General features: G+C 44.9%; 1 protein-coding gene across 4 annotated transcripts; it reads left to right on the top strand.

The window, feature by feature from the left end:
* The first annotated feature begins 24,083 nt into the window (after positions 1 to 24,083).
* On the top strand, positions 24,084 to 81,558 carry BEND3 (BEN domain containing 3). 4 transcript variants are annotated; one of them, XM_030199178.1, is made up of 5 exons: positions 24,084 to 24,133; positions 37,955 to 38,002; positions 47,612 to 47,614; positions 59,437 to 59,663; positions 76,448 to 81,558. In XM_030199178.1, the coding sequence occupies exons 2-5, from the start codon at positions 37,966 to 37,968 to the stop codon at positions 78,689 to 78,691; spliced, it is 2,511 nt and encodes an 836-aa protein (XP_030055038.1). In that variant the 5' UTR covers positions 24,084 to 24,133; positions 37,955 to 37,965; the 3' UTR covers positions 78,692 to 81,558. The 4 variants fall into 4 exon arrangements, with proteins under 4 accessions (XP_030055038.1, XP_030055039.1, XP_030055040.1 ...); XM_030199179.1 differs by lacking the exon at positions 47,612 to 47,614; XM_030199180.1 differs by lacking the exons at positions 24,084 to 24,133; positions 37,955 to 38,002; positions 47,612 to 47,614 and adding an exon at positions 75,610 to 75,741 and having other exon boundaries at positions 59,593 to 59,663.
* Positions 81,559 to 104,834: the final 23,276 nt, after the last annotated feature.

Here is a 104,834-nt window from a genome sequence, read left to right as displayed (position 1 = left end):
TGGGCCAAATGGAGCAGTGCGTATTCTGAATTACAAAGCCAAGTACAGGAAACATTTTTAATGACTGGGCTTCTGTTCCACGAGGGTTCCGAAAATACGGCAGGGATTCCTGTCCCAGTAGCTCAAACAAATGCTGCTGTGGTGGTTGCAAAGAATGGGAGGGGGTATGAAAGCAAAAGAAATAGATTCCATTTAAAAGTCATTTACATTTTAATCAGGTGAAGGGCAACTGATTCACTGGTAAATGTATAGAATATCAGTTTACAAGGATCCATGTTCTGTAATGGTCACCTGGCTTACATAGCATGTTGAATGCAAGGGGGCAGACCACGGGTGGGACTCCAAGCCCCGATGCATCTGACGTTTATTACAAGTGTTGATATACCACAGGAGAAGCTTCTGTCAAAGCAGTTTACATTAATCATCATCCTATATAATAAAACGCACCTCCAACGTTCTGAAGCCGAGAAAGTGAAGCCTTGAAGCATTCCTGCAACGTTCCGGAACTACGGCTTCAGAATGTTGGAGGTGCGTTTTATTATATAGGATGTGCTCGGTGCTTTTCTGTAGCACATGGGGGGAATTTAATATATGCTGATTAAAGTGGAGGAGTGGCTGGAGGGGAGGTAAGACAATCGCTGGGTGGCTGGAGGGGGGCAGGAGAGAGGAGAATCGCTGGGTGGCTAGAGGGAGGGGCAGGGGAGATAGGAGAATCGCTGGGTGGCTGGAGGGGGGGTAGGGGAGAGAGAAGATTCGCTGGGTGGCAAGGGAAAAAGAATCACTGGGTGGCTGGAGGGGGGGGCAAGGGAAAAAGGAGAATCGCTGGGTAGCTGGAGGGAGGCAGGGGACACAGGAGAATCACTGGGTGGCTGGAGGGGAGCAGGGCAGAGAGGAGAATCGCTGGGTGGCTGGAGGGGGAGCAGGGGACAAAAGACTCGCTGGGTGGCTGGAGGGGGGGGGCAGGGGAGAGAAGAGCATCGGTGGGTGGCTGGAGGGGGGCAAGGGAAAAAGTAGAATTACTGGGTGGCTGGAGGGTGAGCAGGGGAGAGAGGAGAATTGCTGGGTGGCTGGAGGGGGGACAGAGGAGACAAACTTGCACCCAGCAGTCTCACTGTCTGTCACACACACACACACACACACTCGCAAATTCACTCTCTCAGTCACACAGTCAATCTCGCACATACTCTCTCAAACTTAGAGGAAAACCTTGCTAGCGCCCATTTAATTTGTGTCAGAAACAGGCCTGTTTACTAGTTAATAAAGTCAGCAGTAGAAAAAGAACTACAATGGGGACAGGAAAGAAGATACACACAGGAGAAGTAGGAGCTTCAAACTGCAGAATACCGTCACAAGGTAACAACCGGGCCAGCGGGCTGTGAAAGTCGGCCCTAATCAAGGGGTCCTTTTACTAAGCTGAGGTAAAATGGGGCCTGCACTAGCATCAGTGCATGTTTTTGACGTGTGCTGATAACTCCCTTTTACCGCAGTGGGTAAAAGGCTGTCTTTTTTTTTCTCAAAAAGAATTGGCTGCATGGTAAGTGAACCACTTACCACATGGCCATTTCTGAAGGCGGAAGCATTTACTGCCACCCATTGAAGTGGCGGTAACGGCTCCTGTGCTAACCCGGTGTTAACCAAGCAATTACTGCCAGGTGAGTAGCAGCGCTACAAAAATAGAAAATATTTTTTGTAGTGCTGGGGATGGGGACTATCGCCAGGCTCCTGCATTAGCCCGGTGGTAGTTCGGGATTGGCGCTGGGCAAGCCTGTTACCGCATGCCAACCCTTTAGTAAAAAGGTTCCCCCAAATGCCTTAGCAAATCGATAAGCCTTAAGTTGGGGCTTTGACGAGGATAGGTCTTTGACTGGTGTAACTCCGAGTGAGGAAAGCTACGGTGCGCCTATAGCAGGTTACCTCATTATTAAATCATGAAACCTGGGTGCCCAGGTGCTCTTATAGATTTGACTCCCACCGTGCTTCCTTGAGGCACCCAAATGGAGGCTCAGAGTTGTAGAATTACCCCTATAGATAGGAGTAGTCTAACGGTTAGTGCAGTGGGCTGAGAACCAGGGGAACTGGGTTCAGTTCCCACTGCACCTCCTTGTAACCCTGAACAAGTCACTTAACCCTCCATTGCCCCAGGCACAAATAAGTACCTGTATATACCATGTAACCCGCTTTGAATGTAGTTGCAAAAACCACAGAAAGGCGGTATATCAAGTCCCATTTCCCTTTCCCTATTTGAGATTCTACATGGAATGTTGCTACTATTTGAGATTCTGTTGCTACTATTTGAGATTCTATATGGAATGTTGCTACTATTTGAGATTCTACATGGAATGTTGCTACTATTGGAGATTCTGTTGCTACTCTTTGAGATTCTATATGGAATGTTGCTACTATTTGAGATTCTACATGGAATGTTGGTACTATTGGACATTCTACATGGAATGTTGCTACTATTTGAGATTCTACATGGAATGTTGCTACTATTGGAGATTCTGTTGCTACTATTTGACATTCTACATGGAATGTTGCTACTATTGGAGATTTTGTTGCTACTATTTGACATTCTACATGGAATGTTAATACTATTTGAGATTCTAAATGGAATATTTCTACTGTTGGAGATTCTACATGGCATGTTTCTACTATTGGAGATTCTGTTGCTACTATTTGAGATTCTATATGGAATGTGGCTACTATTGGAGATTCTACATGGAATTGAGGAACTGAGTTTGATTCCCACTTCAGGCACAGGCAGCTCCTTGTGACTCTGGGCAAGTCACTTAACCCTCCAGTGCCCCATGTAAGCCGCATTGAGCCTGCCATGAGTGGGAAAGCGCGGGGTACAAATGTAACTAAAATAAATAATATATACAGCACTGTGTATGTCTAGTAGCACTATGGAAATTGATTAGAAGTAGTAATAAATCTGTAACAGTGCATCTATGTTTAGTCAGCTGGAGGGTGCTTATGTGCATTTTAGGTGTGAGCACTTCTGCCAGAAAGACACACAGACATAACTTACTGAATACTATAAGCGCATGCTCCACTCAGACTGTATATGTACACCTAGCTGTGAAATCTGTGCAGGTTTAAAGTGAATTTCTGGCATTTACACACATATGAATATCCATCCCCCAGCTACATGGATCAGAATCTCTTTTAATCCAACTCGAAGAGGAGAAACCAATCTGGCTGCTCATGGTATACAGAGCATCTTGTAACAACACATTATCTGTGCAAGAACTCCTAGACCTGATTACTCAAGTGACCCCTCAATTACCCTAGGCTGGTGATCATGGGGGACTTCAATCTACACATCAAAACCCCAGATACCACCATAGCTGCCTTTTTGGACACGATGACAGCACTAGGATTTACACAGGTGATCAATTCTCCAACCCACGAAAAGGGTCACATACTAGACCTGGTATTCTACAAAGGGGGTGGATATCCCAGAATTCTGGGATAACAGTATTGAAATAACCCCCCCTATCATGGTCAGACCATTTTCTAATTAAATTCTCCCTAAGTGACCACCTGAAACAAATGGCACCTCCCAGAGTTTGGAAGGAGATCAGAGACAAAAAAAAGCTGACCGCTGAGAATTTCCTAGAGGCCTTGGACTATCCACATGTGGATGAAAAGACAACAACAGTGTCAGAACAAGTTGACATCTGGAATACACACTTAGCCAAGACCTTAGAGAAAACAGCACCAGTAAAAAAGGTCTTATGCCCCACTCACAAACGCTCACCTTGGTTTTCTCCAGAACTTAGGATCCTTAAACGCGAAGGACGAAAACTGGAAAGGAGATGGCGCAAATCTTGCCTGGATGAAGACAGACTAGACTGTAGGAAGCACATGGCAAAGTACCGCCAAGCCTTAACAGCAACCAAAAAACAGTATTTCTCTCAATGCATTGCACAGGCTGCCAATTCAACCAAGCAGCTGTTCTGTAAACAGCCTACTGCAACCCCCACAACAGAGACAGCCTAAACTGAACTGCAATGATTTTGCTGCATACTTTGCCAACAAAATTAAAAGTCTCCACAAGGATTTACAGGCAATCCCACCCAGTGCCCAACCAAGCAACCAGGGGTGCACAAACCCGCCCCCTCCTGAAAGAGACAGATGGAACACTTTTAACCCAATGACAGAGGAGAGCCTTGACAAACTCCTAAGAGACCTTTGACCAACTACCTGCTCCCTCGATCCCTGCCCATCAAAGATAGTGCAGCAGGCAAATATGGGCCTTATAGAAGGCGCCACAAAAATTGTGAACACCTCTCTTTCTAATGGGCAACTACCAACAGCATTAAAAAGGGCAGTGGTTCGCCCTCTGCTGAAGAAAAACAACCTTGACCATGACAAACTTGAAAGTTACCGGCCAATATCCAACATCCCGTTTCTAGGGAAACTCACAGAACAAGCAGTCTGTGTTCAACTTAATGAATGGCTAGAAAAGAGTAACTAACTAGATCCATGTCAATCTGGATTCAGACCCAGTTATGGAACAGAAATGGTCCTCATATCCCTGCTAGATGATCTTCACAGAAACCGAGACAAGGGATTCGCCTCGATGTTAGTACTGCTAGATTTCTCAGCAGCTTTTGACACTATGGATGTGGTCATCCCTAGACACGACGTTTCTGGCTTTCAGTGATTTTTGAAACCAAAGACGTCCATGTCAAAAACGTCCTAATGCATGCCATTTGGGCGTGGGAGGAGCTATCATTTGTAGTGCACTGGTCCCCCTGACATGCCAGGACACCAACCGGGCAACCTAGGGGGCACTGCAGTGGACTTCATTAATTGCTCCCAGGTACATAGCTCCCTTACCTTGTGTGCTGAGCCCCCCCAAAACCCACTACACACAACTGTACAACACTACCATAGCCCTTACGGGTGAAGGGGGGGCACCTAGATGTGGGTACAGTGGGGTTGTGGTGCATTTTGGAGGGCTCACATTTACCACACGTGTAACAGGTGGTGGTGGGGGGGGGGGGGGATTGGCCTGAGTCTGCCTGCCTGAAGTGCACTACACCCACTAAAACTGCTCCTGGGACCTGAGTATGACATCTGAGGCTGGCACGACATATTTTTAAAGATGTTTTTTGAGGGTGGGAGGGGTTAGTGACCACTGGGGGAGTAATGGGAAGTCAGCCCCGATTCTCTCTGGTGGTCATCTGGTCATTTCGGGCACCTTTTAGTGCCTTAGTCGTAATAAAAACACATCCAGGTGACAACGTCCAAGTGTTCATCAGGGACGTCCTTGTTTTTTTTCAATTATGGGTCAAGGACGTCCACGTGTTAGGTACGCCCAAGTCCTGCCTTCACCACGCCTCCGACATGCCCCCTTGAACTTTGGCCGTCCTTGCAACAGAGTGCATTTGGAGACGTCCTAAATCGGGCTTCGATTATACCGATTTGGACGTCCTTGGGAGAAGGACGTCCATCTTCCGATTTATGTCGAAAGATGGACATCCTTCTCTTTTGAAAATGAGCCCAAATATCTCTCCTAATATATTTGTTTCAGGATATTTTATTTTTGTTTTTGATTGTTGTTTTGTTTTATTATTATGTATGTTATTGCTTATACCCTGCCTAGAAATTTTGTGTTATAAAATCGTAAATAAATTTTCCATGCTCTAAATTGTTTAAGTCACTAACAAATGCATATCCCTATTTTTTTTTTATCCCCCATTGAGATCAGACTGTCGGACCTGTTTCTCCCAGCCTCACACCGCCTCTTATTTTTATGATGAAGGTGGACAACATCCTGCTCACTTCCAGTTCTCTGGATCTGCCCCTGCGTTGACCAGAACCATCAGCAGACCTGCCAGAACTTTGCTGAGATTCCTCGATCTCTTGGGGTTTATCCCAGCTGCTTTGTACCGACTGACAGCTACTCCTTCATCTTGTTGCACTTCTGTCACTTGTTCCTGGGCTGTCTCCAAGTCTCCATGAGTGCAAACTATTAAGAAATAATTGTTCAGTTTTTCTACTTCTTTCCCTGTCCTCCTCCACACATCTTCTTTTTCACGTGTGTCTTATGATCCCACCTCTGCACTTCCTCCTTTCATAAACATGTCTAAAAATAAAAATAATAAGATATTGTCACCTTCACCTTGTCTTAGCTTCCCTCCCCCCCCCCCCCCCCCCCCCCTCCTTTGCACCTTGGCTGTCCTATCTTCCCCGTTTTTCTCACAATAACAGAAGCTTCATTTGTTATCACTGTGGCCCCTGATTTCCTGCAATTCTCTAGCCACATCTACTACTACCAAATCTTCCCGTTGTCACTGAATTATGAGCAAGTGTCCTGCCAATCTGTCACACAGACTCTTTCAACCTGCCAGTACTACTGCTCAGCTAGCAACTGAACCAGAGCCCCCTTCTTCACTCCTGCCAGCAACTGAACTAGAGCCCCCTTCTTCACTCCTGCCAGCCGTGTGCACCTCTGAGGACCACCACTTCTGCACCCCTCCTCCTGCTCCTTCCACAGCTGCTGTGGGACCCGCTGCTCCAATGCACCAACCTGATCTCTGCTACCCTCACCCTCACTCCCATCATGGCAAGGTTCAGTGGTAACAGGGCTGCCGAGGGACTGAGCCGGGCCTGGGGCAGAACCATCATTACCACTGCCGCCCCCCACCACCAAAATCATCACCGCTGCCGCCCCCTCCTTCCTGCATGCCCAAAGTACCTTGGCTGGCCCCACCTCCTGCAGCAGGCAGCACGGCTCTTTGCTCAGCATTGCCTGCCCCTGCAGCTGCTTTCCTGAGGTCGCACATGCTCAGTCTCAAAACTGAGCATGCGCGGCCTGAGGGCCTAGCAGCTGCTAGGTAGGCAATGCAAGGGGGTGCTGTCGCCGGAGTTTTCTCTCTCCTGCTCCTGTTGGGATGCGATCAGCCGGGTCCCGTCAGGAGCAGGAGAGAGAGTCCCCTGTGCCAGGCCCTCCCTGGAGGCCTGGGCCTGGAGAATTTTGCCCCCCCCCCCGCCCCCCCCCCCCTCTCAGCAGCTATGGTAACAGTGATGCAAACCTGTCATTTCTTCCTCTATAACATCACCAAAATTCACCCTTTCCTTTCTGAGTATGCAACCAGAACCCTCATCCACACTTTTATCACCTCCCGCTTAGACTACTGCAACTTGCTTCTCACAGGTCTCCCACTGAGCCATCTCTCGCCTCTTCAATCTGTTCAAAATTCTGCTGCACGACTAATATTCCACCAGTGTCGTTATGCTCATATTAGCCCTCTCCTCAAGTCACTTCATTGGCTCCCTATCCGTTTCCGCATTCAGTTCAAACTCCTCTTACTGACTTACAAATGCATTCACTCTGCAGCTCCTCAGTACCTCTCCACTCTCATCTGTCCCTACACTCCTCCCTGGGAACTCCGCTCACTGGGCAAATCTCTGTTATCTGCACCCTTCTCCTCCACTGCTAACTCCAGACTCCGTTCCTTTTATCTTGCTGCACCGTATGCCTGGAATAAACTTCCTGAGCCGGTACGTCAAGCCTCATCTCTGGTCATCTTCAAATCTGGGCTAAAAACCCACCTCTTCGATGCTGCTTTTAACTCCTAAACCTTCAACTGTCCCCTATCCCTGATATGTCCTGTCTGTCTGTCATAATTAGATTGTAAGCTCTATTGAGCAGGGACTGTCCACGTTCAAGTGTGAAGTGCTGCGTACGTCCGGTAGCACTATAGAAATGATAAGTAGTAGTAGTAGCAATACTGCCAACAGGAGGAACACAACGATGGAGAGATTAGGAGAGCCACGCCAGCATGAGTGGGGGAGGAGGGAAAGAAGGGATAGGAGACAGAAAACAGGAGCAACGGAGGGAGAGAATAGGGGATGACAGAAGGTTGGAAGAAAGGGAGGGTGAGGAAGCAGATAAGAAGAGAAACACCATTTAGCAGCAAACAAGTGAGGAGAGAACAAAAAAAAAGAATGAGGGGAAGGAAGAAAGGAGTAAAACGGGGGGAAAAGCAGATGGAAAGAGAAGCAAAATGGAGACAAGAGGTAAACAAAACAAATGATCCAGACATACAATGCAAGCAAAACAAAGAATTATCTGGAGAAAATAGTTAGAAATGTGCTGCAGAATCCGCCCTTGGGCCAGTGAATATACCAGGAACAGCCTTCACCAATGCAGGTGTCTAATTCTTTGTGCAGACAGTTAAATAGCAGATACCATGTATGTAAAGAACAGACTATCAAGAAACTCCAAACGGCCCAAAATACAGCCGCCAGACTCATATTTGGTAAAACAAAATATTAAAGTGCTAAACCCCTAAGAGAGAAACTCCACTGGCGCCCAATGAAGGAACGCATCACGTTCAAGATTTGCACAATTTGTACACAAAATCATTCACGGAGACGCCCCGGCCTACATGCTAGACCTTGTAGGCCTGCCCCCCAGAAATGCCAAAAGATCATCCCGCCAATTTCTGAACCTACACTTCCCCAGCTATAAGGGACTAAAATACAAGCTAACTCATGCGACTACCTTCTCTTACATGAGCACGCAAATGTGGAACGCCCTACCAACGGACCTGAAAATGAATAACGGAATATCGAACTTCCGTGAGTCTCTGAAGACGTATCTCTTCAACAAGGCTTACAAAGAGATCCCATAGCCTAACAATACCACCTCATCAAACTACCCTGTTCTGAAAGTCATCCTTCGATAACTATCTGCTTAGATCTCTTTTCCTATCTTTATTCTTTTTGCATTACCAATTGTATTTGGTATCCTGGAATGGCGTCGCCATAACAGGTCTCTGTAAGCCGCATTGAGCCTGCAAATAGGTGGGATAATGTGGGATACAAATGCAATAAATAAAATAAATAAAGGGCATTTCTGTAGCCTGCTGGGATATTTGGGTTATTTCCTGCTATCCCTATGGCTGGAACAAGTTTGAAGTTTTCTTTTGTAGACAGAGCTCCCTCTAGAGGATTTTTTCAATATTTCTGGGCCCTGAGCGCCGTCTTCCAAATTTATACCTCTGTCCTCTTTATCAGGCTGTTTCTCAACAAAGGCACTGGTGAGAGAAGGTTTCCTTCTGTTCTCCACACACTACAAAGACAGTCACCGATGGGGAAAACAGCCATATACATGTAGCTTAGCAGTTTCTTAAGATCTGCACTTCATTCAGAGGTAGAGAAAGGTGCAGAAAGCTGAAAGCACAGCAACCTGTGCACTTCCACCAATGTCCGTCATGACTGAATAGAGAGATTGCACCTCTTCCAATGCTGCTCAGTATTTGAAAGGCAGCTTCCTCCCTCCGATTCAGGTTACGTAAGGCTGGGTACATCTGGTCACCGGACCATGGGCTAACATTTTGGGTACTTCAGCCTGTCTTCCAAAGTGGCAGAGTCTAAAGCAGGGCTTCCAGAGCTGTCTGGTCTTATCCACCATAAATATGCAGGAGAACAATTAGAATGCACTATGAATATTGCCCATTTATCTCCAGCATACACACTGTGAATATCCTGAAAACTTAACTAGTGGAGGAGTGGCCTAGTGGTTAGGTTAGGGTGATGGACTTTGGTCCTGGGGAACTGAGGAACAGAGTTTGATTCCCACTTCAGGCACAGGCAGCTCCTTGTGACTCTGGGCAAGTCACTTAACCCTCCATTGCCCCATGTAAGCCGCATTAAGCCTGCCATGAGTGGGAAAGCGCAGGGTAAAAAATGTAACAAAAATAAAATAGATACTATTGGAGATTCTACATGGAATGTTGCTACTATTGGACATTCTACATGGAATGTTGCTACTATTGGAGATTCTACATGGAATGTTGCTACTATTGGAGATTCTACATGGAATGTTGCTATTCCACTAGCAACATTCCATGTAGAAGGCTGCGCAGGCTTCTGTTTCTGTGAGTCTGACGTCCTGCACGTACATGTAGGACGTCAGACTCACAGAAGCAGAAGCCTGCGTGGCCACATTGGTGATCTGCAAGGACCGAGTTCTCAAATAGTAGCAACAGTGGAGGAGTGGCCTAGTGGTTAGGGTGGTGGACTTTGGTTCTGGGGAACTGAGGAACTGAGTTCGATTCCCACTTCAGGCACAGGCAGCTCCTTGTGACTCTGGCCAAGTCACTTAACCCTCCATTGCCCCATGTAAGCCGCATTGAGCCTGCCATGAGTGGGAAAGCGCAGGGTACAAATGTAACAAAAATAAAATAGATACTATTGGAGATTCTACATGGAATGTTGCTACTATTGGACATTCTACATGGAATGTTGCTACTATTTGAGGTTCTGTTGCTACTATTGGAGATTCTACATGGAATGTTGCTCCTATTGGAGATTCTACATGGAATGTTGCTATTCCACTAGCAACATTCCATGTAGAAGGCTGCGCAGGCTTCTGTTTCTGTGAGTCTGTCAGACTCACAGAAGCAGAAGCCTGCGCAGCCTGTGTGGCCACATTGGTGATCTGCAAGGGCCGACTGCTAGTGGAATAGCAACATTCCATGTCGAATCTCAAATAGTAGCAACAGTGGAGGAGTGGCCTAGTGGTTAGGGTGGTGGACTTTGGTCCTGGGGAACTGAGGAACTGAGTTCGATTCCCACTTCAGGCACAGGCAGCTCCTTGTGAGTCTGGGCAAGTCACTTAACCCTCCATTGCCCCATGTAAGCAGCATTGAGCCTGCCATGAGTGGGAAAGCGCAGGGTACAAATGTAACAAAAATAAAATAGATACTATTGGAGATTCTACATGGAATGTTGCTATTCCACTAGCAACATTCCATGTAGAATGCTGCGCAGGCTTCTGTTTCTCTGAGTCTGACGTATGTGCAGGACGTCAGACTCACAGAAGCAGAAGCCTGCGCGGCCACATTGTTGATCTGCAAAGGCCGACTGCTAGTGGAATAGCAACATTCCATGTCGAATCTCAAATAGTAGCAACAGTGGAGGAGTGGCCTAGTGGTTAGGGTGGTGGACTTTGGTCCTGAGGAACTGAGTTTGATTCCCAGCACAGGCAGCTCCTTGTGACTCTGGGCAAGTCACTTAACCCTCCATTGCCCCATGTAAGCCGCATTGAGCCTGCCATGAGTGGGAAAGCGCGGGGTACAAATGTAACAAAAATAATAAAAATAAATAGCTGTGGAATCATTAGGACAGGTTCCGGATACCCTAGTCTTAACGTTTTAAAGCAGTGGTTCCCAGACCTGGTCCTGGTCTGGAGGCACCCCAGCCAGCCAGCCAGGTTTCAGGATATCCACAGTGAATAGACAGAAACAAAAAAAAGGCAAAGATCTGCCACAGAAATGGCAAATCAAAAGAAAAAAAGCAGATCAAAAAAGACAAAAAAATAGAACAGGAGGGTAACAGAAGAAGTGGTTTATTACAAGTTACCCGACGTGGCCACGTTTCGCCCTCAGGCTGCGTCAAGGGTAAAAAAAACTACAAAATAAAAATACATAATGAGTAAAACATAAACTTCACCATTGTATATTTGATAATAAAACATATCTAAAAACACTATCACATCATATAAAATAAAAACAGATCAAATCTAAAAACATAATACAATAAAATATAATATCAAATCAATATCAGTTAAAAACATTCAGATTAAATATGCATGCAATAAAATAATAATTTTAATACAAGACATGATATCAACACAAAATATAATAACATCAACACTAAATGTATATCAATAGAACTGCATCGGACAGATAGGTGGAGATATACAACACTAAAATAACTGAATGACCATACATACTAAATATCACCTACCTAATAGGGTTCTATGCAGTTCTATTGATATACATTTAGTGTTGATATTATTATATTTTGTGTTGATATCATGTCTTGTATTAAAATTATTATTTTATTGCATGCATATTTAATCTGAATGTTTTTAACTGATATTGATTTGATATATTTTATTGTATTATGTTTTTAGATTTGATCTGTTTTTATTTTATATGATGTGATAGTGTTTTTAGATATGTTTTATTATCAAATATACAATGGTGAAGTTTGTTTTACTCATTATGTATTTTTATTTTGTAGTTTTTTTACCCTTGACGCAGCCTGAGGGCGAAACGTGGCCACGTCGGGTAACTTGTAATAAACCACTTCTTCTGTTACCCTCCTGTTCTATTTTTTTGTTTTTTTATCCACAGTGAATATCCATGACAGATCTTTACATACACTGCCTCCACTGCATTCAAGTCTCTCTCATGACTATTCATTATTTATTTATTGTATTTGTATCCCACATTTTCCCACCTATTTGCAGGCTCAATGTGGCTTACATAGCATTGTTATGACATTGTCATTACAGGATATCAGATACAATTAGTAATGTGTAGAGATTAAGTAGGGAAGACAGAAGGAAGTGATTAGGGTAAGTATAGAAGGTGAACTTTCATAACTGGGTGGGTTGGTGAAGTGGATTAGTGAGATTATCGGTTCTCATTGTAGGCCTTGTTGAAGAAATATGTTTTCAGAGATTTGCGAAAGTTAGTTATTTCTTCAATTGTTTTCAGGTCTGTAGGTAGTGCATTCCATAACTGCGTGCTCATGTAAGAGAAGGTAGTGGCGTGCATCAGCTTGTATTTAAGTCCTTTGCAGCTGGGGAAGTGTAGGTTGAGAAATTTGCGTGATGATCTTGTGGCCTTTCTGGGAGGTAGGTCCATGAGGTTTAGCATGTAGATTGGGGCGTCTGCGTGAATGATTTTGTGTACAATCATGCAGATCTTGAACGCAATGCGTTTCAATGAAGTTTCTCTCTTAGGGGTTTTGCACTTTCGTATTTAGTTTTTCCATATATGAGTCTGGCGGCCGTATTCTGGGTCGTCTGGAGTTTTTTAATAGTCTGTTCTTTGCAGCCAGCATATAGTGCGTTGCAGTAGTCCAGATGACTTATTACCATTGACTGTACCAGGGTACGGAAGATGTGTCTCGGGAAGAAAGGTTTTACTCTTTTGAGTTTCCTCATGGAGTGGATATCCTGAAAACCTGACTGGCTAGGGTGCCTCCAGGACCAGGTTTGAGAACCACTGCTTTAATTTGTTATTTTTTAAATTGTATTTTTGTTGTGGGTGGTGAGGTCTTTTCTATTTCTTTTGGTGTTATTAAGTACATTATATATATATATATATATATATATATATATATATATATATATATATATATATTACTATAAATCAGTGTTTCTCAACACTCCCATCAGATTTTCAGGATATCCACAGTGAATATGCATGAGATAGATTTACATGTTCTGCCTCCTTGGTTGGTAAATGTATCTCATGCATATTCATTGTGGATATCCTGAAAGCCTGATGGAACTAGATGAGCTTCAAGAACTGGGTTGAGGAGCATTGTTGTAATGTGTGAAATAGAGTTCTGGAGCTAAATATTCAGTTGGCAATGGTTCCTTCGTTTCTCCCTAAGGTGGAATCGCGTTTTCATCTATCTGCCTGTCTTGGGGTCTTCTTCAGGCTCCGAGTCTCATAAGAGGTTACGTTTGTTGGACGTTAAGAGCGTTCTTAAGTGCTATCTTCAGGCTACGGAAAACTTCAGACGCACGGATCGCTTGTTTGTGCTCCTCGGTGGTTCGCGTAAGTGACTGCTGCACTCCAGAGACCGCAATGGCAACCGCACCAGGGGGGAGTCCGACTGCCATTTCGGCTTCTCACGTAGCAGGAGTGAAGAACGTTCAGGCGGATTTTCTCAGTCATCACACCCTCGATCCGGGAGAATGGTCTCTGGGTCCGAGGGCGTTTCAGCTGATTGTGACCCGAAGGGGGACTCCTCAGGTGGATCTTTTTGCCTTGAGCCTCAACGCAAAGGTGCCCTACTTTTTCAGTCGCCAAAGAGATCTAAAGTCAGAGGGGATAGATGCTGTCCTACAGCAGTGGCCTCCCGGACTCCTGTACACGTTTCCTCCGTGGCCTCTCGTAGGGAGGTTTCATCAGCGGATCGAGGCACACGGAGGGCCGGAGGTTCTGCTTGCCCCAGATTGGCCTTGTCGGCCATGGTATGCAGATCCTCAGCGTCTTCTGGCCGCACCCCCTCTTCGTCTCCCGGTTCAGAGTGACCTGCTAAGTTCAGGGTTCCATTCCTCATCCAGACCCGGCTCAATTCTGACTTAAGGCCTGGCTCTTGAACGGGCCCACCTGAGAAAAAGGGGTTACTCTTCCTCAGTGATTGCCACTATGTTGCAGTCTCATAGGTGGTCTGCGTCTCTTGCAGCGATCTCTTTCAGGGAAATACTACTACTAAGCATTTCTATAGCGCTGCCAGGGTTACGCAGCGCTGTACAAGTTTAACATGGGGAAGGACAGTCCCTGCTCAAAAGAGCTTACAATCTAAAGGTTACAAACTATGTAGTCAGTGTAGGTAACATGAATGGGGAGGGTGGTTAGGCGCCAAAAGCAAGGGAGAAGAGATGGGCTTTGAGTAAGGACTTGAAAATGGGCATGGAAATGCATCCGATTGGGGAAATAGGGACTCGGACCAACTTACAAGGTTATCAGTCCAAGGTTGCACCCAGTACCAGGAATTTTCCTGCTGGGCTACATATTCGTTTGGGGTGCTGGGGACAGAGCCACTATATGCCAGGAGTTTAATCTTACCAAGCCTGGGCCTAACAGCATCGGCCTAGGTTTTTGGGCGTGCCCCCAGAGGTGTGCATTGGGCGGCAAGCTTAGAGCGGGTCCGGGAGGAAATAGGGGATCCAGGTGTAGGTGTATGAAGTACCCTGGAAGCCTGGACCTCTTGTAAGGTGCTGATGTCATGTTGTAGCTCATCAAGGGTGTTTTCGAGGGAAGTAGTTTGGGCTCTGTCAGGTGGGCACTCATCTGGGGACTTCTGCGGGGCAGAGCTGACAGAACTGATGTCCTCATCCGCAGTCCGGACATCAGGGTTTGGACCTGCTTCGTCCACACGGACGGTAGGGTTTAAGGCAGGTTCGGACATAGAAATTAGATCAGTGGCGGTCCGTGTGGGCATTGAGATCGCAATGTCTCGTTCAGGCATGGCGAGTAAGTCCACAATACCCTTAATTTGGACAGTGACAGGTTCAACAGAACCAGCAGGGTCCCTGGGTGAAGGGACGCTCTCTCTAATAAGGTCGGGGTATAGTTTTTCATACCCGACAGCAGTACAGCAGGTTAATACTTTAACAGCGTTAGACGGTGCTGCAGGTGCCGGTGTGATCGGGTTTTCATATGGAGGTGGCGCTACCAGTGCCGTAGGTTCCTGGGGTGGAAATGTGGAAGAATCTGGCAAAGATAGTGATTCTGACTTTCTTTCTCCCACCAGAACCCATTTGTTAATAGCTTGTAAGCGTCTGTGGTGGGAATTACCGGTCTTGTAAGTTTCATTATAAGTAATTAATTTCTGTAATGTTTTAGTATCGAAGGAACCCTTTTGGGGCCAGCACAAGTCTACCTGTTTTTTAATCCACTTGTGCCACTTATCACACATTTTAATAAGTTCCTTCTTGTCTACTGCTTTTAATTTCTAACTTGACCCCTGCTCGTAACCTTATCTTGTCTTCCTCTCTTCAATAGTCCCTTTTTCCTATGTGTCCTACTACTACTACTATTTAGCATTTTTATAGCGCTACAGAGCGTACGCAGCACTGCACAAACATAGAAGAAAGACAGTCCCTGCTCAAAGAGCTTACAATCTAATAGACAAAAAATAAATAAAGTAAGCAAATCAAATCAATTAATGTGAACGGGAAGGAAGAGAGGAGGGTAGGTGGAAGCGAGTGGTTACAAGTGGTTACGAGTCAAAAGCAATGTTAAAGAGGTGGGCTTTCAGTCTAGATTTAAAGGTGGCCAAGGATGGGGCAAGACGTAGGGGCTCAGGAAGTTTATTCCAGGCGTAGGGTGCAGCGAGACAGAAGGCGCGAAGTATGGAGTTGGCAGTAGTGGTCCCGTCTGTCCTGATTTAGATTGTAAGCTCTTTTGAGCAGGGACTGTCTTTTCTTCATGTTCTATTGTGAAGCGCTGCGTACGACCGGTAGCGCTATAGAAATGATTTGTAGTAGTAGTAGTAGTTAATAACTATCTCAAGTGGTGTAGCCATGTTATGCCGATGATCTCACTTCCGTAAAGAATATACCTTAAACAATTTTTCGATATAAGAAACAAGAAATTAAAACTTACCAATCTTCTTCCTCACCAGGACTATGACCTTGTGTCGGGAATCCTGCAGATCGAACCTGAGCACTATATCCTCCTTTTTGACGGCTCTGGAAACTCACAAACGTATCAGAGCCTTCCTGAGTGTTGCCTGGTATCTCGCGAATGAACCAGGCCACTTCTTCACTGGAACCCGAAAGATGGGTCAACCGAACTGGGGGAGTTGATCAGCCCCCCCCCCCCCCCCATCCGACGGAGTCACCAATTAATTTTGAGGTGAATTTATCCCTCTCCCCAAATACCAATGGGCCAGCCACCCGTAATTTGTGGAAATAAATCGCCCAAGGCTACGTGTAGTTGAGAGAAAGCAATCAAATTCCTTTATTAGTAACTTACCAAATACAGGTACAATTGGTAATTGCTTTGGGGAGAGCAGTTGCTATACAAAAGTATTTGCTACCAAGTTCTCCCCAGAAGTAGGAAATACAATCATTTTTATACCTCCATTATGCCAACAAATTATTCATAGGAAATACGACAATGATCACACTTATTGGCTATGATAATATTGTGGTTAGCACTTATTGGATATATTAATAAGTTGGTTAGTACTCAGAAAGGCTAATAATAATCCTTACCTAGAAATGCTAATAATAATGCTGGTTCTTCTAAGAATACAAAGTCACCTTCTTCTGGAGTTATCTGGCTCTGCAACTGCAGAACATCTGTAACCACCATGTTGCTGCACCACGTTAATCTATCTTTCCACCTACAACCCGTTCCGCATTCTGGCTTGTACCAAGGTGTCTCAACAGATCATGTGCCTTGGTACTGCACTAAAAGTCAAGCCACTGTCACACAAACCTAGGGCCTGTCATCTTGAAGGAGGATTTGAGCCCTGAACCAAAGTACCGTCAATGCTTCATAATACACATTATGTAAGAACCTGGCAGATTTTTGAGGCTTGGTGTGCCGATCGGAGTATTTCTCCTTTCCAGGCCTCTTTGGCGGAGCTGTTGGATTGTCTGCACCTTGGTTTTGACAAGGGTTTGTCTCTCTCTTCCCTTAAAGTGCAGGTTGCGGCATTGTCCTGCTTCCAAGATCAGGTACACGGTAAGTTGCTGGCGAGCCATCCGGATGTGTCGCATTTCCTGAAGGGCGTCGGGCTCATTCCTAAATACGTAAGTACATAAGTAATGCCACACTGGGAAAAGACCAAGGGTTCATCGAGTCCGGCATCCTGTCCACGACAGCGGCCAATCCAGGCCAAGGGCACCTGGCAAGCTTCCCAAACGTACAAACATTCTATACATGTTATTCCTGGAATTGTGGATTTTTCCCAAGTCCATTTAGTAGCGGTTTATGGACTTGTCCTTTAGAAAACCGTCTAACCCCTTTTTAAACTTTGCCAAGCTAACCGCCTTCACCACGTTCTCCGGCAACGAATTCCAGAGTTTAATTATGCGTTGGGTGAAGAAACATTTTCTCCGATTTGTTTTAAATTTACTACACTTTAGTTTCATCGCATGCCGGTTAGAGCAGCCTTTCCAGCTTGGGATCTCAACTTGGTATTGTCCGCCCTGTCGGGACTCCCCTTTGAGCCGTTGTCGGCCTGTACCCTTAAGGATTTGACTCAAAGCGGTGGTTTTGGTGGCCACTGCATCGGCACGGTGGGTATTGGAACTTCAAGCCTTTTCATGCAGGTCTCCTTTTTTTAAATTTTCTAAAGAGCGCGTAATCTTGCGTCCGGTTCCTTCGTTTCTCCCTAAGGTGGTATCGCGTTTTCATCTTTCCCAGTCAGTCAATCTGCCTGTCTTGGGGTCTTCTTCGGGCTCCGAGTCTCAGAAGAGGTTACGTTCGTTGGACTTTAAGAGAGTTCTTAAGTGCTATTTTTGGGCTATGGAAGACTTCAGACGCACGAATTGCTTGTTTGTGCTCGATGGTTCGCGTAAGGGCTTGGCAGCTTCTAAGCCCACTATTGCTAGGTGGACTAAGGAGATGATAGCTTCTGCCTACCTCCTTACGGGGAGAGCAGTCCCAGAGGGGATCAAGGCCCACTGCACTAGGGGACAAGCGGCTTCGTGGGCAGAGTGTTTCCTGGTGCTCAACCATCAGTTTTTTCCCTACTGCTAGAGACCGATTTAAATATCAATTTCTGCTCCCAAATCTTTAGTCTTTAAATCTACTAGTCTGGCTTCTTTGCCCTCTCAGTTAACTAATAATACATTTTCACCAGGTCTCTTTGAGTTCCTTCTTCATTCTAGAACATTTTCTACGAAGAAAGCATATGCATAGAGGTGGCATAGGTTTGCTATCTGGCGTCCTTCACATCACTATAATCCACTAATGGCACTCCCTTCAACGTTCTCTGTTTTTTCATTGGTATTCAAATCGGTCTCTCTCGGTAGGGAAAAAACTGATGGTTGAACCGCCATGTTGAAAAGTATCAAGAACCATGACTGCCGTAGAGAGAGATATTTGAAGGCATTAAGGATTCCATGACTACAAGATATGTGTGAAACGACTTTTACCACGCTGTTCTGACTCGTCCACCATGAGCTTTATCTGCTATGTTTGTTTTTGTGAGGGGGCACAAACAGGTTTCAAGTGGGGAATCCCCACTTCCCGAATAGGGAATGTAGAACTGTGGTCTTCATGGACCACTCTTGAGCCTGGAGCATTCTAGTCAACGAGTCGTCAAGAGTGTTGAGTTTCCTGGAAGGTAAGACAATATGATTGTGGATCGCAGATCGAGAACCAGTATCCACGTTTGAATTGCTTCCTTATAAAGTATTTTTGGGCCGATACTACTGTACTTGTTGAGAGAGAGTATATGGCGACCTAATTGTCCGTTTGAACATTGATTACTTTAATTTGATAAATTGTTACAGAAAGCACAAAGGGCAAGAAGGATGGATTTAAATTCTAATAGTTTAATGTTGTGTGACAGCTCCACCAGAGACCAATTGTCCGCAGTGGAATGCTGTATGAGAAGTGCTTCCCATCTCTGAATGGATACTTCTGTCATAAGCAATATCGTGGAGGCTGAAGGGTCCATCACTGAAGAGATTTCTTGAGGTGAATCATAGTTGGAATCTTGGTTAAGAATGGTTGGGCGTATTGCAATCAGCAATTTTTCAAGTGCCACTGCAATGTACGCATGTGTACTATGTTAAACATAAAACATGTAATGTTGGCACTGCAATGCGATGACGATTCTGATTGTCACTAGCCGAACAGCTTGAATATGATGCAGTATCGAAAAGATGTTCTGCAGTCTTATATCACTCCTTTACCACTGGTAAACTTACCACTGATGAGCTCCTATATATTCAAGGTGTTGTCCTGGTTTTTAAATGAGACTTCTCTCAGGATATCCTCACTAAAATTTGGCCATCTGTATTGAATACAGTGTATTTATTTAGTTTTTAGTGTAGAAAAATGAGCACAAAATACAGAGTTTAAAATTGCTGTTTCTAGCAGCTATAATAATGTTGAAGCTGCTTTAGTGATATTCAATTGTTATTTCATGATATTTATATCCAGTGCTTTTTTTTGTGCCGGTACGCAACGGTACGGCGTACTGGCACCTTTTTATTCTCTACCAGATAGGCGCAGGTCTCCTTCCCTCCTGACTCAGCTCCCCGACTGGCAGCCCGACTCAGCTCCATTCCTCCTCCTCACCTTCCCCCCCCCCCCCCAGCAGCCTGAATCAGCTCCGTTCCTTCCCCCCACCCCCAAGCATTTAACCTTTTTACTGTCCGTGGCAGCGACGTTAGTAAAGAAGAAGGCACTGCAGGCTCGCCTCCAGCTTCTCCTTCCCTCTTCACACAGTGTCCCGCCCTCGCGGAAACAGGAAATGCATCATCGGAGAAGGCGGGGCACTGTGTGAAGAGGGAAGAAGCTGGAGGTGAGCCTGCAGTGCCTTCTTCTTTACTAACGTCGCTGCCACGGACAGTAAAAAGGTTAAACGCTTGGGGGGGCTGTCGGGGAGCTGAGGGAGGGCAGGGAGAATCGCTGGACATGGAGGGGAGGGCAGGGGGAAGAGAACAGATCACTGGACATGGAGGGGAGGGCAAGGGGAAGAGAACAGATTGCTGGACATGGAGAGGAGGGGAGGGCAGGATGAGAGAAGAAATCGCTGGAGGAGGGGAGGGCAGGGGGAGAGAACAAATCGCTGGGCATGGATAGAAGGGGAGGGCAGGGGGAGAGAACAGATCGCTGGGCATGGAGAGAAGGGGAGGGCAGGTGGAGAGAACAGATCGCTGGAGAGGAGGGGAGGGGAGGGCAGGGGGAAAAAAGAGATCGCTGGACATGGAGGGGAGGGCAGGGGGAGAGAACAGATCGCTGGATAGGAGGGGAGGGCAGGGGGAAAGAAGAGATCGCTAGACATGGGAGAGAAGGGGAGGGCAGGAGGAGAGAAAAGAGATCGCTGGAGAGGAGGGGAGAGAGGAGAATTGCTGGACATGGATGGATGGATGGAGGGGAGGGAAGTCAGGAAGATGCACATGGATGGAGGGGAGGGAAGGGAGGAGAAATGCTGGACATGATTGGAGTGGAGGGCAGGGAAGAGAGGAGAAATGTTGGACAAGGATGGAGAGAAGGAAAGACGAAGGAGATGCACATGGATGGAGTGGAAGGGAGAGAGGAGAAATGATGGTCATGGATGGAGGGGAGGGAAGACAGAGGGAGTAGATGCACATGGATGGAGGGGAGGGGTGTGAGGAGAAATGCTGGATATGGATGGAGGGCAAATTGCTGAATTTAAGGGCTGGATTGGAACACTTTGAGGGCAGATGTTGAAACTGGAGAAAGGATAGGGACAGGGCTACAGATGGTAGACAGAACACAGAAGGACACAGAAGGATGGTGGACATGGTGAGAGAAAAAATATCAAATGGAAAGAAGATACTGCATAAAACAGAAGACACTGGGACCAAAGCTAATAGAAAAACAATGCTCAGACAGCAAAGGTAGAAAACATTTTTTTACTTCAGAATTTATTAATTGGAATGTCAGCTTTTGGAAATGTGCATCTGTGGTGTTTTGCATGCAAGTTTCAATTTTTCTAGTATTGCTGCATGCTGAGTCTGACTTCTTGAGGTAACTTTCCAGTTCAGTATTTTGCCTTCATATCTGTTGTCATGTGCTTTTCATGCGTGATCAAGATGCAGTATTCTGCTAGCGTGTAGTATTTGCAGCCCTTTTTGTTTCACTAGGTTGTGTACTGGTGTTTTAGAGCCCGGTGTAATTATAGTGCTGCCTTTCCACACATAAGGTCGTAGCGGATTTTTTGTCTACATTTTTATTAGTTTACTAGTAAAAAAGGCCCGTTTCTAGAACGAATGAAACGGGCGCTAGCAAGGTTTTCCTGGGAGTGTGTATGTTTGAGAGAGAGAGAGCCAGAGTGAATGTGCGGGTGTGTGACAGAGTGAGACTGTCTGTGTGACAGTGTGTGTGTGAGAATGAGAGTGTGTGACAGGGCCCCCTCCCCTGTTCCTAATGCCCCTCACCCCGTTCCCTCCCCTCCCCTCCTTTTCCTCCTCCTTCCCACACTTTGAGGCATATTTTCAAAGCACTTTGGGAGGCTAAGTTCCATATGTTTCTATGGAACTTTGGGAGGCTAAGTGCTTTGAAAATAAGCCTCTTTGGGTTCCTTAAGGCTTTCAAAAGTCTATGTACCCCCGTGGCCCTAACGCCCAGTATCTGGATACCCCACCGCTTTCCTCCTCACCCCTCCCCCAAGATGTAATACTTTCACGTCCTTCATTTTTTTTTTTAAGTGTTCTATCTACCGTGTGTACAAATGCCCGGCATTCAGATTGTGTTCCTCTCGTAAATTTTCATTTCTTTCATTCATTCAGAACTTGGCCCCCCCCCCCCCCCCCCCCCTGAACACTTTTGGTTCCTTCAGTCTTTTAAAACTCTCCTATGTACCCTATGTGCTCATGGCCAGCATTGAGATTGTTTTCCTGTCCCAAATTTGCATGTCTTTCAGTCATTCACAACTCCCCCCCCTCCCCTTCTCCAGTTTAACACTTTCGTTTCCTTCAGTCTTTTAAAACTCTCCTATCTACCCTGTGTCCTAATGGCCAGCATTCAGATTGTTTTCCTTTCCCAAATGTTCATGTCTTTCAGTCGTTCAGAACTCCCCCCCTCCCCCCATTTAACACTTTCGGTTCCTTCAGTCTTTTAAAACTTTCCTATCAACCCTGTGTCCTAATGGCCAGCACTCAGATTGTTTTGCTTTGCCAAATTGTCTGTCACTGATGTCACTGAGGTTAGTGCGTGCCTGCCTAGCAGACCACTTCCGGCAGGCACGGTCCCAAGCACATCCTGTTGGAGGTGAGAATTATTATATAGGATAACCAGACTTCAGGATTCTTGTTTTTGGCCTAGGGACTTGTGTACTATTTTCAATGCTACATTTTTATATGCTCCATGGCTAGTAAAATGGATGTGGCAAGTGTGGGGGTGCGGCTACTATGGGGGTGGGGCATAGTGACCCCGCCCTTAAGGTTGGCACAGTATTTGTACCAGCACCTTTTTTCCTACAAAAAAAAGCAGTTTTTATCAACATCTGGGAAGCTTTCAAATAAAATTATCAATAGAAATCAAACAAAATAAAACATGGAAAAGAAAATAAGATACCACCTTTTTTATTGGACATAACTTAATACATTTCTTGATTAGCTTTCGAAGGTTGCCCTTCTTCGTCAGATCGGAAATAAGCAAATGTGGTAGCTGATAGTATATATAAGAGAAACATCAAAGCATTACTTTGACAGTCTGACAGAGTGGGAGGGTGGGGGTATGCATGGGGACATCAAAGCATTTCATTGATATTCTAACAGGATGGGTGTTGGTAGGTGAGAGGAGAGTAATAAACAGAGAAATACAGCTTTATGGTTTATAATGGGTTAGAAAACCCAGATCCTTATTAAGTCCTGTTTGTTGGGTGTCAAAATATTCAATCATTCTTACTTCAAAGGTCTTACGTTCCTGTATTGTTTTAAAATTACCTTTCAGTATTCTTACTGTGAAATCACTGGTGCAGTGTTCTTGTCTTGTAAAGTGTTGGCCCACAGGGGTGGGGGCTTGACTGGCACCGGCTATTTTCATGTGATGTCTGTACAGATTGAATCTTGTCTTAAGCATCTGGCCTGTTCCTCCAATATAGCATCCTTCGTTTCATTTTTTACACTGAATGATATATACCACATTGGAAGATGAGCATGTAAAATAGTCCTTTATGTTGAATATTTTTCCTTTGTGGATGACTGTGGGGTCTTGTGAAATGTTTTGGCATAGTTTGCAGCTGGCTGTGTTACATGGGAACGTGCCCTTTTCTTTTTCCCTCGGTGTTGGAAGATAACCTTTAAGAGTGGACTAACATGGCTACCACACCTCTCTGCTTCAAATAAATTAAAAAGCTGTCCAATAAGTAAAAAAAAAACCACAACTTTTGTCCTCCACCCTTTAAGGCACTGCTTTAGACTTGTTACAGATGGACCAACAACAATGTGGATGCAGCAGCTCATAGCTTTGCTTCTTTTGTTTTGAGTAAACGGGGATGACGGCTGCGCCGGGAAGGGGAAAGACACACCGTCCTACTTGGCTTCATTGTTTACAATAGACTACATAGGCTCACTTCCACTCCTGTTTATCAAACCTCCTTCAGGTAATCAATGGAAATACAATAAAAACATGGAAAAGAAAATAAGATGCTACCTTTTGTCTTGGACATAACTTAAATACTAACACGGCTACCACAGCTCTTTAAGCCTCCTTGGAAACGACAGTGAATTTACACTCCTCCGGCGCCTTGTGACGTCACTTCCGGCGTTCTCGTCCACTCCCCTCCGACGCGCTTCCTGTTTCCGGCAGGGCGGGCCGCGCGACCGTGGGAGGGGAAGTTACGTGCGAGGGGGGGCGGGGCGCCGGAGAGGGAAAACTGCGGGGCCGGTCGGCCTCAGGCACGAGTTCAAAAGGTAGGTAGGACGGGAGCGGCGGCAACGGGGGAACGAGCGAATCAGGGAGCGGGTCCCTCCCCGGGTGCGCGTGAGGCTTGGTCTCTTCCCCCCCCCCTCCCTCAGCCAATCCGCTGCGGCTGCTGCTCCCCCTCCCCCCAGGCAGCCCATGTGAGCGCGAGGCTCCTTGTTGTCAGTCTTGTCTTTCTCTCTGCTGCAGAGCTGGGTGGCTTCTGAGGACCTGTGATGGGGGAGTCCAGAAGGACTGGCCCGGGGTCCCCCAGAACTAGGATTAGAAGAGAATTGCTCAGGGTTACAGAGGGGTTGACTTTCTGCTATTTTTCATTTTTTTAGAATTTTTTAATTACATTTTAATAACAGGGGTAGGTAATACAAATTACAAGAAATGATCAGGTAATCACACCAAAGAATATCAGTGGACAGGTAACAGAGGGAGATAGGAGGAGGGTAGGGGGGAAGCAATTTGTGAATGCATTCAAAGCAAAATTACTACTACTACTTAACATTCCTAAAGCGCTACTAGGGTTACGCAGCGCTGTACAGTTTAACAAAGAGAGACAGTCCCTGCTCAAAGAGCTTACAATCTAATAGATAAGAGTGAGACAAATATAGGACAATCAAGCCATTGTGACATCACTGATGAGGTTGGCTCTTAGGCATTGGTGGAATGAGGCATTATGACATCACAATCTCAGCTCTGGTTAAATCACTGCTATATGTAATACTACTACTACTACTACTACTTAATATTTCTAGAGCGCTACTAGGGTTACGCAGCGCTGTACAGTTTAACAAAGAGAGACAGTCCCTGCTCAAAGAGCTTACAATCTAATAGATAAGAGTGAGACAAATATAGGACAATCAAGCCATTGTGACATCACTGATGAGGTTGGCTCTTAGGCATTGGTGGAATGAGGCATTATGACATCACAATCTCAGCTCTGGTTAAATCACTGCTATATGTAATACTACTACTACTACTTAACATTTCTAGAGCGCTACTAGGGTTACGCAGCGCTGTACAGTTTAACAAAGAGAGACAGTCCCTGCTCAAAGAGCTTACAATCTAATGGACATCAGTAGAAATCAAACAAAATAAAACATGGAAAAGAAAATAAGATGATACCTTTTTTATTGGACATAACTTAATACATTTCTTGATTAGCTTTCGAAGGTTGCCCTTCTTCCTCAGATCGGAAATAAGCAAATGTGGTAGCAACCTTCGAAAGCTAATCAAGAAATGTATTAAGTTATGTCCAATAAAAAAGGTATCATCTTATTTTCTTTTCCATGTTTTATTTTGTTTGATTTCTTTTGATAACCTTAAGAGTGGACTAACACGGCTACCACACCTCTCTATTTAACAAGTAGAACCCCAAAGAGTAGCAACATTCCACGTAGAACCCCAAAGAGTAGCAACATTCCAAGTAGAATCCCAAAGAGTAGCAAGATTCCATGTAGAACCCCAAAGAGTAGCAACATTCCAAGTAGAATCTCAAAGACTAGCAAGATTCCATGTAGAAGAAGGGCAACCTTCGAAAGCTAATCAAGAAATGTATTAAGTTATGTCCAATAAAAAAGGTATCATCTTATTTTCTTTTCCATGTTTTATTTTGTTTGATTTCTTTTGATAACCTTAAGAGTGGACTAACACGGCTACCACACTCCTCTACTTAATCTAATGGACAAAATGTGCAAACAATCAAATTGGGGCAGTCTAGATTTCCTGAATAAAGGTATAATGGTTAGGAGCCGAAGGCGACATTGAAGAGGTGGGCTTTGAGCAAGGATTTGAAGATGGGCTGGGAGGGGGCCTGGCATATGGGCTCAGGAAGTTTATTCCAAGCATAGGGAGAGGCAAGGCCGAAACCCCCCCCCCTGCAATTTACACTCGAGTACTATGAAGAACTCTTGTTTAAAGAAAGATAGGTTGTTAAAGGCAGCCACACATATAAGCAATTTCGAAGTTTGAGGGCTAAAGATAGTTCAGATGTGTGGATCTGTAAGACAGAATGCTACCAAAAGTGAGAATTAAGGATTTATCCTTCCAATTTGTTAAAACCATTTTTAAGCCTACAGCAATTAACGTATCATATAGTTTGGAGGAATATTTGTCTAGAGCATTTGATTTAGGAAGACTTTTTTTTTTGTTTTTCTCCCATGGAGAGGGTTGGAAGCTTTAGTAAATCGGTGGGGCACAGGTTCTGCCCCCCCCCCCCCCCCCCCCCATAAAAAAAAATTGTCCCTGTAGTCTGGTGTGCCTCACAAAAATAAAGGAAAAAGGGACAAAGAAGCCAGAGTAACCCCTTTGCAACACAGCTGTCTTCTATAAGCAGCTGGATGAATCTTTAGCATTGCATTGCACTTTCAAGCCCCCAGCTCAGTGGTTTCCAAACCTGGTCCTGGAGGCACCCCAGCCAGTCAGGTTTTCAGGATATCCACCATGAATATTGATGAGAGATTTGCATGCAGCTAGATCCTTTTCCTGGGTGGCAATATGTTGAAAGGGACAGTATTTTTCAAATATTTTATTGTAGTTTCAAATATTAACAGTATAAATAAGATTAATGAAATATGAATTACATAAATGTCACATTTGTGAGAACAATATAACCGAATAACTTTTGGTGGTGGCCAAAAATCAACAGAACGTTAATTAGGAAAAGAATGGAGAATGAAACAACGAATATTACACTTACCACTATTATTCCATGGTTCAACCCCACCTCAAGTATTACAAGTGGCTATCCAAGTCTGTATTTTCATATCAAGTGGCATAAGTCTGTAATTTACCTGTAACCGTCAAAGAATGAAAGTATCTATCCTTTCTTTAAAAACTAAAAATTTTCAACAGATTTTTAATTGCAAACTTTTAGGATTTATATTTTGTTTTAATACAGTTATATGTATTCTGATTTTTAAACTGTAATTCCCAATGATTGTGTTGGTTAAGTTTTGATTGTAAACCATCTTGGACCTTTTTGCTGGGGTTGAGCTTTATATTTTCTCTGCATCTCAAAAAAGACATAGCACAATTAGAAAGGTACACAGAAGGGAGATCAAAATGATTAAGGGGATGGAAAGATTGAGGAAAGGCTAAATAGGTTAGGGCTCTTCAATTTGGAGAAGAGATGGCTGAGGTAGGATGTGATAGAGGTCTATAAAAATCCTGAGTGGAATGGATGAAATGTGAATTGATTGTTTACTATTTAAAAAGGTGTGAAGACTAGGGGTATACTTCATGAAGTGGATGTGGATGGCTGAAATACGTGGTTAGGCTTTGAGAGTCTGAAATTTTTGTATTCGATTTGGGGAGAGATTGAGGTTAATGAAGGGACACAAGGAAAAGGTTAGCAAGATCAAAGTAGCAGCACTTGAGAAGAGCGTTGGAACAGACCTCTGGACCGACTGCCTCCCAATGTGAGAGACGGAATCTTGGAGAAGATACGCCCAGGTGGTTGAGAAGAGGTCCTTCAGCGGCAGGAAATTTGCTGCCCAGAGGCACAAATCTACCCAACTTGTGGTGCGATTGCAGACCTAGAGAGGGTTACGCTAAGAAAGCGGGGTCCAGGGCAGTTTATTTTCCTTTTTTGTATTAAGTGTTCAAATTTGACATAGTAGCAGTTTTAGTACCACTTAGAGAACAGCATTTCTGATAGCAGAATGCTATGGGATACCTGGTGATGCTGAAAGTTTCAGTGCGATTTATAGCTGATTAAACTGAGGCATCTTGACACTTACATCAAAACCCTGGCTGCAGTCGGTGTGGTTTGCAGCACAAATTGAACGCCCGTGGTTTTGGAAAAGCTAAGTTTTTACACTTCTTCATTTTGTTGTATTTATTTTAGTTACATTTGTACCCTGCACTTTCCCACTCATGGCAGGCTCAATGTGGCAGGCAATGGAGGGTTAAGTGACTTGCCCAGAGTCACAAGGAGCTGCCTGTGCCGGGAATCGAACTCAGTTCCTCAGGACCAAAGTCCACAACCCTAACCACTCCTCCACTGTTTTAGTCACTGTATAGAAGGTAATCAGCCAATTTGACATCACAGATTTAGCGATATAATAACCGGAAGGGGTTTTTTTGTGCCCCATGACTGAACAACCCTATAAGACCTGTTAGCAAAGAAGCAAAGCAGATTGGGTTCTTCAGTCTTTTTCCCCTTCGTGTTAATCACACTATGCTACTATATAGAAATGCTGTTCTCTTAAGTGGTACTAGAACTCTAGTTTAAGGAAGAGTGTTTTTGGATTTATATACGGTCTCGTTTCTTTCCTCTAAGAAATCATTTTCAGATTTGATATTTATTTATTTATTGTATTTGTATCCCACCTTTTCCCACCTATTTGTAGGCTCAAAGTGGCTTACAGAGTTTGGTTATGACATAATCAATTCGTAAGCATAGTCGTTTCATGATGACAAGTACAATTCTTGCTGTTTAAAGATTGGGTAAGGGAGGATAGACAGGGAAGTGCTAGGTAAGTTAGAGGTGAGCTGTGGTAATTGTGTGATTTGTTGAAGTAATTTGTAGGCTATGTATTTTCCTTGTTGGCCTTTTGGAATAGATGAGTTTTCAGAGATTTGCAGAAGTTAGTTACTTCGTTAATAGCTTTCAAGTCTGTAGGTAGATCATTCCATAGCTGTGTGCTCAAGTAGGAAAAGGTGGTGGCTTGTGTCAGTTTGTATTTCAGTCCTTTGCAGCTGGGGAAGTGCAGATTGAGATATTTGCGGGATGATCTTACCGCGTTTCTGGGAGGCAGGTCCACAAGGTTTAGCATGTAGATTGGGGTGTCTGCGTGTATAATTTTGTGTACTATTGTGCAGATCTTGAACTCTACACGTTCTTTGAGTGGGAGCCAATGGAGTTTCTCTCTTAAGGGTTTAGCACTTTCATATTTAGTTTTTCCAAATATGAGTCTGGCGGCTGTATTCTAGGCTGTTTGGAGTTTTTTGATAGTTTGTTCTTGGCAGCCGGCGTATAGTGCATTACAGTAGTCCAGGTGACTTATTACCATTGACTGTACCAGGGTGCGGAAATTGTGTCTCGGGAAGAAAGGTTTTACTCTTTTGAGTTTCCACATTGAGTGGAACATTCTCTTTGTTGTATTCTTCACATGAGTATCAAGTGTGAGGTTTCGGTCGATAGTCACTCCAAGAATTTTTAGGTTTTGCGCGATGGGAAGAGAACAGTATGGTGTGGTTATTTTGGAGTAGGTGTTTTTGTTGTGTTGTGAGGTTAGTAGAAGACATTGTGTTTTCTCTGCGTTGAGTTTCAGTATGAACGCATTAGCCCAGGAGTGCATGATTTGGAGACTTTGATTGATTTCGTTGGTGATTTTGTTTAGATCCTGCTTGAATGGGATGGAGATCGTGACATCGTCTGCATATATATAGGGATTACTACCATTTGTACAGAAACTGAAAATATAGCAGAAGTCAGCAATAGCGACCAGCCTAAACAAGAGCATTTCCCCCATGAGTACAAATGCACTCGATCTGCAGCCCCTCCTTACCTCTCTACCCTCATCTCCCCTTACGCTCCTACCCGTAACCTCCGCTCTCAAGACAAATCCCTCCTTTCGGTACCCTTCTCCACCACCGCCAACTCCAGGCTCCGCCCTTTCTGCCTCGCTTCACCCTCTGCTTGGAATAAACTCCCTGAGCCCATACGCCAAGCCCCCTCCCTACCCATCTTCAAATCCTTGCTCAAAGCCCACCTCTTCAATGTCGCTTTCGGCACCTAACCATTGTACCTCTATCCAGGAAATCTAGACTGCCCCCAATTTGATTGACTGCACTTTTTGTCCTTTAGATTGTAAGCTCCTTTGAGCAGGGACTGTCCTTCTTTGTTAATTGTACAGCGCTGCGCAACACTGGTAGCGCTTTAGAAATGTTAAATAGTAGTAGTAGTAAGAGTAGAGAATGCTAGAGAAATTGTACCAGACCAATTGGGGGGGGGGGGGGGGGGGGGATGGAGAGGAGGAGTATCACAACTGAAACAGGCACAGAAGAGGGGCAGGGGGAGACAGATTGCTGTTGACAGCATGAATCTGTACATCTTCCTCAAAGACCTGAGAAAAGAATAATTTCTTTTCTGATAATTATCATTGCACACACAGATTTTGGCTTCAAATGTAAGAGAGAGGGAATGAAAGGTAGGGGCAGGACCGGGGGCTGCAACCAGGGCACTTTTCCTTGCGCCTTTGTGGCATAACATGTGAAATTCCCCACATATATCTAGCAAGCAATGTTAAGAACGCCATACATTATATCATTATCATGTTTTCTATCACCAAGCAACCCAAAACACTTCTGTAACACTAAATGTCAACTCTCCTTTCATTTCCACTATCCACGATATATTGTAAGCCACATTGAGCCTGCAAAGAGGTGGGATAATAATCATGCCTGACATTGAAGGAGGTGTAGCTTGCATGTGAGCTTCGGTGATCCCTTCCTGTTTCTGTCCTGAACTTCAGTTTGTCTACCCCAGGTAGAGAAATGTTTCTGTGGTCCTGCCCTGTGCTGAAAGCAAGATCGCTCCCTGCTCCTATAGGGTCTTAACTAATTACTCAATCTAATATCCAGTGACCTCCTCCTAGCCCAACCCATGGTCATTGCTCTATTGTAATCACCCTGAAGCCCCCTGCAGCCACCATCCATCGCTGCTTTCTTTCTCACCCCATCTTTAACTTAACACTGCAAATCGGATAATTCTTCTCGCCTTTAAGTGGGGAATGACCTAAGGATTTGGTCTTCAGTCGCAGTCCTCAAGGACTGCGTTCTTCAGGGTTTTAGGCTATCCCTTATAACTATGCATTAAGGAGATTTGCATGCATACTATGTCCATGCATGGAAATGTCTCTCATGCATAATAATTACGGATACTCTGACATTCTGACCTATTTTGCTGGCCTGTGAAGACCATGGATAAAGTATGATAGCCATTAACCTTCCTTCAGATGTCAGGGATGGGAAAGAAGATTTTGAAGGTCTGAAGATAGTTTCTTTTCACTCTGCAAGATCTGAACAAGTGAATGGCTGCTGTGTCATTGGTACCTAGGAAAATAATATAACAGTATTGCCCTTTTTTGAGTAGATTTCCAATGTGTCAATAACCCTGCTGAATCATAGTTTCTCCGAACTGTTTATTTTTTCATTATTCCAATTTTTTTTAATTAAATCAAAATTTCCCGTAAACTGTTAAAAATAAAAATTGATAGGCTGATATTCAGCTCATGGGTCCAGCACCATGCTGGAAGTTATGCAATTGATGGCTAATATACAGTGCTAGTAGCCACATAGGACCACACAAAAGGCAGCCCTATTCTTTGCCTGCTTGGCTATCTGCCCGCTTATGTATGCAGGCACCAGCAGGGCTGCCAAGAGACACAGCCAGGCCCAGGGCAGGACCGCTGACTGCCCTCTTCTCCCTACTCGGGCTACCACCCCCTTACCTTCCTGTGTCTGACTCAAGGAGGTTTGATGGTCTGTCGTCTCCTGTGTGCCAAGACCCGGATGATTGCATTAATGCGATAACACGGGTCACCCAAGTATCGCGGTAATACAATCATCCGGGTCCCAGCATGCAGGAGAGAGACAGACCCGGAAGCCAGAAGAAGCTTGCCAGTTCCAGGCCCCTCCCTCCCATTGGGAATTTTGCCTCCCTGCCTCCCCTTTCTCAGCAGCCCTGGGCACTCCTGAAACCATATTGAATATCAGACCAAGTTTCTTGAATCCTACGTCTAAGGAATGCACTGTCACACTCTCTGAGTGGAGAAAAAAGAAAAAGCAGCAAAAAGCACCGAGTTCAATAACAAAAAAAAAGGATCGATCCACCTTACTACTACTACTTATCACATCTCTAGCGCTACAAGGCATACGCAGCACTGCACTCCATACACGAAAAGACAGTCCCTGCTCAAGGAGCTCACAATCTAAATAGGACAGACAACCAGACAGAACAACTAAGAGGTAAGGGAATTAAAGAGGTGGGGATAAAAGGGTACAGGGCAAGTGAGTAGTGGGTAGGAGTCAAAAGCAGTGGTAAAGAGGTGGGCTTTTAGCCTGGATTTGAAAATGGCCAAAGACGGGGCTAGACGTACAGGCTCGGAAAGTCTATTCCAGGCGTGAGGTGCAGCGAGATAAAAGGAACGGAGTCTGGAATTAGCAGTAGAGGAGAAGGGGACAGACGAGAGATTTATCCACAGAATGGAGTACTTGAGGGGGGACGTAGGGAGAGACAAGAGTAGAGAGGTACTGGGGAGCGGTAGAGTGAATGCACTTATAGGTCAGTAAGAGAGGTTTGAACTGAATGCAGAAACGGATAGGGAGCCAGTGAAGTGACTTGAGGAGAGGGCTAATGTGAGCATAGCGACTCTGGCGGAAAATGAGTCGCGCAGCAGAGTTTTGGACTGATTGAAGAGGAGAGAGATGGCTAAGTGGGAGGCCGGTAAGAAGAAGCTTGCAATAATCTAGGCGAGATTAATGATTAAAGATGCGCTTCTATAATCTATGATAATAGCGTGCACACAGGCAGTCTACATAGTAACATATACATAGTGGATGACAGCAGATAAAGACCTCTACGGTCCATCCAGTCTGCAGAAACAAGATAAAGTCTACTAATGGAAACTCTACTGAATCTGAGATCCAGCAGAATGGCTTCAAATGGAGATCGTGTCAAATGAGTCTGATAGATTCTTTAAGTGGGTGACCAAAGGATGAGATCAGAGCATGTGCTGGATATGGCATTCGTTTGATAGTGTTTCACATCTAATTAAACTAATCAGCCTAGAAATGGGCTGTAGGAAACTAGGCATTAGCGGGTAGTGGTAAACAGAACCAAAGAAATGGGTTTTATCAGTGCAGTTGAACGCGAAAAGGAATCCGTCCTGGTTCCAGTTCTTCCAATTCTGTTTAAATGAAAACTGACCAACAATTAGGTTGAAAAATAAATTTTGCTCCATCTTCTGAGCTCACTGTTCTTGCGTGTTGGGATTCAGGGAGGAGATCCACCGCTGCACTCGCTGTCTGTTTCTGAATCCCTGCTCCTGGAAGAGTGTTGGTCCTGAGACTCAGAAAGGGCTTCTCCCCTCTGCTTTTAGGACTCGAGAAGGAAATCCCTGCCTCTACACTCACATTCTGTTTGCTTCTGTAACTCAAGAAGGGGAGCCACAGTCTCACATACACGCTCTGCTTCTAAGCAGTTGGGAAGGGGGTCCTGGGTTCTGCACTCACATATTCTCTGCTTCAGGGACTCGGAAAGGATCCCCTGCACTCACACTGCCCCTCAGAATAGAGGAGAGGATCCCATGGTCGATATTCAAAGTGATTTAACAGGCCAGGAATGACCCCCGGCTGGTTAAGTTGCTTGTACAGAGCTATCTGTCGATACTACCATCAAAGACTGTTAAATTGAAAGCTGGCTGTTTTGTGGCTGGTCCTATCTTTATGCTGTTCCACTTAGGTGTTTGAGTGCTGAATATTGCACTTAACCACATTAGAGATAGCTGGCAGCATAAAAATGAGTATTCAGTACTGGTGGCCGGACGTGGCCCGACATTGAATATTGATAATATCAGTGGCAGCTAAAATAAAATGCTCACTGTCGCCAGCGTAATATCTACTCCCATTATTTTTTTGACAAAACCACCACTTTTTCGCCTTCCAAAAGATAGCGGAACATGGATTAAAAAGCAACAGAGTATGCTGCCCGTCTCGTCTTCCACCAGGGTCGCTTTACTCATACTTCCCCTCTCCTCAAGACCCTTCACTGGCTCCCTATCCGTTTTCGCATCCTGTTCAAACTTCTTCTACTAACCTATAAATGTATTCACTCTGCTGCTCCCCAGTATCTCTCCACACTCGTCCTTCCCTACACCCCTTCCCGTGCACTCCGCTCCATGGAGAAATCCTTCTTATCTGTTCCCTTCTCCACTACTGCCAACTCCAGACTTCGCGCCTTCTGTCTCGCTGCACCCTACGCCTGGAATAAACTTCCTGAGCCCCTACGTCTTGCCCCATCCTTGGCCACCTTTAAATCTAGACTGAAAGCCCACCTCTTTAACATTGCTTTTGACTTGTAACCACTTGTAACCACTCGCCTCCACCTACCCTCTTCTCCTCCTTCCTGTACACATTAATTGATTTGATTTGCTTACTTTATTTATTTTTTGTTTATTAGATTGTAAGCTCTTTGAGCAGGGACTGTCTTTCTTCTATGTTTGTGCAGCGCTGCGTACGCCTTGTAGCGCTATAGAAATGCTAAATAGTAGTAGTAGTAGTAGTAGTAGCTTTAATGGGCAAGTCCCTTATTAGTAAGTAGATCTTGTTAAAGAGCTAGTAGGAAAGGTTTGATTGCAGATGTTGTTAAGGTCCGCTCTAGATTTTATGGGAAAAGAAGGTCTGATATAAGAGTGCTTATGGTATGATTCTCACGTATGTCAGCTCAGATTTAATGCAAAAAGAAATACAGTGTCATGCATTCAGGGAGCAGAAATCCAAGTGAACAGCACAGAGGGGAGGGGGTTGTGAGAAACTAATGTGCACCCAAGAAAATAGACTTCAGGTTGACCATATCTGGTGATTAAGGGGCCAGGTTTTTTTTTTTTTCGCACATTAAAAAACAAAACCAGCCCACACACAACTGAAGCCAAATGAGTTTGTTCCTTCCCCTCCTACTGCTGCCTCATTGTTTCTTTCCCCACACTGATTTGGGAGGGCTGTGTTTCATTTTCCACGACTGCCACTATGTTTCTGTCCCAGTGGGCTCATAATTTTAACCTTTTCTGCCTCCCCCTCCCTGCTTAAAATTGCTAGAAGAGAAACCCAATACAATAGGATCTCTGCCGATAATCTCACATAGCTGAATGTACATAAGCATAGGTCAGAAATGGGGGGGTGGAAGTGACCACAATAAATCTGCACCAGGTTGAGATCAAATAAAGGTTTATTCAAACCATAAATCCAAAATGAGTCCATTATACGTGCACAAAACACACCTTGTAGTATATGTGTTTACAGGTGCACAAACCCAAAAGATGGTACAGCAAAACACGCTTCAAAAGCGCCAAACCTCTTCGTAAAAAGTTGCATTGGCTCTTTATCAAAGAACGGATCATCTTCAAAATCTGCACCTTAGTCCACAAAGAGGCATATTTTCAAAGCACTTAGCCTTCCAAAGTTCCATAGCTTTCTATGGAACTTTGGAAGGCTAAGTGCTTTGAAAATATGCCTCAATATCATTTACGGCGTTGTCCCAGGATACGTGATAGACCTTATTGATCTACCAATAAGAAACAAAGTCAGACTGTCAAGATCCTACTAAAACCTACACTACCCAAATTGCAAAGGACTGAAATAGAAACAACTTACGCATCCGGCTTCTCCTACATAAGCGCACAACTACGGAATGGCCTCCCAAAAGCCCTGAAAACAATCCACGACCACCTGAACTTCAGGAAATCACTAAAAACCAACCTCTTCAAAAAGGCCTACCCCAATGACCCCACGTAACCCTCTTCACCCAGCAACACGGCATGACTTTGATCGTACTGGACAACACGCAATCTTCATCCCTCCCGACCCTCCACATATACCTCATACGATCACTTTTCAACCTTGTACTTGTTATCAACCGACTGGGCAAACGCCTTTGACGGTACCATGTAAGCCACATTGAGCCTGCAAATAGGTGGGAAAATGCGGGGTACAAATGCAATAAATAAATAAATATGATAAACAAGCAGATAGTAAAGATGGACCCTACATGGTCCGTGTTTCGGCAAATTTGCCTTCCTTAGGAGTCCTTTTTGTATAGCACAGATTGTAAAACAGAACGCAGTAGAAACAAAACTGAATTCCGAGGCTATTTTTACCCTAGGCAGTTTTCTTTCTACTGCGTTCTGCTTTACAGACGAACAATCTGTGCCATACATAAAGGACTGCTGAGGATATTTGCCGAAAACACGGCTCATGTAGATGTACTGAGGATCTGCTTGTTTATGATATGTATCACCTTTCGGGTTTGTGCACCTGTAAACACATATTACTGTAAAGTGTGTTTTGCGCATCTATAATGGATGAACTCATTTTGGATTTATGAATAAACCTTTATTTTATCTCAACCTGGAAAAGATTTATTATGGTCATTTCCACACCCCCCCCCCCCCTCCCTTTTTTTTTTTCTGACCGCTCCCGTTGACTCTGTGGAAATATGTGGTTTTCCTTTTGGACTGTACATAAGAATAGCCATACTAGATCAGACCGATGGTCCATGTAGCCCAGTATCCTGCTTCCAACAGCGGCCAATCCAGGTCACAAGTACCTGGCAGAAACCCAAATAGTAGCAACATTCCATGTAGGACCCCAAAGAATTGCAAGATTCTGGAATCCTAAAGAGTAACAAGATTCCATGTAGAACTCCAAAGAATAGCAAGATTCCGGAATCCCAAAGGGTAACAAGATTCCATGCTACCAATCCCAAGGATAAAGGGCGATTTTCCCCCTGTCTGCGGCAATAGCAGATGACGGACGTTTCCTCCAAACCCTTTTTAAATTCAGATACGCTAACTGCTGTTACTACATCCTCTGGCATGAGCTATATGAATGAATTATGGAACAGCAAATACACTTGTGTCCTTGTTTGATTTCCTGTACAACCTCCCTCCCTTGTGTACCTTAGAATAATTATCACTCTTACTTTTCCTATTAATGTAGCACTAAGTTTCTTTATGCAATTTGCCTCTCCCCCAATTATTATTATTATTATTATTATGTATTCTTCTGATGTAAACTGTGTAGATTAAACTTGAAATGCGAAATATGAAAACAATGTAACAAGGCTGTGGCCAGAGGCAGGGAAGTGCTAGGGTGCATTTGGAGATGCAGAATTGCAAAAGCAAAGGTTTCGATCCCACATAGCACTAGAAAGATCTCATTGCGAGTGTCATGTCTCATTTTGAAGGCCACATCTCTGAAAATATTCTAAGCAGAGTAGAGGCTGAAGGTTACCAAAAGGAAGTGGATAGGAGAGAGAGGATAGAATACTTGAAAGAACCCACTGACATAATTTACCAAGAAGCAAAGCTTTTTCAGAGAAAAGAACATTTTAGAACAAGAGGTCAAGCAATGAGATTCCAAGGGGGGGTAGACTGATGAGTATTCTCCATGGAAAGAGTGGTGGATCCAGTAGAGGTGATGGAGGCAAAGAGAGAGTCTGGGATAAGGGACAAGCTGGGGGGAATCTTATTTGTGAGAAAGTGAGGGTAAAGTGCAGTGGCGTAGCCAAGGGTGGGCCTAGGCCCCACCCACTTTGGACTCTCAGGCCCACCCAGTAGTAGCACATCTATGATGTGGTTGGCAGGGATTCCCAAGCCCCACTAGCTGAAAACTCCCAACAACTGTCCCTCCTGCAAATAGCAGATCTTGTAAATAGCAGATCTTCACCTGCAGCAAGCAGTGACTGATACATACTGCTCGCACCCACCCCATAGCCTTCCCTCTGACGTATTCCCGCCTATGGTATGCAGGAGAGGGGGGATGTTTGAGACCACATGGCATGCAGGCAAGAGAAGGAGAGACCAAATCACCTGTAGGACTGGGTGAGGTTCTTCTGCCCACCCATCTTGGGCCCAGGCCCACCCAAAATTGGGTGTCTGGCTACGCCCCTGGTAAAGTCAGAAAGCAAGGAGAGTGTGTGGTCTTTCAACAGGAGGGAAGTATATAAGCCTTGTGGTTTCTACTCTCTGGTTTTCTAATTTTGCAATGGACCTGGGTTCAGCCTGTGTTGTGACTGGTGCTCTCTTTCCGTTCTCTAGTGGCCTAGAAGATGAGCTCTGTTGAAATCGTTGATGATGAAGAAGAAGGTAAAACAATGTACTCTTGCATTTTGTAGTTCAGTAAAATGCAGTTATGTCCATAGAATAAAGTTTGCTTAAGTTCTTCAGTGTGGTGGAGATTGTGGCATAAGCCCATCAGGTGGCCTTGGGAGCTGGGTTGGATTACTGTAGATTTGGGATTTAATATGAATATGGATGATGTCTCTTCGGTGTGGGGGGGGGGGGGGGGGGTATTTTGAAATCTGGAAACAGTATGTCAAAGAATATTGTGCATGACGGGGGTATACTGGGCATTTGTTCCTTACCCCTCTTTCATAGGAATTTGCAATGTTCAGGTGCACAGTTATACCTAAAATAGCTTTTAAACCTCTTTTATCCTGCAGCACCAGCAACTCTCTAAAGTTACTTAGATAACTTATCATAGATTCTCCGGTATTCCACTGCAAAACATATTAACTAAAGTCATGGAGGTTACTTCTACATGCAGGTTACCTCTACATGCAAGCCAAACCACAGTCCAGCATTTCCCTGCCCACCCACCTGGGTCCAACGTCACTTTTCCCCCCCTCCCCAACCCCCCTGGAGTCCAGTATCTCATCCCTCGTTCGCTCCTCCAGTCTCATAGCCATCATCTTCTCCCCCTTTCCCTTCACCGACCCTTGCCTGTACTTCCTTTGTTCCTCATAACTCTTCTTACGCTCTAAAAGTGCTCTGCACTGAGCCTTCCCTACACGGCTGGCTTTCCTCATACATCTGGTAAACCTGCCGTGCTCTGCACTGATGTGGGGGCTCTCCAGTAGAGGCATGCATTCAAGTGCTGCTTTGTCTTGCCTTATCCCTGACAGAAAATGCATCACGGGAGTTCCCATTGGTAAATCAAATCTTCCACAGGTGAGATACCTCTGAGAACTGTTTGTGAAGGAGGAAAACACAAAAGTACTTTGCTTTTTGTTCAAGATTATGAATGATATTATGATGACAGGTGCGTTCTTCTTGGAATGGGGGTAACGGTCTTCTGCATGCTTTTCTAATTGTCATAACACCTTACGAGAGAGCCTTTCTAGGGCCCGTTTCGTTGTTGAGGAAACGGGCTGGGTTCCACTAGTCAAACATATATAAATGGCAAGAGGCGTACTCACTCGCAAATGCGCAGTAGAGACCCTCTCTGTCCCGTCCCCGCGTCAATACATGATGACGGGGGCGTGAGAGAGCGGGAACCTGCGCACCTGCGAGTGAGGGAACCGCCGTCGCCACCGCTCCCCCCCCCAGGGTTGCCGCCACCGCTCCCCCCACCCACCCACCCGGAGTCGCCGCCACCCACCCTCCACCCACCCTCCACCCGGCCCGGGTACCTGGCTTCACTATTGAAACCGTCTGAACGCAGCACACAGCTCATCTGAGCTGCCGTTGGCCTTCCTTACCTGCCTGTGTCCCGCCCTCGCCGACGTTACATCACACGAGGGCGGATCACACGCAGAGAAGAAGGAAGGTCGATGGCAGCTCAGATGAGCTGTGTGCTGCGTTCCGGCAGTTTGAATAATGAAGCCAGGTATCCGGCCCGGGTGGAGGGGTGGCGGAGGGGACTCCGGGGGGGGGGGGGGGCGGTGACCTATCGGGGGGGGGGGGGGCTTTCAACCCCCCCCTTCCTTTACTAGCCCGTTTTTACGGGCTCAACGGCTAGTAATCAATAAAACACAAATCTGTATTTATAACGAGTTCGACACCAACACTATCTGATCCAGCAACTTTGGGGATTATGAGCTCCGATTACTTCTCTCTCTGGATGCTCTCACCTTCTCCACGTCCGGGGCTGCATATCGGTTCTTCAGTTCGAGGTCAGGTGGAGTGATGGTATCGATCCTTGAGGGTCTCATGGTCCGAGTCCTGTTGTCCTCTTTAAGCACAACTTCTTCCTCGCCACTGCTAGAAATGTTTGAATGTATTTCTCATTTTTGCGAATGCTTCTAAAGCTTGCCACCTCCCCTCTTAACTTCTTTCATGAGGGATTCAAGCTGAAGACATCTTGCACGGGGAAAAGCCCCTCTCCTGTGATCACGTTTTCTGTCTGCATACAGGCAGAAGCTGTAACTGGGGCAACAGCTTTGGTGACACAATGTTTCCCAGTTTTCATCTGTACAAAGAAAACAGAAAAAGCCCTACCAGAGTCATAAGAACATAAGAGTAGCCATACTGGGTCAGACCAATGGTCCATGTATCCCAGTATCCTGCTTCCAACAGTGGTCAGTCCAGGTCACAAGTCCTGTAGGCTAAAAGTGGAGGAGTGGCCTAGTGGTTAGGGTGGTGGACATTGGTCCTGGGGAACTGAGGAACTGAGTTCCATTCCCACTTCAGGCACAGGCAGCTCCTTGTGACTCTGGGCAAGTCACTTAACCCTCCATTGCCCCATGTAAGCCGCATTGAGCCTGCCATGAGTGGGAAAGCGCAGGGTACAAATGTAACAAAAATAAAATAGATACTATTGGACATTCTACATAGAATGTTGCTATTCCACTAGCAACATTCCATGTAGAAGGCTGCACAGGCTTCTGTTTCTGTGAGTCTGACGTCCTGCACTTACGTGCAGGACGTCAGACTCACAGAAGCAGAAGCCTGCGTGGCCACATTGGTGATCTGCAAGGGCCGACTTCTACATGGAATGTTGCTAGTGGAATAGCAACATTCCATGTAGAATCTCAAATAGTAGCAACAGTGGAGGAGTGGCCTAGTGATTAGGGTGGTGGACTTTGGTCCTGGGGAACTGGGTTCGATTCCCACTTCAGGCACAGGCAGCTCCTTGTGACTCTGGGCAAGTCACTTAACCCTCCATTGCCCCATGTAAGCCACGTTGAGCCTGCCATGGGAGTGGGAAAGCGCAGGGTACAAATGTAACAAAAATAAAATAGATACTATTGGACATTCTACATGGAATGTTGCTACTCTTTGAGATTCTACATGGAATTTTGCTATTATTGGGGATTCTACATGGAATGTTGCTACTACTGGAGATTCTACATGGAATGTTGCTATTCCACTAGCAACATTCCATGTAGAAGGCTGCGCAGGCTTCTGTTTCTGTGAGTCTGACGTCAGACTCACAGCAGCAGAAGCCTGCGCGGCCACATTGGTGATCTGCAAGGGCCGACTTCTACATGGAATGTTCCTAGTGGAATAGCAACATTCCATGTAGAATCTCAAATAGTAGCAACAGTGGAGGAGTGGCCTAGTGGTTAATAGTAGCAACAGTGGAGGAGTGGCCTAGTGGTTAGGGTGGTGGACTTTGGTCCTGGGGAACTGAGTTCGATTCCCACTTCAGGCACAGGCAGCTCCTTGTGACTCTGGGCAAGTCACTTAACCCTCCATTGCCCCATGTAAGCCGCATTGAGCCTGGCATGAGTGGGGAAAGCGCGGGGTACAAATGTAACAAAAATAAAATACAGTAGCAGCTGTCTTCTTTTGTGTAAGGTCTAACCCTCGGAAGATATTATTTAGGTCCCCTCTTCTTTTGAACTGGAGGTATAAAAAGAAATCCTGGAGCAAGCAAAGAAGCTCCTTAAGGAGAAAATTAAACTAAGTCCTCTGTACTAAGGTAAGAAAAACAAAAAATAAAGCAAAAGTTTCCCCAGCATTATAAAATTAGCATTTAAATCTGTTTCTAAAACAAATACATCAGACACAGCACTTGTTGGGGGGAAAAAAAGCAAAAAATAAAAATTTACTTCAATGTACAATGTCTACCTCCTCATTGGCCGGAGAGCCTATAAATCAACGATCAGCCTTGGGGTGGAAGGGAAGGAATTAAACACTAAACAGAGGCTTCCCTCAACTGATAACATAGTAACATAACATAGTAGATGAGTACACTCTCATGGTTCGTCCTCCTCCCCTATCCCGCTCTCTGTTGGAGTTCCTCAGGGATCTGTCCTTGGGCCCCTTCTTTTTTCAATCTACACCTCTTCCTTAGGCTCCCTGATCTCTTCTCATGGTTTCCACTATCATCTTTATGCCGACGACACCCAGCTTTATCTCTCCACACCAGAAATCACCGCGGTTACCCAGTCCAAAGTCTCGGCCTGCTTATCCGACATTGCTGCCTGGATGTCCAACCGCCACCTGAAACTGAATATGTCTAAGACCGAACTTATTGTCTTCCCACCCAAACCCACTTCCCCTCTCCCTTCACTCTCTATCTCAGTTGAGAACACCCTCATCGTCCCCGTCTCATCTGCCCGCAACCTCGGTGTCATCTTCGACTCCTCCCTCTCCTTTTCTGCGCACATCCAGCAGATAGCCAAGACCTGTCGCTTCTTCCTGTATAACATCAGCAAAATTCGCCCCTTCCTCTCCGAGCACACCACCCGAACTCTCATCCACTCTCTCATTACCTCTCGCCTTGAATACTGCAACCTACTCCTGACCAGCCTCCCACGTAGCCATCTACTCCCCCTTCAGTCCATCCAGAACTCTGCCGCACGTCTTATCTTCCGCCTTAACCGATATACTCATATCACCCCTCTCCTCAAGTCACTTCACTGGCTCCCAATCAGATACCGCATACAGTTCAAGCTTCTCTTACTCACCTACAAATGCACTCGATCTGCGGCCCCTCCGTACCTCTCTACCCTCATCTCCCCTTACGTCCCTACCCGTAACCTCCGCTCTCAAGACAAATCCCTCCTTTCAGTACCCTTCTCCACCACCGCCAACTCCAGGCTCCGTCCCTTCTGTCTCGCCTCACCCCATGCCTGGAACAAACTCCCTGAGCCCATACGCCGTGACCCCTCCCTACCCATCTTCAAATCAATGCTCAAAGCCCACCTCTTCAATGTCGCCTTCGGCACCTAATCACTACACCTCTTCTCAGAAAACTTATCTACCCCAACTTGACATTTCGTCCTTTAGATTGTAAGCTCTTCCGAGCAGGGACCGTCCTTATTGTTAATTTGTACAGCGCTGCGTAACCCTAGTAGCGCTCTAGAAATGTTAAGTAGTAGTAGTAGTAGTAGTAGAAAAAGACCTGCACGGTCCATCCAGTCTGCCCAACAAGATAAACTCATATGTGTATACCTTACCTTGATTTGTACCTGCCTTTTTCAGGGCACAGACCGTACAAGTCTGCCCAGCAGTATTTCCCGCCTCCCAACCACCAGTCCCGCCTCCCATCACTGGCTCTAAGTACATAAGTAATGCCATACTGGGACAGACCGAAGAGCCATTAAGCCCAGTATTCTGTTTCCAACAGTGGCCAATCCTCACAAGTACCTGGCAAGATCCCAAAACAGTACAATACATTTTATGCTGCTTATCCTAGAAATAAGCAGTGAATTTTCCCAAGTCCATTTTAATAATTGCGTATGGACTTTTCTTTTTGGAAGCTATCCAAACCTTTTTTAAACCCCACTAAGCTAACTGCTTTTTACAACATTCTCTGGCAACGAATTCCAGAGTTTAATTACACGTTGAGTGAAGAAAAATTTTCTCCGATTCGTATTAAATTTACTACTTTGTAGCTTCATCGCATGCCCCCTAGTCCTAGTATTTTTGGAAAGAGTAAACAAGCGATTCACCTCTATCCCTTCCACTCCACTCATTATTTTATAGACCTCTATCATATCTCCCTTCATCCGTCTTTTCTCCGAGCTGAAGAGCCCTAGCAGTTTCAGCCTTTCCTCATAGGGAAGTCGTCCCATCCCCTTTTCATCGCCCTTCTCTGTACCTTTTCTAATTCCACTGTATTTTTTTTCAGATGCGGTGACTAGAATTGCACACAGTATTCAAAGTGCGGTATCTATGCTCTAAACTGATGTTATGGCAAACTCCAAAATGCAGCCTAAAAACATGTAACAAGCTAACCAGCCAGCCATGAACGGGAGGATAGTGGGAGGAGGAGGGGTGGGGGTGGGGGGGTGGAAGGGTTGGGTAGGGGGAAAAATACAATGTTGATTATGTATTACAGATGAGTTTGAGGAATTTTGGAGAGTTGGTAGCCTTGTGGCTGCAGTTAAGTGTATTGTATGATTTTCTTTATTGAAATGTTGAATAGAAACAATCTTAAATTAAAAAAAAATAAAAAAAAAGCTAACCAGCTTGGGCTTACTTTTCTAGAAACCCTCCCTCCCATTCCACTCCCAGAAATAATGCCGTTTCCCAATTTTCACTGCTTCTTGGAAATGAATGTGTCTGAGCCTTCCACCATTGGAAAAAAGGGTCCCATATATAATAGTAGTGTTTAATCTGTGATCTCGAAATGCGGAAGTACTGCCGTCCAGGAGTGTCTGTATCGCTGCTTCTCCTCTTGGCATGCTCAAGTTTTTCCTGTGTTTAAACAATACAGGTTCTTGCACCCCACTATACATAAATTCAAATATCGTTCTGTCCTTCCACCATCCTTGTATTCTCTGGCATTCAGGAGACAATAGTCAGGTGTTAAAGTCAATCATCACCCCCCTCCCCCCCCCCCATCTCAAAGATCAAATCTTGCACCATCCGCCACACCTTTTCGGTTACTGATCACTCCCACCATAAGTGGTTAAAACCACCCTCCAGTCCACAGCCTTTCCGGCATAACTCATCATCTTGGCGATCTTGTTTCAGGGTGACATACATGTGATATAATACTTTATATCCCGTTTCATGTAGCCGTGCAGAAATTCTAGATAATTTAGCATGCCAAAAAATGTTGCTCCATTCCTCCAATGAAATGTCTCTCCCAAGATCTGGCCCAGTCTTTGCACAAAGGCTCCAGAGAGTAAAAAGAAAAGAATTGTCCCAGACTTACTAGTCCCTTTGTCTCCCACTTCTGATACCTTGCATGGATTCAGCCAGGCATAAAAGCCTTAGAGGCATATTTTCAAAGCACTTAGCCTCCCAAAGTTCCATAGAAACCTATGGAACTTAGCCTCCCAAAGTGCTTTGAAAATATGCCTCTTATTGTACTAAATACCCATATGCAAAAAAAAAAAGTCCTACAGTATAATTACCTTCATCTTTACCCTATCCCAAATATAGATAGTCAACTGAGTATGAGGGGTATTTTCAGTATGACAGGAAGAACCAGAATGTTCATTATCGCTAGCTATCCTACTCAACCATTGCAGATTGAAGTTCTCCCAGTGGTCTAGGTCAGTGGTCCTGAAGGCACCACAGCCAGTCAGGTGTTCAGGACACCCACAATGAATATTCATGAGAGAGACTTGCATGCACTGCCTGCACTGCATCCTGAAAACCTGACTGGCTGGGGTGCCTGCAGGACCAGGTTTTGGGAACCCCTGATCTAAGTCGTTTTCAGTAGTGCAGAGTAATTTCCTGCTGACAGACTCTGTACTGAATTAGAACATTATTATGCAGATTATTTAAATCAAGCTGTCTTTTGGATTGTTGCCCCTCATATTTTATTTTTTTTTAATTTTATTATCTCATTTATACCCCACATTTTCCCAACAGTGTCAGGCTCAATGTGGCTTACAGCGCACCGCAGAGGCAGACGCCAGTGCAGTAAAATTAAGCTAATACAACAGAAAACCTACATAAGAAATAATGGGGAAGAGGGGGAAGGGACGGAAGGAGCAGGGAAACCGGGGCAGAGGAGGGAAGGGTGGATGTGTCCAAAATTGTCACTAGATTGATATGTATCAAGCAGAGGAGACACTTGCCGAGTCCTTTGGATAAGCTTGTCCAAATAGCATGGTCTTAAGTGATTTCCTGAAATTGAGATGGTTCTGGATGGTTTTAATAGTTTTGGGCAGAGAATTCCATAGTTGTGAGCTGTTGAAGGAGAAGGATGAAGCATACGTGGTTTTGTACTTAAGTCCGTTGCAGCTTGGGTAATGAAGGTTTAGATATGAACGGGATAGTCTTGGATATCCAGACTGCCCCAATTTGACTGCCCCTATCGAACTGACTATTCACTTGTCCTTTAGATTGTAAGCTCTTTGAGCAGGGACTGTCCTTTTATGTTAAATTGTACAGCGCTGCGTAACCCTAGTAGCGCTTTAGAAATGTTAAGTAGTAGTAGTAGTCTTAATGCATTCCTGGGTGGCAGGATGATTAGATTAATCATATAGCTAGGAACTTCACCGTGTAGAATTTTGTGAACTAGGGAGCAGATTTTAAAGGTGATTCGATCCTTGACAGGAAGCCAATGTAATTTCTGTCGGGGGGGGGGGGGTTTGGCACTTTCAAATTTAGATTTTCCATAAATTAATCTGGCCGCTGTGTTTTGGGCTGTCTGCAGTTTCTTAATTAGTTGAGAGATCCTCCAAATCAGATAAATAGATTGGTTAGCCTCTTCAGTATATTGATATTCTGCAGTCAGGTTCATTTCCATCTCGGTTGGGTGTATCCTTAAGAATGCAAAATTAGATATTAGTCAATCAGCAAGCTACAGACCGGCAGCAAGTATTCCTGTCTTGGCTAAATTACTAGAAGCTTATATTGCAGAGTTGCTGTCAGATTTTTTTTTTACTTAAAATTCGACTGTTTACATCCATTGCAGTTTGGATTTAGACCCTCTCATTTGATTGAAGTATTTCTGTTAGCAATCATTACACAGAGGCAAATGCCTTGTTTGCTCGAGGTAAAGCAACAGTGCTTTTACAATTTTTTATTTTTATTTAAATGAAGTCTTTATTAAGCATGGAAACAGAAAATGTGGAGGAGTGGCCTAGTGGTTAGGGTGGTGGACTTTGGTCCTGGGGAACTGAGGAATTGAGTTCTATTCCCACTTCAGGCACTGGCAGCTCCTTGTGACTCTGGGCAAGTCACTTAACCCTCCATTGCCCCATGTAAGCCAAATTGAGCCTGCCATGAGTGGGAAAGCGCAGGGTACAAATATAACAAAAATAAAATAGATACTATTGGAGATTCTACATGGAACGTTGCTACTATTGGAGATTCTACATGGAACGTTGCTACTATTGAAGATTCTACATGGAACGTTGCTAGTATTGAAGATTCTACATGGAACGTTGCTACTATTGGAGATTCTACATGGAACGTTGCTACTATTGAAGATTCTACATGGAACGTTGCTACTATTGGAGATTCTACATGGAATGTTTGCCACTATTGAAGATTCTACATGGAACGTTGCTACTATTGGAGATTCTACATGGAACGTTGCTACTATTGAAGATTCTACATGGAACGTTGCTACTATTGGAGATTCTACATGGAACGTTGCTACTATTGAAGATTCTACATGGAACGTTGCTACTATTGGAGATTCTACATGGAATGTTTGCCACTATTTGAGGTTCTGTTGCTACTATTGGAGATTCTACGTGGAATGTTGCTACTATTGTAGCTATAGAAGTGTTAACTAGTAGTAGTAGGATTCCCCATTTTCTCCATCTTTGTTTAATATTTATATGATTTCTTTTTGTTCTGGTTTTCTTACATTGGGTGCTATGTTTTTTTCTTACGCAGATGACATGTTTTTTTATGCTAATACCTATTGAAGTAGGTTATCTTCTGCACTCCCCAGTCTTGTTCGATGTACAAACAGGATTGAAAAGCAGAGTCTTGCCCATGGCTTTAAATTAAAGAAAGAAAAATCAAAGGTATTATGGTTAAGCCATAGTGATTCTTCTACACCGACGGAATTGTCATTGGTTGATGATAACGTTTTTGAAAGCGGAGAAGGTTTCGAAAGTTCCTCGTGCACTTTTGGGTACCACTTTCTCTCTTATACCTCAGGTCAATGATGTGATTAAGACAGGTGTTTTAAAATTACACCAATTTCGAGCGATTCATTCTTTCTTCAAAATCATTATTTCCATTTTGATCCGGTCTGTTGTTTTTTCATATTTATTTATTTATTTATCACATTTATACCCCACATTTTCCCACATGTTTGCAGGCTCAATGTGGCTTACAATAGACTGAAAAGGCTATCGCCAGTCCAGTAGTTATACAAATACAATAGATTGTGGTAGTCAGAGTGGATAGAAAGAACAGGGTATAAAGGAAAAAGGGTAAAGGAAAGAGAGTCCAAAATAGTCAATTTATTTGCTGTTTAGAAGGACTTTGGGTGTTATGATGGAGCCTGGGTGTAGGCCTTCCGAAATAGGCTGGTCTTGAGTAATTTCCAAAAGTTGAGATGGTTTTGAGTAGTTTTGACAGCTTTTGGCAGTGCATTCCATAATTGGGTGATGATAAAGAAAAAGGATGAAGCATAAGTGGATTTATATTTGAGGCCGTTACAGGTAGGATAATGGAGATTTAGGAATGAACGGGATGTGCTTGATGTATTTCTGTATATATTGAGATTACTGCAGTGGTTTATATTGTTTACTTTCAGCTCAGGCTCTTTCTCAGCTGCAGGTTTTGCAGAATACCGCAGCTAAGTAGATTTTTGTCAAAAAAAAAAAGGCGATGTGCCCATGCCACTGCTTATTCGATGAGTCTGCACTGGCTTCCAGTTAAAAGTTTGAATATCTTTCAAGCTTGCCTGCTGGGTTTTTAAACTTTGTAGTGGTTTATTCCCAGATCACTTAACAAACTTAGGATCTCTTTTACTAAGGCACGTAGGCACTTACGGATGTAGAACGCATGCCAAATTGAAACTACCGTCGCCCGGCTAAATGGCGTGCCCCGGGCAGTAATTGCATTTTTGGAATGCTTGGCACTTACCTGGCGGTAATCGGCTGTGTACGCGGGCTGGCCACTTAACTGCCTGCTTAGTGCGTGAGACCTTACCGCTAAGTCAACGGGTGGCGGTAAGGTCTCAGCACGAAAATGGACGCGTTCCGGTTTTAATTTTGCTGCACGTCCATTTTCAGCCACAAAAAAAAAAAATGCTTTTTTTTCCCCAGGTGTGCTGAAAAATTGAACCTGTGCTCGTCCAAAATACGCGCCTACAACAGTGCAGGCCACTTTTTGGCGCGCCTTAGTCAAAGGGCCCCTTAATCACGTTTCCTGCATCTCAATCTGCTTCCACAGCTGGAAGTTCCTTTCCTTCTTTGTCAGGAGTTAAATACAAACAGCCTTTACGGTTTTCTTTTATATATCAAGCGGTCCAGATTTGGAATTCCTTGCTCCTAGAGCTTAAAACTAAGCCATCGTATCTTTCTTTTCAGAAGCACTTGAAAACCTACTTGTTTGCTAAGGCCTACTATTAATTTTTAAATTTAGCTGTAATCCGCTTTGAACCTAGTCATGTTGGCAGTTGGCAGACTATAAATACTGTATCATATCATAAAGCATCACCTGATCTAGGTTTTTGCAGCAGCAAATCCTTTAAATAATGATGACGGTCACATTGTAGACCCATCACGGGCCCAGTCTTTGTTATGCAAATATCTAATATAATAATTCACACCTCCAACGTTCTGAAGCTGACTCTGTGGCATTGTGGCAGTGAAGCCGTGTAGTGTTCATAGGGTTCATAATCGCACTCCCGATCAGTGCCCCGCCCTCGAGGGAACTCTCTATAGTTGCCAGGGAAAGAAATGCGACTTCAGAAGGAGAAGGGACCAACCACAGGCAGTCGCTGTCAGTGCTCCGCTCTCCGAGGGCAGGGAAGGCTGCATGGTAACGCGACATCAGAAGGAGAAGGGGGGCAGACTACTACTACTACTACTTAACATTTCTAGAGCACTACTAGGGTTACGCAGCGCTGTACAATTTAACAAAGAGAGACAGTCCCTGCTCAAAGAGCTTACAATCTAATAGACAAGTGAACGGTCGGTCCGATAGGGGCAGTCAAATTGGGGTAGTCTGGATTCACTGAACGGTAAGGGTTAGGTGCCGAAAAATGTCTCAAGAAAAATGACTCAAGAAAAATGTCAGGAAGTATTTCTTCACAGAGAGAGTGGTGGATGCTTGGAATGCCCTCCCGCGGGAGGTGGTGGAGATGGTAACGGAATTCAAACATGCCTGGGATAAACATAAAGGAATCCTGTTCAGAAGGAATGGATCCTCAGGAGCTTAACCGAGATTGGATAGCAGAGCCGGTAGTGGGAGGCGGGGCTGGAGGTTGGGAGGCGGGGGATAGTGCGGGGCAGACTTATACGGTCTGTGCCAGAGCCAGTGGTGGGAGGCGGGACTGGAGGTTGGGGGCAGGGATAGTGCTGGGCAGACTTATACGGTCTGTGCAGAGCCGGTGGTGGGAGGCGGGTATAGTGCTGGGCAGACTTATACGGTCTGTGCCAGAGCCAGTGGTGGGAGACAGGGATAGTGCTGGGCAGACTTATATGGTCAGTGCCAGAGCCGGTGGTGGGAGGCGGGGATAGTGCTGGGCAGACTTATATGGTCAGTGCCAGAGCTGGTGGTGGGAGGCGGGGATAGTGCTGGGCAGACTTATACGGTCTGTGCCCTGAAGAGCATAGGTACAAATCAAAGTAGGGTATACACAAAAAGTAGCACACATGAGTTGTCTTGTTGGGCAGACTGGATGGACCATGCAGGTCTTTTTCTGCCGTCATCTACTATGTTACTATGACCAACCACAGGCAATCGCACTCGCTCTCAGTGCCCCGCCCTCGGAGGGAAGGGAAGGCTGCATAGTAACGCCGCGAACAGAGGACCAGGGTGGCGGGAAGCACACAAAACTGTCTGACAGGACTCTCAAGAAAGTTGAACTCTGGAAGGGGAGAAAAACGCTCCACGAAAAACACACTGAACTCCAAGGTACAGACATCAAAGGAGGAGGCAAGTGGACAGAACGAAAGAGGAGAATAATGTTTAATCACTCTCTCTCTCTCTCTCTGACAGACACACACACACCCCGCCCCCCCCCCCCCCCCCCCCCATTGGATTTGTCTCTCACTGATACACACTCTACAGACACTGTGTATCTCTGTCTTACACTCTCTGACACACACTCAGTCTGTCAAACACTCTGATTCTCTCTCTCTGTCTCACACATGGTACACCCCCCCCCTCCCCATTGGCATGATAGTACTCATAATACACCAGTGAAAATTATTGATTACCATCAGAGCACATTTCTCCTAACACTTCCCTTAAAAACATGAATGGCAGAAGGTCATTACCTTACTAGTGCCTGTTTCATTTCAATGAGAAACGGGCTTTTTTTTTTTACTAGTATGCTCATAAATAGTGAACGCAAAGCCTCATAAAAAACCTACTAGATGTAAAACGTAGGTATCACCTATGTAATAAATAGTAGCTCTTTCTCCAGCTCATCCTGCAGCACAACTTGCAACTGTAGTGAATTCATATATTTGCAGAACAGAGACTCCTGAGTTTTGTTTTATTTTTGTTACATTTGTACCCTGCGCTTTCCCACTCATGGCAGGCTCAATGCGGCTTACATGGGGCAATGGAGGGTTAAGTGACTTGCCCAGAGTCACAAGGAGCTGCCTGTACCTGAAGTGGGAATTGAACTCAGTTCCCCAGGACCAAAGTCCACCACCCTAACCACTAGGCCACTCCTCCACTGCTGCTACTATTTGAGATTCTACATGGAATGTTGCTATTCCACTAGCAACATTCCATGTAGAAGTTGGCCCTTGCAGATCACCAATGTGGCCGCGCAGGCTTCTACATGGAATGTTGCTAGTGGAATAGCAACATTCCATGTAGAATCTCAAATAGTAGCAACAGAACCTCCAATAGTAACAACATTCCATGTAGAATCTCCAATAGCAGCAACAGAACCTCAAATAGTAGCAACATTCCATGTAGAATCTCCAATAGTAGCAACAGAATCTCAGTAGTAGCAACATTCCATGTAGAATCTCCAATAGTATCTATTTTATTTTTGTTACATTTGTACTCTGCGCTTTCCCACTCATGGCAGGCTCAATGTGGCTTACATGGGGCAATGGAGGGTTAAGTGACTTGCCCAGAGTCACAAGGAGCTGCCTGTGCCTGAAGTGGGAATCAAACTCAGTTCCCCAGGACCAGAGTCCACCACCCTAACCACTAGGCCACTCCTCCACTGTTGCTACTATTTGAGATTCTACATGGAATGTTGCTATTCCACTAGCAACATTCCATGTAGAAGTCGGCCGTTACAGATCACCAATGTGGCCGCGCAGGCTTCTACATGGAATGTTGCTAGTGGAATAGCAACATTCCATGTAGAATCTCAAATAGTAGCAACAGAACCTCCAATAGTAACAACATTCCATGTAGAATCTCCAATAGTAGCAACAGAACCTCAAATAGTAGCAACATTCCATGTAGAATCTCCAATAGTAGCAACATTCCATGTAGAATCTCCAATAGTAGCAACATTCCATGTAGAATGTCCAATAGTATCTATTTATTTTTGTTACATTTGTACTCTGCGCTTTCCCACTCATGGCAGGCTCAATGTGGCTTACATGGGGCAATGGAGGGTTAAGTGACTTGCCCAGAGTCACAAGGAGCTGCCTGTGCCTGAAGTGGGAATCGAACTCAGTTCCTCAGGACCAAAGTCCACCACCCTAACCACTAGGCCACTCCTCCCGTGTTGGGTCTACAGTGTGATGTTTCATCATTTTTTAAATAAAGGACTTGCTGCTGTCATCATGGCCCACTTGGGTGGGGTCATTTCCACCCTTCGTATTTTGCCTGGCTCTGCATGTGGGAGTGATTTGATCCATTGCTTTGGTTTTTTTTTCATCCCTAGATATTTAACATGAGATCTTGCCTATTTAAAACTAAAACTACTTTTCAGAATACCTTCCTCTTCATGGACTAAGTAGATCTTTAATACCTCTGACTTTTCATAGTTCACTTTGAAACCCGACACCACAATATTTTGATTCAGTTCATAGTTAGCCAGGGTGTAGACAGTGTGAACGTGGAGGGGCATTTTCGAACGGGGACGCCCATCTCTAAGGGCGCCCATCTCCGAGGATGGCGCCGCGAAGGGGCGGGGCCAACCGTGTTTTCGAACGAGATGAGCGTCCATCTTTCGTTTCGAGAATACGGTTGGGGGCGCCCAAATCTGAACATTTAGGTCAACATTAGAAGATGGGCGCCATCGGTTTTCAGCCATAATGGAAACCGATGGCGCCCATCTCAAAAACAAACCAAACCAAGGCATTTGGTCGTGGGAGGGGCCAGGATTCGTAGTGCACTGGTCCCCCTCACATGCCAGGGCACCAACCGGGCACCCTAGGGGGCACAACAGTGGACTTCGCAAATTGATCCCAGGTGCATAGCTCCTTTACCTTGGGTGCTGAGCCCCCCCAAAGCCCCCACCAAAACCCCCACCAAAACCCACTCTCCACAACTATACACCACTACCATAGCCCAAAGGGGTGAAGGGGGGCACCTAGATTGTGGGTACAGTGGGTTTCGAGTGGGTTTTGAAGGGCTCCCATTTTCCACCACAAGTGTATCAGGTAGGGGGGGAATGGGCCTGGGTCCGCCTGCCTGAAGTGCACTGCACCCACTAAAACTGTTCCAGGGACCTGTATACTGCTGCGATGGACCTGAGTATGACATTTGAGGCTGGCATAGAGGCTGGCAAAAAAAGTTTTTAATGTGGGTTTTTTGAGGGTGGGAGGGGGTTAGTGACCACTGGGGGAGTCAGGGGAGGTGATCCCCAATTCCCTCCGGTGGTCATCTGGTCAGTTCGGGCACTTTTTTGGGACTTGGACCTGAAAAAAAAGCGGACCATATTCTCACCAGGGACGCCCATTTTTTTCCATTATCGGCCGAGGGCGTCCATCTCTTAACCACATAAGTACATAAGTAATGCCATACTGGGAAAAGACCAAGGGTCCATCGAGCCCAGCATCCTGTCCACGACAGCGGCCAATCCAGGCCAAGGGCACCTGGCAAGCTTCCCAAACGTACAAACATTCTATACAATCAAGCCATTGTGACATCACTAATGAGGTTGGCTCTTATTGGTGGAATGAGCCACTATGACATCACAATAGGTTAAATCACTGCTCTATGTAATAAAAGTGAGCCAAGTAGAGGACATAAGTACATAAGTAATGCCACACTGGGAAAAGACCAAGGGTCCTTCGAGCCCAGCATCCTGTCCACGACAGCGGCCAATCCAGGCCAAGGGCACCTGGCAAGCTTCCCAAACGTACAAACATTCTATACATGTTATTCCTGGAATTGTGGATTTTTCCCAAGTCCATTTAGTAGCGGTTTATAGACTTGTCCTTTAGGAAACCGTCCAACCCCTTTTTAAACTCTGCTAAGCTAACCGCCTTCACCACTTTCTCCGGCAACGAATTCCAGAGTTTAATTAAACGTTGGGTGAAGAAAAATTTTCTCCGATTTGTTTTAAATTTACTACACTGTAGTTTCATCGCATGCCCCCTAGTCCTAGTAGGACTAGGGGGCACGCCCCGACACGCCCCCGGGAACTTCGGCTGTCCCGGCGACGGAAAGCAGTTGGGGACGCCCAAAATCGGCTTTCGATTATGCCGATTCTGGCGCCCCTGAGAGAAGGGCGCCCATCTCCCGATTTGTGTCAAAAGGTGGGCGCCCTTCTCTTTCGAAAATGAGCTGGATAGTATCATTAGCGTATAAAACTATTTTAGATGTTGGAGAACATCCTACTATTCCCCTTATGTCCCCCATTAACTCTTATTCTCTCTGCTGGAGGTTCTAAGGTCAAGGTAAAAAGTAGAGGGTAGAGTGGGCACCCCTGCCGAGTCACTCTACCCAAGAGGAACTCATTGGAGTATCCTCCAGTCACACGAATACAGGCTTTAGCAGATGAATACATGGCCTGAACCCACTTACAAAAATGAGGCCCAATCCCAAATTTCTGCAGAGTAGCAAACAAACTTCCAGTGAACTTGGGCAAAGGCCTTCTCAACATCTACAGTAATCAATCCAGAAGATAGCTGCTGTGCCATGCCCACCAGGTAAGGTTGATTACCATCCGAATGTTGTCTCTGGCATGCCGTTCCTCCATAAAACCTTTCTGATCTTTATGAATCAACTTGGGCAAATAAGCAGTAAGACTGTTAGCTAAAACTGTTCAGAATTCCGCGGCACGTCTTATTTTCCGCCAGAGCCGATATGCTCACATCAGCCCTCTCCTGAAGTCACTTCACTGGCTTCCGATCCGTTACCGCATACAATTCAAGCTTCTCCTACTAACCTACAAATGCTCTCACTCTGCTGCCCCTCCTTACCTGTCCACCCTCATCTCCCCCTACATTCCTACCCGGAACCTCCGCTCACTGGACAAATCCCTCCTTTCTGCTCCCTTCTCCACCTCCGCTAACTCCAGACTCCGCCCTTTCTGCCTCGCTTCACCCTTTGCCTGGAATAGACTTCCTGAACTGATACGTCAGGCTCCATCCCTACCCATCTTCAAATCCTTGCTCAAAGCCCATCTTTTCGACTCTGCTTTTGGCACTTAACCTTGCCATTACTCCTCTGTTCAATACCACTACCAATCTGTCTGTATTATGCATTTGCATACCTTAATTGTCTTTAGATGTTTAGATCTATTAGTCTGTCCCTATGAACTATTGTGTAATCAGATGTACTATGCTGTCCTAATTTGATTGTCTCTGTTGTTATGTCCTTTAGATTGTAAGCTCTTTTGAGCAGGGACTGTGTCTCTCTCTTCATGTTTGACTGTACAACGCTGCGTAAGTCTGGTAGCGCTTTAGAAATGTTGAGTAGTAGTAGTAAAACTCTGGCCAAGATTTTAAGTCCATGTTCAAGAGAGAGATAGGGGCAGTATGACTCACACAGTGTGAGGTCCCAGACAGATTTCGGCAACCCCACAGTCCCTGCCATCTTTATCACCTCTCTGATCTGTTCACCTTTTGGCAAAGCATTAAATAAATTCACCAAATAGGGTTCCAGTACTCCTTGCCTTCTCTGCCTTCAGTTTTTTAATCACTCTATAAACTTCTGCTTCCGTGGTAGCCTCCGTGACATCGTGGAGATCTACGCCTTGTGGATGAGTTATTTATGTGCTATTCCTTAATACTCACATCACTGCAATAAAGCGAGGAGTAGAAATCCTGAAAGCATTTCATAATATTTTCATTTATTTTTAATTTATTAACACTTATGTCCCACATTATCCAAAAAAAACAAAAACATTTTCGGTTCAATGTAGCTTACATTCAATATCATAAATTGAGCCTGCAAAAGGTGGGAAAACGTGGGATACAAATGTAATAAATAATAAAAAAAAAAAAACCAGGAACATTTAACATACAGTTTGGAAATAAGTACATCAAAATCATATTGAGAGTCTAAGAAAAAAAAACAGACCACTGTCATTCCATTAATAAAAATTTCCTAAAAAGAAAATGTCTTTAACAGTTTATGAAAAAGCGTACAATTATTCTGACACGTGGAGGCCTATTTTCAAAGCACTTAGACCTACAAAGTTCCATAGTAACCTATAGAACTTTGTAAGTCTAAGTGCTGTGAAAATTAGGAAGTGAATTCCACCATTTAGTTCCCTGATACACAGATCCTTCAGAAAAAAAACCCTGATTTATAAACTAGTTTCTTAAGTATTATCAATAGAAATCAAACAAAATAAAACATGGAAAAGAAAATAAGATGATACCTTTTTTTATTGGACATAACTTAATACATTTCTTGATTAGCTTTCGAAGGTTGCCCTTCTTCGTCAGATCGGAAATAAGCAAATGTGCTAGCTGACAGTGTATATAAGTGAAAACATTCAAGCATTACTATGACAGTAAAATAGATACCATTGGAGATTCTACATGGAATGTTGCTACTATTGGAGATTCTACATGGAATGTTGCTATTCCACTAGCAACATTCCATGTAGAAGGCTGCGCAGGCTTCTGTTTCTGTGAGTCTGACGTCCTGCGTGCAGGACGTCAGACTCACAGAAGCAGAAGCCTGCGCGGCCACATTGGTGATCTACAAGGGCCGATTTCTACATGGAATGTTGCTAGTGGAATAGCAACATTCCATGTAGAATCTATAGAAATCAAACAAAATAAAACATGGAAAAGAAAATAAGATGATACCTTTTTTTATTGGACATAACTTAATACATTTCTTGATTAGCTTTCGAAGGTTGCCCTTCTTCGTCAGATCGGTCATTTGCCTTTTCATGCGGCTGTAGAGAGGTGTGGTAGCCGTGTTAGTCCACTCTTAAAGGTTATCAATAGAAATCAAACACATTTCTTTAAGTACAAAGAACGGTTTATAGAATAGTGTTTTTTTTCGGCACTCTTAATTTAGCCCATTGTGTCCATTTCTGGGGATCTTACCTCCAAAATGATGTAGTGCAACAAGCGAGTACAGGACTATTACAACTCATTATACGCAGGATGCAAGGAACAAATACTGAAGAAACTTCAAACAGCCCAGAATACAGCAGCCAGACTCATCTTCGGAAAACCAAAATACGAAAGTGCAAAACCCTTACGGGAGAAACTACACTGGCTACCACTCAAGGAACACATCACTTTTAAAGTATGCACCTTAGTCCACAAAATCATTCACGGTGAAGCCCCTGCATACATGTCCGACCTAATTGACCTGCCACCCAGAAACGCTAAAAGATCGTCCCGAACCTTCCTCAATCTCCATTTCCCTAAGTGCAAAGGCATAAAATACAAAGCACTGCACGGATCGACTTTCACATACATGAGCACACAATACTGGAATACGGTACCCCGCAGCCTGAAAATGACCTACGAACTGACCGACTTCCGCAAACTACTAAAGGCTTATCTCTTCGAGAAAATCTACGGCAAGGATCAAAACACATAAAGCCCATACAATCTCATAGACACGCACCAATACACTCTCTGAACCTCTACTCCCGCGCTCTCACCACTCTTAAACCCTACCCACTGATAAAATTGTCAGACCTCCCTGTTCCCTCGACAATGTTTTGCCCCCCTCTCAACTCACCCCTGTTATATTCCACTGTTCTATCCCCTAAGAATATCCTGAATTTACTCTGTCTTATATAATTCTTCACAATGTAACCCATAATTGTACTGCAACCAATTGCACTTCCACCTTTCACAATGTATTGTAAGCCACACTGAGCCCGCAAATAGGTGGGAAAATGTGGGATACAAATGCAAATAAATAAAATAAATCTGTCAAAGAAATCCAGGGAGGTGAGATTTAAAGAGGGCAGTTCTACAACATGTGAATAAATGCTTAGAATACTAGCTTACAAGCACCTGCACGCAATATTCTGTCTACACGCTATTCTAGAAATACACACGGGTATCAGCGCATATTTGCACGAGGTGGAGGATGTATTCAGGGGCAGAGAGACGGCAACTTATGCGCATACCCTCAAATTCTACATATGGCGCCTTAAGTTGTGCACGCTAATTTGGCTGCACAACTTAACTGATTAACAAGCCAGTCAGCGCTGATAATTGGTACTTAACCAATTAGGGGCACTAATTGACTTTAATTAGAGTTTACGCACACAGTTTTCTAGGCGTATTCTATAACGCGGTGCATGTAAATTCTCATGCGCTCAGTTGAAAAGGGGGCGTGGAATGGGAGTGTTGGGGGCGTTTCAAAAAACTATGTGCACTGTTACGGAATACACCCAATGTGCGCCTTATTTAGGCACAGGTATTTAGGCCTGGTTTTACGTGGCCTAAATGGGTGCACATAAATTTTAGTCACGAGAACAGTGGATGCGCATATTCTAACTTTAGGCGTAGTTTATAGAATCAGGCTAATCGTGTGGTTTTTGGCGACAATTTTTAAGGTGCCTTTTATCGAATTTGGTCCCATAATTTATAGACTACGATAAGGTAACCACATACCTCCAACACGTAGGCTACAATCATTTACACCACGATCTGTAGCCTGTTTTACCAGGTGCCCTCATACAGAGCTGTCCTGCACACTTATTCAAGGAAGGGGGGAGGGTTTGGATAGTTTAAAACGTACAAGAAACAAATCGTTTCCAGCGGAAAAGAATGTCTGAGCGAAGAGCTGATAGCATGTTGTCTTATTGAGTCTTGAGAATATCAAGGAAATATTTCTTCACGGGAAGGATTTTTTTGTAAAAATTTGATTTCTTATTTACCTACAAGCTTGAAAGCTATTGAAGTGGTATACATTCAGGTACAGTGGGTATTTTTCTGTCCCTGGAGGGCTTACAGTCAGAGTCTGTACCCGAGGCGATGGAGGGTTACACGACTTGCCTCTGTTCACAAGGTGCTGCAGTGGGATTTGAACTTGGATTCCCTGGTTGTCAGCCTACTGCTCTGATCATTAGGCCTGCTCCTCCGCTCCAGGAATGGTGGATGCACAGAACAGCCTCTAAATGGGAGCAGTGCAGGCCACAGAACTTAGTGAATAATTCAAGCTGTAAGTGATCCCTAGATGTGATGGTAGAACCTGAAATCAGGCAAGCAGATGAAAGGGGTCTCATGCTCCTTATACACTGGAACTCTATGATGCTTTGAAAAGGGCGGTCCTTGGAGAGCCAGATGTGGTTTCTAAGTACCAGGGTTGCATAAGTTGCACTGTTTTGGGGTGTGAACGTGCTTTGCTCTCTCACCCACCCAAGCTTACTCCTCTGTCTTCAGTTACAGAAGTGAAAAGCGGCTCTGTGAAAGTAGAGGCTGACCTGCAGGATGCCGTTCTGGACTGCTCCATCATGGCCACAGCCACCGAAGAGCATCTGTGGGAGCCGCCCCTTTCAACTGGCCTCACAGAGCTCAGCAAAAGGAAACAGGCCCTGCTGGCAGGCGGCGGGGCTGGAAGCGAACAAGGCGCTCTGCCCAGTGTGAAGAAGAGGCGAATCATCCCAGAGGTGAGTTCAGTGATCACCAGTGGCCCATTCCAATTTCCAGATGTGCACAGCCTGACTTACCCAGCTGTGCCAGGCAGACTGCAATTGGCAGAGCCTTAAGTATACAAAGTCTGGTTATTATGCGTTTACGTTTTGGGTGACTAAATGGACTTTTAATAGTATCATTTCATTTAATGTACAATTGCCTCTTATTTTTTTGTTACATTTGTACCCCGCGCTTTCCCACTCATGGCAGGCTCAATGCGGTGGGCAATGGAGGGTTAAGTGACTTGCCCAGAGTCACAAGGAGCTGCCTGTGCCGGGAATTGAACTCAGTTCCTCAGTTCCCCAGGACCAAAGTCCACCACCCTAACCACTAGGCCACTCCCCCACTCCTCCACTTAACTGTGATGTCATGAGTGAGGTCAGACACTGCCACTGTCTAGGTATGATGTCATTGACTGGCAGACTGTTGTCCAGAGTGTGTCGTATAATGGGGGGAGGCTCAGTTTGGTATTAACAGCAAGTGAGAGTTCATCTGCTGTAGCATGGTAGCTGTGATGTCGCTCCCCATAGGCCAGATTGCGTTCGTCGTCTGCCCCCTTCATGTCCAGATACCAGTGCTGTCCACCCCTCTCCACCTCTGCATGCTCGCTCTCTCCTTGTCTTCCCAGGGCCTGAGGTCCTCCATGCTCTTAATTGCTCCCTGTACTCCTTTAACTCCAGTTTCCTCCATACTCTTACTTGCTTTCTAACCTACCCATCTCTTCCATATCCTAATTTCAGCTCTCCTTCCCCCCATCCACTTACCTCCTACTTCCTTCTGACCCCCCCCCCCCCACTCCAATCAGGCCTGACACCACTATTGCAGACTTGCCTCCTTCCAGGGTGTATAGGCAGATCATGATGTGGCCTACCTCGATTTCGGCAGCATCCTGACCATGTGGCCTAGCAACTGCTGCAGGGGTGTAGCCAGACCTCGCGGTGGGGGGCACATTTTGGTCTGCCACCCTGCCACTCCCCACCCACTGCCGCAGCAAATACCTTGGCTGGTGGGGGTCCCCAAGCCCCACCAGGTGAAGCGTTGTCCAGCGCCGGTTTCCTGCGCCACCTCGTTGCCTGCCCTGATCTATCTTCCCCTCACGTCCTGCACGTAAGGGGAAGACAACAGTTTTACTAAAAGGAGCGTGCTGGACGTGAGGGGAAGACAGAGTAGCGCTGGAGACCGGCGCTGGACAACACTTCAGCTGGCGGGGGTTGGGGACCCCGCCAGCAAAACCAGGGGCCCACAGGAAATTTGGTGGGCCCAGGCCCCCGTGGCCCCACGTAGCTACGCCACTGAACTGTTGACTGCTGTATTCAGGCCCTGCAGCTTGGTTCTCCCATTAACTGCTTTCTTTGCCTCCCTGCAGTACAACTGCTACCGTGGAGTGCTTCCTCCGGGGCCAATGCAGAAAGGCTCACGGATGTCTGAGTGCATGGCTTCTGCCACAAGCGCAATGCAGAAAGCTAACTGTATTCATATTTCATACGCAGAAAACTAGCGGTTAACGGGGGTGGGGTTGTGCCAGATGCATACTACACACAAAGGTTTCACTGTCATCACGGCCTCTTTGTGTACATTTCCAAGGGAAAACGGCAGTGGCAGATGGCTCTCTCTATAATATTAGATCTGTGTTATTAGAATGTGTGTTTTTCCTTCTGTAATTGTAGTTCTTTTCCATTCTTTTCCTTTTGTTTTTTTAGATTGTACATTATTGTACTTCATTGGAGCAAATCATCAAAGGAAACCGGATGTAGCCACGTTTCAGCAAACTGTCTGCATTAGGGGATAAATCCTGCAAATATATATGTAGAGAGAGATGAACAATGTACATAAACATGAATTATCCTTACATAAAATAACTTCAGTACCAAAGTGTTAATAAAATATGTTTAAAAGAACATAAACATTAGATGATAACTAATGCGTTACCACAGTTTACAGCAAATTAAACACAGTGAGTGAGATGGACAACCAAGGATCTCAGAAAGAATATTAATAATAATAATGAAAGTAAAATAAATCATAAAAACTGGTTCTCTCCAACACACTTAAAAAAAATCTTCAACTTTTTATAATAAATTAATTACCAAAAATGAAAAGACTAAAAAACAGAATTGCAAAACTTAGTCTCGAACTAGGGACCTTGTGGTTACAAGGCAAACTCCTTACAAGGTAAGCTGTTCTCAGTGGCGTCTCTAGACGGAAGTATCTGGGGTGGCCACAGGAGGTTGGCAGACCAAAATGACATTTCTGCACATCAAAGCTAGTGGTGGTGGTTGGGGGGATGGTATTGAAGCTGAGGGAGGGGAAGAGAAGAAACTGTTGGGCCAGAGTGGGTCCTGTGCCCAGTGTTAGGTACTGGTACTCATACAGGGCCAACCTTAGGTGACCGTCCATGGTTCCACCCCACAGTAGCCACATATCCCTGTTACCAGCAGCAGACGATATAAAAGATCTAAAATTCTTGCAATGAAATTATGTGGCCTGTAAATAGTGACCCCTGACCCTGGACCATCAAGGTATTAAGATTAAACATAATCTGCATTCACAGAAACCTTACTGATACAACAGTGGGTACAAAAGCAGAACCAGGACATTTCCACATACAACTTACCATACAAAATAAGTGTCTGGTTATGGTGTCATCTCAATAACAGCAACATAAACCCTCTCCAGCACCAGGGATCTTGTAATAATAATTGTTTTATACCCTAGAAAAGCCACTCAGGACTTACAGAACAAATCTACCATTTCATAACAGCATCAACTTCCAAAGCTAACACAAGAATATACCTAGGAAAACATAGCAAAGTAAATATTGCAGTGAGCCCTAGAACATACACCAACTGGGAAACCTAACAAGTTGTGAATTGCTACAGATCTCTACTCAGACACTTGGCCTTGCGGTCACACGTGCAGAGCAGAGATAACCCCTCTTCAAATACAGGCAAAAATTAACCAAGCATCCAGATTCTGCATGCTGGCACAGTACCATTATTTTTCTAACTTTGTTGTCTAGTAATTTTGTTTTTCTGATCATGCATGCCCCAATCTCTGGTTCTGCTTCTCTCTCTGCTCTTAAATAAGTTTCCAGGGCCTTCTGTCTATTTGCTGTTTTTTTTCTCTCCTTCTTTCTACTACTACTACTACTACTATTTAGCATTTCTATAGCGCTACAAGGCATACGCAGCGCTGTACAAACATAGAAGAAAGACAGTCCCTGCTCAAAGAGCTTACAATCTAATAGACAAAAAATAAATAAAGTAAGCAAATCAAATCAATTAATGTGAACGGGAAAGAAGAGAGGAGGGTAGGTGGAGGCGAGTGGTTACAAGTGGTTACGAGTCAAAAGCAATGTTAAAGAGGTGGGTTTTCAGTCTAGATTTAAAGGTGGCCAAGGATGGGGCAAGACGTAGGGGCTCAGGAAGTTTATTCCAGGCGTAGGGTGCAGCGAGATAGAAGGCGCGAAGTCTGGAGTTGGCAGTAGTGGAGAAGGGAACAGATAAGAAGGATTTATCCATGGAGCGGAGTGCACGGGAAGGGGTGTAGGGAAGGACGAGTGTGGAGAGATACTGGGGAGCAGCAGAGTGAATACATTTATAGGTTAGTAGAAGAAGTTTGAACAGGATGCGAAAACGGATAGGGAGCCAGTGAAGGGTCTTGAGGAGAGGGGTAGTATGAGTAAAGCGACCCTGGCGGAAGATGAGACGGGCAGCAGAGTTTTGAACCGACTAGAGAGGGGAGAGGTGACTAAGTGGGAGGCCAGCAAGAAGCAGATTGCAGTAGTCTAAACGAGAGGTGACAAGGGTGTGGATAAGGGTTTTGGTAGAGTGCTCGGAAAGAAAGGGGCGGATTTTACGGATGTTGTAAAGAAAGAAATGACAGGTCTTGGCGGTCTGCTGGATATGAGCAGAGAAGGAGAGAGAAGAGTCAAAGATGACCCCAAGGTTTCGAGCTGAGGAGACAGGGAGAATGAGAGAGCCATCAACAGAAATAGAAAACGGGGGGAGCGGGGAGGGGGGTTTGGGGGGGAAAATGAGAAGCTCGGTTTTGGTCATATTTAATTTCAGGTGGCGTTGAGACATCCAGGCAGCAATGTCAGACAAGCACGCTGAAACTTTGGTTTGGATGCAAGGTGAGATATCAGGGGTAGAAAGGTAGATTTGGGAGTCATCAGCATAGAGGTGGTAGGAAAAGCCATGGGATGAGATTAATGAACCAAGGGAAGAAGTGTAGATAGAAAAGAGGAGGGGACCAAGAACAGAACCCTGAGGTACACCGACAGGCAGAGGGATAGAAGTAGAAGAGGATCCACCAGAGTGAACACTAAAGGTGCGGAGGGAGAGGTAGGAAGAGAACCAGGAAAGGACAGAGCCCTGGAATCCAAGTGAGGACAGGGTATCGAGAAGTATGCTGTGATCGACAGTGTCAAAAGCAGCGGAAAGATCAAGAAGAATGAGGATGGAATATTGACCTCTGGATTTAGCCAGTAATAGGTCATTGGAGACTTTAGTAAGCGCAGTTTCAGTTGAGTGGAGAGGGCGAAAACCAGATTGTAATGGGTCAAGAATAGCATGTGAGGAGAGAAAATCAAGGCAGCGGCGGTGAACAGCACGCTCAAGTAATTTGGAGAGAAAAGGAAGGAGGGAGATGGGTCGGTAATTAGAGGGACAAGTAGGGTCAAGTGAAGGCTTCTTAAGGAGAGGTGTGACCACAGCATGTTTAAAGGAAGCAGGGACAGTCGCAGTGGAAAGTGAGAGGTTGAGAATGTGACAGATAAAAGGAATAAGAGTAGGAGAGATGGCATTAAGAAGGTGGGTGGGAATGGGATCAGAGGAACAGGTGGTACATTTTGAGGAAGAAAGGAGAAGTGTAGTTTCCTCAATAGTAACTTCAGGAAAGGAGGAAAGGGAATGAGGGGAAGGAGAGAGAGGGGAACGGACTAGTGGAGGGAGAGCTGGTGAGGTAGAGAAAGCAAGGTTTATCTTTTGAACCTTGTTGTGAAAGAATTCAGCAAGGGTCTGAGGAGATAATGAAGGGGGAGTTGGGGGAGGGGGCACCTTGAGGAGAGAGTTCAATGTGGTGAAGAGAAGTCGAGGATTAGAGCCAAGAGAGTTGGTCAGTTGGATATAATAATCCTGTTTGGCACGTAAGAGAGCAGATTGGAAGGAGGTCAGCATGAACTTAAAGTGTAAGAAATCAGCAAGGGCCCGAGATTTCCGCCAGAGGCGTTCGGCGGAGCGGGTACAGGAACGTAGGTAGCGGATATTAGAAGTCAGCCAAGGTTGGGGTTTTGTACGCCTTACAGGGCGGGTCATCAAAGGTGCAAGAGTGTCTAAGGCAGAGGATAGAGTATTGTTGTAAGAAGAAACAGCCTCGTTGACAGACGTGGATGGTGCCACAGTAGAGAGGAGGTTTGAAACATGGGAGGATAGAGATGAAGGGTCAATGTCGTGAAGATTCCTAGATAAATTAGATAGGATAGGACGGGACTGGGAGGGAGGAGATTTAAGTGTGAAAGTTATAAGATGGTGATCAGAGAGGGGAAGATCGGAGGCAAGGAAACTAGAGGGTGAACAGTTGGAGGAGAAGATGAGATCAAGACAGTGACCATTTTGATGAGTGGGGGAGGTGGAGCATAGTTGGAGATTAAAGGACGACGTTAAAGCGAGTAACTTGGAAATATAAGAGTTGGAAGGATCATTAGCAGGAATATTAAAGTCACCAAGGATGAGAGAGGGGGAGGAAGGATCATGGAAGAAGGCAAGCCAGGCATCAAAGTCACTGAGAAAGGATGAAAGGGACTTATCAGGGGGACGATAAATGACCGCTATTCGAAGAGGCAGAGGAGAGAAAAGGCGGATAGAGTGGACTTCAAAGGAGGAAAAACAGTGAGATTGAGGTGGAAGAAGGGGTTGAAATCTGGAGGAGGGAGAGAGAAGTAGTCCAACACCGCCCCCACGGCCAGCAGAGCGAGGAGTATGTGAAAATAGATAACCGCCATGGCACAGGGCTGCGACTGAAGCAGAGTCATCAGGGCAGAGCCAGGTTTCTGTTATGGCACTTTATTGGCACTTTATGGCACTTTATTGGCACTTACCTTTCCCATTCAGCTTTCTTCCATTTTTCTGTCTGTTTCTCAATTCTAATTTTTCATCTGCTCCCTTCACTCCATCCATGTGCAGCATATTATGCCTCTGTTCCCTACCCCTCATCCATCCATCCATGTGCGGCATCTCCTCCCTCTCTCTTTCCTTCCATTTCCCTTCATCCACGAGCATCTCATCCATCAGGACTGGTTAAAAGCCTGATCCTCCAGATCTGCTCTATACCTTCTACAAATTGGGTCTCTGGAGGACCCAGCTGTTCATAAGCCCTAGATCCTCTGCTGCCTTGGCCATGGGGCTTCAACTTGCCATGGATCCTCTGCTGCCTGGTAAAGACACATTTAGAGCAGATGGAGGCAGCAGTGAATCTTAGACAACGCAGGGCATTTCCTCCCTCTCTTTCCTTCCATTCATGTTCATCTCCTTGTCCTTCCTCGCCTCTCTATCAATGTGCATCTCCCTCTCTCTTCTCGTCCTCTCCATCCAAGTGCATTTTCTCCTCTTTTCCCTTACCCTCTATCCATGTCCAGTATTTCTCCTCGCTCAACCTCCCTTACTCTCTTCTCTCCCTTCCATCCATCTAGCATCACCCACTTTCTCTTTCTCCCCACCTCCTTTGGTCTAGCATCACTCGCTCCCTCCCTCTCTCTCCTCCCCCAAGTCCAGCATTTCTCCTCGAACCTCCCTACTTCCTTCTGCCACCACCCGCACTGCCATGCTGGGATCCTGGCAGCAAGAAAAAAGTACCAGGCCCGGTACCAACGTTAACTTCAGCACCAAGGAGCCTTCCAGCCCACACGCTCATGAAGGTCAGGTTAGTCCCGCCCGTCTCTGACATGCTTGCGTCAGAGGGGCGGTACCAACAGGGCCTCCATGAACGGATAGGCTGGAAGGCTCGTTGTTGTTGCTGACGTTAGCGCTGGTTACAGTGGTGGGCCAGGTACTTTCTCCTTGGTGCTGGGGGCCTGAATTCGGAGAAACTGTAGCGGGAGAGAAAGGGGATCAGGGCGAACTGGGGTGGCTGTTCTGCCTCGTAGTATGTGGTGAATCCCAACAACAATCCATGTGCACTGAAACTTTACCCCAGGGTAGAAAACAGCACGGCAAACTGCGTAAATTTACAAATACTTACGTCTCTCTCTACTTTCACTAGATAACATGAGGTATTTAATATTAACATTCTTTCTGAGACCCTTGGCAGTTCATCCCAATCAATGTGTGTTAATTTACTGTGCAAAATAGTGGTGGTTTTAATTTTTAAAAAATATTTATAAATATTTTGGTATTGAAATTATTTTATGTGAGGTTTATTTACATTTCCTTGTCATCAGCAGCAGATGACTCCAGAGACTTGTGTCCATCTACCAGCAGGTGGAAATAGAGAGCACTAAGCTGAACTACATGATATAGGACGGCATGATCCCTGGTCAGCCAGTATTCTTTAGCTCCAGCAGGTGGATAGACAGTTTCTCTCATGCTTCTGGTTGGGCCTTCTGCTGTGCTCCTGTTCTGGGTCTCCCGGTTCAGTTGAGCCTAAGGGTATAGACTGGGTTGGTACCTAGTCGTAGGGTACATCTGGTGGTGCCAGGTCCCTACCCTTCCCCTCTGCCCCCCTAGCCACTTTCCCCTTTGCCTTCTTCACAGAAAAGACAAAAAAAAAAAAAAGAAGGTAAAAAATACCTCTGGGGTTTGGCAGCAGTTGCAGTGGGAGTGGCTCTCTGTAGGAGACTCCCAGCTTTGCCCTTCCAGAGAAACGAGAGACTGCAGAACAGTGCTCCAGGAATGAGAACAGCTTTAAATCTGGCTTTTCTTTTGCTGGTTTCACTTTTGTTTTGGCAATGGCGGCTGAATTAGTCAAACAATATGCTTGCTGCAGTAAGTGGGAAGGGGGACTTGATATACCGCCTTTCTGAGGTTTTTGCAACTACATTCAAAGCAGTTTACATATATTCAGGTACTTATTTTGTACCAGGGGCAATGGAGGGTTAAGTGACTTGCCCAGAGTCACAAGGAGCTGCAGTGGGAATCGAACTCAGTTCCCCAGGTTCAGAGTCCACTGCACTAACCACTAGGCTACTCCTCCACAAGTGGAGAGCAGCGTTGGGGCTGTGCGTGCACTGCAATTTCAGGGTCGAGGATGCGGGGACTTTGAGTTTCTGTGCAGGTGAAGTTGTGCCATGCTCTCCTCGCAGCCACGGTTTCACCCATGGCCATTTTGGATCAGCACTCCGTTTCCCAACAGCAGATAATATGGAGGAGTCCTTTTCTGTATCAGATGTGTTTGCTTCTTCAGCCTCGGGTACATTCCTGGGGGGTCTGTCTGGGTCCCATGGGGGAGTGGCATGTCAGGAGCTCTTTACTCCTGACTTTGTGTTGTTGCTACATCAAGCATATCTTTTAAAGCGGGCTCAGTCCTCTGGTGCTCTGGTTCCTGTTCTGTTGGATCAAGGAACCAATGCATTCAAGAGGAGAAGGGTTGAGGGTCTTCCTGATGGAGACTTGTTCTCCCCTCCTTCTCTGGGTCCTCGGACTCAGGGTTGTCAGCCACGTCCTCGGACTCAGGGTTGTCAGCCACATCCCTGCCTTCAGCGTTACCTGCTTTTCTGGAAGAGGGGGAGCTGGTGTTTGAAGAAGAAGATGATCCTTCCACAGTACGTGTGTTTACCAGGAAGAACTGCCCATGTTTATAACTAGGGCGTTGCAAGTTCTTATTTCCTCTCCGGAAGACCGGGCTCCGGCGGCCTGTAACCTGAAAATGGCAAGTACTAGGCGGCTTCCTAAGTCGTTCCCTGTGCACAAAGCCATTCAAGAGTTGATTACAGCACAGTAGTCTACACCTTGACACCACTTTGAAAGTGGTACAGGCTATGTTCCGCCTTCTTCCTGCATCCCCTGAAGAGCTGGAAAAGCTCAGGTTACCCATGGCAGATTCGTTAGTGGCAGCCGTGACTAAGAAGACCACCATCCCTCTTGAGGGTAGAGTGGCCTTGAAAGACATCCAAGACCATAAACTGGAGTCGGTGGTGGAGAGCTGCATGGGAACGGGCTTAATGGAAATCCTGCGGGGATGGATGCAGACTGGTGCCCACAGAAATGAAGTGCCAGGCCAGCCTACCTATCCTTTCCTTGTGCCATGGAAATTATAATAGCACTAAAAAAAATTAATGTATATGGTTGATAACTTTGAAATCCCCATAAGACCTGAGAGGGAAAGTTATCTACATGGGCTATTGTTGAGTTACTTTGCCACAAATTGGGATATTTTAGCACAGGGGATGGGCGGGAATGGAGGAGATTACTTGCGGGGATGGATGAAATTTCTGTCCCCGTGCAACTCTCTGTGTTAAAGCTCTTCTTTGAGGTGTTGGCGCTGTCAATATAGGCGTCTATTTGCAGTTCTTATGCTGCCTGAGCTTGTCTCAGCTAGGTTCAGCAGGCTGCAGACTTGCTGGCTGACGCAGATTCCCAGGTTTCCTTGGAATTTCCGAATATAGAGATGGGTCTGGTGCACCTGGCATATGATCTGGTCAGGGCTTTGGTTAGGAAATGGTATTTGCAGTTGCTGCCAGGTGCCTTTTGTGGCTTCAACACTGGGCAGCAGACGCTGTGTCTAAACAGCGCTTGACCAAGTTACCGTTTAAGGGGAAGCTCCTCTTTGGAGAGGATTTAGAGAAGTTGGTTAAGGATTTAGGAGAAACTAAGATGCAGCACCTGCCAGAGGATGAGCCCAAGAGCTCATCCAGAACTGCTCCGCCACATGCTTGTTTGAGGGACTTCAGACATTATCGCCTGGGGCGGTTTTCTACATTCCAGAGATCTAGGTATCAGCCAAAGCAGTCCTTTCATCTGTATAAGTGATCCATGGGGCAGCCTTCTCATTCATCTCAGCTTGCCCATCCTTCAAAATGATGGGCTGCTGGTCCACTCTCCGCTGCATTAGCTAGGTGGTCATCTGACCAGCTTTTACGGGGAGTGAGCCAGGATTACTTTAGACTGGTGGGTCCTTAGACATTATTTGAGAAATCTACTACATTTAGATAAGCACAATTTTGTTCTAGCTATTTCTTTGGATCTCTCCTCTGCTTTCGGTCTTGCCAATCACTCATTGCTCACTTCTCGGCTCTCTTCTCTTGCAATATCGGGTACTGTACTCTCTTGGTTCTCTTCACTCCTCTTAGGATGCTCTTATAGTGACCATTTGCCATCTTCTATTTCCTCTTCTTGCCCTTTGGCTTGCCAAGTTCCGCAAGGTTTAATCCTCTCTCCTATTCTCTTTAACCTCTTTTTCAGCCCTCTGGCAACTCCTGTCCAGTCATTTTAATACTTCTTGCATTTCTACGTGGATGATATCCTGTTAATTTTCTCTGTCAATTTTTATTCTTTAGATATCCATCCCCTTCAGGACTGTCTTCAAACTGTTTCAGACTGGTTATCCTCTCATCTCCTAGTTTTAAATAATCAAAAAACTGACACCTGTTGATTTACTGGTAGTCTTCCTCCGCTTTCTTCTCCTCAAAACCTCCATAGAACTCTTGAGCAACCTTGTGATTCTTTCCGCTACTTAGGAGTTACTCTGGATTCTCAATTATCATTTCTCTTGCAAATTTCTGCAGTGTGCAACTTGGGGTTCTTTTTTTACGCCAGTTACGCTAAATTAGATGTTTCTTTGATAAAACCTCATTTCATTCCCTCGTCTCACCTATCTATTCAGGGCTAGACTATTGCAACGTCGTTTACTTAGGATGCCTGAAATATCAGCTAAAAAACCTTTAAACACTCCAGAATACCACCATCCGTCTTCTGTGCCATGCTCGACGCACAGATCACATTCCCCCTCTACTTCAACTATATCATTGGCTTCCTGTTGAATGGCCATTTTTCTCAATGGAGGACGGTGAATAGTGGAGTGCCGCAGGGATCTGTACTGGAACTGGTTCTATTTAACATATTTATAAATGATCTGGAAATGGGAACGAGTGAGGTGATTAAATTTGCAGATGACACAAAACTATTCAAAGTTGTCAAAAACGCATGCGGGTTTTGAAAAATTGCAGGAAGATCTTAGGAAACTGGAAGCCTGGGCATCCAAATTGCAGGTGAAATTTAATGTAGACAAATGCAAAGTGACGCACATTGGGAAGATTAATCCGAGTCACAGTTATCTGATGCTAGGGTCCACTTTGGGGGGTCATCACTCAAGAAAAAGATCCAGGTGGTGTTGTGGATAATATGCTGAAATCTTCTGCACAGTGTGTGGCAGCAGCCAAAAGAGCAAACAGAATGCTAGGAATTATTAGGAGAGGGATTCAACATAAGACCAAAAATATTATAATGCCTCTGTATAGCTCAGCTCACCTTGCGTATTGTCATCAATTCTGGTTGCTGTATCTCAAAGGTATAGCAACATTAGAAAAGGTTCAAAGGAGAGCAACCAAAATGATAGAGGGGTGGAACTGCTGCCATATGAGGAAAGGCTAAAGAGATTAGGGCTCTTCATGGATAAGGGGGTATATGATTGAGGTCTACAAAATTCTGAGAGGTGTGGAGCAGGTGGAGGTGAATCAGTTTTTCACTCATTCAAAAAGTACAGAGACCAGGGGCCATTCAATGAAATTGCATAGATATACTTTTAAAATATATATGAAGAAATATTTTTTCACTTAAAGAATAGTTAAACTTCTGTAATTCGTTGTCAGAGGATGTGGTAACGACAGCATATCTGCATTTAAAAAAGGTCTGGACAAGTTCCTGGAGGAAAGTCCATAGTCTGTTATTGAGTTGGACATGGGGGAAGCCACTGCTTACCCTGGGATTGGTAGCATGGAATGCAGCTACTAGTTAGGTTTCTGCCAGGTACTTGTGACCTGGATTGGGCACTGGTGGAAGCAGGATACTGGGCTAGATGGACCATTGGTCTCACCCAGTATGGCTATTCTTATTTTCTTATGTAGCAATTTCGTTGGCGCATCGGATTTCGGAACTTCAGGCATTGTCATGTCAAGATCCGTTCCTCCAATTTTCGGAGAGCGAGGTGATACTCCACCCGGTGCCATGCTTTCTACCCAAAATGGTGACCTCGTTTTCACTTGAATCAGCCGTTGCTTCTTCTGTCCTTTCATGAGGAGGACTATCCTCAAGAGTTTGCACAGTTCAGGTATCTGGATGTGCACTGTCTACTGCTGCAATATCTGCAGCCCACGAAAGAATTTTGTTGGTTGGATCATCTGTTCATTATTGTTGTGGCAAGGTGGCCTCGAAGGCCACCATAGTGCGTTGGATCCACGAGGCTGTTCCTTCTGCTTATTTGACGGTGGGTAAAGCTCCTCTGCTTTCCCTCAGGGCTTATTCTGCACGAGCACAGGTGTCTTCATGGGTGGAGTCTCGCGCTTATTCCTTGAGGAGATTTTCAGGGTGGCTACTCAATCGTTGTTGCATACATTCTTTCAGCATTATCATGTGGATATTTCAGCACGGTCTGAGGCGTCTTTTGGGGTATCGGTTCTCTCCATGGCAATATCCTGTCCCCACCCTACTTAAGGACTGCTTTGCTACCTCCCACATGTCTCTGGATTTGATGACTGCTGACCACAAGGAAGGGAAAATTAGGTCTTATTTTCTTTCCTTTAGTCACAGCAGATGAATCCAGAGTCCCTCACTTTCTCAGACATTGTTGTGACAGTGCTCAGTGCTAGAGTTGTTCTGTTTCTCTGTTTAGGTAGTTGCACTTGTTTGTTTTCCTGTGAGGAGGGTAAAACAAACAAACAAAAAAAAACTTAGTGCTCTCTATCTCCACCTGCTGGTAGATAGACACAACTCGCATGTCTCTGGATTCATCTGCTGTGACTAAAGGAAAGAAAATTATCAGGTAAGACCTAATTTTCCCTTATGTACATTGATATATATATATTTTCCCCCCTCTAGATTTATTCCCTGATGCAAGCAGTAATGTGGCTACATCAGGTTTCCGCTGATGATTTGCTCGAATAAAGTTTCTTGTGGTTGCCATTCTGTCCTTTGTTGTGCGCTCTGGCATGCCTATTGTTGCACTTTGGTAGAATTTTTGCTTCTTGTTTCCGGTACCCTAACAGCAAACAAGAGCAATTATAATTTATTTTTGCTCTTTCTCCTCTTTCTTCATTCGGTATACAAGACCCCCAGTTCAGGTTACACCCAACAGCCTTCCACTTTCAAGTCTAGTCCAGAGCTTTATAATGATTCAGATGTCCAGACCCACAGCCTCCTGTATCTCAGTTGTCGGGACCCTCTTATGGTTTGTTCATGAGCATTCTATAATCTGTGTCCAGCAGATTATCACTAGTTCTGCACAGCCTGCCAGAACTGATGGAAATTAACCTGTCGCAGTCTTTCTCCTTCTGAAATGCTAGGAGAGCGTTCCTCAGTCCCAGGCTCACTTTTTCTTTCTGTGGGGGGGGGGGTGATTCTGGATGCCACATGTACTGCTTCTGTGCTCTTGGGTTAATCCATGCAGAGAGCCATCAAACACGAAATAACTTGACTCTTGGGGCCAGGAACTCTGACCCCCCCCCCCCCCCCCCCAGTCCCACCTCTGTACTCCTGCGGAAGGCATGCACCCTGACTCTGCGACAGGAGACCACGTCTACCGTGCTGCAGTTGTAACAGATGCCACATACTGTTTTTATTTTATTTTTGGGACTTTTTTTTTTCCCTTGGCCAGAGCTAAGATTTTTACTCTTTGCAAAGACAGTGCATCGGGGCATAGCCAGACTTCGGCGGGAGGGGGGTCCAGAGCCCGAGGTGAGGGGACACATTTTAGCCCCCCCCCCCCCCCCCGCCGCCGCCGGCACCACCGCCAACAACTTTGACCTCCCCCCCCGGCCCGTCGTTGCCTACCTTTGCTGGCGGGGGACCCCAATCCCCGCCAGCTGAAGTCTTCTTCCTTCGTTTGGTTTCTGAGTCTGACGGTGGGTAAAGCTCCTCTGCCTTCCCTCAGGGCTTATTCTACACGAGCACAGGTGTCTTCATGGGTGGACTTAGAAACCAAACGAAGGAAGAAGACTTCGGCTGGCGGGGGTTGGAGTCCCCCACCGGCAAAGGTAGCAGACGGCGATGGTGGGTTGACGATGGGGGGGGGGGGGGTTGAGAGAGTCGTCGGTAGGGGGGTCCAGGGCCAAATCTACGGGGGCCCAGGCCCCCTTGGCCCCATAGTAGCTACGCCACTGGTGCAGCTGTTTCTGTGTATAGAGAAACGAGGGAGTGCACAAACAAGGTATGTTGCTCTTCAGTTAACTAATCCGTGGCACACTGGCAGGCGCTCAGACCTGATCAGGAAAATATTCACCAGACTCATCACTGCCTGATGCACGTGGGATATGCTTGTCGCAAGGGATAGCAGTGGTGCTTAAACATGCAGGGACTCCTTTCTGAGCACTTGTGTAATCAGCGCCGGCCCAACCGTTAGCCAAGGCTAGGTGGTCACCTGGGCCGCAAAGAGCAGATGGTGTAAAAGCAAAACAGTAGATCCCGAGACAAGAACCATCAATGGTGCACTTTTACCTGCAGGAAGGGTGGGCAGTTTTCAAATACCCATTTATCTGGGTAAATAACTTTTGGAAATTGCCCTCTTTATTTGTGTGTGATACATACACACACCAGAATTTAATATTTAAAAGCTTGATGATTTTTTTTGGGGGGGAGAGGCAGATTAAGGGTCTGAAAGTTAATTTAGCAGGGGGGAGGCAAGACTGAAGGTTTGCCTAGGGCATCCAGCGTACCTGGCCCCTGCTCTATATGGAATCACACAAGTCTCTCTCCATCCCAGATACAGTATGAGGTAATTCTGTAACTTGGCGCCTCAGGTTATTATTATTAGCATTTGTATAGCGCTACCAGACGCACGCAGCGCTGAACACCTGACACAGAGAGACAGTCCCTGCTCAATAGAGCTTACAATCTAAAATACAGACAGACAAGACAAATAAGGGTGAGGGAAGTACTGGGTGAGAAGGAACAAGGGGGGAGGGCAAATGAGTTGTGGTTAGGAGCCAAAGGCAGTGGTGAAAAGGTGGGTTTTCAGCATAGATTTGAAAACAGGTAGAGATGGAGCTAGACGTACAGGCTCAGGAAGTCTATTCCAGGCATAAGGTGCCGCGAGGGAAAGGGACGAAGCCTGGAGTTAGCAGTGGAGGAGAAGGGGGACAACAAGAGAGATTTGTCCAGTGAGCGGAGTTTACAGGGAGGAATGTAGGGAGAGATGAGAGTGGAGAGGTACTGAGGAGCTGCAGAGTGAATGCACTTATAGGTCAGTAAGAGAAGTTTGAACTGTATGCGGAAGTGGACAGGGAGCCAGTGAAGTGACTTGAGGAGTGGGCTAGTGTGGGTATAACGATTTTGGCGAAAAATAAGTTGTGCTGCAGAATTTTGGACAGACTGGAGAGGAGAGAGATGGCTGAGCGGAAGACCAGTGAGAAGCACATTGCAATCGTCCAAGCGAGAGGTGACAAGGGTGTGGCTAAGGGTTCTGGTAGCGTATTCAGAAAGGAAGGTTAGGCATGTTGATGCCATGCACTGAGCGACAAATTTGATCATAGATTCCAGTATAGAATACTAGTAAGACATAATTTTTTATATCAGAAGCTCCAGACGATTTACAGTGGTAAATAAAATCTTATGAGCTATTCAACATAACTTTTAAAAAAGGTTAAAAGAAGAATAAAATACACGTATCAGAATTATAACGGATCACAAAAATCAAAATAGGTTCTTTTGAAATAGCCAAGTTTTTAACAGTTTTTACGAAAACGCATATAATTTTGTTCATGTCTTAATCCAACAGGAAGAGCACTCCATCACTTTGGTGCTACGGCTATAAGTAACTTCTTATGAGATGATAATAAACGAATATGCGAAACTAATGACAAATCCAATTTGTTAGAGTGAAGCAACCTACCACATCTACTCCGAGATTGTAAGCATAACAAACTAGCATCAAAATGCCTATATTAAGGCACAACCACTTACGCCAGGTCTATGGCTGGCATACGTTGGCGTGCCTAAGGGCACCATGCAGTGTGCATAACCTATTCTATAAGTTATGAGTTATGAGGTGGTGCCACGCCCAGGCTCTGCTTTTGTGTATGCTCCCCTTGCACTTACGCTACCTTATAGAATAGTGCATTCACACGTGTGTAACTGCATGCGCCCAGTTATAGAATTGCTCCCTTGAAGCTCTTCCAGCCTCTGGTGGGATTTTCAGTGTTTCCCTGGCTTCTCTTTCAGCTATACGAGTACCGTCCCACGTCTACACTGTCTGCTGTTTGGAGGTTGACGTGCTGCATGAAATTTTTGAAAATGTGGGCATGCCTGGGGTTTGAAAAGGTTGAGACACTCTGAACTGATCCAGGGAACAGGTGACTAAAGGGTGGGTGGGTGGGATGTATTCTGGAGTTGTGTCCTTTTGTACAGGCTGCCATGGTTGAAAAGTGGTAGAGACGTAAATCCGTACCAGTGCAATGGCCACTACTAGAAGCCACTTCCAGGGATTTAAACTCTTTGTGTTTGACACACTGGTTTTATTGTGTATATTGGTGTAGTTGTGGCTCTGAGGGGTTTTGAGAAGGCACAGCCTGATTAACGGGGATGATATGACTAACATAAAACTTATGTATTCGCAGAGTCTGCTCTCCTGTATAAAGTCTCGAGACGTCAGCTCTCCTACACTGGGATGCCTGGACCAGTCAAGCAAGGTCGTAAGTTCCAGCACCATGTTTCTTGGCGATGGAGATGAGCCACCCAGCAAGATCACCACCACTGCTTCCTACAAGAAACCACTCTATGGCATCTCACACAAAATAACTGAAAAGAAAATCCCACCCGGACCAGATCAATTTGCTGCCTATGAGGTTAGCAGTGCTGGCAGCCCTTCCCCTCTCCGGATGCTGAATGACCAACGCAAGCGAGACTCTGGTGGTAGTGCTATAGTGGCCACTGAGACTGATCCCAATATCTTTACTCTGATCCAGAAGATGTTCTACACGCTCAACGCACTGAGCTCCAACATGTCACAGCTGCACAGCAAGGTGGACCTGCTGTCCCTGGAGGTGAGCCGGATCAAAAGAAAGGTGAGCCCAGTGGAGTCTGTGGCTGAGTTTCAGCCACCACCTGAGTACCAGCTGACAAGTGCAGAGCTGAAACAGGTGTTGGATCAGAGTGTCTCAGCTGGGGACCTTGCATGCAGGCTGCTGGTGCAGCTCTTTCCAGAGCTGTTTGGTGACGATGAGTTTGGGCAGGGCTGCAGCACCTGTGGCTTCCCGGGGAGGAAGAAACTGGAGTCCTTGCATTTGCAACTCATTCGGAGTTACGTGGAGGCCTGCTACCCCTCTGTGAAGAGCACCCAAGTTTGGCAGACAGAGTGCCTGCCACAGGTCAATGACTTCTTCAGCCGTTTCTGGGCCCAGAGGGAAATGGAGGGGGATCAACAGCAAGGCATCCAGCAGCCCACTTTCTACCAGACTGAGGAAGTGGACACTGTGCGCTTCATTGAGGACAAGGAGCAGGAGGAAGCCCTGTCCTTGGACCAAAACAGTGTTGGCATGTTGGACTATACCCTAGATGCCCAAGACCTCAGTGACTTCTTAGATGAGGCCTCCTCTCCAGGGGAGTTTGCAGTGTTCCTGCTGCACCGGCTCTTCCCTGAGCTTTTTGATCAGCGGAAACTGGCTGAACGCTACAGCTGCTACGGAGGCTCTAACAAACTTCCATTGGACCCTCATCGGCTGCAGATGATCCGCAGGTACACAGAGATTTACTTCCCCGATATGCAGGAGGAGGAGGCCTGGTTGCAGCAGTGCACCCAGCGCATAGATGACGAGATGGAGAGCATCTACGTGGACAGCAGCGATTGTGAGGAGGTTCGAGATGACTGCTACGACTCTTCTAGCCTGCCTGACGATGTGTCTGTGGTGAAAGTTGAAGATGGCTACGAGTACGAACGACCTGGGCGCCGGTCCAAGAAGATATGGTTGGTGCCTGTGGACTTTGAGAAGATTGACTTCTCCCCACCTGACTTTGAGGTGCCTGTCCCGGAATACATGCTCAGCAAGGAGCAGCTGAGGAGCATCTATGAGAGCAGCCTGTCCATTGGTAATTTTGCTTCCCGCTTACTTGTGCACCTCTTCCCTGAGCTGTTCACACAGGAAAACCTGCGCAAGCAGTACAACTGCAGTGGCTCGCTGGGCAAGAAGCAACTGGACCCTGTCAGAATCAAACTTATTCGGCACTATGTGCAACTTCTGTATCCAAGAGCCCGTAATGACCGGGTGTGGATGCTGGAATTCGTGGGCAAGCTGGACGAGAGGTGCCGGCGCCGGGATACAGAGCAGCGGCGGACGTACCAACAGCAGCGGAAGGTGCACGTGCCGGGGCCCGAGAGAAGAGACTTTATGTCCTTCGAACTGAACCCAGACAGGTTCCGGGAATTGCTGGAAGGGCCACCCCTGCCGCCAGAGAGGAGCAGTAAGGACTTCTGCAAGATCCCATTGGATGAACTGGTGGTGCTGCCCCCAGACTTTCCTGTGCCCTCTGTCTACCTGCTATCTGACAAGGAGGTCAGGGAGATTGTTCAGCAGAGCCTCTCTGTGGGGAACTTTGCTGCTCGGCTGCTGGTTAGGCTCTTCCCTGAACTTTTCACTCCGGAGAACCTCCGGCTGCAGTACAACCACTCGGGGGCTTGCAATAAGAAGCAGCTGGACCCGGTCCGGTTGAGACTGATCCGGCACTACGTGGAAGCTGTTTACCCAGTGGAGAAGATGGAGGAGGTGTGGCATTACGAATGTATTCCCAGCATCGACGAGAGATGCAGGCGGCCTAATAGGAAAAAATGTGATATACTTAAAAAGGCCAAGAAAGCAAAGAAGTGACAGACTGGGGCCACTAAGTTATTGGTAGGACATGTAGAGAATTCCAGCTGGAAATGCTGCATTTTTTAATTTGAATTTTCTAGGACAGGAATGCTGAAGATTGCAGCAGTGGGGAATGACTTGCTATGTAAAAGAGATTCTCCACCATGGTGGATGCCATTACATTAGGACACTGAACTTTTTAATGACAGAGTTGGCTACCTCTCTTATAACCGATCAAAAATGTCAGATTTTCCACATTCTCCCACCCTTACGCTACATTAGGACATTTTCGTCTTGCTCCAGAGCTTTCAGACTTTGGATTAAGATTAAATCATTTTATATAGATTTGGCTGGAAGGCCCTATGGGTTCATCTAGTGGGTGTCCTCCCTCTCCCTAAAGTATACCTCAACCATTCCAGAAAGATGTTTCGAATTCTCCAGAGTGGAGATTCCACCACATCCATAAATAATTTGCTGCAGTGCTTGATAGCTTTTAAAGTTAGAATTTCTTACTCTTCCCATGCCCTAACGTATGCCTGAGGTGGTGTAACTGCAGACACCTAAATGTGAAAAGACATATGGACTTTATAGTATTCTGTAAGGTATGTGCGTGTGAGTACTGCTCATGTGTACCCCTCCCCCCTTGCAAGACACACATATTTACAGCCTAGTGCTTAGGCAGGAATTTGGCATGTGAGTACATACATGTGTATATACCAGTATTCTAGGAACCAGATAAGGGGTGGACCAACAAATTTCCAGCAATCAAGTATTAAAAAAAAATACTTTTTTATTGGCAAAGCACCAACACGTTTTGCTACCTAATCCTTGACGCTAGCAGTTGCTTTTTCTCTTCCAGTTGTGATTTTGCTCAATAACGTCACCTCACTCGTTCACATATTTGACAGAGCATTTGTGACCCTTGAAGCAGGCGGCTCTCCGCCGAAGCACGGCCCCGTGTCTGGTCTTTTTGCCAATAAAAGAGCGTTTTTTAATACTTGATTGCTGGAAGTTCTTTGGCCCACCCCTGTTTTGATTCCTGGTATTTTCTTCTTTCCTTTTCGGTTGGTATACGCCAGTATTCTCAACATTTATGCGTATAACATAGCGTGTGTATGATAGTACCTATTGTATAGCATTACTCCCATACCCCCTCATTCTGTAATCTTGAACATACATTTTCGTGCTTAGTGCGCAAAGGTTATAAAATAGCGCCAGTTTATCCACATAAGTTCATTGACAAATTAGCTGTTAATTGCATTAATTGGTACTAATTTGCCATTCCAAGTATGATTGCACTTAGTTGCTATTCTAGAAAATTAGTGTGGAAGATGTATCGCACGGGATTGTAAGGAGGCGTGGAAGTGGGAGGAGCATGGGTGGGTAGGGACGTTTTCCAGCACTTACACACTAAGATTCTAGAATACTGTCAGCTATACGCAAAACTGCAACATTTAGTCAAGGTCATTTACATTAGCCATCGACACGCCTAAATGTTGATACATAAATGCCCACTTGTACTAGTATTCTATAACGGCAATTTTGTGTGCAATTACCGATACAGAATTTACACTTACTTTGCAGCGTCCTAATACCTAAATTTAGGTAACCTTTTCAGAATTACCCACATAATAGCTTGCCTTAGCCCCAGTGGAGATGAAGGACAGCTGATTACTGTGTTCTGTAACCTTTTATGTGTTTGAAAACTGCAGTTGGGTCATACCTTCAGGCCTCTCTTTTTTTTAAGATCAGTAAATAGAACTCCCCCCAGCCTTTCCTCCTAGACTACTAATCATTTTTGTTGCTGTTCTTTGACGTTTCAAATCAATGCAAAACAACATCTCCAACCTTTTCAAACTTCAGTTGAGACCGTACTCATAAAAAAACTCTCAAGGAGGAAAAAGCCTCAGTGAGCCATATAATATTCAGTCTACAAATGTCTTTAGTTCAATCATGGGCCAAAAAACCTCCTCTGAACTTAATAACATTTTTATTTTGAAATTAAACATTTAGATGTACTTACCTTCTACACAACTTCAAAGCACTTCTTCCAGCAGCCCGGAACTTCGCAGCTTCATTAACAGTCTAACCGCATCCATCCGTCGATGGCCAGTGTTTCGATTCAATGCATCAGGGACTTGCAGGGCACTTCAATTAAAGCAGAAAAGCTCCTAATATACCATCATAATCACTGGAACAATCTTCAGAAAAAATAGTGTCTCACTCACTTTCCAACTCAGCTCAACATACGTTGCTACTGATATTGGGCTAGCTCTTACAAAATGGTGGTTCTCTATTTAAATTAAATGCTATCTCATCGGAGCATCAATCAGGAGGCTGGTTTCTGTTCACGTTTTTCTATTGAACCAATGCCACTCAAATCTTCCCATTTAAATCCATTGGCTGCACAGTCTTCAGCTTAAATGTCCACCGTTGTTCTGCCTGTAGGAGACGCTGCCATCTATCTCCTCCTGTTCGATAGGGTGGAATCCATTCAAGTGCCAAACGTTTCAAATAAAGAAAATCATGATTAAAACGTTTACAGTGATAAGCCAAAGGAGTATTTTATTTTTGTGTCACTATCATACTCTTATGTTCCAAAATCCTAATCTTCAAAGAGCGCAAAGTTTGGCCAATATATAACTTGACACATGAGCAGTTAATACAGTAAACAACATATGATGTTCCACATGAAGTTAATGCTCTCAATCGATATACCTTACCATCTGCTGGATTCTCAAATTCACTAAAACGTCAATACGAAAGGATGTGGAGTCAATTGAACCAAACCATTAAAACCAAAAATCAAAATAATGGCCCACTCTAATTTCAAAAATATGTATAACCAGCAGGAATGTGTATTAAAGGAAGGAAAAAGCCTCAAAGAGCTCCAGATCAACCGATCTATTTTATTTATTTGTTACATTTGTCTCCCACATTTTCCCACCTATTAGCAGGCTCAGTGTGGCTTACACAGTACCGTAAGGCGTTCGCCAAGTCGGTAAGAACAAATACAAAATGGTGTTATGGTAGAATAAGGTTCATGTGTTATGTCCTTTACTAGCATGAGTTCCTTGTGTAGAAGGGTTCAGGCATTTAAGTTGGATCATTAGGGTATGCCTTTTTGAATAGGTTAGTTTTTAGTGATTTCCTGAAGTTTAGGTGGTCATCTGTTGTTTTCACGGCTTTTGGTAGTGCGTTCTACAGTTGTGTGCTTATGTAGGAAAAGCTGGTTTCATAAGTTGTTTGGTATTTGAGTCCTTTGCAGCTTGGGTAGTGGAGATTTAGGTATGTTCTTTTGCTTAAACTTTCTCTGGGGGACTGATTGAATACAGGAGAGACGACTTGCTCAGCCTTTTTGAGCTAAGTACAGATTCCAAAGTTTTTGACTTCTGTGCTTTGTTGGATTTATACAGTAGGAAATACAAGCATAGCACAATGTGTGTTACTGTTTGATGCTGTTTATATTGAAGGGCTGTGACAAGCCGTATACAGACAGTTTGATTTAATCCACACAGTAACTCCTTAAAGACTGGGAAGGTTTTTTAAGAACGATGAAGAACAGATCATTGTGATCATCTTTAGCTCTGTAGATCGTTTGATCTGGAGCTCTTTGAGGCTTTCTCCTTCCTTTAATACACATTCCTGTCGGTTATACATATTTTTGAAAATTGAGTGGGCCATTATTTTGATTTTTGGTTTTGATGGTTTGGGTTCTCAAATTCAACAGTATTTATAGTGATATCACAAATAGCACAAGTCACACAGGCAAAATGACCTACTTTGATGTTCCCCCATGATTTTCTTCCTTCCATAAATATCAGAGGGATATAAAATCTCTTTGAAATTCCTGACTCTACTAAAGGCCATGCGTAATCTACTGTCTTTAAAACCGGGCAATGTGGTAATGACCTGCCAGTGCCATCACAAAATATTTACTAATGAATTAGCAGTAATTGTATATTTTGGGCTGCTGGCAGAAGTGCTTTGAAGTTGTGAAGCTAAGTACATCTAAATGTTTAATTTCAAAATAGAAATGTTATAAGTTCATAGGAGAGTTTTTGCCCATGCTTGAGTTGAAGCCATTTGTAGACTGAATATAGTAAGTCTAGACTCACTGAGCCTTTTTTTTTTTAAGAGTACTGTCTCGACTGAAGTTTGAAAGATTGGAGATATTGTTCTGCATTGATTTGATTGTTTAGTGCTCCACTTCGTTTTGTTTTGGGGTTTTTTTTTATTTTATTTTTTTTTACAGAATATAGTGTTCTTTTAAGTTTTCCATGTCATTCTTGAAGTGCACGTTCCAAAACTGGACATGCTTCTCCTGACAAGGACCATGGCCATATTCACTTTAGTGGACGTTTAACTTAGGTAGATGTGATAGACGTGGATAGACCTTTTTCATTGCCTTCCTAAAGGGCAGTTCTCCTTCCTCCTGTCTCCTCTGCCAGTTCCGAGCTGAGTGAGAGCTAACCCAGGGAATCATTTTCCGATACCCTCTCCAAACAAACCCATGCAAAAGGTTCAGTTTTCAGGATAGACAAAACGTGAAGCTCAATCTGCTCCTTAACTTTCCCTGTTATTTGTAATAAATATTTATTGTGGATGTCCTGAACACGAGATACCTTTTGGAAAGGTCTGGGGGACTGGATTTTGGAACCATGGCACTGATTTATAAAAACAAACAAAAAATCCAAGAGAACCTGCATTGAAATTGGGCTCCTCAGCTGTTGGGAACATCCATGACATCCATTTTAATAAAGGGATCCTTTTACTAAGCTGGGGTAAAATAGGCTTTAGTACGCCCTTACGTGGGTAAAAATGGCTTTTTTCTGTGTTTTGCATTAATGGCCATGAGCGGCTGTCGCTGTTTTGTCACATTGCCTTGTGAGCACTTATTGCCACTCATTTTTGTAGGCCCTAAGTGCTCCTGCACTAACCAGTTAGCATGTGGGAATGTAGCTACGTTAAATGGCTAGTTCAGGAACACCCACCCACTCTCCATCCCTGAATAAATAAAATTAGAAAAATTATTTAGCTTACTGTTAACATGCGCAGATTTCCAAAGACATCTGTGTGCGTCCTGCGGTACTCTGGGTTTTTGTTTATTTTTGCTGTTACACCAGTCCAAGAATAAGTTGAATCGGCACTTCCAAAAGACACATGGGAGATGTAACTGGTATGTAAGGATTTACTCAAAATACATCAAAAGACTAGATACAGCAGTTGTGTTTCGGTGCAAAAGCACCTGCCTCAGGAGTCTGCAAAAATGATGCACGCTGTTCATCAAATCCTTAACACAGTGAGGAGAACAAGGTTGCAAAGGAACGATCTACCCCAAAAGAGGCAGCTTCAGTTCTGAAGAAAATCACCAATAATAATCATCGGACAATGCCTCAAGGTGATTTTCTTTAGAATTAAAGCTGCCTTTTCTTGTGTACATCGTTGCTTTGCAACCTTTTCCTCCTTACTGTGTTAAGGATTTGATGAACAGAGTGCATCATTTCTTCAGACTCCTGAGGCAAGCGCTTTTGCGCCGAAATAGCTGCTGTGTGAAGTATTTTGAATAAATCCTTATGTAGCAGTTACATCACGTCTCCCTTGTGTCTTTTGGAAGTGCCAATTCTCCCTACCTTTGGATTGGTGTCGCACTACATTTGTAGGGATAGAGTGTTCCTCCACATTCCTGTGGTCGATCTCTTTTTTTTTTGCTGTGATAGGCAAGCGTTAGTGCCTAATGTAGCTTAGTAAAAGGACCCAAAGATAGATGTCAATATCATTACTCTTGTTGGGCACAAGAAGGCATCGGATAAGAGATGAGAAACAGGATTCTGCAATTCTATAACCATAAAATCACTGTTGTATGTTTTGATTTAAGCTAGCTTCGCCTTTGAGTAGTGGTGTAGCCATGGGTGGGCACAGGCCCACCCTCTTTGGACTCAGACCCACCCAGCAGCGGCATAGTAGTGATGTAGCTGGTGGGATCCCCAGGCCACATCAGCTGAAGACTCCTGACATCTCTTCCCTCCAGGAGATCAGGTGGTCACTTAACTCCACTCCCTGACACCCCCCCCCCCCCCCCCATGTAAATCCTTTAAATCTTTGCTGGCAGTGAGCAACAACACATTCCCCCTGCATCAGAGGGAAGACTCAGAGCTGGCTTGAGCAAAGGCAGTATGTTGCTGCAGACTGCCAGAGAAGAATTAGAGGGTTTAAAAGTACTGGGGGGGGGAGGGGGTCAGGGAGTGGAGTCAAGTGACCCACGGATTGCCAAAGGTGGGAGAAATGCCGGGTGGGAGGGGGTAGGCCTGCCCTGCCTTTGAGGCCACCTGCTTGACTGGACAGCAGAATTGTCCATTAGGAAAATGTAGAGATTGTCGCCTTTAAACCATTACAAACGTGAAAGCATTTCTATAAATCAGGCACTCACATTAAAAATGTTTAGAATAATGACATGTGCACACATCGAATACCCGCTTAACTTACATAACACATTTTTGCAAGGAGGGACATGCATAGGGGGGTTCCACCTACATGGGTAATTTACACACATCCCTGCCGTATTTAGGCATCATATTTATACCAGCTGTATGACTGGTGTAACTGAGAGCATCTACATGTCGGGCACAGCAATGCCAGATCACACATATTCTATAACCAAACCTAGTGGCCGAGATCTCATTATAGAACAACGTGTACCACCCAGCCTTGGGACACCTAAATGGAGGAGCTGAGTTATACAATTTACCAGTGGCATAGCTAGGACTGAATGGGCCCCGAGCAGAAAAATTGAGATGAGCTCCCCATAACACCATCACTCCCAAGTAAGTGGGGGGGGGGGGGGGGGGGGGGGAACATACACATTTCCCAAAGCTGACCCATTACAATTAATCAATTCAGAAAAATAAATATTTTTTATTTCTACCTTTGTTTTCATCCTAGTGTCTCTCTTCTGCTTTTCTCTGTTTTTCTTAACTCTCTCCAGGGTCTCCTGTCCTGTTGACATTTCTTCTCTATGTCCACCATCCATCCTGTCCAGCATTTCCCCTCTGTGTCCTTATCCCCCCCCCCCCACCAATGTTTAGCACCTCTCCTCTGTATCCCCTTCTGTGTACCTATTCCTCCCCTTGTGTCCAGTATTACCCCACTGCGTCCCTGTCCCTATACTCTCCACAGCCAGCATCTCCTTTGGGCCCCTCCCCCTCCCTATGTCCAGCTTCTTATCTTTCTGTCTTCCCATCCTCCTGCGCCTCACCCCTCTGTGGTCTAGCATATTTCTCTCCCTCCCTCCATTAGCCCAGAACCTCTTTCCCCAGCCGTGACTCTTTCTTCACTCCTCCCCCAGTCAAGCATCTGCCTTCCTATGTTCCCTTCCCCTTTGGTCTACATGTCTCTCTTCCCTCTGCTCCCCCCCCCCCCCCCCCCCCTCCACAGGTCCTGTATCTCTACCCTTCTTTCCCCCATTCCTCTTTCAGGTCTCTCACACTCTCTCCCCTCCCAAGTCCAGCATCTCTCTCTCCCCTTCTACAGATCTGGTGTCTCTCCATACAACCCCCTAGCTTCCCCCCTCCCCCTGCCATTCATTCAAATGCTGCAGCAGTTCACCAAGAGAGGCAGCGGTGAAAAATGGCTGTCTCTGGCCAGCAGAGCCTTTCCTCTCCTGTCCCCCCGCTCACAGGAAGTTGCAGCAGAAGAAAGGCTCTGCGGGCCAGAGAGAGGTTTGAGTGCTGTCTCTGCAATGACCCCCTGCAGTGGTTGGAGAGGGGTGAGGAGGAGCTAGAGAGATGCCAGACCCAGGCGTGAGGGGAGGGATGTTGAATTTCCGGGGAAGGTACAACTTTGGGTGACCCTGGAGGTTTTGCTGGGCTCACTCGAATGGTAGCTACTCCCCTGGAATTACCCCCTAAGTGTCTGTAAATCACGAGTGTGCAAGGCAGGTGTGAGTTATGAAGGTGTTTACAATGGTAATAAAATTTTTGAATAATGTGTTACCTCACATTTTACTGTTCCCTCTTCTATTTCTTTCCACTTTTTTTAATTATAAAGAAATTATTTTGTAGGTGTTGTGCTCCTTTTCATGAGCAACTTTTCATAAAACAAGCTATCAGATACTGAAGGGTTTTAGTAATTTGCAATTTGGGAAAATTCTGAATGTTTTCGTAATTATGTCTTTTGTCTGTAAGGCAGGTAGGGAAGAAAGACAGATCTGTAGCAAACTGGTTTTATCGATTTGAAAAAAAACCCAGCAAAATAGTAAGGGTCACACACAGGGTACTTGCGTGGCTACACAGTTAATTAGTGTAGTACTGCTTGTGTTAATCCCTTTAACATTAAGTTAAATATCAACACGAGACGTCAAGTAGGAAAGTTCCATGTGTCCACATTTCAAATGTATTTTTGAGAGGATATGGGAATCACATTATTTTGTGCTCTGATTTTTAAATAAAAACACATTTTTAAGTCACCTGTTTTTTTCTCCTTTCTGTCAGTTTTCAGCTTTGGATGTAGATATTGATTTGGGGAGGTTTTTTTTTTTTGAGAAGTACTACTACTACTATTTAACATTTCTAGAGCGCTACAAAGTGTACGCAGCGCTGTACAAACACAGAAGAAAGACAGTCCCTGCTCAAAGAGCTTACAATCTAATAGACAAAAAGTAAAGCATTTAAATTTAAAATATTTAAGCAGTCAAGCACAAGAGAACAGTCACAGAAGGACAGAAGATGTTGAAGGGTGGTCAGTGTGATTAGGTGTAACTCTGGTTGGAGTAGTGGGAGAAGGTGATAGAAGAATAGAAATGGGTGAGGTAAAGTAATGAGTGGGTTGATAGGGAGGTTATATAAGACATGTCACTCTAGGGGTGGGTGGGTAGAGGGGTAGGGTGGGTGGAAGCAGGAGAAGGTATTCTCTGCAGCCTATCTGTGAGATGGAAAATGCTCTCTGAAGCTGCTGCTATAAGTTGTTAGTTTTCTCTCCCTGAAAGAGATCCAAGCCACACCCACGAAGTTCAAACTGTCAGTGGGGAGGGTGAGGGGAGGAAATGGCAGTGCTTGATGAAAAAGAGAGCTCAGTTTGATAGGAGATATACTATAGGATGTCATTCTGAGGCCAGGCTAAGTCTAAAGCAGGAGAAGGTATTCTCTGCAGCCTATCTGTGAGATGGAAAATGCTCTCTGAAGCTGCTGCTATAAGTTGTTAGTTTTCTCTCCCTGAAAGAGATCCAAGCCACACCCACGAAGTTCAAACTGTCAGTGGGGAGGGTGAGGGGAGGAAATGGCAGTGCTTGATGAAAAAGAGAGCTCAGTTTGATAGGAGATATACTATAGGATGTCATTCTGAGGCCAGGCTAAGTCTAAAGCAGGAGAAGGTATTCTCTGCAGCCTATCTGTGAGATGGAAAATGCTCTCTGAAGCTGCTGCTATAAGTTGTTAGTTTTCTCTCCCTGAAAGAGATCCAAGCCACACCCACGAAGTTCAAACTGTCAGTGGGGAGGGTGAGGGGAGGAAATGGCAGTGCTTGATGAAAAAGAGAGCTCAGTTTGATAGGAGATATACTATAGGATGTCATTCTGAGGCCAGGCTAAGTCTAAAGCAGGAGAAGGTATTCTCTGCAGCCTATCTGTGAGATGGAAAATGCTCTCTGAAGCTGCTGCTATAAGTTGTTAGTTTTCTCTCCCTGAAAGAGATCCAAGCCACACCCACGAAGTTCAAACTGTCAGTGGGGAGGGTGAGGGGAGGAAACGGCAGCGCCCGATGAAAAAGAGAGCCCAGCCCGACAGGAGATACACCACAGGACGTCACCCCGAGGCCAGGCCAAGTCCAAAGCAGGAGAAGGCACTCTCCGCAGCCCACCCGCGAGACGGAAAACGCCCTCAGAAGCCGCCGCCACAAGCTGCCAGCCCTCTCTCCCCGAAAGAGATCCAAGCCACACCCACGAAGTTCAAACTGTCAGTGGGGAGGGTGAGGGGAGGAAATGGCAGTGCTTGATGAAAAAGAGAGCTCAGTTTGATAGGAGATATACTATAGGATGTCATTCTGAGGCCAGGCTAAGTCTAAAGCAGGAGAAGGTATTCTCTGCAGCCTATCTGTGAGATGGAAAATGCTCTCTGAAGCTGCTGCTATAAGTTGTTAGTTTTCTCTCCCTGAAAGAGATCCAAGCCACACCCACGAAGTTCAAACTGTCAGTGGGGAGGGTGAGGGGAGGAAATGGCAGTGCTTGATGAAAAAGAGAGCTCAGTTTGATAGGAGATATACTATAGGATGTCATTCTGAGGCCAGGCTAAGTCTAAAGCAGGAGAAGGTATTCTCTGCAGCCTATCTGTGAGATGGAAAATGCTCTCTGAAGCTGCTGCTATAAGTTGTTAGTTTTCTCTCCCTGAAAGAGATCCAAGCCACACCCACGAAGTTCAAACTGTCAGTGGGGAGGGTGAGGGGAGGAAATGGCAGTGCTTGATGAAAAAGAGAGCTCAGTTTGATAGGAGATATACTATAGGATGTCATTCTGAGGCCAGGCTAAGTCTAAAGCAGGAGAAGGTATTCTCTGCAGCCTATCTGTGAGATGGAAAATGCTCTCTGAAGCTGCTGCTATAAGTTGTTAGTTTTCTCTCCCTGAAAGAGATCCAAGCCACACCCACGAAGTTCAAACTGTCAGTGGGGAGGGTGAGGGGAGGAAATGGCAGTGCTTGATGAAAAAGAGAGCTCAGTTTGATAGGAGATATACTATAGGATGTCATTCTGAGGCCAGGCTAAGTCTAAAGCAGGAGAAGGTATTCTCTGCAGCCTATCTGTGAGATGGAAAATGGAAAGTACAAATATACCCCCCCCCCCCCCCCCCCCAGTGATCATTTTCCTCCCCCCAGGAGTTGGTTCATGATGCTTGGGAATCTCTCTTTTCCTTGTTTATGAAGGTCTGACTGGGGGGACTGTTGGCAAAGCGGAAGCCCTTAGAACTGAAGATCAAAGCCTTCACCAGAGGAGGAGCTAGAGGACCACATGCCATGGGGCAGAAATACTCATAGCAGTGGAGATAACTACCATTTTGCTTACTGAAGAGAAATTAGGCATGGAATGGGCAGGGACTTCCCAAGTTGAAAAGGCAGGTGAGATAAATGGGAGGCTATGAAAGGAGCCACTGCTGGAAGCAGGAAGTTGGGTTAAAATGATGAACATTTGATCTGAACGGTTTGCCAAGTCTTTCATTCATAGCTCTGGATTAACAATGCAGACGAAAAACAGTACAAATTAGTCAATTGGATATTACAAAAAGGACAAAATACACATAAGAAAAAACATTCACAATATCAAAAGGCATATAGCATAGGTTGTGTGGGAATTAATAAGACACGAGTTCAAAATATATCTTTACAAATCATTACAGTGATACGTATGTAGATACATATCACATTTCAAAATAACAGGACCCCTTTTATTTTTCTCTAAAATAATAAAATGCCTATGATTGAGCTATAAAATGATCATGTAAGAACTATGACGTATGATAAATATTCTTTAAAAATTATGTCATTATTTACAAGATGGTCAACATGGGGTTTTTCACGAAAAGATAAGCGCATAATAACGTTTCCGAAACAAACAAAATGCTATGGAGCCAAAAAGTTTGTTTTTTTTAATGTGTCCTGAGAAACGGTGTTCACTTGGTGGACTGAAGATACTTATTCACAAAATTAATATTACCAGCGAGATGCTACCGAGTTGCAGCAGTGGAAAGGCTAGGACCAGAGCCTCATTGACAGCCCTGTTAAGCACTGGTGTGAGCATCTCTGCGCATGCGTCACAGCGACGGAGGATATTTCAAAACATGCGCTTTAAACTGTCAGTGCAAATAAGTGAAATTTGGCAAATGTTTTGTATGCAAATTGATTTTGAGCATAACATTTTTAGTGTTCAAACTTATTGTTTTCATTTCTTCATGTAATGTTTCAAAGTACCTTTACTATGTGACGTTGGCTATTTGGGTTTCTACACGCAATAAAAGGGAAAAGTCCACTCCACAGATAATAATGGAAAAAGAAAAAGGAGTAGTAATGATGTGGCAACCACAACAAATTTGTGCCACATTATTACTACTCCTTTTTCTTTTCCCATTCTTCCACTCCTGGAAAAATTAGAGTCGTGGGATAGGAGGCAAGAATCTGGTATTAGACAGAAAACAGAGTACATAAGTACATAAGTAATGCCATACTGGGAAAAGACCAAGGGTCCATCGAGCCCAGCATCCTGTCCACGACAGCGGCCAATCCAGGCCAAGGGCACCTGGCGAGCTTCCCAAACATACAAACATTCTATACAATCAAGCCATTGTGACATCACTAATGAGGTTGGCTCTTATTGGTGGAATGAGCCACTATGACATCACAATAGGTTAAATCACTGCTCTATGTAATAAAAGTGAGCCAAGTAGAGGACATAAGTACATAAGTAATGCCACACTGGGAAAAGACCAAGGGTCCATCGAGCCCAGCATTCCTGTCCATGACAGCGGCCAATCCAGGCCAAGGGCACCTGGCAAGCTTCCCAAACGTACAAACATTCTATACATGTTATTCCTGGGATTTTGGATTTTTCCAAGTCCATTTAGTAGCGGTTTATGGACTTGTTCTTTAGGAAACCGTCCAACCCCTTTTTAAACTCTGCTAAGCTAACCGCCTTCACCACATTTTCCGGCAATGAATTCCAGAGTTTAATTACACGTTGGGTGAAGAAAACTTTTCTCCGATTTGTTTTAAATTTACTACACTGTAGTTTAATCGCATGCCCCCTAGTCCTAGTATTTTTGGAAAGCGTGAACAGACGCTTCACATCCACCTGTTCCACTCCACTCATTATTTTATATACCTCTATCATGTCTCCCCTCAGCCGTCTCTTCTCCAAGCTGAGGATAGGGTTAAATGGTCATTTCTTTCAATGAAGAAGGGTGAACAGTGGAGTGCCACAGGGACCAGTACTTGGACCGGTGCTATTTAGGTGGTGGAGATGAAAACGGTAACGGAGTTCAAACAGGCGTGGGATAAACATAGAGGAATCCTGTTCAGAAGGAATGGATCCTCAGAATCTTAGCCGAGATTGGGTAGCAGAGCCGGTAGTGGGAGGCGGGGGTAGTGCTGGGCAGACTTATACGGTCTGTGCCCTGAAAATTACAGATACAAATCAAGGTAAGGTATACACAGAAAGTGGCACATATGAGTTTATCTTGTTGGGCAGACTGGATGGACCGGGCAGGTCTTTTTTCTGCCGTCATCTACTATGATATGGAAATCGAAACAACAAGTGAGGTGATTAAATTTGCAGATTATACAAAACTATTCAAGGTTGTTAAAACACAAATGCCGACTGTGAAATATTGCAGGAAGACCTGAGGAAATTGGAAGACTGGGCATCCAAATGGCAGATGAAATTTAACGTGGACAAATGCAAGGTGATGCACATTGGAAAGAATAATCTGAATCATAGTTGCCTGATGCTAGGGTCCACTTTGGGGGTCAGCACTCAAGAAAAAGATCCAGGTGGTGTTGTGGATAGTATGCTGAAATCTTCTGCTCAGTGTGTGGTGGTGGCCAAAAAAGCAAACAGAATGCTAAGAATTATTAGGAAAGGGATGATGAATAAGACCAAAATTACTATAGTGTGTTCAGTTCTGGGCGCCGTATCTCAAAAAAGATATAGCGGAATTAGAAAAGGTTCAGAGAATGCAAGGTTCCACATTAGGAGTCACCACCCAGGAAAAGGATCTAGGTGTCATTGTTGATGATACGTTGAAACCCTCTGCTCAGTGTGCGGCGGCTGTGGCTAAGAAAGCAAACAGAATGTTAAGAATTATTAGGAAAGGAATAGAGAACAAAAACTGAGAATATTAAAATGCCATTGTCTTGCTTCATGGTGTGACCGCACCTCAAATACTGTGTCGCTGCATCTCAAAAAATATGTGCAGTACCATTTTGGAAAAGTTGTGGATGTTGACATGTAGACGTTTCAGGCAAAATATCTAGAGTCTGTGATGTATTTTACAAACCCAGGACTAAAAGTAGAAGCCTACTGTAAAACTGACATAGGTCTACCCCTGACCATGGTATCCTAAAAGCCTTCAAAAATATACAGCACATCAAAGGCAATGTCAAAAAATATGGTAATGTAAAATATATTTAAAAAATGGTTACCCAAGGGTGCCCATGAAGCTGAAAATGGCCCACATGACCTCACCTCATCATGTCTTGCATCCATAGGGCAAATAAATAGTATCCATGAGGTCCCTGCAGCATCTCTGGTGACCATTCAGTGCCTGCAGGGGAAAACCAACACCGCCCGAGGAACGAAACGAATAGTGTGTGAAAAATATTTAGCACTACAGAATATTTAGTTGGATTTTGCCGACAGCTTTTTCAGTAGTAGCTCAAGATTAGTTACATTCAGGGATTTCCCTGTCCTTGAAGAACTCACAATCGAACTTCGTACCTGAGGCAATGCAGTGTGGAGTGACTTGCCCAAGATCACAAGCAGCAATGGGATTTGAACAGGGAACTCTACCAAATGTCATAAAAACAACACACGACCTAGCAATCTTCCGAAAATTACTAAAAACCAACCTGTTCAAAAAGGCATATCACAATGATCCTTCCTAAACACCAAACAATTAAACTCTTCCAGAACTAGACAAAATCGAATTCTCTATACCTGACTGCTTAAACTACCCTGTCAATAATGAACGTTAACGCTTCATCAACTAATCTCTCACGCCGGAAATTAACTGATTAACTTACTCTATAAGTTACTCTATCATTTATGTACTTAATGAAATTCCACATTGTATTTCTCATTCCGGAAATGGCGATCGCCACTACAGCATACTGTAAGCCACATTCAGCCTCCAAAAAAGCCCCATACTCTAGCCACTAAGCTACTCCTCCACTCTATGTGGAGGTGCAAAACATTTTGCATCTCAGACTGGAGTAGGTTAGCGGTTACAGCCCTGGGCTTAACAGCCAAGGGTCCACAAACATTTACCAGTCAGTTTACATTTATTTAATCAGCACTGCACAGAAACAGAACAAGCTACATATACCATTAGCAAATACGGTAGAAAGGGCATCAAATCTAGACTTAAAAATAATGTTGTACCGCCCTAATTATCTACACACAACTCTGGCTTACATTTCAATAGTTCTACTCCCCAGCGGTGGAGACAGATACTGTGCCAGAGAAGCAGCCGGCTTTGTAATATGGCAGATTGCTAGCCTCCCCTTACTTACTACTGCCCTGGTGGTCTAGTGACCTCTTCCACCTTCGGGGCAGGAAAGAGCCCCCTCTTTCCTGCCCGGAGCACTGCCCTGCATGCTTCCTTCCTGTTGCTGATCTCGGTGCCGATTCAAAATGGCCGCCAAGAGTTGAAGTGACCTCGCAAGACTTCAACTCTCAGTGGCCATTTTGAATCGGTGCCGAGATCAGCAACAGGAAGAATGCATGCAGGGCAGCGCTCCGGGCAGGGAAGAGGGGGCTCTATCCTGCCCTGAAGAGGTCACTAGACTACCAGGGCAGTAGTAAGGTAAGGGGAGGGGGGTGACGGGGTGTGTGACAGGAGGGGAAAATGTGACAGGGGGCGGAGTGAGGGCATGAAAGGGGGCAGGGCAGGTGTCCTTTTTGGGGGACAAAATGAGGTAACCCTAGGTAGGAGGAATGGAGCTGGAGGGGTTTCAGATGACAGAACCTGGCTTACACTCTCTCACAGTCAGCACCAACGCAGTCCCAGGGACATGCTGCAGTGGCACTTATTTATGACTTAACGGTGGTCTAAGTGCTGAAGTTCAGTGGCATTGGATGTACATGGACATGCTATCCAGAATCAGGGATAGATGTTGCCGACACAGCACTGCCTTTGACACTCCCCCATACCGCCCCCAACACGCCTCTGCCAGCCCTACACATTTTTGTGGCTTAAATGGTTTGTCCAGCCCATTTGTGAAATGCTGGCTTATACATCTTGGCTGCTTATATTTATAACGTACCGGGATTGGGATGTTTAAAGTGCAACTAGCGCTTCTAAAATGACCAGCGGAATTAGAAAAGGCACAGAGAAGGGCGATGAAAATGATAGAGGGGATTTGGATGATTTCCCTATGAGGAAAGGCTGAAGCGCCTAGGGCGCTTCAGCTTGGAGAAGAGACGGCTGAGGGGAGATACGATAGAGGTCTATAAAATAATGAGTGGAACGGATGTGAATCGTTTGTTTACTCTCCAAAAATACTAGGACTAGGGGGCATGCGATGAAGCTACAAAGTAGTAAATTTAAAACGAATTGGAGAAAATATTTCTTCAATCAATTAAGCTCTGGATTTTTTTTATTTTTTTTGCCACAGAATGTAATAAAAGCAGTTAACTTAGCTGTTTTACTGTTTTGGGACCTTACCTGGTTCTTGTGTCCTGGATTGGCCACTGTTTGAAACAGGATATTGAGATTGATGGACCTTCAGTCTGACACAATATGGTGACACTTATGTACCTGAGTAGTTCAAGTGAATACCGTGACGCTGAAAATAGATCTGTTTATTATTTCCTTCACTCCTTACTGAGGAAGAGATAAAGGAGATTCCCATATCAGAAATGGTATTTTATGATGATGATTTGGAGGAAATGAAGTAGAGGAGTGTAGTAGCCGTGTTAGTCCACTCTTAAGGTTATCAATAGAAATCAAACATGGAAATGAAAATAAGATGATACCTTTCTTATTGGACATAACTTAATACATTTCTTGATTAGCTTTCGAAGGTTGCCCTTCTTCTACATGGAATCTTGCTAGTCTTTGGGATTCTACTTGGAATGTTGCTACTCTTTGGGATTCTACTTGGAATGTTGCTACTCTTTGGGGTTCTACATGGAATCTTGCTACTCTTTGGGATTCTACTTGGAATGTTGCTACTCTTTGCGATTCTACTTGGAATGTTGCTACTCTTTGGGGTTCTACTTGTTAAATAGAGAGGTGTGGTAGCCGTGTTAGTCCACTCTTAAGGTTATCAATAGAAATCAAACAAAATAAAACATGGAAAAGAAAATAAGATGATACCTTTTTTATTGGACATAACTTAATACATTTCTTGATTAGCTTTCGAAGGTTGCCCTTCTTCTACATGGAATCTTGCTAGTCTTTGAGATTCTACTTGGAATGTTGCTACTCTTTGGGGTTCTACATGGAATCTTGCTACTCTTTGGGATTCTACTTGGAATGTTGCTACTCTTTGGGATTCTACTTGGAATGTTGCTACTCTTTGGGGTTCTACGTGGAATGTTGCTACTCTTTGGGGTTCTACTTGTTAAATAGAGAGGTGTGGTAGCCGTGTTAGTCCACTCTTAAGGTTATCAATAGAAATCAAACAAAATAAAACATGGAAAAGAAAATAAGATGATACCTTTTTTATTGGACATAACTTAATACATTTCTTGATTAGCTTTCGAAGGTTGCCCTTCTTCCTCAGATCGGAAATAAGCAAATGTGCTAGCTGACAGTGTATATAAGTGAAAACATTCAAGCATTACTATGACAGTAAAATAGATACTATTGGAGATTCTACATGGAATGTTGCTACTCTTTGAGATTCTACATGGAATGTTGCTATTCCAGTAGCAACATTCCATGTAGAAGGCTGCGCAGGCTTCTGTTTCTGTGAGTCTGACGTCCTGCACGTATGTGCAGGACGTCAGACTCACAGAAGCAGAAGCCTGCGCGGCCACATTGCTGATCTACGAGGGCCGACTTCTACATGGAATGTTGCTAGTGGAATAGCAACATTCCATGTAGAATCTATAGAAATCAAACAAAATAAAACATGGAAAAGAAAATAAGATGATACCTTTTTTATTGGACATAACTTAATACATTTCTTGATTAGCTTTCGAAGGTTGCCCTTCTTTGTCAGATCGGAAATAAGCAAATGTGGTAGCAACCTTCGAAAGCTAATCAAGAAATGTATTAAGTTATGTCCAATAAAAAAGGTATCATCTTATTTTCTTTTCCATGTTTTTTTGTTTGATTTCTATTGAGGAAATGAAGGAAATCTATGTGAGCCTGCAAGTGAGAAACTAAACAGTAGCAAACCACTTGGACCTGCCGTATGCCCCAGAGTACTGTAAAAACTAAAAAATGAAATTGCAGATATACTGTTAGTAATCTGTAAACCACCATTAAGTTAGCCATCCTCCGCCTGAAGATTGGAGGATGGCCAACACTAACACCAACGTTTTAAAAGGTTTGTGAGATGATTTGGAAAACTACAGCTGGTGAAGCCTATCTGTGCCAGGCAAAATGGTAGAAACCACAATAAAGAACAATTTTACTGAACAAGAGTCATAGTTTAATGAGACAAAGCCAACAAAGACGTAGTCAAAGGAAATCTTGCCTCACCAATCTACCACATTCTTTTGAAGGTTTGAACAAATATGTCGACAAAGATGAACTATTTGATATAGTGAATCTAGACTTTCAGAAAGTGTTCAGCAAAGTATCTCAAGAAAGACACCTAAGGACATTAAAAAGTCATGGGATAGGAGGCAATGGGGTCATTTTCAAAGCTCTTAGACTTACAAAGTTTCATAAGTTACTATGGGACTTTGTAAGTCTTAGTGCTTTGAAAATATGTCTCTATGTCTTGTTGGGGATTGGAAACTGGTTAAAAGATAGAAAACAGTTAATTTGTCAATTTTCTCAGTGGAGAAAGGTGAGTAGTGGACTACCCAGGGACCTGTACTAGAACACGTGCTTTTCAACACAAAGTATCTGGAAATGGGAACAAGCAGGGCCGCCAAGGGGGGGGGGGGGGGGGGGGGGGGTTAAGATTCCCTGGGCCTGGCCTCCAAGGAGGGCCTGTGTCACAAAACACCTAACCACCCACCCGGGGTTACCCCGCAGCCACTTAGAGGGTCTATCCCCAGCACAGCTCAGGCCCACCTGCACCTGCCACTTGTACTCTATAGTAGCACCCTCCTCCCACCAACTGGGTCACAACCATTTCTGGGCGAAGCTCCCACTCTCGAATTATCCCCAGTGATTTCTAGGTTACTCCCAGTGGTCCCACAGTTCCCAGAAAGCACTCACAGACCCAACACACAAACCACCAGAATTCTTTATCAGCCCAGACAGGAAGAACAAACACACAACTGTGTTTATTCTCACAACTTGGAACAGTAGACAAAAATGTGCAATTGGCAAACAATAACAGGTAATTGAAATATGGATCAATTATAACACTAACATCTATATACTGTCTAAACAGTACCTGAGAAGACCAGGGCATATAATTCACTGAGCCTCAGCAAAGAGATCTGTCTCTTTCAGGGGCATAGCCAGACATCCAATTTTGGGTGGGCCTGGGCCCAAGATGGGTGGGCAGAACTTTGCCCCGTCCCACAGGTGATTTGGTCTCTCCTTCTCTCGCCTGCATGCCATATGGTCTCTCAAACATCCCCCCTCTCCCGTATACCTTTTAAATAGCATATTTTCACCAGCAGCGAGCAGCAACTAATACACACTGCTCATGCTGGCCCCACACCCTTCCCTCTGATGCAACTTCCTGTTTCCACCTAGGCAGAAATACATCAGAGGGAAGGCTGTGGGGCCGGTGCGAGCAGTATGTACGTCACTGCTCACTGCAGGCGAAGATCTGCTACTTACAAGGTATGCAGGAGGGACACTTGTTGGGAGTTTTCGGCTGGTGGGGCTTGGGGATCCCTGCCAGCCACATCATAGGTATGCTGCAACTGGGTGGGCCTGAACCCAAGGTGGGTGGGCCTGGGCCCACCCAAGCCCACCCTTGGCTACGCCACTGGTCTCTTTCTTCCTAGCAAAGACTGAAGCAACAGCCAGCCCTCTGCTGGGTAATTTCAAAACGCCAGGCCAATCAGAGCCAAAACAGTCAAGTTTCAAATAAAAGCTGGTTACATCACTACAGGCACTTCCCATTATCTGTCAGTCCTCTGTAACAGCTTTAAGCACAAACAGGAGAAATTCACTTCAGACATATTTAAAGAGGAACTACTACTACTATTTAGCATTTCTATAGCGCTACAAGGCGTACACAGCGCTGCACAAACATAGAAGAAAGACAATCCCTGCTCAAAGAGCTTACAATCTAATAAAATAATCCAATACATTTTACTGGCTTAAAACACACTGTTTCTTCACAGCCTGGCGCAGGCGATCAAAAGAGACTGCTCTGCCAGCCACAGGTCCTTCATGCTGCATCCTGCCTACGTGGAAACAGGAGGTTACTTCACAGGAGGCGGGACGTGGCAGGAAAAAGGACCTATAGCTGGGGGGGGGGGGGGGGGGGGACAGCAGCAGAGCCCAGAAGATTGTTTGCCCCAGGCCCAGCTTTGTCGCTTGGTGGCCCTGGGAACAAGTGGGGTAATTAAATTGGCAGATGAGAGAATTATTTAAAGCTATTAAATCACATTAAGGTTGTGAGAAATTGCAGGAGATCCGAATGGCAGGTGACATTAACCCAGATTCTACATAGGTTGGGTACTAACAAATCAATTACTGGCATCAGAATTAATTGGCACAAATTTGGATTTACATGTGAACCTGCCCTTCACCCACCCTATTCTATAACACTGCGTGCCCATCCAAAAGGGGGTGTGACCTGTTGAGGTATGAGGTCAGGGGTGTTCCAAATATTTAAGTGTAGTGTTACAGAATTTGGGAGTTGCACGGGGGTTGCACGAGCACTCGTGTGCTACGATTTACACCAAGCATTAAGTTGGGCCATGGGGATCTGCGCTAAGTGGTACTTTATTTATTTATTGCATTTCTATCCCACATTTTCCCACCTATTTGCAGGCTCAATGTGGCTTACATTGTTCCGCCATGGCTAACGCCATAACAGAGTAAAAGATACAATTAGTAATTACATAAGAATATGGGTAACATAGTGGAATAAAGCATCAGGTATAAAGAGATCACAATCGGAATAACAATTAAAGCAGTAATGCGCTAAAGTTCAAATGATGGATCGTTGTGGTATGCTCTGTTGAAGAGGTAGGTCTTCAGTGATTTCCAAAAGTTGATTAGGTCACGCATTTTTTTCACATGTGCGTGCCTATGTAGGAAAAGCTGGATGCATGTGCTAATTTGTATTTTAGTCCTTTGCAGCTGGGGAAGTGAAGATTCAGGAATGTAGGTGAAGGTCTTTTGGTGTTCCTGGGTGGTAAGTCTATAGATTGGGGCATCTCCGTAAATGATTTTATGAATCAGGGTACAAACCTTGAATGTAATATGTTCCCTAAGTGGTAGCCAGTGTAGTTTTTCTCTTAGGGGTGTGGCACTTTCGTATTTTGATTTACCAAATATGAGTCTGGCTGCAGTGTTTTGGGCTGTTTGAAGTTTCTTGATGATTTGTTCTTTACAGCCAGCATAGAGTGCATTGCAGTAGTCTAGGTGACTTAGCACCATTGATTGTACCAGTCTGCGAAATATATCCCTTGGGAAGAAAGGTTTTACTCTTTTGAGTTTCCACATTATAAAGGCCTGCTGCTCTCCATTTCCTGAATCTGGCCCTTAATGTGGACTAGTGCAAAGTGATGAACATTGGGAAGAATAACCCAAATTAGAAATGCATGATACCAGGTTCTACACTGGGAGTCACCACTCAGAAAAAGTATGTAAGTATCATTTATGTATTTATTTATTCAGAAAGTTATAGGCCACACAATCTACCATTTTTGGCAACGACCAGGATAATAAACATAAGATGAAATACTTAAATGACACAAAATCATAACCAAATTAAAAGCAAACATTATTAAGGGTCTGATGCACAAAGTTTGCCGTGCTGTGAATGTTGGCTTTAGACTGGTTGTAGCCAGTCTAAAGCAAACGCTATTTAGCGAGTAATGCACAAAAGGGGTTTTCCATGGCTCTAACGTGGGCCGTTAGCAGCTACTGATGGACCTTTGTTCTGACCCAATACAGTTAATTCATATATTCTTAAAGGTCCTTAAAAAGTACCATGGCAGCAAATTCTAATGTTTTTCTTTTTGACCCTGGTATAGTCCACAAAAAGGAAAAGGCCAATTTAGCCAAGTCTAATGCACACATGACTATTGTGTGAGATGTATTCAGGGGTTAAGCACTGATTTTAGCTATAAGCTAAGGTGCAAATCTTATAGATACAGATAGAACTGAAGTTACAGATGACGCTCCAGTGTTTTTTATTTTGAAAATAAATAAAATGTATGTACATAAATAGGACCAAAAGCCAGCATGATCTCCTACAGGTTATAAAATGGGAAAGCAAAGAGGAGCAACCAAAATGATAAAGGGGATGGAACTCCTCTCATACGAGGAAAGGCTTAAAAGGTTAGGGCTCTTCAGCTCGGAAGAGACACAGATAGTTGAAGTATATAAAATCCTGAGTGGTGTAGAACGAGTAGAAGTGAATTGATTTTTTTTTTTTACTCCTTCCAAAAGTACAAAATCTAGGGGACACATGAAATTACATGGAAATACTTTTCAAAACAAATAGGAGGAAATATTTTTTCACTCAACGAATAGTTAAGCTCTGGAACTCTTTGCCGGAGGATGTAGTAACAGCGGTTAGCGTATCTGGGTTTTAAAAAGGTTTGGACAATTTCCTGGAGGAAAAGTCCATAGTCTGCTATTGAGATAGACATGGGGGAAGCCACTGCTTGCCCTGGGATTGGTAGCATGGAATCTTGCTTCTCTTTGGGATTCTGCATGGAATGGTGCTATTATTTGGGTTTCTGGTACTTGTGACCTGGATTGGCCACTATTGGGCACAGGATACTGAGTAGATGGACCATTAGTCTCACCCAGTATGTTCTTATGTTCTTTACCCGATTATCATTATTCTTGTGGCCAAACATGTTTCTCATTATTTGCTATACTACTTTTCATAAGATGTCAAAGTTTACAATTCTAAAATATCATCTGAAATATGATAAACAAAAAATAAATACAGATTTGATGTCATTATGTAAAAAAGGTGAGACGACCACAAAGTTCAACACTACAAGTAAGCCCAAGAAACATCATTAATTGGAGAAAGAAACACAGATACGTAGGCCTGTGGTTAATATTTAATTTTTTTTTTAGTTTTAAAACACTCATTTCCATTTACCAAAGCAACGGCAATGCCCATCTGCACACAATCAAAATACAGATCACAGCCCTCAGAAGAGAATTTGGAGAGAGAAAGGAAGACCTCAGAAGATTCAGTACCTCACCTGAAAGGCTGCCGGGCCAAGCCTGCGACTCTGTATTTCAGGAGTTGTGGATCTGAGCAGAGCTGTAAAGAGGGAGACCTGTGCCGAGTGTGTGTGAAAAGCCTGCTTGGTCTTCTACAGCTTCTAGTACCCAACTCCATCCCTCAACCCGCTGTTTAACTAGTGAACTCATTCAGATACTCAGTCTAACATATCCCCTTCTCCTAGGGTTGCTAACTGGCCGGTATTTCAACAGCTAGTCCGGCTGCTGGCAGACCTTCAAAACGGGTACTTGAAAAGCTGTTGTTTTCTCTGTGTTTGTTTATTTGTAGCATTTGTATCCCACATTTTCCCGACAATTTGCAGGCTCAATGTGGCTTACATTTGCCGTAATGGCGGTTGCCATTTCCGGGTAACAGAATTACAAATGGTAATGTGTTAAGTTGCATACATACATGTTCCAGAACTGCCAGCATCTCTCTCTCCCAGGTCCATTCAGCGTCTCTCCCGCTGCCTCCCCCGGCTCCGTTCAGTGTCTCTGCCTCTTCCCCCAATGCTGAACAATGCCTTACATTCAGCAGCTGCAGCAGCGATTCAAGCAGGCAGCTTCTGATCAGCCCTGGGGCTTTCCTTTCCCTCGGCTGCATCCCACCTCCTATGATGCTATTTCCTGTTACCAAACAGGCGGGACACAGCCAAGAGAAGGGAAGGCTCCGGAGTAGTCAGATGCTACCTGCTTCAATCACTGCAGCTGCTGAATGTAAGGCATAGTTTCAGCACTGGGAGGAGAGGCAGAGACAATGGATGGACCCAGTGGAGTGGGTACTAGGAGAGAGAAGGGCTTAAGAAACTTGTGTGTGTGTGGAGAGAGAGAGAGATAGAAATGCTGGATCTTCCCACAGGAAAGGAGAAGGCAAGATGTTGGATCTGGGGGGTGGGGTGGGGGGGAGAGAGGCAGAGACTATTGGATGGACTCAGGGAACCAACAGAGAGAGAGGCAGTGGGAGCTGGATGGACCTAGGGGACTGAAAGAGAGAGGGAAAAGCAGCAAGAGAGATGTTGGATGGACCTGGAAGAGAGAGGGGCTTAAGAAACTTGTTGGGTGGGGGGGAGAAAGAGAGACATGCTGGAAAGGGTGAAACAGTAGGTGTAGCAAGGACTTGGGGCGTGGCAGGTGTCAAGTTTTTCTCCATTAAAAAGTTGGCAACCCTATCTTCACCATAAGTTCCATGGATAAGACTTAAGAGGCTGCACCTACGACATCCAAACCTCTGCCTAAACATTATTATATGATAATGACTTGTGCTCATTATGCATGTCTATGGAAACAGAGGTGACAGATTGATGGGAAGAGAGACAGGGTAACAGCTAAGTTCAGTGCAAAGACTTAAAGCAGCAAACAAGGTTAGACACTGGTGGACTTCGTAAGATGCATCAGTACAGGAGTGGGTGGTCAGAGGATGAGCATAAGTGCAGAAAATCTAGGAGAAAGGGTCATCCCCTCTATGACTGAACATTTTTCACAACTTGCAGCTGGAATACTCATCCACTCCATGCCCAGCAGTACCTACAGACGAGCCCAAGAGCAAACCAAGGTCATGGAATGCCCCATGCCAGCACTGAACACTGTCCCATGATCCTTTTCTAGGTAAGGTGCTCCATGATGAGCTCACTTGAGGGACAGGCGACTCAGCGGGAGCTTTCAAGGCCATGTCTCCTTTCCAAGTTTAGCTTTCATTTCAGACAGAAGTTCCAGTAATGGGCCCAAAGAAAGAAAAATAATTTTCTTTGTAGGTGGTGGCGATTCTTACTTCACTCTAATGCAGGGTGGGGGGGGGGGGGGGGGGTGGTTCTCAACCCAGTCCTTGAGATCACACCCAGCCGCTCAAGTTTTCAGGGTACCCACAATGACTATGCATGAGATAAATTTACATACAATGGAGGCAGAGCATGCAAAGGAAAAATTAGTTCTTACCTGAAAATTTTCTCTCTTTTACTCGCAAAGGATTAGTCCATACATGTGGATTAGCCCATCTATCAGCAGGTGGAGACAGAGAGCAAATTAGAACTTTGCAACATAAGGCTGCTGTGCACCAGGTTCCATTCAGTGTTCAAATAGACAAGCAGTAAGAAGTTAAAGAAAAGAAGTAGAACTCCTGCCTCTAACACATTTTATAAACCTTGAAGAACAAATAACACTAACCTTGTGCCAAGAAAATCAACAAATAACAAAACGGGCGAGAAGGGTGGGATCTGAACTAATCCTCTGGAACCAGGGGTGGACTGACCATTCGGGCAACCGAGCAGTGTCCGAGGGCCCAGGGGCTCAGCCTAGTTGCCTGCCACACATTGCAGCCCCCCCCCCCCCCCCCGGTCCTACCTTGAAGGGCCCTAGTCTAGTGGCCTCTGCGGGGGCAGGAAAGAATCCCACTCTTTCCTACCCGCTGCCACTATTCTGCCTGGCGGCACTGCCGTATTTTAAAAATGGCTGCCGAGACCCATGAGACTACCGCGGGAAGTCTCGACAACCATTTTAAAAACATGGCGATGCCAGGCACAGTAGCGATAGTGGAAAAAGTAGGGTTCTTTCCTGCCCCTGAAGCCACTAGACCACCAGGGCTCTTCAAGGTAGGACCGGAAAGGGCCCACTTTGGCACAGGGATCTGTAGTGTGTGGGATGGGGGGGCAGAACTGTGGTGGTAGTGGGGGGGCTCCAGTGTATAGGGAGCGCAGCAGTGCAGCGGGCAGTGGCCAGGGGGGCCCCCAATTACATTTACTGCCTGGGGGCCCCAATCACTGTCAGCCTGCCCCCGTCTGGGACTAAAGGAAAGAAAATTATCAGGTAAGAAAGTTTTCCTTCCTTAGTGTCTCCAAAATATTAGGCCACACTTGTAGGATGTATAAAAACAGTCCTCAAGTTGTGAGGGAACTCAATAACT

This window comes from Microcaecilia unicolor, chromosome 3, assembly GCF_901765095.1.
Source record: "Microcaecilia unicolor chromosome 3, aMicUni1.1, whole genome shotgun sequence".
NCBI lineage: Eukaryota > Metazoa > Chordata > Amphibia > Gymnophiona > Siphonopidae > Microcaecilia > Microcaecilia unicolor.
The sequence above is the reverse complement of the archived record's forward strand: the minus strand, read 5'-3'. Positions and strand labels throughout refer to the sequence as shown.

Excerpts from the sequence above, each read along its gene's own strand:
- BEND3 (XM_030199178.1), top strand. The coding sequence starts at position 37,966 with ATGAGCTCTGTTGAAATCGTTGATGATGAAGAAGAAG. Across the intron at positions 59,664-76,447 it reads AGAGGCGAATCATCCCAGAG|AGTCTGCTCTCCTGTATAAA; the intron begins GTGAGTTCAGTG and ends ATGTATTCGCAG.